This window comes from Eleutherodactylus coqui, chromosome 5 (assembly GCF_035609145.1).
Source record: "Eleutherodactylus coqui strain aEleCoq1 chromosome 5, aEleCoq1.hap1, whole genome shotgun sequence".
NCBI lineage: Eukaryota > Metazoa > Chordata > Amphibia > Anura > Eleutherodactylidae > Eleutherodactylus > Eleutherodactylus coqui.
In genome coordinates, this window is record NC_089841.1 from 67,919,409 (window position 1) to 68,063,587 (window position 144,179).

Here is a 144,179-nt window from a genome sequence, read left to right on the forward strand (position 1 = left end):
CTATCATGGAGTTTGAACTAGATCAGCTTTGTTCACTGGTCCAACCGCTGACAGAAGAAGCTCCCTTTAGATGCTGCGATTACACTCACAGAAGCATCTAAGGCCTCCCTCACACAGACGTTTTTTCAGCACCGCGCTAAGCGGTCAGTAATGGAGGGTTCTCTGCTCCGAGCAGTTTGTGTAGGATGTTGGCTGCCATCTGACACCCGTGATCGTGCTCTTCCTGGCACGGAATTCCCATGCGGGTCCTAGATTAGGCTGCTGTAAAAAATAGGCAGCCTAGCCTGGGGCCTATTAGTGAACGCTGTAAAATCCCGTACGGGTTAATGTTTTTACACAGGGCTGAGCACATTTCAATTTCATTTTTTTCTTACCAGACTACCCTAATTAATGTGCCCAGTAATCCACCACTCGATCCTCTCTGGCCTCCGTCTACATCTGGATTGCTCGATCACGTGCCATATAATCATGTGACTGCTGTGGCCAATCACTAGCCTCAGTAGTACCAACCAGAGCAGTCACATGCAAAGACACTTTATATACAAGATATAGCCACAGAGTCCGGTGGAATACCTGCGACATCACGCAAAAACAAAGTCGACAAACATGAACCAGGTTCTTTTTAATCCAGAAAATTTCTGTAATACTTGGCAATTTTTCCATCACCCCAGCGGATGGTGACATACAGGTCCACGAAGAACCACCCTCTTACCCACAAATGTATAGATGATTTCCTATAGCGTTCAGTTCACACAGGTTGGTACAGTGATTCCGTCACATAGGTTGTACCATATTACCCAGGATGGTGGGATCACCATAGGCAAGGCCCCCGTATGCCCACTGTGCAAAATGCCCCGATGGCAATACTGGGTTTTTATACTGACATCTCAATATAGTATGGATGGCTTTAGGTTCCAAATGCAGAAAAACGAAAACCCTGTCCAGACCCTGGGCGCAGAGGAGGCCGACATCCGGAGCTGTGCGGGGACAAGCGTCTTTGAGGCACTGAGTGAATTCTGAGTCTCTGGCAGTCGGAGGACACTTCAACGGTCCACGTTCTCCATCGCTACCTGTTCTGCTGGACAATAAGCCTCTTGAACCAGTTACTAACAGCACAGTCAACCCTTAAAACCAGGGCAATCCCAAGGAGGAGGAAGAGACTGCTGACCACAAAGCCCAAACCTTCAAACAGGAACCTGGAAGGAGAGCAACAGGAAAGACAAAAAATGACACAATATTACAGCTGTGACTAATCAATCAACTGCAATTACAGTTTACATCAATATAGACACTGAGAAAGTTTGTTTTAACTGATAGGACATACTCTAGTTACAACCAGAGCTGCATTCACAGTTCTGCTACTTTCCTGCTGGCTCTCCAAGTTGTTGCATTTCCTAGAACAGTGCTTGATGTATTCTATGCAGCAACCAGCAGAATTATGGATTCAGCTCTGAATGTAACTGGGGTAAACTGTTTATATAGAACAATCGTTTCCTTAAACGGATCTTGAAATTTTATGAAAGCTGTTTTTTTTTTTGCATCTGTTATCCCAGCAGTAAGAAGTCACAATACTACTGTCACAATTCAACCATATGACACAAATGGTGATTTTTATGCAAAATTGATCAATATTAATTGACTGTGTAACTGAAAGCAGGGCCTAATAGTAGAGGGGAAATTGTAATATCTGTCTCAGTAATCTTGCATACAAATCACAGAAGAGGGATACACCAGTCCACAAAAAAAAAATCACAGTAGGCGGCCATACTTACTAGTATGCTGATGCAAAATACAAGGGTAGGTATAATAGGCATCACAATCCTCAGCATGCAGATAGACCAAGTGCTAAATGGAGGAGCATCGCCCGATCACAGTTGTGCTCAAGAAAGCAGTGGCTTTCGAAACGTCTGTGCGTTGACATGGTATTACCCGAAACCCATCATTTATAATTTTATAGACTTCTTGTAATTAAAAAATAAGAAAATTAGTGTTTTTAAGGAGACGGCTTTTTTGCTTTTGTTGTTTCTATTCAAGCCGTTTGACTCAGGGTCAGCCAAGGCGGGGTAAATATTACCTACTAACCAGATGAAGAGAATGTTTTGTTATGTGTTTTAGAACATATGGACATATTCATTATAGTTTGTATGCCAGATTTCTGGCGTACAAAAGTCGCAATTTTGGTGCACTTGTCAAAATTTCAACTTGCTGGGCGGAGCCACCTTTTAAAAGAGTGGGAAGGGACTATAATGTGTGCCAAAAACTGGTATAAATTGTAGCAGAAGCCTATTCCAGCTTGTAGCGTACGTAGGTTTCCAGCTGGTGCATGGAGGTGCGGCCAAATGCAACAAGTTTATTAAGAGGCTTGGCGCCTTTTAATATATTTGTTGCAGGAATAGTGGCGCACACATTACTTAGATGTGTATGAAACACTAAGGCTGGATTCACACAGGGCGGATTTGCCGCAGCAGATCCGCCCGCGGCAAAACCGCCCGCGGCCGCTAATCTCGGGATTAGCCAGCCATGTGGATGAGATTTCTCAGAAATCTCGTCCACACGAGACAGCTAATCCGCTGCGGTAAATCCGGTTGAAACCGCGGCTGCGGCGGCCGCAGCCGCGGTTTCAAGAGAAGCAGCATGTCTATTTACTTTTTTTTTTTTTGTTTATTTACATCGCGGCCGTGCTCTTCTCTATGGGAGCACCGGCCGCAACGGAATAGCATGCGGCCGAGCCGCTTCAAAGCCGCCGTGGCTTAAACTGCGGCGGTTCTCCCGGAAGAAATCTCGCGGTTTTTGCTGCGGCCAAACCACGAGATTTCCGACGGGAATCCGCCCTGTGTGAACCCAGCCTAAGTCTAAGTAAATGTGCCCAATTGCCTTTAAAGGGCCACTCCAGTGAACGGAGGAGAGCCCCACAGCGTCCGGACAGGTGAGTATAATGTATTTTTTGGTCTCATGTCTGCGGCCCGGGTGGAATCCGCTGCAGGATCCTGCACAGGAAAACCTTAGAGGCCTGTGGACATGAGGCCTTCAAAAATTGCAAAAAATAAAAATAAAAATCTACAGCGTAAATTGTCCCACAGGGCAGATTTTAAATCCACAGTACATCAATTTCTGCTGCAGAATGTTATTGCGGATTTCGAAATCCACACCAAAATCTGTGGATTTTGGTGTAAACCAGCTGCTTTTTTCCTGCTGCAGAAAATACACTAGGTGTGAACAACAGCAAACATATATAAGCATTATGTTAGACTTACTTTGGCGCAAATACTTTCCAGACCATGAGATGGCGACGGAGTATCATGGCGGCACAGACACAGGACAGCAGCTGGAAAGTCACATAAGACACAGTAGAAATAAGTGGGAACCTCGATATAGAATATTGTGACATGTGCATTCTGAACAATTCAATAATATCCTCTCTGCTTTCCCGGGTAGGAGAACCCTGGCAATAGGGCAGAGAGGCTGGAAGGAGAGGGGAATATCCCCTGCTACGTCTTCCAACATATGACCTATATGTATAAATTGCACCACACGCAGAATACAGACTGCACTAAACAGTATTTTGAGAAGGAATTACAGCAGGAAGTTGGAAGTTACCTTCATCCAGGAAATGTACTGTAAAATGCTCCTTCTTAGGGTTGCAAATAGACAATCACAGACAAAACCATTTTAATAAACTATATAAAGAGTATAAAGTAGGCACCTGCACTCCCTGGATGAAGAGATACTTAGTCCCAAGCTGCAGCAGGGCTACAGAGAACCGGTCCGGGTCCTCCCGAAGCCTCATTTCCATCATAGGCATGTCATGGTCTTCCGTGTCCCCCTCTCGGCTTTCTTTCTTTCCTTTCTTCCTTCGGGCGGTAGGGGCTTCACACAGGAATGGCCAGAGCAGCAACAGACAGGATCCGGCTTCCTCAGGAGAGAAAGATGCTACTTAATTAAATCAGTTATGCCAATTACCCCGTTATCCTTGACCCACCCAGACCCATCGTTCCGAATCTTGGCTGATAGGGACCTCAAATCCAATGTGTGCCTGTGGTCAATGCACTACAGACGATTACCTGAGAACAGGATGCTGGCAGAGAAGGTGTTAGCTGCAACCATCAGGGCTGGGATGATATTATTTGTGTGTCCATCCTGAAATCCTACAAAAGCCGAGTTCCAGTGGATGGCGGGGAAGACTGGTTGGTGACCGGTAGAGTAGAAGTGCTGGGAGGCGGCTAGAGACCACGCCAACACTGCGTACCACGGGACACTAAATAATTCTGCAAAAATATTAAATAAAAACAAAAAGTTATGCAAATATTTACTAAATACATAAGGGTCTATATTAGAGATGAGCGAGTATACTCGCTAAGGCAAACTACTCGAGCGAGTAGTGCCTTATGCAAGTACCTGCCCGCTCGTCTCTAAAGATTCGGCTGCCGGCGGGGGGCGGGGAACGGCGAGGGAGAGCGGGGAGGAACGGGAGGGAGATCTCTCTCTCACTCTCTCCCCTCCGCTCCTCCCTGCTCACTCCCACAACTCACCGCTCTTCCCCGCCGGCACCCGAATCTTTAGAGACGAGCGGGCAGGTACTCGCATAAGGCACTACTCGCTCGAGTAGTTTGCCTTAGCGAGTACGCTCGCTCATCTCTAGTCCATATGTTTGCCATAGTTTATTGAGACATGGAACACAATAGAATCAGTTCAGACGGTGATCTTCAATCATTGTGAGGCTTCATGCCGAGTAGAAATGAACACATCTCAGTTGAAGAATGAATATTGTAGGTTACATTCACATCACGTTTGGTGTGTACAATCAGCAAATATGCTGGGAAACGCTCCCACATATATGCTAAACTTCTATACAACCAATAGTGCACTGGGAGTATACAAAAAAACAGGGTTATTCTGGCACACATCGCGCCTTGTTGACACCCCTTGTGGTGGAAGGGATGGTCCCCATACTGGTCATCTTCCCGATTATACCCAGTTTCCCCAAAAATAAGCCCTTCCCTGATTTTTCAGCATTTTCTGGGAGGCTCTAAATATAAGCCATACTTTGAAAATAAGCCCTAGCTGCATTACACTACAAAAAAAGGAATACATTACCTAGCAGGCTCCATCCAGGTCCCTCCCACTGCTTCCCCCGGAGCTCTGATATACTTCTTGCAGTTGTCGGCCACTCAGAAGATCACTTCCTGGTTATGGGATTCATAAATCCCGCCTCCAGGAAGCGATGACTATGAATGGGTCTTGAGCGCTGTTCAGCCAATCAATGCAGTGCTCAATGAATCAATGCGATGGCTGTGATTGAATCATCGAGCGCTGCATTGCTTGGCTGAGCAACGCTCAAGACCCAATCAGAGCCATCGCTTCAGTGGGCGGCCAAGGACTGCAAGAAGCGTGTCGGAGCTCTGGAAAGCAGCGCGTGGGTTCCTAGACCGAGCCTGCTAGGCAAATATAATAAGACATTCCCCCCAAAATAAGACATAGCACCTCTTTTGGGGCAAAAATTTATATAAGACAGGGTCTTATCTTGGGGGGGAAACACGGTACCAAGAAAATGTCGATATTCGCTGCTCAGAAAAAATTAGTGGAACACGTTAGCATCGCAGTATAAGTTTCATACTAAATACGTCTTTCGTTCATTGAGATGCGACATGTGATTTAAGTCTTCCCCAAATTATTTTGAGAAGTGCAAATATTACTTTTAACAACTGGACAATAAAAAAAGACAAAATCAGGAATTTCTATTCACTGGTGATTGGTTTTAGAAAAAAGGTGTCCTTCAAATTCTGCAGCCCCAGTATCTTGAAATAGGTTTACTTACCGACACCATCGCTATAGAGGTTGGCGACGTGTCCATGGATGTGCAAGATGATAAAGGCCTCTAGTAGGAGCAGCAGGAATGCCGGGGTCAACCTCTCACTGTGCAGCATTATTAGGACAAGAGTTAAAATAGAAATAGTGATCACCATAGCGGCCGAATACACGCTGCCCAGACCATAGGCCTCGACCGCCGTTCCCTTCTTGCCATCCTCTCCTACGCCTCCATGTTGAAGGCGACTCTTCAGCGTGCGCTGCATTTTCCTATAGATCTGAGGGATTACATGCTGCAGCTCCGCCGCAGAGCCGGGTGCTCCGTGGTAAGTTGTTACAGTGTCGTCCTCATCGGAGGCTCGGCTCTTCATAAAGATGGTTATAGGGTTCCATAGAATCAGCAGGAGGCCCAGTGCAGCTAAGGCATAGATCGCTCTTGGAGAAACCACTAGAGCAAGGTGTGTGAGCTCCCTCAGCTTTGCAAGGCTATCTTCTGTACCTGAGCTCAGCGCCCAGTAGCAAGCGATCCCTAAAACTATAAGAGGGAAGCCCCAGCGGACATAAAGCACCAGTGGGGAAGAGCTGTTGAGGTTTCCATAATGTTGCAGCCACTTCCTGATGAAGAACACAATGAATCCAAGACACACAATGCAGCAAAGATAGGAGAAGTTCTTTATGTCCGGGTCCCGGACGCTGGAGAGAGGGGACAGGAAGGAGGAGGGCTGACAATCTGGAGTCTCTTCCCGGCAATTATGAAAGAGTCCAGAAAGGCGAACACAAAGCCCCAGGGCTGCCAGTAGCCCCAAAAGTCGGGAGCCATCCTTCCTGTAAGTTGGGGTCAGGGAAGGTTTTAAAGACTCGTTTCCTAGAGGGGTAAATGTAGGAAGCATGAGTTTGCTGTCCCAATGTAGTTTCACCACCGTCACTGTGAGTAAAGACGTGAGAAGGAAAGGCGCTACGTTCGCTTCCGCTACGACGTAACTGTCTGAAAACAAAGAACAGCAGCGGACTAAAAGTACAACACAGGGTCCTGATAGTATAAGGTAAATGGGACGTTTCCGCCATCTCATCTCGGAACCCTTCCTAGTGCGAAAGTTAAAGTAGAAACTCATCTGGTAGACAATGGTGGCCGCAGCACAGACCGTTACTAGATCGAGCTCCACCACCGACATCCATATTGCCAGGCCCAGCATGGCAGTGGCTGATATAGAAAAGAGAAGCGGATATCCCATCAAATACTTGTAAGGCAAAGTCGAGGCTGATCCAGCTTCGGCAATTATGTAACAGAGGAAGCAGGAAGTGAGCAGGATGATACAGCCCATGATCATGTGCAAAGGATGGAAGCGCGCCCAGGACTCCATGCACACATCCCTGGCTTGGTCCAGGTAGCTCCGGAGCCCTTGTATGATCATCTGCAGATGAGCCTCCAGTTCTTCCTCAGATTGCTGCTCCTGATGTGCCATCAGCTGCTCGTATTCTGCTGTCAATGAGGAAAAGAGATCCGCCAAAACCCTCAGCTTGTCCGCGGGCAGATCCCCGGCAGCCCGAGAATAGGAGTCCAAGTAGCGAGCCACCTATAGAACAAGCAAACTGCAGCTGTAAGAAAATCCATATACATCTTATACTGAGAAAGACAGACATGTACCTGTCAGGAGGACATTGCAAGTCGCCAGAACTATACTCCAGGGGGTTTCTGGGATAGAATATTGACAAACTACTCTTAGAGTGGGCCAACAAACTGTGATCAGCAAGGGTCCAACCCCCACTGGTCAGCGAGTGAAGGGACCCTTCACTCCAACACTCAACTCACCAGGCGGGACGGGTGTCAGATCTCCATTATGGCAGAAGTGCGTCCCTAATCTATCAGACAGCGCTTTTAACCCTATTAACCGAACTACAGTAGCAGACTACTGGATTACAGCTCTGTCCAAAAACTTTAATCTTTCTGTTGGGAAGTGTACCTGCAGAAAACATCTTTAGAAGTTTCCTGCGCGGCATGCGAATGTCTCTTCTAGAAGTAGTTTTTAGCAGAAAACCGCCCAACTCTGCTGCTGTGTCCTACGACATTGCCGAAGCGCTATGAATTCTTACATAAACGTCGGAAGTCTGCAGACTGGCACATGTACAAGTCGCTTAGAATGTAAGCTTGTGAAGGTGAACTTCAGCACTTGGTAAAAGCCCATTAATTTTATTAGTAAGGAGTCATAAAATCATATGGGATGTGCAAAAATCCAATAAAAATATTCTGTGTGTTTTGGTTCGAAGGAGCCTAAATATAAGGTGATGTAAATGCCTTATATGAGGAAATGAGGAGGACATTCCCCGTACTAAAGTAATCCTGCCATCAGACGAAGTCATTGCCACATACACAAGTGTACAAACGAGGAATCAGATAACAAATAAAGAGCACAGGAAAAAAAATGAAAATGAATAAACAAACATAAGATCTGTCTGGGTTATTCGGGTTCATCATCTGTACTTTTTGGGATTATATAATATTTTGTTCACTTATTTCATTTTTACTAAAGGCAAGATTAACAAAATATCCAACGCTGGCACGGTTATTGTTTTAGCAGCATTCACCTTGCAGTATAAATAAGTTATACTAATTATGTGGGTCAGTGTGATTACTTCGATGCCAAATTTATAGAAGGTTTTGTTTTTTTTAAAGATGTATTTTTTTTCTTTCGTTACATACAAAGACCTGTAAGATCTTTTTCCTCATCAGCGGTGCTGTGCAAGTTTTTTTTTTTTGCTGGACAATTTGGATTTTTATTGGTACCGTTTGTTGATCCGTATGACTTTTTGACTGCTTTCTATTTTTTTTGTGACGTTCAGAGAAACATTAGGGCTCGATAATCGTCCCGACCTTTATAGTCCCATATCAGGTAGTTCCACTGCTCTGCATTACTACACGGATAAGAACATCAGAACAATTTACATGTACAGATTAATAGACGGTTAACCAGACAGACGTTTGGATAATAAATTACTCTGACATTATGAATACATCTACATACAAAGATATTTTACCAGAATGGGAAAGAAGCAACAATACATCCATATTAATATCTGTTCAAATCCCCCGCCACTTGCCCTGAATATGATGACATGAGCAGTTCTACACCATACAGTCACATTCATCCGCCATAGGCTCTTATCTTAAAAACAATGTATACTGGCCAACTGTACAGGGAAGTGCAAGTGGCTATACGTAAATGGTTTTTCCAGGGGAAAATACAATTGATGACCTACCCGCAGGATAGATAGGTCATCAATAGTTGATCGGCTGGGGTCAGTCGCTTGGGACCCCGACTGATCAACTGAGTGTGCACCCTCTAACAGCGCCGCAATTACACAGGGGTCGAACAGAAGTCTCTGCTCTGACCTCTGTGCAGTTGCTTGTAACTGCAAGCGCGGCTCTCATTAAAATCAACGCGAGCCGCTGGAGTTGCAGGCACAACTCACATTGATTGCAATGACAGCAGTGGTTGCAGTTACAGGTGCCGCCCACTACAGAGAGGTCAGAGCAGAGACTTTCACTGCTTCTGCTCCAACCCCTTGTGTAACTGCAGTGCTGTCAGTGGTTGCACAAGCAGCTGATCAGTAGGGGTCCTGAGCAACGGACCCCCGCAGATCAACTACTGATGACCTATCCTGAGTATGGGTCATCAATAGTATTTTCCACAGAAAACCCCTTTAACTATATGGTAAAAAAGAAAATGCATATTGATGAATACCTCACTGGTGATGCTATAGCAGTATTAGTTTGGTATCCACCTGGCCCACAGGGGTCTATGGACCGGATCAGGAACACAATGGTACCATTACAGTGAGCATGCAAACTGAACAGTGGAGTCTACAGCCCTATACACACAGTGCAGTTTGGATGCAGGTTTTGATACTTTTTACTTTGCTTTGCACTTTTTTTCTCTATTTAGGATCCAGTTCCAGTCATAGTATGTTTTGCAAACTTGATCAGAGTAATGTAGGTAAACGTAGACACCAAAAACATTAGCGCAAAATACACATATATAAGGTACCTGCTGGGCATTGAGATGGTAAGCACTTGTCTTTGAAAGCTGAGCTGTTAACTTATCTCTAGGAAACCCGAAGAGGTCATCAATAATAGCCCCCAAGTTACTGTATGGGATGGGGATACCTAGAAGCAATGACAGGCTGGGGACCAAGTTAACCTGGGGGACAGCCGGAGGGTCCTAAAAAGTAATAACACATCTCATCAGATACTGACCTCCATAAAGGTGTCTTAGACAAACACAACCAGATTACAATGTTCTTTCCATATGTGGTTTTATTCAGGGTGTTGTTGGTAAACTACAACTCCCAGCATGCCCAGACAATCAGGACATGCTGGGAGATGTAGTTTAGCAACAGTAGGAGAGGTTGAAGCCACTACTCTAAGGCAATACCGTCTGCAGTTGGTCAGCAAATAGAGGGGCCTTGCTGTACAAGAAGAGCGCCGCAGTCACTTCCTTCTCACTGTCTCCTCCATGGTCTCCGGTGTCCGTCATTCCGTGGTCTCCGGCCACCACCAGCAGGGTCTGGTCATCCAGATGATCAATAAGTGTGCTGTGGGGAAAAAGATGATATTTTCTTTTACTCGGGCTTGGATATATTTAGAAGCAAAACATCTGAAAAGTTTGTTATCCATGAGAACTTTCTAAGGAAAACCAACGAAAGTCCTCAGAATATCACCAGTAACAAGTCGAAAAGTAAGTGGCTGCACTCACCTGATGACTTGATTCATCTGCGTCAGTTTCTTGGCAGTCTCTGCGTGATCTGGGCCATGCTTGTGCCCGCAATGGTCAACACCAAGAAAATGAGCGATGACTACATCCCAGTCTCCTCCATCCACTGTCAAGAGAAATCAGAAGACATTCACAACACTCTATTACAATCTGAAACCTTCATATACCAGGCAGTCAAATAATTCAGGTCATATGTAATACTTCTTTTTTCCTGTGGGGGCACTGCAGGAAAATCTAACACTTATTGAGTTTGTCCACATATTACAAGTGTTCAAAGGGGCCTCAGCAGCTGGACACCCTATTATCAATTCATCATTGGGGGATCATTCTAACAGCCCAGATGATGGCTGCTTAGATCTGCCAGCCAAAGGAAGTGCAGCCAAAAATAATTTTTATATATTTCATAGATACCTATCAGAAGTTCACATGATGAGCTGAGATCGCCACCTTTTCAGTGAACAACGGCAGATAATCGCTCTCCATAGATATAGGTCAGTGCATTATATTGAAAACAAAATGGAAATTTCCCTCCATGGGATTAACAAAAAAAAAGAAAGAGTAAAATGAATAAACCCCCCCCCCCCACACACACACGAACATTTGTTTTTACAATAACTTTATTCTTATTTATATGCACGAAGTCTCAAAACATTGAATAATATACAATTATTCTGTGTAGTCTCTAATAGAAGAACCTGTATTACTTTATATCATCATTCATAATATCAGTGTATGCCTTTAAGAAAACTAATAAAACTGCAAAATTCCGTTTTCCTGCAGTTTTTGTTAACACAAAAATTAGAGAAGTGGGTAACATGAATTTTCTTTGCGTTATCAACCCCGCCCTGTACCAATCAGAGAGTATACAGTATTTTCTCTCTGATTGTCACATATGAGGGTCTTTTTTGTCCAAGAAAGGAATGAAAATATGAGCTGTGTGTGGAGTTGAACACCGACACCTCCCTCCCTCAGATTAATTTAGCCACACATCCACTGACGTATAATACTCTGTTCTTTTACGTATCCTGCTGATACATTATTCCTGCTGATACATTATCTGTATTTCCTGTTTGTATCTTTTGATTAGCTTTTTTGATATTTTTAATGTCTTCTGATATCTCGCATGTACATCTACTTTTATCACTTTAAGTAAACTTGATTAATATTTGGCCTATGCGAATGTGAGCCCATTTATTCTCGTTGTGAAACGCACCATAAGATTTGAGCACCTGACCATCTAATCATTCCTCTGTTTAACTCTGCTGATGCCATAGCCTTTGTTGACCACTGAAAAAGATGGGGAAAAAAGTGTGTCCCCCCCCCCCCCCATCCTCACACAATTCTTTAAATACCGATAAAAATAAAAAGCAGAAACAAATGACACATAACCGGATAGCCACATCTGTAACAACTACCCATACTATAAAATATTACATTTATGCGGCACGGTAATTTCTGTAAAAAAAGCCAAAATAGCCCTTTTCTGTTCATCTCACCTCCTCAAAAAGTAATCAAAAAGTCTTATATATTACAAAATATTACCAATGAAAAAAACTACAAGTCATCACAAAAAAAACAAGCCATCATGCAGAAAATAAGACTGCTCGACTCTTGGAATGTCAGGCAACTGAAAAAAAAATCTTAAAAGAAAGAAAAGTTTATATTGTGCGAAAGTAGAAAAACATAATAAAACCTCCATAACCTTAGTGATGTCATAATTACACTAACCTGTGGAATAAGGTTAACTTAATATTTACACCACATGGTGAATGCCAGAAAAATACATCTCAAACAATAATGGTGAAATTGACCTAACTAAAAGTTATTTAATACATCATATGTCACCTGCACCTCAAAAACCATCTCCCGAATCCACCCTTTACTCACTGTGAAACAGAAAAACTCTTAACGTTGCCCATATCAATCCTTGGCTGGACTACTGCAACTCACTAAATTCTCCTCTCTCCAATCCATCCAGCCTCATCTTTTTGTCAAGCCGCTACACTGATGCCTCCACCCTGTGCCAGTCACTACACTGATGCCTCCACCCTGTGCCAGTCACTACACTGATGCCTCCACCCTGTGCCAGTCACTACACTGATGCCTCCACCCTGTGCCAGTCACTACACTGATGCCACCAGCATGTGCCAGTCACTACACTGATGCCTCCACCCTGTGCCAGTCACTACACTGATGCCACCAGCATGTGCCAGTCACTACACTGATGCCTCCACCCTGTGTCAGTCACTACACTAATGCCTCCACCCTGTGTCAGTCACTACACTGATGCCTCCACCCTGTGCCAGTCACTACACTGATGCCTCCACCTTGTGCCAGTCACTACACTGATGCCACCACCCTGTGCCAGTCACTACACTGATGCCACCACCCTGTGCCAGTCACTACACTGATGCCACCAGCATGTGCCAGTCACTTCACTGATGCCTCCACCCTGTGCCAGTCACTACACTGATGCCTCCACCCTGTGCCAGTCACTACACTGATGCCACCAGCATGTGTCAGTCACTACACTGATGCCTCCACCCTGTGCCAGTCACTACACTGATGCCTCCACCCTGTGCCAGTCACTACACTGATGCCTCCACCCTGTGCCAGTCACTACACTGACGCCTCCACCCTGTGCCAGTCAAAACACTGATGCCACCACACTGAGCCAGTCACTATACTGGTTTGCTGTCAAATATTGAATGCAATTTAAATTTATCACTCTCTTACATAAAGCTCTCCATAGTGCTGCACCCCCTTATATCTCTTCCCTGATACCTGTCTACCTCCATACCCCTGCTCTCCACTCTGTTAATAACCTAAGACTAGGTTCCTCTTTAATCCAGACCTCCCACTCTCATCTCTAAGACTTTTGCTTGAGCTGCACCAGTTCTGTGGTATGCGCTACCCTGGACAATTGGGTTAGTTCCCAACACCCACAGCTTTAAGCGTGACTTGAAAACACATCACTTTAGGGAAGCCCTTTCTTCCAACTGCATCCCTCACACACACAACGTCGCAGCTCTTATCCATTCACAAACATGGCCGGTGATCCACTCACACAGCTTTATGTATTGTGTGTATGTATATATATCATTCTATGTGTATACCTCCTTATAGTCTATAAGCTCTTGCGACGAGCAGGGCCCTCACTCCACCTGTCCAAGGTGTGCATTGGTTTCTTACTTGTTGTTATGACCTATTATATGTATGTCTCCTCAAATTTGTAAAGCCCTGCTATATAAATAAAGGTTATTATGTAGCCGGAATCAGTTCTTAGAATTCCTCCCACAAAACACAAGATGTCATACAGCTACACTGACAACATAATAAAATTGTTATGACCAATGGTACTCGAAAGGGGAAATCACCTACTGGTTCTAAAGGCTAAAATTAGTTGTGTCACTAAGGGGTTAACAATGGACTTAAGGCAACTGAGTTGTGCGCCAAATATTTTTACATGAGACATAAATTCAAAATCTACAAAGAAAAGTGACAGTTCTGGGAGAATTCTTCCAATTTAATGGGACTGTTACAGGGTTAATATCAATTCAATGTTAGTTTATATGTATCACAAACGGCCCCTACATACAGGAGTTCAGAACAAGACAAACCTGACAGATATTTTGACTAAACCTCTAGAAGAAATGACCGGACCTTCCCCAGCAATCCCATCACACAACATAAAATACTTGTCCCTCACCGGTCGGGTAGAGATGCTGTAGGATGCCGTCGTCCACAGTATGGAGGTCCTTTACATTAAAGGATGGGAAGAAGTAAGACTTGTAGAACTTTTTGGGGAATAGCCCGTCCCAGGTGTCGTCCCCCATGAACACCACTCTCTTCCCTGCAATACAGATCAGTACAGGATTAGTTCACATTATGTCCACAGAAGCAGCGGCTCCGCAGGTCAGAGGAGGAGGAGGAGGAGCAGAAACCGGGAGCGGCAGCCTGCAATACCAACTCTGATGCTCCGGAGTGCATCTACTAAACTCTAGGAGCACCTTGACAATCAGCACAGAGTATACCATACAACTATACCAGACACAATTATTTAGTACAGCGTTATTAACCCCGTAATGACCACCAATACAGCTTTTTAACCCCTAAAGGCCCGGACACTTTTTAGGGATTTCACTTATTGCCCTATTTTTTTTTTCTTCAGCTGCTAAAATTATTTTTGCTGCGTTTTTTTCCATGACATATAGGGCTACTTTTTATATCTTTTCCACAACTTTTTTTCCGATTTTATTGGGAGTAAAAAGCTTAAAAAAAACACTTTTTTATTCATAGTTGTTTATTTTTAAAATCAGTATATTATGATAAAATAAAGCACAGGAATAGGTTCCTCATTTTGTTTCGGACATTTTGATATATAATTTGAATGGTCTCGGATAACAGGTCGCATATGGTGACAGTTTGTGTTGGCGTCTGTGATGAGCAGTTTTCTTTTTTATGAATTTGTTTTATCTTGTGATTTTTTAAAACTTATTTTTGTAACATTTTTTTTCTACTACCTATGATCCCCATGACATCATATAAGGCTTCTGATGGTCATTCACTTTGTCTTTTTTTTCTCACACTTTTCCAATGTAACTGGGGCATCCATAGGAGCCACAGTTACAGGGAAACACATACCCCTATAGTGACAGTAGTCACTAACAGAGCTGATCAGGGTCTGCTAGGACCATGCAGCTCTGCTGTGACAGGGGGCACCCTAAGTGATCGCCAGGTCGAATAGCGTGAGTAACACTTCCGCTTTCTCTCTGCAATATATTGCGCTCATTATTCAGCACTTCCTAGCCTGTATAGGAGAAGGCAGAAGCAGTTAATAACTGCTTCTCCCTTCTCCCCTGGGTCCTCGGCTGTGACTAAAAGCTGGGGACTCAACCTGCTCTTGCTTGATTGCAGGAGCTTTTAAACCCGCACCATACTTTTGCCATTGGGATTAAAGCTAAGGACCAAGCGTCATAAATTTATCGTGCTTGGTCCTTAAGTGGTTAAAGACATTGTTAAGAACTTAAGGGCCCTTTTACATGGAATGATTCAAGTTTAATTTCTTACTTGATTGTGCAAAACTGAACAATATTCATTCAGTGTGTGTAAATGCTGCCAGCGACTGAGTGACAAACAACAATTCCTTCACTTATCATTCGTCATTCAGTTTGCGCAGGCATAAAAATCAAACGATGATCGGCCCGTGTAAGCAGGCAATCGCTCATCTCTGAATGGCTGCCCATTTACTATGACTGTAGGTGGGCAGCTGGAGGAGATCATCGTCCCGCTCCGCTTCTATCCACTAAATAATTAGCGCTCCTGCATAAAAGCACAGCAGCGATAGTCACTGGGATGACTGTTAGGTGTTCAGCGCCCAACAAACTGTCCCATGTAACAACTATCTTCTGTGCCAATACTCACCATTTTGTATCATCTGATGGATCAAGTTGTCCTCCTGGATGGCATAACTGGCAAAATTGCTGCCCACATCCACAAACGTTGGCAGTGAACCTGTGGTGAATCCCTTGATCCTCTGCATGGTGGTGGTCGGAGGGTCTGCCCGGAAGGGGTAGAGCCTGGCATGCTGCGGCTGTGACGTGGTGAGCTGGTGGATGATGCCGAGTTTGTTCTCATAAGGTTTTGGATTGTTGTTTGCCGGGTTGTATTTGGCAAAGTCGTATTTGAGAGCATCAATGATGACTATGACGGCCTTGTGAAACCTCTGTGGGAACCAGCAGGGGGCGGCCTGACGGTGAGGAGCGGGAGATGGGGGCTCAGAACACCGACTCTGGTTATTAAGCTCTATTCTCATGAGAAGGAATCCGCTAGTGAAAAGCCAAATCCCGGAATAGAAGGAGACGGAGAGCCAGGTCAGGTAGAGAAGCAACGGCGCCCTCCTCATCCTGCAAGGAGAGATCACAGTCGTCAGTGCTGGCATTACAATATCCACAGGGGTCGTCATACAGCTTTATACTCGCTGAATATATATATTTATATTTCCACTGTAACATTCCTCAATACTCTCTCCCCAACAGTACCGCCTGTGTCAGTCCTAACTGAAGTAACTGCATTCTAGTCATGTATCGGAAGTTAACTATGGACAAACCTATGGCGCTTACAGCTTGTGGTTTGCTGATGAAGTGGATTTAAGTGGCGATATAACGAATACACGATATGAGAAGAAATCAGTAACAATGTTACATCTGTGGCTACAATTTGTTTTATACAGAGTGCAGCGTAATCAGTTATTGGTGAAGCAAATACGACTGTCACATACCGGACTTTACCATAAATCTCACCGCGACACAGTCCTGCACACCCCAACCTACATGCTGCCACCAATGACTATATTATAAGGAAGATGCCTAGATTCTGGTACACACAGGCACTCCCTGTGCTCCAGCAGTTAAAAGGTTAACACTATCAAAGGCTATAGGCTCTGTAGAAAATACAAGGACCAAACTTAATAAAGTTTTAAAGTGCACCAAACTGATCAGAAGAAGCGGCTGCGTGTGCACATGAGGAGAACAACACTATATCTGGCCATTATATGACTTCCCATTGTAGAGCGTACACCTGATTCTCAGTTCTCCTGGAACTGATGGGAGGAGCAGCTGCTGAGCTGTGTGCTATAGACTGTGCACAGAGAATGGCAGATTCTGCTCTCTAACTGTAACACACGGACATAACATCATTTGTTACAGTGTACAACAAGAGAGAGCATTGGAGAAGTAAATCCTGTAAAACAAAAAACAGTGTCTTACTATTAGCTTGCAAGAAGTGTTTCTGCGTCTCCCCCCTCCTCTTTATACATTTCACTGACAACTTCACCAACAGATCTCCTATTGAGACGTAGGCCTCATTTACACGGGACAACTGTTGTCTAAAGGATCTGCATGAGCGGGTGATGTCACCGCTAGTTGTTAGCGCTTGTGCAGAACAGGCAGATCATTGCTGAGTATCGCTCACTTGTCGCTAACTCCTTGTTTAGTGCTTCACATTTCACAAGCGGGGAGAGTTTACACGCAGCTATAAGTGAGCGAACCAGCGATGATTTTTATGCTGGTTGAAAGCCAGCAGCAAGCGAACAGTAAAGGAATAGCGAGCGATGGCGGTGCCTTTGGATGCGACGATCATCGCACATTCTCGTTCATTTTGAACAAATTGTGCATGATAGTCGCCCCGTGTAAATGGCGCTTTAGACTGCCGTGTCCACAGAGTGATATGTAGAAGCTGCAGAAAAAAAACGGTGCAAACTTTTTAACTTAACCAATCTGTAAAAAAAAAAAAAATGGCAGCCCCAAATACATGGATGTAAGTGAAAAACATTCTTGACACACAAAAGGTGTTCAGAGCCGTTAAGCTTTACAGAAAGACATACACTACAAGGCAAAACGGACAACACAAAAGCGACTTGAAAATGTTTTTTTTTCTTTTTGAGTTGCGCATGGCATAAAATAATAAAAGCAGTGAGGGCTCCTGCCCGAGGACAGATATTCACTGCGGATTCTGCGGGGGGGGGTCCGCACGCCATAGCGTGCTATGGGAAATCAGTTCTTCCTGCAACTTGCGGAAACCAATTGCGGTTTCCGCAAGCTGAGGAAAAAAAAAAAAATCGCAGCATGCTCCATCTTTTTGCTAAATCCACGTGGACGGCTTCCTTTGAAGTCAATGTAAGCCGTCCGATCTGCGGCCCTACTGAAAAGCAGAAGTTCAAAATAAAGAATTCTGTACTGCGCGTCTCCGTCGGCTCGCCGTGCGGACCATCCGCAGTACAGAAGAAAAGTGACAGGGACATGCGAACGGCTCTGCAGTATGCAGGGGGCCTAATACTTACCTGTCTTCAGCTCCCTGCGAAACAGCTGGGCGGCTCTGGGGTTCCGGCAGTAGTCAGGTGACCACTGCAGCCAATCAGAGACTGCAGCATCAGGTTCCCCTGGTCTTGGTGTCTTGGGGTTTGAGACATGTGATTGGGAGATTAAAGGTGAATGCACACGGGCGGATTTGAATTGCGGGATACGGAGCGGGCGCCCGCCTCCAGATTCCACAGCAAATACCGCCCATAGCATGCAATGCAGAAATGATTCATCATGCACACGAGCGGAAACCAACTACAGATGCAAAATCGCAGCATGCTCCATTTTCCTGCGGATTCCGCACTAAAGTCAAGGGAAGCCGTCCGACCCGCAGCCCGTCTGCAATTAGCAAAATCTGTATTGCGCATGTTTGACGGCTCGCCGTGCGGACCATCCGCAGTACAGAAAAAAAGAAAATACAGTTACGTGCGGATGCCGGCCGGCTGGCCCGTGTGCATGCGGCCTAAGCCTCAGTATAAGAGACACAATGGAGGTTACCCAGAAAAGAAGGATTTCAGGAATGGCTTTGAAATCTTATATTTGCTTCGCCCCTATTCAGACACGCTGCGTGGAGACGAGAGGACTGCCCTCAGACCTCTATCATGGTTACAGTCATCATCCATTCAATGGCCGCCATTGATGTAGACAATTCCATAGGCATTGTGCATGGATGCAGAGTAGGTCCGTTATTTCCCCTTCCTCCCGGGTGCATTTAGATGCAGATGGATATTGTCAGCCAGCTACAAACAAAAGTCCCCTCAGCAAACCTGTCCGACTGGAATCTGCGTTAAGCCCTATTTACACGGCCGACCCAGCAATGATCGCGCCATTCACAGTACCAGGCGAGGAGCGTAAAGGCAGATGCAGCGGCAGACAACAATGATTTTATGGTCTGCATGAAAGATCCAATCAGCAAATTATCGCGGATTGTTCTTTCACTGTATGCGCTTACACAGCGCAATTATCAAGCAAACCGCTCATGCAGTGCAAAAGGTGATTTCCGGGCATTTACTATTGACGGCCTACCTTCAGGATAGGTCAATAGTTGATCAGCAGAGGTCTGCAGCTCAGGATCCCCGCAGCTGATCCACTATCCGCTGTTACTGCAGCCAAGCCGGACATCCGCATAATAAATAGGCTTTGCTCCCACTGAAATCAATGAGGTGGATGCCTTTAATTACCCATCCGGCTCCTCACTGTATACCCTCAATAGGTCATTCTCTGATGGCACACTGCCTTCACTGTTTGCTAAGATCCGAGTACCTGCCTATAGACAAATAATTCACTAATGCCACACACAGCTGGTGGGAAAGGTTTAAAGGGGTCTTCCAGGAAAAACTATTAATGACCTATCCTCAGCATAAGTCATCAATAGTTGATCGGCTGGGGTCCATCGCTCGGGACTGCCACCGATTAGCTAATTGTGCGTCCGCTGACAGTGCTGTAAATACACTGTGTGATTGCGGCGCTGTCAGCAGGTGCATAATCAGCTGATCGGTCAGGTCCCTATTGATGACCTATCCTGAGGATAGGTCAGTTTAAGGAAGTATCCGGGGGATAAGTCATCAATAGTATTTTCCCTGGAAAACCCCTTTAAACTCCCCGTGATTTTGTTTAAATACATTAACAGAACGAAGTCCGCAGTCTGTTGGTGGATTAGGGATCATCACCAAAAATCCCACAGTCTGCTGCCAGGTCCGAAGGAATCCACAGGGACCGTGCGTTACCCCAATCATTCTGTATGTGTGTATATCACTCCTGTGGAATAATTAGCTGATCAGTGGGGTCCAACCGCTGGAGCCCTACTAATCATGAGAAGATGGGTGCCATGGCTCCCTGAATGAATAGAGCTGTGGTCACACATGGGCACTGCTGCTCCTGTTAACATCACAAATAGTCTAGAATTGGAACGCGCCAATCATCAGAAGACCCACTGAAATTAATGGAGGGGTGGTCCACATATGTGACCATGTTTCCATTCACTTCTACGGAAGTCAATGCGCTTAGCTATCCCCATAGAAGTGAATGGAGAATCAGTTGAGCATACACACAGACACAACATTCACATGGGGCTTTCCGGATGCACCATTCTTTGGATCCACTTTTGAAGTCCCAGCAATCAGACATCCATTCCCTCTGAACAGGAGAGAAATCTCTTTACTGCTCAAACCCCTTTATGTAACAGTTCTATATTGTTCCTACCCACAACTGCTGACATCTCGGTCCCCATACGGAATACAATGAGCTGTAAGACGGCTGCTGGTGCTGCTCTTGTGATAAGGTCACCTTCGCCCCCCCCCCTGCCCTCCTCCCCACATAAGTTATTGAGCGTCTGTAGAAGGTCGTACATCTTAAAGAGACCGGCAGTTACTTTGAGCCCTAGCAGCCAAGCCGATTTGCACAGGAATCGGGAGGAGTATCATCACTCCTTGAGCCTCCTGCACACAGGCGAGAGCCATATCGGCAGGGATTCACAGACCAATATCACTATCGCAATCCATGGGAAACCCCTGGATGCGAGGTGTGTTCATGTGAAAACAGCCTCGCATTCCTGCAGGGTTCCCTTCATCCCATTGCTTTCAATAGGGCGGCAGTAGCGCCGGCACCATTGAAAACATAGGGTGAAGATCACAGTCCTCTGCTGCAGCTGTGGCAGGGAAATCCTTCATCGCTGCGGGGAGTCCCCTCATCACTGAACACCCCACCACTGCTGTCACAGTGTTCATTGATGAGGGGATTCCTCGCAGGGATGAAGGAATCCCCTGTCGGTGCTGTCACAGTGTTCAGTGATGACGGGACTCCCCAGAGGGACAAAGGAATCCCCTGCAGCTGCTGTCACAGTGTTCACTGATAAGGGGACTCCCGGCAGGGATGAAGGAATCCCCTGCAGCTGCTGTCACAGTGTTCACTGATGAGAGGACTCCCCGCGGGGATGAAGGAATCCCCTGCTGCTGCTGTCACAGTGTTCACTGATGAGAGGACTCCCCGCGGGGATGAAGGAATCCCCTGCCGCTGCTGTCACAGTGTTCACTGATGAGAGGACTCCACGCAGGGATGAAGGAATCCTCTGCCACAGAAACAGCAGCGGTAGAGAAATACGATCATCTCCCTATGTTTTCAATGGAGCCCACGCTGCTGCCACTGGCCTCATTGAAACTAATGGGCGACATTGCAAAAAGAATGGGAATGCTGTGATTTTTTTTTCACGCAGCATCACTGGAGTGAAAACATCGCAAATGAGAATGAAGCCATTAAAATTCATTGGTTTCATAATCCAGCGGTTTCACTCACTCTTGCATCGCATGAAAAACACGTGATTTCCTCGCCAGTGCCGTCACACTTCACACTGGTGTTAAAAAAAGGCAGCGATATAGCAATAGGACTTTCTAATGTTAAATACTAGAGATGAGCGAACGTACTCGGATAGGCACTACTCGTCCGAATAATGTGCCTTATCCGAGTACCGCTGTGCTCGTCCTGAAAGATTCGGGACGCGCTGCGGAGCGGGGAGCTGCAGGGGAGAGCGGTGAGGAACGAAGGGGAGATCTTTCTCTCCTTCTCTCCCGGCCGCTCTGCCCCGCTCCCCGCTCCGACTCACCTGTCAGCAGCGGAGCGCCCCGAATCTTTGAGCACGAACACAGCGGTACTCGGATAAGGCACATTACTCGGACGAGTAGTGCCTATCCGAGTACGTTCGCTCATCTCTATTAAATACGCATCGCACAAAAAAAAACAAAAAAAAACCCACAAAGCATGGAGCTGCCATTTTTGTGTGATGCTTTTTTTAACATTAGAAAGTCCTATTAACATCCGTGTTACAAAAATGCAGCGATATCGCGATCGCAAGCGTGAAGTAGGGGAGCAGCTAGAAGGCGAGCGAGGAGACTGATAGGCCGGTTTCACATTGGCAACAAAATCACGCAATTCTCTCCCGATGCGACCGATCGCATGTATGTGGAGCCCATGCTTTCCTTCACATTAGTCATGTTTTGTAGCCTGCGACATTGTGAGAGAAAAAAAAAAAAATGGTGGGTTGCCAAATATTACCGCGATTTGCACTGTTTTGTAGCCCGTGTTTCCCTATGGAGCTTTCCTTTCTGCTGCATCGCATGAAAACGTGGTTTTCGTGCGATGCAACTTTTACAATAGGAAAACCAACTGTAAAAGCCATAAAATAAGCCCTAGCTGCATAAAAAATAAACACGCAAAAACAAATACATCACCTAAGGCCTCAAGTCCACAGGGAAAAATCAGGCCCGCTCCGGATTCTCCATTGAGAATCTGTAGCGGGTCCCTCCTGCCCTGCGGACATGAGCGCTGAAAAGAAGAATAAACTTACCCGCAGCGGACCGGGCAGGTCTTCTCTTCTTTTTTTCGGCCGGCAGATGTACTCGGCACGCCGGCAGCGCCGGGCACATCCGCCGGGCCGAAGAAAGGAAATCCAGCCGTGAAGAAGAGAAGACCTGCCCGGTCCGCTGCGTGTAAGTTATTCTTATTTTAGGTCTCCCGCGGATCCGGACGGCTTCCATAGGCTTCAATAGAAGCCTGCGGGAGCCGTCCGCGTGGGAGACCTGCACGAAAATGGAGCATGTCACGTTTTTTTTCAAATTCCCTTTTATTGACCATCCGCGGGTATTTATCTACCCGCGGGTGGTCAATGCATCCCTATGGGATGCGGATCCGCATGCGGGTGATCCGCTGCGGATTTAAAATCATATTTTGCCCATGGACATGAGGCCTAACTACGGCTGTTGACTCCGCAGCTCCCAACCACAAGCCTGTGATTTTCTCTCAGCGCTCCCTGGATTGGACGTTCAAATTCTCCGCCTCCAGGAAGCGCTGGCTGTGATTGGTTCATTGAGCGCTGGCTGTGATTGGTTCATTGAGCGCTGGCTGTGATTGGTTCATTGAGCGCTGGCTTGAGAACCAGCGGCTGTTAGGTGATGTATTTGTTTCTTAGGGGGGTTTTGTTATGCAGCTAGGGCTTATTTTAGGGCTTTTAAAATAAGATTTCTTACTGTAAAAGTTGCATCATGCGATAGAACAGAAATGAAGGCTCCATAGGGAAACATGGGCTACAAAACAGCGCAAATTGCGGTAATATTTAGCAACTCACAATGTCGCAGACTATAAAACATCACTAATATGAAGGAACCCATTGGAAAGCCTGGGCTTCACATACATGCGATTTGTAGTGCCGTCGCATTGCGAAAATAAAATGGCGCGATTTTGTCACCTCTGGGTGAAACCAGCCATAAGGCCACCCATGCTCCTCTGGGAAATATATGCAAATAAGGGAAGATGGAGCAACACCCCTGCCTGCTGACGGCGCAGTCACACGGATGATATGTGAGGTGTGCGCTGTGATGCGACGCACACAAAACTGGCACATATATAAAATAAACTCCTTTGAATGGATTCATTCACCGCAGCAATTTTTTTCCTTGCAACACGGCGGCGAGGAAGAAAATAAGTAAATACATGGAGAAAAAAATAAATAAATAAATGGCAGCCCGTTCTATCTTTGGGTATTCCATTGAACGCCTCGCCCGTTGTTTTGAAAGACGTTGCAGGTGCGTAAATGGGAACCAATTGCGCCCCCATCACCCACCGAGGGCAGTCATGTCACAGGAACACTTCAACGTCATACAGATTGCAGATTGGCCAGCGCAATATCTAGCAGTCTCTCAGGCCGTTATCACGCTGGCCAGTGTAAATATTGCCCAAGGGTGATTCCATACACAGCGGTGGGGGGGGGGTTTTGGTTTGTTTTTTTTTAGAAAAAATTTTACTTTTTAGTATCGTTTTTTGCCAAGTTTCTGACAAAAAAAAAAGTTCCCATGGCAACACTAAATGTTACTACAGACAGCAGGAGTCTGTGTGTAATGAAAGCCCTACTGCTAGAATGATCCCATTATCTGCCCACAGATGTGATACAGCCTGTACACACAATGGTCTGTAATACAAATAGGCATATGATCCCAAGTCCTGCCCGCCTGTGTATACGGCTGCAGCGAGCCACGTGCAGAGCATTACAGTGTGTACAGCCGCAGAAACCATGGAAACAGCGATCATTAATAGTAAGGGTTAATAAGAATACAGCGGAGTCACCTGGGAGCTGCAACTGCTCGTCGTCCTCACATTGATCCTGAGGTCAGGAGGACCCGGAAGAGCACAGCAACGTCACCACGGCAACGCTACCATAGAGAGGAAAATACAATTACAGCGGGGACAGGCGAACATAGAGAGGAGACCTATCCATAGGCCTGATAAAATGAAGCGCCGCCTCGCGACACCTACTGGAAGGCGGTAGTATTGCAGGCCGACGCCGCTGTCCTGTTGGCGCATGCTCAGTTAGAGCTGCCTTGCTGTTGGGCCGATGAGGTTGAAATAACTTCTCTACCCCATAATACGGGGAGGCAGAAGCAGCTTGCAGAATAACATGGGCACAAATGGTTTCTACTTTAGTTGGCTACTAATTAGAAGGATGTGCTGGAATTTGTAGTTCTACACTTCATATACTTGCTAGGGGCTGAGGGGGATGAGGCTCCTATCCAGAACCATCCAGACAAGTCCATGCACAGAATTCATAATAGAAATGTAAAGATCTACTGATCCTGCAGAGTACGAAAACTGGTAATTAGTCCGTAGAATGGGTATAAAACGTCTAACATACCTGTCAAAATGACAGTTTGTCATGATTAAAAATCCAAAGACGAATCATTTCAGGTTTATTTCCACCTTCTGGGTGGTTTCACACGGGCGACAAAAAAATTGGGCGATTTTTGCGTGCTGTGAGACAGTGACAAAGCAGATTATGTAACCAATGATTTTCAATGCCTTTATACTTCCCATTAGCGATGCTTTCACTGATGCAATGTCGCAAGAACAAAAAAATGGCGGCATGCTCTTTCTGCCATGTGCGCTTTTTTAAAAATCTCCCATGTTTCCCTTTGGAGCCTCCTTTTTATCGCAACTATCTTGCATTGCAATGTGATTATAACATTAGAAAGTCCTATTGACTGTCACAAAAAGAACTCCACGGTCCCCATGACAGTTACATCAGCTTCTCTCCCTCCTTAGCCACTTTCCTTAAGGCTCCTGCACACTTGCGTTTTTTTTCCACGTGATTGTTAATGGGACTTTCCAATGTTAAAAGCGCATCGCAAATTGGTGCTTTGCAATTTTTGTGCGTTTTTAACATCAGAAAGTCCCATTGACAATTACGTTAAAAAAAACGCACCAATTTCGTGTGAAAAAAAACGCACAAGAAAAACGCAAGTGTGCAGGAGCCCTTGGGGGGGGGGGGGGGGGGGGGGAAAATGGCACAACAAATTGCTGCTGGCCGCGATTTTCTCACATAAAAGTCAATAGGAGTTTCTAATGTTAAAAACGCATTGAGCGAACGTCGCAAGTTTGTGTGTTGCGATCAAGAGGAAGCTCCATAGGAAAACATATGCAAAAAAAAACGCAAAACGCAGAAAGAAAAAGGACATGCTGCGTTTTTCTTTTTTTTAACGCAACAGCGTATGAGTGAAAACATCGCAAATGGGAATGAAACCACTGACAATCATTGGGTTCATAGTTCTGCGTTTTCACCCACTCTCGTACCACACGATTTTATCACAAGCGTGAAGGCAGCCTTATGCTGCTATATATTTGGAAACCGCCACGTCAGTATATAAGTAATGTGAAAGGAGAGCAACTTTAGCGCCAATGAAAAGGAACGCTCTAAGGCAAAGCGGCTGTTGACTAAATGTACTTTTACGGGGGGCGATGATCACCCAATCATTGGAAACAGCAAATTCGGGCGATAGCCATCCTGCGTACACACGGCCACCAAAAGGGCACTGAGCGAGAAATCGCTCACTTGGCGGAGTCGCTTGGTCTTTAGCTCACCTACAAACCAAGTGACCATCAGCCCGTTCGCAGTGAATGGAGACAGGCAGCCGGACAAACGAGATCTCCAGTGTGCTCCGTCTCCACCCTCCAGCCAGCCATCACTCCTAGGTGGGCGATTCAAAGAGCAGCAAAGGGCGGGCCCCATGTCCGATCACCAGGCGCTGTACAGCGGATCAGCTACTTCTGCAGGTTGACAATTCTTGTATAGTCCATGCAGTGTGACAAGGAAACCCTCAGCCGTTAGGTGCCTGTATACATACATGACACAGACCGCCCATACAGGAGTGATGTACAGTATATAAGGCATCGGGTATACGGTGATTTCAGGTGCAACACATATCGCCCTGCCTGGATTGCTGTATTTAATGCAGTCATGTTGCAGCTCCATTTGCCACAACTTGGCCGATCCAAGAAATCCAGGGAGTTGGGTGCAATTGTCAGGTGTCTACAAATTCTGAAACCCAACAGAACTGCATTGATTTCCACTGGCATAGGATGTAGCAGAGCCACAGTGCAATCTATGGCCGCACAATGTCAATGGTGGTCAAAGCTGCCATGGCAGCCCTGGCCTTATAGGGGTTATCCCATATCAGCAAGTTGTGCCCTATCCTAAGGATAAGAGATAACTCATTGATTAGTTTGAGTCCGACCAATAGAACCCCCACCAATCCTCCATAGGCAGCACATGCACACCTCCACTCCATTCACCTCAATGGAACCACTGGAGAGAAGTGAGCAACTGAACTGAAATCTCAGGACTGGTGAGGGTCCCAGCGGTTGGACCACCACAGATCAGCAAAGTATCCCCCATCCTGTGGAGACAGGCGAAAAGCTAATCATTTGCACATTTCAAGAGCTGTAATATAATGTAACGAGCAGTGTGAGTGGGACAAGGTGGGCGGTATAGGTCTGCAAGTAAGCAAGAACGTTCCTACATACCCACAGCAAGCAGAGATATGGAAACCAAAAGGATTTGAAAAAAGTATATTAGAAAGTTACAACAGGTAAGCAACAACAAATGGAATCGGTGTTTGCTTGAAGTCATATTTTATGTGACAAATCATACTTAAAATACAAAATCTCCTAATATCGGGCAGCGACATCAGTGCACGGCACAGCTGGACCATCCATCAGGACCTCTTTTGCAGCTCCTCTGTCTCTGTGAATTCTGCCGGTTCTATTAAGGGACTGTTTTGCTGCATGTTTTTGGTTAGCGTGCCATAAATTCCCATGGCCTGTGTACGAAAGAACAGAAGAGTTATCAAAACGGAGATCTCATACATCAGCGGTCTCCAATCTGTGACCCTTCAACTAGATCCAGGAGCTTGTCTTGCATGCTGGGGGGCTGCAGGTTGGAGATCACTTGTATACATGTTGTAGCAGTATACAGACCTGGGTCACCATGCTGCTGATGTCTCCAGGGTTGGAAGGGAGTAGGATCGTGTTCGATTCTTTGGCCAATTTGGAGAAGGCGGTAACGTACTGTTCTGCTATGGCGAGGGATGCCGCAGCATTGCCATTCTGGAAAAACAGAACAAAAGATGGCAACAATAGGATTTGCTTTATGAAACATATTTGATGAGAAACTAAAATCTAAGAGAAAAATCAGCTGCTATTGGAATCCATCGGACGATTCAATATCATGCGATTCGGGTTCATCTTTGGTAAAATGTACACTTTTAAAATCCCCAGTGATTAGCTATAATCTGTAGAAAAACATGGTAGCAAGTTAGTGGCAGATAAAAAGAAATGAACAGTTCTCAGTTCTGAAACCCATGGGCTGTCCATGTAACACATGGAAGGAAAAGGTCCTTAAAGGGCTTGTCCATCTGTAAACCATTGATGACCTATCTTAAGCACATCCGTCTACCAGGACCCATACCCATCAGCTGTTCACTGGGCTGGAGCACTTGTGCACGGATTTCTGCAATAGTAGACATCTCCGTTCTTAATGCAGTGACCAGGTTTTGGTATTGCAGGCAAGGTTCCCACTGAAACAAATGGGAACTTGGTCTGCAATACCAAGCTGGACCACTGCACGAAGAACAGAGCTGTCCACCTCCTGCAGAAATCAGCCGAGTACAAAAGTGCTCCAGCCCAGTGAACAGCTGACCAGAGGGGATCCTGGTAAATAATACCGTAGGTCCCCACCAATCTAATATGGATGACCTATCCCGAGGACAGCCCATCAATAGTATATAACCGGACAACCCCTTTAATAGGGGGAGGGGGTTCTGGCCATGTATAGAGACGGGAAAGGGAACACATCACTGGTGTTGGCATCTGTAAGAATTCAAATTCACACTGACCTGCCCATCAAGCAAGGGAAGAAAAAAAACAGAACACTTAACCCAAACTATCTTGACACAATTTGCTACACTACTGAATACCATGTACTGCTGCTTCCTGTTATCAGCCATTTCTGAATGTTAAGAGAATGCCTGCTATTTAATGGGATTATTAAAATGCAGAAGACTCGCAGCCCCAACCCCAGAGCTTTAACTCTGCCACATATCTCCAGAAACATGCAGGACATACAAAGCATGTATCCTTAGGTGGCGCCGTTTAGTCAAATGCATGTTTACACCCACTAGGGCACACTAAGAAGGGGCAAACTAGCTGCTGTATGCTGCAGAAGGGACTGACGACCTGCAGGTTGTTCTCCCGTGGGTGCAGGCTTTAAGTTCGCACAGGGCTGCAGACGGATCTTAACTAGCAGAATAAAAAAAAATTATATATAATAAATAAATATATATATTACTGTAACGGTACGTTCACACGTAGCGGAAATGGTGCAGATTTTCCACAGATTGCCCATCTGTGACTGTTGCATGCTTTATAGTTGTAGTTTTGGGATCAATAGCAGACGCCCTAAGGTGCCCATACATAGCCTAAGGGCTTATTCACACGAGTGTATATCGGCCGCTGTTTTTACAGCCAGCTGCATTGTATTCAAATGCATCAAATCATACAGCGTATTGCCGCAGCGTAAAAAGTACCCAGCCGGCCAATATAGTGCCAGGCAGGAAAGATAGCCCTGGAACTATCTGCTTGGCCGGACTACAGCCGCTGCCATAGACCCCTATGGCAGCCAATGACAGTGGCCGGAGAAGGGAGGGAGTTTAGCAGCGTAACTAAACTTCCTCTCCATTCTCTCCTCCTCTCTGGCTGTTTGCAGTTTAGCTCCACCCCATCCCCTCCCATTGCAAACAGCATGAAGGGAGGAGAGAGGAGGTGGGCCAGCAAGCGGGAGGGAAGGGAGAGACAGCGTAGCAGAGGTATGCTGTCTACCTCTGCCCGACAGCATATACGCCGAGCCATAGCATCACATGGTAGTGTATATCAGCCGGCTGTGAAAACACTGGCCAATATACGTTCGTGTGAATAAGCCCTAAAGCTGATGAAAATGCCTGACTTCTACCAAAACCTTCATTCATCAGTGAAATATAACAATGAACAATCATTTTAGCCAACAGTCGGTCATCGTCTAGACTAGAGCATACATGTCAAACACAAGGCCCGCGGGCGGAATCCAGCCCGCCACCTCATTGTATGTGGCCACCGGCTGTGCAGCAAGTTCCCTCACACTCCGTGCTGCTGTCAGTATCAGATCGTCTATCGGCTTGTTCTGTCTAGCAGAGCAGCCAAAAACAGATGAGTGCTGATAGCACACTGACAACGGCCGCAGAGGAGGGAAGAAGTCTGCAGATAACATGATCCCTGGTGCAAGGAGAGCGACGCTGAGGAGGAGAGCGCTCACCGGCCCTCCCTCGGTTCATGGCAGCAGATCTGGGGAGACATCAGGGGCCCCAAAAAAGGACTGAGAGCAGCCTGTATACCTGCCATTGGGACCACATTGGATGCAGGTGAGTATACACATTGCTTTGTCTGGTAAACAAACATGTGTTTGCATGGTGTATAAGAATGCAAAAGGGTCTGCCTGTGTGTGTGGTATGTATGTATGAATGTATGAATGTATCTCACACACACACACACACACACACACACACACACACACACACACACACACACAATTTTTTACTACTATGGCCAATATAGGGGCCACCATGGGGGACCCTATTACTACTGGGACCACTATAGGACAACTATGACTTCTGGGGCCATTATGAGGGTTACTATTACTACTAGGGCCACTATACTAGCAGTGACTACACAGGCCATTATGGGGGTCACTATTACTACTGGGACCACTGTAGGAGCACTGACTACAGGGGCCATTATGGGTCACTATGGGGGTTACTTACTACTGGGGACACTATGGGTGACCCCATTACCACTGAGGCCACTATGGGGACCTTATAACTACTGGGGCCACTATGGGGGACCCTATTACCACTCGGGCCACTATGGGGTTTGCTATTACTATACAGTATTACAATTACAATTGGCCCTTTGAAGGCAACCATAAGGCTGACGTGGCCCTCGGTGAAAATGAGTTTGATACCCCTGGTCTAGAAAGTCTGTGTTCATAATTGAAAGAATGTCGCCCATCGCCACGGAACATCTCCAACCAGTTTGAGCAACTGTAATGAGCAATATGGACTAAAATGTGTGACTGCATCTGCAAAACGAATATTCACCAACTAATTGATCGTTCAACAATCGACCTACCGTATTTTTCACTCTATAAGACGCACCCAAGTTTTAGAGGAGGACAATAGGAAAACAATATTTTGAACTCCATCAGATGAGGCAGTGAGGGGGGTATTACAGGAGGAATAAAGAGCAGGATCCAGGGACAGCTGAGTGTAATTGTAGTGGTGATATTACTTGTCACCCAGCTTTCCAGGAGCCCTGAATGCCATGTTTGACTAGTTATAGTGATGCATGTGGTATAAATGCTTGCATAATGCTGCTGGCATTCAGGATCCTGGAAGATCTGAGTGACAATGTAATGAAGATTCTATTAGTTGTCACCCAACTTTCCAGAAGCACTGCATGGCTTTATAAGCGATAATCGTTGCGCTTGAATGGGCCTTAAAGGGGTTGTCTTGCGAAAGCAAGTGGCCATATTAATGCACTTTGTAATGTACATCGTGCATTAAATATGAGCCATACAGAAGTTATTCACTTACCTGCTCCGTTGCTGGCGTCCCCGTCTCCATGGCTCTGTCTAATTTCGCTGTCTTCTGGCGTTTTTAGACGCGCTTGCGCTGTGCGGTCTTCTGCCTGGTGAATGGGGCCGCTCGTGCCGGAGAGCTGGTCACTGCGTCGTCATCGTAGCTCCGCCCTGTCACGTGTGCCGATTCCAGCCAATCAGGAGGCTGGAATCGGCAATGGAACGCACAGAGCCCATGGTGCACCATGGGAGAAGACCCGCGGTGCACCATGGGAGAAAACCGCCGTGCATCCCTGGGAAAGGACCGGCGGCCATCTTAGGCAGAAGATTTTTAAAACTTCACATTTCAGCACATCGGTGAGTAGCAAGCGGCTTAAAAACCGCTTTAAATTGCTATTTTATGACGGGGGGGGGGGTGGGGGGGTGACAGGGGGAATGGGCTAATGTAAAATTTTATTGTTTCCCGCGAGACAACCCCTTTAAGCAGTGTACCAAAAAAAAAACAAAAAAAACCAGCTTATCCCTTGTATGATGAAATCTACTATCCATTTCTTATATACTTTGCATTTCGACGCCTCATTCTTTCCAGACCTCTGCTCGGTGTCACTGACTATACAGTATGTGAACGCAAAAACAATACAAGAGCCACGTATTTACAAGCTTGCTCATAGTTTTTCACATTTACATTTTGACAGATACAATTTTATTAATTTTACTTTAAGCTTCCTTTGCACATAAACCCTTTAGCTGACAGAAAATCCTATTAAGGCGGGGGTCTATGTGGCAAGTATGCCATCGTTCCATTTACAAACAGGGGCCACAGCCATTTCCGGGAGAAAAGTGAACAATCTTAAAAAATATATTTTGACCAGGAACCAAAAAGTACAAAAAGTAACTCCGGTGAGAAGAGAGGAGTGGTTACCTGCTGAACAAGGGCATCCGCGACCACACGTATCGCCTCACCCCGGGCTTTAGCCTTGGCTAGAATCGCATTTGCTTCACCTGAGGACAAAAAAAAATACAAACAAAATACAAACTACTCATATGGGTTATAATCTACAAATCTATGTTATAGAGATAACGAGGGTAATTAGCAGCAAGAAATGACATCACCTCTGACAAGTCATTGATTGAGGTCAGAAGAGGTTATTGGTGGGCGCCATGGGCGATGCCCCTTTATCGTTTCAATATCTCCCCAGTTACTTCGATCAGCCTTCCAGCAAAATTAATCAGACTAATATCCTTGGGTTGATGAATTATCATGCAGAGAGCTGTAGACCCCCAACTTCTAGCAACAGAGGTTGAACCCATCATATGACTTTGAATTATGTTACATCCATATCTACACCCTGCCTGGCGTGAATAGTGGCAGTTAGAGAGTCGAGTCACATTATTATGACCAGCAGCGAATATATCCTGAGTAACCACCATGTGCCGCATGGACAGCAGCCAGACAGGCTGGCAGTGACACAGTAAGGTGGTGGTAGGTGGTCTCGGGTATCTGGAGCCATGCTGACTGCAGTGCATCCCACAGTTGCTGGAGGGTGCGGGGGTGAGGATACATAGAGTGAACATAACTACTGAGGTGGTCTCACAGATGGTCAATTGAGTTCAGGTCTGGGGAATTAGGGGGTCAAGTGAGTATTTGGAAGTCTTGGTCACGCTCTTCCAACCATTGCTGGACATTTCTAGCCTTGTGACATGTCGTATTGTCTTGCTGGAAGATCCCATCTACCCCTGGGAAGACAAACAGCATGTATGGGTGGACGTCATCTGCAAGGATAGATTCATAACCAAATCGGTTAGGAGTGCCTTCGACATGGATGAGCGGCCCAAAGAATGCCACAAAAACGTCCAACACAGCAACGCCCATCCGTTCAATGAACCAAAAATTGGAACTCCTCAGAGAAGACCACCCTTTGCTAATCAGCGATGGTCCAATTTTGATACTGCCGTGCAAACTGAAGCCTTTTCTTATGATGCACCTTAGTTAGTATAGGTGCAGTGACCATCCGTCTGCTTCGGAGCCCCGTACGCAGTAGGGCTCACTGAACTGTATTAGACACACGTCTGGTGGCGCCCTGGTTCAATTTCATGGTGAGCTGCTCCATTGTAGCGTATCAGTCAGCCATCGCGCACAGCCATAGCCAATGTTCACCTCTCCCATCAGGCATGTGTTGCTCCGCAGTTTCCACGTCGGTTATTCCCAGTAGTGTCATTTATTCACTCATGATACAGTTTCACCAGAGCAGCACACGAACCGTTCATAAACTGCGCTGTCAGAGAAATGCTGCCGCCCTTGGCCCAAAAGTCAATAATCATCCTTTTTTTCCAACTTTGATAAATTGCTCTTTATTCATGACCACAAGTGATATATGAGCAGACAGCAGATCGTACACCTTATAAACCCACAACACATCACTTCCCACGTGGGCTACACACTGCGATCATCGCAAGTAGGAGGCGGTCATAATAATGTGACTTGACTGTGTATATGCGGGGCATCAATGTAATGCGGAGCTGGAACCTCACAAGGGCTCTATGACAGCACGAACACAGTATTTAAAGGGGTTGTCCCGCGCCGAAACTTTTTTTTTTTTTCCAATAGCCCTCCCGTTCGGCGCGAGACAAACCCGATGCAGGGGTTAAAAAAAACAAAAAAAAACGGATAGTGCTTACCCGAATCCCCGCGCTCCGGTGACTTCTTACTTACCTTGCGAAGATGGCCGCCGGGATCTTCACCCTCGGTGGACCGCAGGTCTTCTGTGCGGTCCATTGCCGATTCCAGCCTCCTGATTGGCTGGAATCGGCATGTGACGGGGCGGAGCTACGAGGAGCCGCTCTCCGGCACGAGTGGCCCCATTCAGAAAAGAAGAAGACCGGACTGCGCAAGCGCGTCTAATCGGGCGATTAGACGCTGAAAATTAGACGGCACCATGGAGACGAGGACGCTAGCAACGGAACAGGTAAGTGAATAACGTCTGTATGGCTCATATTTAATGCACGATGTACATTACAAAGTGCATTAATATGGCCATACAGAAGTGTATACCCCCACTTTGTTTCGCGGGACAACCACTTTAAGGCTGAAAAAAACAAACAAATAAAAAGAAGATACAAAATGCAAAATGAGAAGATGACAATTTACCTCTTTTAAGGGGGAAAAAAAAATTTTTCCCAACTCCAATCTGGCAATCAGAATAATCCTTGGTCACCGACCCTTCTGAAGTAATCAGTGACTGTAACATGTAATATTGTAACACTCAAGAAAACCATCTAGTACGCTTTTAAACTCTTATCAAATTTGTCATCACCACGTCCTCAGGCAAAGAGTTCAATAGTCTCACTGCTCTTACAGTAAAGAACCCCCTTCTATGTTGGTGATGAAACGTTCTTTCTTCTAGAGAGCGCCCCCTTGTTACAGTCACAGTCCTGGGTGTAAACAGATCATAGGAGATCTCTGTATTGTCCCCTGATATAATTAAACATAGTTATTAAGTCACCCCTCAGTCAGCTTTTTTCTAAACTAAACCCCAATCTTGATAACCTTGCTGGGTATTGTAGTCCACTCATTCCATTTATTACTTTAGTTACCCGATTTCAAACCGGCTCAAGTTCTGATATGTCCTTCTTGAGTACTGGTGCCCAAAACGGTCCACAATATCTCATGTGTGGTCTGACCAGTGACTTGTAAAGAGGAAGAACAAGGTTCTCATCATGTGCCCCTAGACCTCTTTGGAAGTACTCCATGATCTTAATGGGCTTGGCAGCATCTGCCTGACACTAGTTGCTCCAGTTAAGCATATTGTCAACTAGAATCCTGCTGCACGTAATGGAAATCAGAAACAGATGTGCCATCAGAATCCCTCAGTAGTAGAGCCTCAGAGTTCTCAACTCCAACTAATTAGATCTGAGCAGATTACCAATATCCTCATGTGTTGTAAAGGGCTCTTCTACCTCGGCCTTGTGATACCAATATGGTATGGCTGGTGACTACTTTCCTTCAAAAACTTACCTGCAGCTTGGTTGATCTGTTCTGCTCGCTCTGCCTCAGAGGCCAAGATCTGGGCCTGTTTTTGCCCCTCGGCCACATTGATAGCAGATTCTCTGGTCCCTTCAGATTCCAGCACCATAGCCCTCTTCCTCCGCTCAGCTTCGACCTGAGGAGACATCCAGACCGTGATCAGTCACCAGGCAGAAAGAGAACTGACACTTTCCATCCTTATACTGCTTTATGGTTGTAGCTCTACATTTCTAAAACACAGTCCCCAATACACTGCAGGGGACAAAGTGATAAAATTGTGGCTCCACTGCTTCCCAGTTGGTGGGGTCTGACTTTCCCACCCAACCAATCTGCAGAATGAAGTAGCTATAGTGTTGGTTAAGTGATGTGGCTCCCCATTTACTTGAAGGCACCAGATTGGGGGCATGGCACTGTGTTGGCAAGAAAATTACCAGTGCCCCTGTGTTCTTGGGATTTGTAGAGGTCCCACCCACAACCTGTCATCCACCAATCAGATACTGCCATTTCTAATCAATAGGCCATCAGAGCCATTTGCATGGAAAACTGTTTACCGAATGCACTTTTCTAGTGTTTTGTGAGATTTTGCCTTCCTTAGATTTAACTACTTTCCGATGGCTGGTGTGAAGACTAAAACCTAAAACACTACATCTCTCACATAGTGCCAGCAGGCTTATTACAGACACTGAACCAGCAGGAAGTTGGCCGTTATTACAGCCTGGGAGTTAACAGGAAGCCAGCAGAATTTTCTTTGCAGCTCTAGATGTGATGAGGGTAAAGCTTGGGCTACCCAACAAGTTTGGCCATGGCACACAGCCAAAACCACACTGTGGCCATTCTACATCAATGCTTAAGGTAAATGAACATGGTTACGTTGCGATTCACAAGTTACCACAACCTGACAAAAGAAGTCCAAAGCTGATGGATGTCTTGCAATTGTCAGGCCATGGTAACTTGAAAGTGGCAACACGACCATGTTCACTTACATTAGGATGCGTCATAGCCGTACCCTTTAACACACAATGCAAGTTGCTCTTCACTATATGTAGAGTTAAAGGGTTGTCCGGAACCTAAACTATTGATCGGTGGAGGTCCGCCATTCAGGATTCCCAGCGATCTGCTGTTTGCTAAGCCTGCTGTTAGTGCAGACATCACCATCAATGTTGCAATAGCCCAGGTTGGTACTGAGGGCTCAGCTGGCATTGAATTCAATCCGGGTTGTGCCTACTGTACCAATTCAGTCTGCTGTAATCTTGAAAGTGCTATATACTTCCAGACAAACAGCGACCTTGCAAATAACTGATGGTGCAAATTCTGAGTGACAGTCCCCACCGATCAACTATTAATGATCTACCTTGATGACAGGTCATAAATAGTAAAAAGGCCTGAAGAACACCTTTAAAGAAGAACTAGTTATGTCCTCTGACCAGCATAAAGTCACATCTCTGCCGATTCTGGGGGCCATTTTTATTTTAGACCGCAATGGCTCCTGTTACAATTCCATTATCAAGTGGGCACTGTCACAGATCAGAGTTGAAAGAGTACTAGTTAGGATCTAAAAGCCAGCACCCCACTGATTGCTAGAAGTAAAGGCCCATTACCACATACAAGATTATTGCTCAAAAGCCAATGTTTTAACGATAATCGGTGTGTAAATGCTCCCATCTTTCATTCTTCGGCTGTACGATGATTTTTAGGTGAGCATAAAATCCATCGTTCAGCCAAAGAGGAGATAACAGACCGCATGCTGTGTTTTCTGTCCATAGTGCTGTATTCTCCACGGGAGCTGCTGATTACATTGTATTCAGCTTGTAGCCCCATGGCAGAACCAAGGAGCTGAATGCAGAGAACAGACCACCTGCTGTTCTCTGCATACAGCTCCTGGAGGCTCATTAACATGCAAATGAAGGTGATAAGCTGCTCATGGACAGTGTCGATTAGCAGTTTATGCAAAACAATCTTTTGAACAATTATCTTTGCGTGTAAATAGGCGTTAAAGGGATTACTGCTCCCATTTAGTTTCTCTGAGGAGTTAAGTCATCATTACAGTCACAAGTTCAGTAATGAATAGGAACAGAAAGTTTGCTTTTGTGACTGGGGGTGATAAGCTAAGAATGACCTTACAGATGTCTTATTTTATTTGCTTTTTGAATAAATAAACCCATCACTGAGCCAATTTCTCTTTATCAGCATCAACTTAGAATATTGCATCTAGACAAAAAAAATTCTAGACACCTCTGACTTTGTTTACTGGAATTTTGTACATATATTTCTAAAAACACTTGGCATGCAGTAAAGCTCCCAATACTGGTGGAAAGCCTGATACGGACGCATCTCCAGCCTCATCCAGTATGACATTCCCATAGAAGGAATAGAGAATACATATGGAGCCATGTCATCTGGGACACGTTTTCGGTAATGAAGTTCATTACTTGTATAACGATAAGTTCTGCAACTTTCTAATGTGCTTATGCTTCCATTTTCATCATTAAGTCATAAATAGCTGATCAGCTAAAGTCTGCTGCTCGGGACTCCCGCCAATCAGCTGTTAGTCCGTCTGCTGTCAGTGTGTACTGAGCAGGAAGCAGATAGCTCCATACACATTGTAGTGGCCCGGGTTGGTAATGCAGGTACAGCTCCCACTGAATTCATTAAAATTAATGGAATCTGCGTTTGCAATTACCAGTGCCGGCCACTACACAGGAGTTAGTCTGCTTCTATGTCCGTATCAGCTGATCGGTTGGGATCGCAAGCAGCAGACCCCTAAAAAACATATGGTTTCCAATGCATGGGTAGGTCTGTTTTTAGAACCATACTGCATCTGTTTTCACTACATTTTTCACGTAAAAAAAAAAAAAAAAAAAAAAAAAAAAAAAAAAAAAAAACACACAAACAAGGCAACCCATAGAAAACAGGATGTGCCTAAAAACCCCACAGTGAATACGGATGCTAATGTGTATTCACTGCCGATTTTAGTTTTTCTTTAAATGGACTCATTTACTTTAGTGGAAGATTCTGATCCGTGAAAACAAACCAAAATAGGACACACTGCAGTTGTGTTTTTTATGCGCAACATTGATTCACGTAAATAACACATCTGAATATACAAATTTAATACAAATGGTCCGCATTCAGTCAATAAGAAATATGGGCAGGGCTGACTCACGCAGGCATTTTTTCCACGTGGGTATTTTTCAATTTTTAATCAGGACAGAACTACCGTAGTACGGAAATTGAAAATGTTCATTTCAATGCTTCTATCAGACTGATAATCCAAATAAAAAAAGCAAACAAAAAAAGAAAAAAATGCAGCATATCCTTTCTTGGTCAGGAATGGCCCATTAAAATCAATGGGCGAGTACAAAGAAGGAAAAAAAACTGGATTAAACGTTCCATTTATAACGCATGTAACTGGGGGGGGGACCTTACAAAGATGCAGGACAAGAACATGGTCCATTTTTTTTTTTTTTTTATTACAATCATACTTACTTATGTGAATAAGGCCTTAGGGAAGTTATTAATGAAGTGACCACTAGATATCTTGCCACTGTAATGCTGCCTTCACAATGGCGAGACACAAATATGAACCCCATTCTTGTGAATGGGTTCATACACTTTAGCTATGTTTTTCTGCATGGCATGCGGAAAACACATCACAGCATAGCTTATCTTTTTGCATGCTCTCGCATTGCCGTCCATTGTTTTCACATGAAAATGCCTCACATCCATGGGGTTTTCACATGGTGGCAAGTGCAATATTGGGCCGTGAGTCACAGCCCAATATTGCGCTCTCCAGTGCGAAGGAGCCCTTAGAATAACATCAGTGTTTATGTAGTGTCTGGGTGGCAGGATATCACGGGCAGCAGAGAGAAAAGAAAAAGCAGTATATGCGAAGTCTACATAACGTCTCATTAAACATCAATTAAAGAATAAAAAAACCTTCAGCTTTGTGTGGCCATAACATCAATCTGGGTGCAGTGAGCCATGCATTGGGGCATAGACATAACATGGACCTACCTGCATCTGCATGGCTTCTCTGACTTTGGGAGGCACGTGGATGTCTTTAATTTCATAGCGCAGACACTTGATCCCCCAGTCATCGGAAGCCTGGTTTATAGCGTCCACAATATTGGAGTTGAGCGATTCTCTCTCCTGATCGATTCAGAAAACAAATCCGATATTTAGGAGAGACGTCATTTGTGCCAGACAAGAAAACGACAGATGGATTTAAAGACAATTTTTGCTCAAAATGGAATCTCATTGAAACTCATTATGAACCATCTTGATGTTCATTTTCCAACATTCGTTAGTGGCAAAAGACGTTGGAAAGAAACACAGTGGGACAAGACCCTAAATCACCCAGTTTGCCGTCATATGTAACAACCAGGATTGAGGGTGCGAATGGGATCATCACTATATGGATGTTACTTAAAGACAGAAGTTTGTCCCATCGATCAGAACAGATACAGGACTTCTACTTATTATAGGGGCTTCTAAGCCACCAGGAACATCCTGATAATCGAGAACAGAAGCTGCGATTTAGCCCCTTAATGACCAGCTAAATATTTTCCCATTAATACAACTCTGCAATTCAGAATTTTAGCTGCCATAAATTCACTGGTCCTGGACAAAAAGAAGACGGCCGCTCCGCTTCTCTGACTACCTGGCGCACACTGTGTATTGGTATGCACCATTAGCATACTCCTTATGCCGATACGAAGCGGGCAATACCCAGTGCCCTAATAGCGGGTCTAGTGAGGAACCTGTCCTCAGTCTCTGATTGTGTCGGCAAGAAATCCAGTGAACCAATTAAAGGGGAAGGTACCCTTTAATCATGCAAGTGACCACAGCCATCAGAGTTAAATGGCCAGGATCGGCAGTTCCTCTGATCACGAACATTAGAACAGGAGCTGGGCTGTCATTAGGAAGGCACAAGACCCCCTACTATACCTTACTAGGAGCTACTGCCGTCCTGGCACACGACAATGTATTACAGTTATCAGAATGGTAACCTAGGAATACTACATTTTCTTTGCAGCAGCAGTTGTGAAAAAATCCTGTGGCCACCTACGGCTTCCGTCTAAGCTGATCCTAGGGTTTTAACCCCTTCCCGCCCCAGGACGTACCAGTACGTCCTGGGAGCCTGGTACTTCCCGCAACAGGACGTACCGGTACGTCCTGGGGATAGCGCGAGATCACATATGATCCCGCGCTATCCCGCAGCGGGAGCCGGCTGTCAGTCACAGCCGGCGTCCCGCTGCAACAGCAGGGGGCATCGGAGATGCGCCCCCTGCTGTTAACCCCTCCCTGCCGCGATCTAAGTAGATCGCTGCAGGGAAAGAGTTCACAGAGGGAGCGCACTCCCTCTGTGTCTCCGGCCGGCACTCGCGATGTCATCGCGAGAGCCCGGCCTGTCACCATGGCAACAGGACACCAGGCACTGGCGTCCTGTATTGCCTATGATCGCTGTATAAGCGATAAGGCATGGCAGAGCAGTAGCTCTGCCATGCCTTATGACAGCGATCATAGGCATAGTGCTGCAAGTCCCTCAGAGGGACTCAAATAGTGTAAAAAAAAAAAAAAGTAAAAAAAAACCCTTTTTTAATGCTTTTTCTAATATTAGCATTAAAAAAAAAAAGGTACAAAAAAATTAAATCCCCACATATTGGGTATTGACGCGTCCGTAACGACGTGTACAAAAAGTTGAACATGCTTTTTATTTTGTACGGCAAAAAGCGTAACAAAAAATGCTAAAAAACAGAGGCAAAAATGCTAATTTCTAGCATTTTGCCTCCAAAAAAAATGCAATAAAAGTGATCAAAAAAGCCGTACATTCCCCAAAATGGAACCAACAAAAACTACAGCTCGTCTTGCAAAAAATAAGCCCTTATAGAGCTCCATACATAGAAAAATAAAAAAGTTACAGGACTTTGAATGCAGCTATAGAGAAATTAAAAAAAAAAAAAGATTTCCAAAAAAAAAAGGGTTTTTATTGCAAAAAAAGTGTAAAAACCTAAAATATAAGAATTTTGGTATCGTTGTAACCGTACCGACCCGCAGAAAAAAATTTGTGTGTCATTTATGCTGCATGATTAACGCTGTAAAAAATAAATAAATAAATAAAAATCTATGGCAGAATTGATGCGTTTTCTCTCCCTGTTATCATTAAAAAAAATAATAAAAGTTTTACGATATAGCCTATGTACCCAAAAGTGGCACCGATAAAAACTACAGCTCACCACGCAAAAAACAAGCCCTTATACGGCCGCGTCGATGGAAAAATAAAAAACTTATGGCTTTTGAAAAATGGAGATGGAAAAATACCAAAAATCGCTTGGTCCTCAACGCCAAAATAGGCCATGTCATTAAGGGGTTAAATTGACCGTCCCATGGCAGGCAGCTCATTACTTGAACTTTGTAGTGGTGGTAGGGGGTAGTTTTTTAGCTATTCCACGCAGCCTCACAATCCTCAGACATGGGATGTTTTTATGACAGTCTGTGCTAAAGGCTTAACCCATGTTGGCATGAACAGAAACTAGTATGCTGCTGGAAGAGTGGAGGGCAACAGTGGTAAATGGGGGCAAACTAAGTTTTCCTTCATTATCCTGCTTTCCCCTTTACCCATCAACTTGAAAGCGGCTATACAGGGCTGTGCAGAATCTGGCTCAGGTATCTACTCTGCCCTACGGGGAAAAAGAATAAAAAAGGAAGTCCAGCCCATCAAATGGGGGGGGGAAGAAACTTATAAAAAACAGTAGACTTTAATTTGACATGCTTCTAAAGAAATAAGGTTTTGGGGGCTAAAAATGACCCTAATGCACAAGAAAAATGCTCTAAATCCATTGATGTGTTTTCGGCACCATCCAGCTCTCTTATTCGCCGTATGACATATTAAAGTTTAGCAGTTTTATTAATTTTTCCCATTGAGTGAGCTGGACTTTCTTTTTTGCATCCTTGCTGCACCTGGTGTCCGTGCTTCTGCCATTCTCTGGTGATATTGGTTGGTGAGCTGGTGTTTTTCCTCTTTAGTGTGTTTATTCTGCCCTCCAGTACCCCTTGGATACAACGGTGTAAGCTTACAGTATATAGTGACTGCCGTTCACATATAAAAGATATTACTGCTACTTTTATGATTTCTATCTCTCACATGTATAGCGTTAACATAAAACACAGCCTTGTAGGCCAGATGTAGACTCACCCTGAAGACCTTATCTAATGTCAGTTTGCCAAGTTCAGAACGCATGGTGGTCTGCGCCAATTGAGTGACTGCGTATTCTGGATCCTCCACACCGTAACTGGCCTGAAGACAAGTAGAAGGATGCAAAGATATGTCAGTGCTATGGTTGGTTTATTCAGTCTGATGTGAAGAAAGCTTAAACCATCTTATAAGACCTACCTTATAAGGGTCCATGACACGCAGGTACAGCACGCCATCTATCTGTAAGGTGACATTATCTGCAGAGAGGGGAGACACAATTCACCATCAGTCACCTGACTGGAACATCATCGTCATCCTGCTTTTCAATGAAAACTTGATTTTTTTTCTCCAGTTGGTCCTGAGTTATCTTGAGCTGCTATATGGAGAGTTCATGCTGAGTGCCAACCTCTAATGACTGCCATTACAGCGCCAAATGTGCCACTGGTGCAACTTCTGAAGCCCTCCGATAGCAGAAAATCCTGCCAGTGGAACCATTAGCAACTATATAATAACCAGTCATATGAAAAGAAAGTGTGAGGCACTTTTTATTAGCACCTCGATGGGGAAGTCAACATGATGTCCACATACCCCACCATGACATATGAAAGAGGGTTTGTTTTCACAAGACAACCCCTTTAAATAAGAAATGTTACCCCTTAGCGACTAGCTTACTTTGGTCCTAAAAGACCAGTGTCCACCACTGAGGAAATATAACATGATACCTTTCTTATCTGGATCAGCACGATTACTGCGATACCAAGTTTATAGAGATTAAAAAAAAAAAAAAAACCCCAAAAAGTAGTTTTGCACAATAAAAACAAGTTTTTAAAGAAAAAACAATTGAATCTGCATCCCAGTATTCTAAGACCAATAACATTTTTCTGATTAACCCATCTAACACTGAAACTTCAGCGGATCCCATCCCATAAAATAGATTGAAAAGACCTGCACATTATACACCAGGCAAGACTCACCCAGCGAAACGGCGGACTGCTCAGGAACGTTGATCACGATCTCCTTCAGGCTCTGTACATATCGGATGCGGTCCAGTAATGGAATCAGGAGATTGAGACCCTGTAACAGAGCATTGATGCGAATAAGGCCAAGCTACAATGCCACACAGAACTGATGGACTGGTGGAGCATCGTTTTTGGAAGAAAGACACCAAGTTATCCTAGTCCTGTGCAGCTACCATTAAAGGGATTACCTGGTAAAGACAGTTGTGAAGTATATGCTTTAACTTGTCACATGAAAGGAGACGGAGGAGGAGAGCTACAGGGGAGCTCTTATCTCCCCATATTTGGAGAGATAGGGGGCACGGCTACAGGGCTTTCCCCAAGGGGGGGGGAGGGGTGAGGCTAGAGGGATTCTAATAGTGATTCAATCTCTGACCGAAAGAGTGGATCCACCCGCTAGCCCCAACCGAGAGAGTGGATCCACTCGCTAGCCCCGCCCCCTCTCTTTGCTAGAGAAGAATAATAATATTGAGACAACCTAGCACTTACCGGCTCCAGAATGCGGTGGAATCTGCCCATACGTTCCACCACCCAGGCCTCCTGTTGGGGAACGAACAAGACAATGGTGTTCATGGGAAGCCCAGACGACGCACAACGTCGCAATTCAACACTCCAAGCTTTAGGACCATTTATTTGGGAGCCCTGCTGAGAATAAGAAATTAGAGATCATTCCAAGGATGAGGGCAAAAAATAAAGAACATAGAAAAACTGGAAGTGTGATTAACTCATACGTCATCAAGTCATAACGAATACAATCACAGATTCTAACTACACAGCTCTGTGCAAGAACATCCCGCTGTACTTGTCTTCACACACAGCAATCAGTCTACACAAGATGCATTGCAATGTAAAGCATGGGGGAAATATGAGAGCATGGCTAAGCAGGTGGAATACAGAATACCGTAGATTCCATTGGACCAGCGATTCCCACCACCATTTCTCGGTCGCGCTCCGCCTCCGCTCACTGAATGACTATCACTCCTATATGAGGGTGTGGGGCTCCTGACACTCCTGGCCCTCTATAAAGTCATGGTGTCACACCCCCGGAAACTGCTGTGTGTCATTAGTTTGTATCTAGATAAAGATTAACCCCTTCCTACATGCTCATCACAGGAGCAAAGTGGTTTGCACAAAATGTCATACACGTACAACGGCAGAATTGATGCTTTTTACTTAGTGCCCGCCAAAAATAAAAGGGTTAGAATTCATAGGTACCCGCTTATGATGCCAATAAACACTACATCTCGCCCGCATATGTCAACAGAAGAATAAAGTTATGTTTTTTGGAAAGCAGAGAATTTTAAAAAATAATCATATGGTTGCTCCCAAGTAGGGAACCTTCCTATTTTGGCGCATCACACAGCTCGCCATCATGGAGTCATGATTTTGGGTGCCATCAGCATCAATCACACATCGGAGGCACGTTGATGGCACCATGGGTTGAGGAGCAGTAAGCCGTTGCACTGCCATGTCTTCAGGGCAATACATATTTATATTACACATACACATATATATATGGCAGGGTGACTATATATGTATACATACACAGTCAACCCGCCATAGACATACCCTGTACACCCATATTCAGCAGGCAGGGTCACAGGTCAGTAGTTCTCATTACAGCCCCCCAGCCTGTCCTCACCCGCAGTAGGGCGCTCCCAGCCCGGCTCACTGCCCTCAGCATGTCTTCAGAGTCTCTCCTGCAACTCTACTGCAAGCAGTGTGCAATCCCTTCGGCAGCGGCGCGGGGAGATGACGTCACGCAGCCAGCCAAGAACTGTCCAATGAGAGGAAGCGACGAGCTGTCATGAGGACTTGGATGGCAAGCGTACGCCATACTGAGAAGGTCAACGGCCGAGAATGACGCATCGCGGCCGCCGCCATATTGGGGATGGCAACATGAGAGTGGCTCAGGTTTTACCTGATTTCCTCTTCTCCCAGCATACAGACGCCTCCTTCTACACTTGTAACCCACCCGCAGTGCTTGAGACTTCATGAAAGCTTGATTAACCCCTTAAGAACGGGCCCTTTTCTTCCAATATTTGTTTTTCATAACTTATATTCTTTAATCAACATCATTTTTTTTTGTGGGACCAATTGTACTATTTAATGTACTGAAAAACTTTTTTAAAGATTTCTAAGTGGAGTGAAGTGGAAAAAAACGCACTTCCACCGTCTCTGGGTGCGTCGTTTTTACGGTGTGTAGATAGTGCCGCAAAAACTGCGTGATAACTGTATTCCGTGGGTCAGTGTGATTGCAAGAATACCAACTTTATTTATTTTTACTCTTTGCTGCGATCTTCTGACCTCCAGAACTTTTTTATCTTTCTAGCTTGAAAATGTAGACCTGTTCTGGTATTGTTTTAAGTGCAGATTAATCTTTTGAGCGATCATCGTCGTGTCTAGCTGCACGGACATCCTGCAGTTTTCGTTAAGCCGTCGCTCATCCTTCGTGCTAAAAGAGCGTTATCAGGGGTTCACAGCGGGATACAGCTGATACTATTGTTTCAGCTGTATCCTGCTGCCTGATGGCAGGCTGGGTATAAAGAACAGAGCGGTCCAGCTGCGTTCTCCATACCCCGCACGGAGCGCTCGGCTGTATAACACAGTATGGTAGCCTTATGTACGCACTGTACAGGAGTATTATGTGTACTGTACAATCGGTGGCGGTATGCAGCAGCAGCGTAACTTGAAGCTCCTCGGCCCCAATGCAAGGTGGTCTTCAGTTTTTTTTGTGACTTGAAAAGGCAAGTCATGAATTTCATTTCTTTTTTTACAAGTGGTTTTTAGATGGCTTTTTTCTTTAAATACGCATTTCAAGGCATTTTTTATGTTTTAGAAAAGTCCATGGGAAAATGCCTGTAGAAAGATGCGCTGCTATCTCCCTCCATACATCGTGGGTTGTTTATTACAGCTGACACCTGCGGGCAACAGCCCCGTTTGTCCGCATGGCTGATCAGGACTGTTAACCCTTTAGGGTTCACGCAGGGCGGATTTGCCGCGCGGAATTCAGCCCGCGGCCGCTAATCTCGGGATTAGCCAGCTATGTGGACGAGATTTCTCAGAAATCTCGTCCACACGGGGCTGCCGATCCGCTGCGGTAAGTCCAGCTGGAACCATGGCTGTGGCGGTCGCAGCCGCGGTTTCAGAATATGCAGCATGTCCATTCTTTTTTTCATTCCGCTGCGGCCACGCTCTCCTCTATGGAAGCGCCGGCCGCAGCGAAAGAGCGAGCGGCCTTTTCCACGGCGGTTCTCCCGGCGGAAACCTTGCGGTTTTTGCTGCGGCCAAACCGCGAGATTTCCGACGGGAATATGTCCCGTGTGAACCCAGGCTAAATGCTGCTGTCAAATCTGATAGTGGCATTTAAATCCCCCAAATGCCCACCCCCCACGATGAGATCAGGGGGCATATATCTCTATTACTCCCAAAAAGCACACCATTCGGAACCTGATTGGTTATTTGGATTTACTCATTCCCGGTGATTGGTTATTTCGGTTACCTGATTCACAGTGATTGGTTATTTGAGTTATCTGATTCACGGTGATTGGTTGTTTAGGTTGCCTTGTGTAGAAGTGGGGAGTAAGAGGCTTATATGCGATCGGGGGGGAGCTGTGCAAGTGTCATAGCAGCCAGGGGTCTTCTGAAAGGCCCCAGGGCTGCCATGGCAGAATGCCTATCAAGCTATCCCTGTGGGGTGGCTTGATAGACTGCCTGGCAGAATGCAATGACATCATTGAATGGGTGTGATTGCTAACACACGTGCGCCTTCAGCCAATCACAGCCATTCAATGCTGTCATGGCTGCCGGCGTGTGTATTAGCTTTCTGGAAGCGGGGATTTCAAGCCCCGCATTCAGAAAGCTATGCTGCGGCGGGGACGAGGAGCGAGCGACATCCTGCCGGAGCGCGACAGAACGCCGTGGGAGGTGAGTAATAAATTTTTTTTTTTTTTACACTTTTTTTTTTTTTTTTATTACCGGCGCATAAGACGACCCCCGACTGCAGAGCAGATTTTTCGGGGTTCAAAAGTCGTCTTATACGCCGGTATATACGGTATATAAGTTTGGTATCATAGTAATCGTACTGACCCATAGAATAAAGTTATGTTATTGTTGTTGCAGTTTGTGCTCCGTAGAAACAAGACGCACTGTTTTTGTTTTCATTTTACTCCACTTACAATTTTTTTAAAGTTTTTCAGTACATTATATGGTACTTTAAATAGCACCATTGAAAAATACAACTCGTCCCGCAAAAAACAAGCCCTCATACAGCAACATTGATGGATAAACAAAGGAGTTACGATTTTTTAAAAGGGGGGAGGAAAAATTGGAAAAGAACAAAAAAAGTTTGGTCACTAAGGGGTTCAAGTCTACGGACCCAAAAACACAACATAGGCGAGGAAAGACTCCACAAAAAAGGATGTTTCATATTTACTATTTATCTACAGCGAACATCTGCTCCAGTATTTTTAGTTGAAAAAGATGATAAAAATGATACAAATAGAAACAAACAGTGGGGCATATTTAACATGGCACTCGTGTCTGAAATCAAGCAGTGCAAAGTCATAATCTGGGTGCAAAAAGTGGGCCTTAAAAGGGGGCTTCCAGGGAGAATACTAGTGAGGACCCATCTTCAGGATAGGCCATCAATAATTGATTGGCTGGGGTCCGGCGCTCGGGACCCCGACCGATCAGCTGGTTGTATTTGCCGTGCTATGAGCGGGCACACACACACGAGATCAGAACGGAAGCAGCGGAAGTCTCTGCTCTGACCTCTGTGTAGTGGCCGACGCTTGTAACTGCAGGCACAGCTCTCATTGAAATCAAATAAAGATGCCCCAGTATGTTGACACAAAATGCTGTTTTGCGCCCCTCAGAACAACTTTTTTGCGCACTGAACGAGGCTTTTTTGTGTACATGTTGGTGTATTTTACTGTACTTTTTCTACCCGCAGAAAACAAAGATTCACCCATTGAAGTGGCTAATTCCTGTATGGAGCTTTGGATGTGTTTTTTTCCCGTGGAATTACACAGTGCATTACGCATCTCCTTGCATATTGGTCATCCCCCCCCCCCCCACGTCACTGACTTCTATCGGAAACTTTAGTGCGCAAATGCAAAGAAAAGTAGAGTGAGCTGTAGTTTTTGTTTTTTTTTGGCACAACCGAAATGGACACACAAAATACAGAAATGTGAACCAACCCATTGATTTCAATTGGTTCTATTAGCTGAATATTGCGTGCGCAATACCTAAAAAAATCACTATCTTGTACAGATTTTGTCATGGATCTGCAGCAGACCTCATCCATTCAGTTGAAGTCTGCTGCTGATCCGCGTCAAAATCCGTACTAAATGGTGCGACTTTTTCCGCTGCGTGTGAATACACCCAAAATATCCTCAAACCTATTGTGCCATTTATATCACTGAATTTGCTTATGCACCAGAGGAATGTTTGCTTCTTCTGCATCCTCCATAGCTACACCAGTGGTGGTATTAACCCTCTGCAATCCAATTTTGGATTCAGGGTTTCCTAGGGGTTTTTCTCTTTCTGCCATTATACAATGGCACCATCTGCTGGTTTGAGCCAGTACTATGATATGGGACATGCTGGAGAGGCCCCCGACAACAGAGTGGCCAATAATATACAGTAAGAAGATCCTGCCAGACGTCTTCTGACATCGGAGCTGTACAGCCTTTAATCAGAATGTCTTCAGACGTCAGACAGTGGATTGGAAAGGGTTAAGTGTGCCCAGCATGGCGGTATTATGTGGTGGCATCTTATCTTTCTCAGTTTCTTACGCTCTATAAATAGACCCTCTAAACCAATTCATCTCGGTTACTTCCCACCGCTCTGTCAGGTACTCCTGGACAGGTATGGTGAATAGGGACCCTGCACAAAGTCATGTTAGTAAGCCACGAAATAGAACTTTGTCAGGTGTAACCCCGTTGGCAGTAGTAATTCTCAGCTCCAGACACCGTTGTTGGGTGCCTAGCTGCAGAGTAATTATTCATGTTTAGTGGCCCAAAGTTGGGGTGTCTTTAGAGTAGGTGTATGTCCGCTTTGTAAACGGTCTTGTGTATATTTGTGTGGATCTGTGTTCTATGTCAGTGCTAACAAGCTTTGTTGTGGCAAAATCTGTCTTACCTAACTTATTTGTTGTGTGTGGCATTTTGGGAGTTTATAAGAAGTGAGAGGAAGAAGTTGCAGAGATGTAGTCTGTGGAGGAGGACGTGTCAGCGGGAGGCTGAAGCTCGCTTTTGCTTCTGCCTGCACAGAGCTGTGGGCCTATCACATTTGCTGTGGGATATTTCCCCTCTGGGGACTGAAGCTTAGAGGTTCCTGTTATGACAAGTCGGGAGGAGTAACTTGCAAGCAAGAAAAAGCAAGAGTTGTGTGTTAACCCACCGTGTCAGGAGTGTACCCCCAGGGATCGTCCAGCAGATAACTTAGACTGAGGACACCCAGATTATGGGAAGAAAAAAAGAGTGTGTGTGTGTGTGTGTGTGTAAAAGTGTAAGTGTAACAGAGTTGAATCAGAAGGAAGCCTGCCAGAAGTGTTATGTCTGAGACTGTCTTCTTGCTTTATACCTGGAAAATCAAAGTTGGACTATGTGAGTAAAGAAAACAGTGTACTCCCGGTTTAAAAACTATCTCTTTGTCTGCAGACTCTTATTTAACAACAGGCAACAGTTTGCTTGAACAGAGGTGAACAGGGGTACTGGCGTCACGTGACAACACCGTTAAGACTAACCTCCATCGTTTACATCTGTCTGTACATTTTGCATTGCGCGTGGCCGAGCTGGGCCATAGTACACCATTGTTGGATACAGATCACAGAGCCACTCGTTAAAACCTTCTTGAGACCCTGTGGTCTCACCAGCAATGGCCGGCCTTCCGCCCAGACGCTGCACATATCTCATTTAACAAAACGTCCCAAAATAACAGAGAATACAAAGAAAAAAAAACACATCATACATGGATATTGTATATTGCCAGTTTATTTTCAAGGGAGCAAGACGGCAACATCTGGGTATAAGTTGGTGACATTTGGCACATATTTTTAACCTTTTGTGCTGCAGAGTTAAAAATGTAACCTCTACTAAGAAACTATCAGATGTCTACACATAAAATAGATTAAATATTAACGGCAACGCCTTTAAAAGTAACAAATATGAAAAAAAAACTGATGTACTTGAGTGGAAATGTAAAGCGAGTCATCCTTCTAGGCGGACTGTAGGGGAAGCCGTTTTGTTGCCTACATCAACTGCAGGAGCCAATCACCTCGCTGGAGGACACTGTCACTTAGGGTGTTGCCCATAGCAGCCAATCAGATTGCTCCTATGATATCCAGTCATTGAAAGGTGTAATCAGATTGATTGCTATGGGCAACCCCAAAGTTTAAAATAAGTGAGACGACCATTTTGTTTTTGGTAATTTGATAAAAACGTGGCATATAAATGCAGACAGACATAAGACCCAAGGTGGTTGCCACTATGTTGCCAATGTGACCTTAACTAAAGGCCAGTCTCGCACGAGCATATTACGGGCATATTTATAGGATCTATGATGCTCTGAGTTCGGGTCAGTTGACCCGCAGTCGGGACACTTATCTGTATTACAAGCACATAAATGCGCCCGTGTGGAACTGACCTAAAAAAAAAAAATTAGGGTGCATTCACACATGGCGGAAATTCTGCAGATTTTCCGCAGCATTTCCACATCAAAAAGTAAAATAAAGTCGGCACCACTGGTGCAAATTCTGACTCTGAGTCAGCTGCGGACACGGAGCCGACTTCAGCCTTCATGAAAGCCTCTTCTCACATGGGGATACTGTGCGCTGCCAGTTCCAAAAGCACAGTACGCACCATCACCCCGCACCGCTACTGAGCGCCGGTCAGGTGATGCCAACTATATCATTACAAGCTATAGACACCTTCGCTGGCTTCTTTTCCTCTTTAAATCCATGTATTTTTACATAACATGCAATTGCAAGTATATGTTTATTACAACATTTTTTAACCATTTGCTTTCTCATCTTGCCACGTGTCCTGGAATGTGAAGGAAGGGGAGCTGGCACCCGTCGGCGATAACTCATTCATTGTTACTGGTCACACTGCTGCCCGGATGTCAGCAGGCCGAGCAGGGGAGGAAATCTGACTGTCTGGGCAGCAGGGTGAGCAGTAAAAGCGAATGCGTTAGCACCGATAGTCGTCTACTTGCCTTCTTTTCACAGTACGGAGCTGTGACCACCAAGCACTTTGAGGTCCGCTAGAATCATAAAAGGGTCCCCCATCTTCCCCTTGTGTAGCAGTAAATTACACACTTCTTCCCTACTGCTGTCTACTGCACATACAGATCTCCACCCTCCCTTTGTTAGTTCCATAGTCGTCAGTCTGCCTAACCAATTGTACAAGAATCTAAGTCCCCCAGCGTTCGCTATGATGGGACACCAGGCATGCCTGGAAAGTTAATGGTTGAAAACTTTTAATAGCATCCAATTGCAAATATCATTTTTATGTAAAAATATATGGATTTAGAGGGGAAATAAAGCCCACAAGGTTGTCTATAGCCTTTAAAGTCAACGGAACACAGACTCATGCTTGGAATTTAGAGGCTAATTTAGGAAACTTAAAATCTGACTTCTAGTTTTTCGGGACAGATTGCTGGGAAGACGAATATACATACTAAATAAATCTATGGGCTGCAACTGTATATGCCTGCGGATGTGACCTTAACATAAGAGTAGGTTCACACATAGCGGAAATACTGCAGATTTTGACTCTAAATTTTAGAAGATGGCACGCTCCCTCTCATCTCTTTAGTCTTCGCACTCTCGGCGCTTCGTTCATCAAGCACCCAATAGCTTCTAATGAGTGCAGCGCCACTGGTCAAGTAATGTGGAAGTGGCCATCGGCGCTGCACTCACTGGAGGCCACCGGGTGCCTGGTGAAGGAAGCGCCAGGAGCGCAAAGACTTCGGAGATGAGAGGCAGCGCAGTACCTTCTAAAATCTCTTGCGGAAATGTGGATTTTGCAGCAATTCCACTACGTGTAAACATACCCTAAGGGATCAAAGTATGAACAGGCCCCCAATAGGCTTTTTTTTTGTGGGACCATTTGGTGTAGAGCCCTGATAGATTGTGATATGAATGTGCTTGTTGAAAGCAAACATGATCCAGCATCAAACATGTTCTATAGCACTGCCTGCTAATCCATAATCTAAAAGACTTGAGTCCAGATTAAAAGATTTTATTCCAACGCTTCAATACTTTTAGCTTTCAGATCCTATGACAACAACAATGAGCAACTCTGAACAAGGTCGGACATATTGTGCATCCGAGACAATGGTATCTTAGAAAAGAACAACAATTCGAAACTGTATTCAGATGGCAGCGGAGTACGAACCAATCATAGCTATGCTCATTGATCGACTATAGATCATATTAATGAGGTCAATCTTACATTAGGGTTTTAATGAGGCTGTTCCTGATTTTAATTTTTATCTACAGCCTTTCCTAAATTTGTACACGTCAGGTCATGTGAAATGGGACCTTCTGCTCCTCACAAAATCTACTCTACCCACCAGTTCTGCAGACATAGGAGTAACAGCCGAAACCACCACTGGCTTCATTAGCCGATAGTGTGTCAGCATGAAGCGCGAGCGTTGTGTGCACCGCACCTCGCTATAATAGAACATTTTTACCTTAAAACTATATTTATAAAAATTAAATTAAATTAAAAAAACAAAAAAAATAGTCCGGACACAAAATTCCAGCAGAAGGTTTTTTTCCTTTTTGTTGGGGACCCAAAGACTGTGGGGCTGGACTTTAATTTGTCATTCAACGGAGGGAAGAGGAGGGAGGGAGTGAGGGAAGAGGAGGGAGTGAGGGAAGAGGAGGGAGTGAGGGAGGGAAGAGGAGGGAGTGAGGAGTAAGAGGGGAGGGGAGGGGGGATAGCAGGAGGGGGCACCAGTGGTAAATGTGAGGATTCTGAAGACCAGATTATTGGGGAGATAATAAATAAAGGTGTGCGTAATCTTCAGGGAATGAGGTGAGGGTGTTTCACAGCCTCAAGCCTCTTTCCCAGGGCTCAGTCCTTATACCCTCGGGGAGTATTTGGGGTTCTTGGGGGCTTCGGTGAAGGATTTCAGTTCATATGGGATGCCAGTGTCCATCTCAATAGATTTACGTGAGAACAATAAGCGGATGTCTTCGTTGAGGTATATCTTTCCAGACTTTGACCGCTGAAACCTGAAAAGAATAGAGATTTGCTATTTAGAACTCGTGAAAACACTTTTTGATGCAGCGGTGGACGAGTCTTAACAGCAGTGTTTTTAAGAACTTTTCCCACTTTCTGGACACCACTGTCACTGAGTAGAACTGGTATCTGACTATTTGCTGACTGCATTGCGTAGACCTATACTAGAGCTGCATCTGAGCCGACCATGTTCTAGAACTACTGTGCAAAAGCCTAATGCAGGGCTGGAAAAGATGGTGCAAAGTAGGAATGCTTTAAAAATAGAAGTGTTAATAGTTTATTTTTACCAATTAATAAAATGCAAAGTGACTGAACGAGGAAACCAATCTCTGGTGCGGCTGTCCTTTACCTTCACAATAGCATCAGTTCTTCTGGGTACAGTGCACACAAAGTCCCTAACTTTATGCAAGTGTGACTAGTAGAATTTATGCAGTTTTGATAGTAATGGGCGGTCACACCAAATATTTGATTTTTTCACTCACTTTGCATTTTATTAATCGCCAAAAATAAACCATTAACACTTCTATTTTTGAAAGCATTCTTACTTCGCAGCATTTTTGCCTAAGGCCGCCTGCACACGAACAGGTCAGATTCCGGATCCCTCATGGGAATCCGACCCTGTGCATGGCTGGAGACCCCGCTTACCTGTCATTTTTTCTTTCTTCTGTACTGAGGATGGTCCGGACGGTTCGCTGTCAGACATGCGCAGTACAGATTTTCCCACGCCCTCGCTAGGCGATAGCGTAGTTCCGCAACCTGTCCACAACGTGAATTGCGGAAGGACAGCGGTTGTATGGCTTCCATTGACTTCAATGGAGAAAAATAGAGCATGCTGTAATTTTTCGTCCACGAGCAGAAAAATCACAAATGATTTTCGCTCGTGTAAAGGAAAAAGCGCTTTTCCATTGCATGCTATGACTGTATTTGCTGCGGAATCCGGGACTGTTTGCAGGCGGCCTAAGGCCTTATGTCCACGGGGACAGATCCGCAGCGGGTGTCCCGCACGCGTGATCCGCGCCCCATAGGGATGCATTGGACACCCGCAGGTAGTTAAATACCCGTGGATGTCATTTTCCCCTGAGGCGTGGATTGCGTGTGCAGGAAAACACCTGCAGCATGCTCCATTTTAGTGCGGGCCTCCCGCAGGCCTCTATGGAAAATCATGTCTGTCTGCATAGGACTGCATTAACTAATGCAATCCTATCGCAGCGAGCATGGGTGTAAATTCTGCGGGAAATCCTGCCGCGGAATTTCCATCCGTGTGCATTTACTCTATGCCAGAAAAAAAAAGTGCTGGATGCAAAACCGGGCAGTTGGGTGGAAATTTGGCGGACCCCATTACAGTCAATGGGATCCTCCTGGCGTTGTTCGGTTCCATCCAGAGAGGGAACCGTTCAGCCGTGGGGATTCCCCTTTCCTGCTCCCCAAAGGAGCAAGAAAGTGGAATCCCCAACCCAAGTGTGAAAGAACCCATAGCTGGGGGATGAAATATTCTGAAAGCTGAAAGGGGGCCATTGCTGTAGGCATATACCTCAGATGCATGAGGTAGCACAGGATCCTCTTGGCTTTCTCCTTAGCAGCTGCTCCTCCGGAGGCACTGTGCGGCCCTTCATTTTCCCCATCGTTCTCTTGCACGGGCACCAGGAAGATGCGGTGACGCAGAAAAGTCACATGGTTGACGGGCATGTCTTTAAAGTCATAGGTGACAAGGAACATCTTCACCACAGTCTTGTTGGGGTTAAATAAGGTCTGAAAAGGAGTCAGAATGAGAAACCGTTAGAAAATACATTGTGGAAATGCAGTAAAACTACAGCAGAAAATCCTCTACATATAAGCAGAATTTGCTTTAATCCCATTAATAGTAAACGTTTCTGCTGTGGTATTACCACTGCGGAAAAACTGTAGTGTTTCCACAAGGTGTGAGCGCACCCTTAACCCCTTGAGTGGCACGCCCGGAAAATTTCCGGGGACGAGCTCCACTGCTCATAGCAACATAGCCCGGAAGATTTCCGGGCTATGTATCACTATGGGAGCTGCAGAGCACAATGCCACAAGCTGTGACAGTGTGCTCTGCCTGCACAGACCCACAGAGAACAAAGCAAGGGCTTTGAAAAACCAGCAGAAGATATTGCAGATATGCCGGCAATCTCCTGCTTTGTTTATAGGTTGCCATAGAGACCATCGGCTTGTCAGAAGCAAGCCGATGGTCTCTGTGGCAGGGAGAGCTGGTTGTTAGCTGTCAGAGGACAGCTAGGTACTAGCTCTTACAGCAGACATCAGAGAAAACCTCCGATCTCTGCTGTGTTAACCCTTTACATGCTGCAGTCTATGTGACTGCAGCATGTAAAGGGCTGTCACTGCAGCATGTAAAGGGCTGTCACCATCAGACCCCCGGAATGTGATCAGGGGTCCTGATGGGTCCCTGTGAAAGTCCCCTAAAGGGACAAAAAAAATTAAAAAAAAAAAATTAAAAAAAAAAAAGGAAAAAAATTATTAAAAAAATAAAAAAAACACTTGTCTCCCTTTACTTTGTAAAAAAATCAAAAATACAATCACACATGTGGTATCCGTCTGCGTCGTAATGACCCAGAGAAGGAAGTTAATACATTATTTAACCCCTTAATGACATGGCCCCTTTTTTTCTTTTTTCACCATTTCTTTTTTTCCTCCCCCCTGTTTAAAAAATCACAACTTGTCCCGCAAAAACAAGCCCTCATATGGCCATGTCAATGGAAAAATGAATAAGTTATGGCTCTTGAGACGCAACTGCAAAACTAGTTGAAATTCAATGATTAGACCATTTTAAAAAACCTGCCCTGGTGGGCACGACAGGGTGGTAGGAAAGCTGCCACCCAAGGGGTTAAATGGAGAAGTAAGCAGATGAGGCCCGATTTATAGGGGATTTCTACAAATATGTGAATTACATTTTTGCATTATGGTGAGAAAAAAAAATGGTAAACCGTTTTCTACAATTGATGATAATCACATTACTATTATTATTGGGACGGGTTTAGGATGTAGAAGACTTTAAATGTGAAAATTCCAATATACTTATTGCATGGAGCCTGCTGATCCCCGACGGTGCCCATCCGTCCTGATGTACCCAAACGAAACCCACCATGGTAACATTATGTCTATGGTGATGTCAGCTCATGTGGTGGTAACTGCCGCGATCACATGATGATATTTATCATCGTGTAGTTTGTAAACAGGAAGATCAGGGATATTATAGTAGTATACTACACCGCTGAGCCTAGGAAACTTTTTTATACATCCTATAAACCAGTTTAATGAGACCGTCAGCTATTTTGTGCCCTTTAGGCCTCCTTCACATAGGCGACATGGCATCGCCGCAAGAAAAATCGCAGCAATATCGCATCACCGTTCCTTGCGATATCGCTGCGTCTTCTTGCGGCAATACCGAGATTTTGTAGTGCTACAAAGTTGCGCGACTTTGTAGCATCACATGCGAGGAATTTGGGGGGGGGGAAAGGGGGCTTGAAATATAAGCCCTACCCTGAAAATAAGCTGTAACTGAAGAAATAAATGTTAAAAATAAGTATACGTCACCTCTCCCGCGCTGTCCAGGGTGCCACTACAGCTTCTTCTCGGTACCCAGTATGGTTTCTCTTCATCATCTTCTGGCCAGGAAAGCACTGGCTGTGATTGGTTGACACTTAGCCGATCAGAGCCAGCACTCAATGAATGACTGTGATTGGTTCAATTACAGCCATTAATCAAGCACTGGCTGTGATTGGCTAAGCATCAGCCAATCACAGCCAGCGCTTTCAGGAGGTGGGATTTTTCAATCCCCAGCCAGAAGATGATGAAAAGAAACAGTGTCGGGACCCGGGGGGAGAAGCTGTGACGGCATCGGACAGCGCTTGTAAGGTGATGTTTTTTGTTTTTTTCCTGCAGCTAGGGCTTAGATTAGTCTTTGACAGTAGGATTTCCTACTGTCAAAGCTGCATCGCATCGCACGAAAATCGCGTTTTTGTACGATGCAATGCAACAGAGAGGAAGGCTCCATAGGGAAACAAGGGCTACAAAACCTCGCGAGCTGCATGCATATCGCCAGAACCACGAGGTTTTTGTGTCAGGTTGTTGCATGCTACAAAACATGTGTGTAGGAATCCATAGGAAAGCATGGGCTTTACATACATGCGATTTGTAGCAACACTATAAAACCGCGCGACTTTGTCGCCTGTGTGAAGGAAGCCTTAAGCTAAGCTTCAAAGTAACAGACATGCCAGGTCCGAGGATGTAGGTTTTAGTCAGACGGAGTCAGGCTAGAATTGTCCATGTGAATCTAGCAGAAATCATCCTCATTCAATGCAGAAGACCCCACACACATATCCCACAGGTCATGCAGCGTTCTTTATCTTCCATAGGAGCTCGTGAGCTAGGTAAGTTGACCCTGGAGGGCTGGCAACATGTGGCATGGCCCGATGAGTCACAGTACCAATTGTTTCAGGCTGATGATAGGAGTTCATGTGTGGAGCAGACCCCATAAAGCCATGGACCTAGTTGTCAATAAGGCATTGGGAGGCTGGTGGTGGTTCCATACTGGTATGGGATGTGTTCTCATGGAATGGTCGGGTCTACTGGTTCAACTAAATACATCAGAGATGCATGTTACTGCGTGGCGACCATTTGCAGCCCTTCATGGACTTCACATACTCCCACAGTGATAAGAATATTCCAGCAGGTTAATGCATTGTGCCATCGGGCCCAAGTTGTGCAGAATTGGTTCAAGGGGCATTCTGGAGAGTTTCTATGAATGGTGTGGCCTGCACATTCACCCAACATGAGCCTAATCGTGAGAGTGTGTGTGTATATATATATATAGATATATATATATTATATATATATATATATATATATATATATATATATATATATATATATATATATCTATATATCTAATCTTAATAGAAATATCTGGATTTTTTTTGTTGAACTTTTTGATTGCACATTTTCACCTGACGATTATTATCACAGTTACTTACGCCCATTATAAAGAAGAAGAGCTAAAATTTTGAAGCTTAAAACAATGTAGCAGAGGTCAGGGTAAAATATCACATATAACCAGTAACATCAACAGTTTTCCCTTGAGTGATAAAAGGATGTATATGAAAAAAATGCAGGATCCATTCATTAAAGGAGCCACGTAAAGAGGAGAGGCTGCGTAGATTTCTTCATAATGTGCTCTAACTACACGAAGGTTGAATTATATAGGTATACTGCTGACACCTTGTGGTGAATTTGCAAGCTGCAGGCTGGCCCAAAGCCTAGAAGCCACTTACATACAGCATTTGTCAATATGCTCTCCCTACATACAATATATAACACATCTACAAGAGGACGGTTTGTCACTTCTGTCTACTGAATAGGCTGCATTCTTACTGGTGCCATCAATCTCTAGTGAATGTATAGACTATATTCTCAAGCGATTTCATGAACGTATAGCTTACATTTTGAGTGATGTCACTAGTCTGTTGTGAATGGATAGTATTCATGCTCAGTGATGTCATTGGTCACTAGTGAATGGATATGTGCATCCTCAATAATGTCACCAATCTCTTTTGAATAAAGAGGCTGCAGTCTCGGTTACCAGTCACTAATGAATGGATTGACTACATTTCTCAGAGGATGTCATTGGTCACTAGTGAAAGGATAGACTACATTCTCAATTATGTCACCAGTCTCTATTGGGTGGACAGGCTGCAGTTTCAGTGCTGTAACAGTCTCTAATAAATGGACAGGCTGCATTCTCAGTGATGTCACCAGTCTCTAGTGACTGGTAGACTACAATCTCAGTGATGTCATCCACCTCTAGTGAATTGATAGACTACATTCTCAGTGATATGATGTCACCAGTCTCTATTGAGTAGATAGGCTACATTCTCAGTGCCACAACAGTCTCTAGTAAATGGATAGACTACATTCTCAGTGATGTTATCCACCTCAGGTAAATAGATAGGTGTACATTTTGACCTCCTGAATGGCAAATTTCATGCCAGTGCTTACCACTTGTATGGTTCCTGTGCTGGGGACATTGTACCCCTTCCTGCCAGCAGCATCAAGATCAATCACTCCCTGCAAAAAAGTGAAGAACAGACATTACATTTATAGGTTTATAGAGAGCAATAACAATCCTGGTGCAGTAGGATGAGAAGAGTCCACTGAGTCTAACAGATTGATGATTTGCATCCGTTATGTGATGAGAATTGAATCGAAATATCATTATCTACATGGACTCCATATGTTATCCATACGTTTGCTGAGGATTTAGTGGGCTACCAAGGCCTCCTCCACACTCCAAAGACCTGCCTAAGGATTCTTCTAAAATCCGACCACCGATGCTATACATATAATGGCTAGCAATGACATTTATCATCCTTACCAGGAAAGGCGATGGGGCGCTGTGCTCAGAAATGTGGAAGTAAGTGACCTCAACTGGAAGGGTGACATGCTGAGGACAGTATGAACCGCTGGCACCAATCTCTGCTGTGAAACCTTCAATCTGACCACACGGAGCAAATCTTCCCTTTAGGATGGACTCCTGCATGAAAAGTTAAACTGCATTACCAACACTGCTGCCTTTTCTTATGGTACACAGCAGACTGGCAATCTAAGATTAAGCTACAAATCCCAGCATGGCTCATCAGCAATGCAGAGAGTTTTAGGAGCATGTGCAGCTTCTAAGAGGTCAAAAACAGAGTGACATAGTGGAGGGAGCCGGGTAATAAGCAACACAGAGTACACTTTCCTACCAAAAGTAATTGGACACCTGTGCAAAAACCAAAAGTAGTATTTATTTCCATATGTTAAAATTTAATGGAGCTCCTTTTGTCCTTATAATATCAAATACTCTCCATGGCATACTTTCTACTAACATCTGATACACTTCTGCTGGTATTTCCCTCTATTCATCCTGCAAATATCTGTCAAGTTCTCTCAAAGATGATGGATGCTGTTCATATTACCTGACCCAACGTTTCTGTTCATCCCAAAGATGTTCAGTAGGGTTCAGGTCGGGACTCTGTGCAGCCAGTCCAACTGTGGGACATCCATATCCTCAAGCCAATGTAAAACAGCGTTGGATTTGTGACAAGGCGCGTTGCCTTGTTGGAAGTGTTGCTGAACATTCCCACAGTATGGCCACATTGTCAGCAGGACATTATTGTCTAGAATGTCAGGGTACATCTCCCTGTTCATGGTTCTTGCCACTGCAACCAACGGACTGAGACCATGTCACGTAAAACATCCCCAGACCATAACAGAACCAGTATTATTTTACCTTGTCACCACCGGAAGCTAGAGGTTTGACAGGACTTGCATGGAGGACACACCCCTGTCACACCCCTAGCTCCCGATTGGCTAAATAGCTGAAGGTCTGTATGGATTTTTGCCAATCTGCCTGGCTCCACGCAGACCTCATCTCACCTCCCCACTGCTGTCAGTGTCCCTGGCTCCCTGCTTTGCCACTCTCCGTCTCCTTTTCCCCAGGCCTGATCTCAGCTCCCCGCTGCTGGCCGTCTCCCCACCTCTCCGCTCTGCCGCTCTCCGTCTCCATGGCTGGTGCTTGGACTTCTCGGCTGCTGTGGCTTTTTTTCCTCTCTGCTCCGCTGCTGTCCCATTCCCCAGCGCTGACCATACAATCGGTGCTGACATATGATCTTGTGGGGTAGCAAACAAGATGACTCAGCACTGATGTGAGGGAGCCGCCGAGAGTGAAAGCGGTGAGCGGACACCAGCAGAGCACTGATCAGAACAGTCGGCAGCGGAGGCAGACAACGGCGAAGGTGAGATGAAAGAACAGGGTGGGCCCAGTGCTACATGCTACACTTACCGCTGTGTTGCGCTGCTCCTGCAGCGGCGCTTAACATGCCTGGATGGCTCTGCGTCCACCACTGTCCCCTCACACGCTGCGAGGAAGCGGGGAACCCGAGCTACAGTCCACAGCCAATCGGGAGCTAGGGGCGTGACAGGGGCGTTCCTCCATGCAAGCCCTGTCAAACCCCTAGTTTACGGTGGTGACAAGGTACAATAGTACCAACAGAACCTCTGCCGTACTTAACTGTTGGCAAAATACACTCAGGCAAAAGGTGTTACCCAGGCGTCCTGCACACTCAGGTATAGCCATCTGATCTGAAGATGTAGTAGGGCAATTCTTCACCCCATAGAACGTTATTCCATTGCTCAAATGTCCAATGGCAACGCTTTTTGCACCAGACCGATGAACCTTGAGAAAACTCACTAGATGTTTGCAGGATGAATGAAGGGAAATACCAGCTGAAGTGTATCAGAAGTTAGTAGAAGATATGCCTTGGAGACTATCCAATGTCATCAAAGGAGCCCTGATAAGTGTTAACATATGGAAATAAATACTACTTTTCATTCTTGCTCAGGTGTACAATTATTTTTGGTGGGATAGTGTATTTCAGAACTTTAGTGTACTGACTTGCTGGGAGGCAATGACCTGTATACTCGTATGATGATGTTCATGAGGACAAACACTGATAGTACCTCAAAGTTTCCAAGCAGCGATCGACTGATACAAGATTTTGCCCAGTTTCCAGTGCAGCTCCTTCCTCCTTGTCCTTTCCTTAGACTGCGTAAATTACGGCTAAAGAAGAATAAAAAATAAAAAACACTAAGTTTTAGTATAAACGGCCCAAGACCTGACAGTTTAAGAAGCCATCACAGAGGTGGTGACAGCAAATAGGCGAGGTGGCAAAGACTTACGATTTCAGACGCAGCCCTCGCTTTGTTCTTCGGCTCGTACAGTCCGCCGTTGGGCTCTGATGGAAGGGAATTAGGACCATTAAACAGTGATGTCATGAGGACAATGGAATGGCTGCGTACCACTCAGACTGGTTCTAGCAGCAGCCCTCCTATAAATGTCCCACACTGCCACACCAGTGATGTCACAGTCTCATTATAAATTACACTACATGATGTCACAACAGGAAGTGCATAAACCAAACCCAATCACAGTCATAGTGCCACTGAACATTATATAAGGGGGATTCCTCTAGGAGTTTTCATTTATTACCCTGTGAATGCTATGTTTAAAGCATAGCTCCATATCTAACGCTGAAAGACTTTGTATATGCTGCACTTCAGTGATCTCAAATAACATCAAGTCTTATACTCCGGTCACATCCAAAGCTGCATTTGCAATAAATGAAAGAAGAAAAATTTTGGAATTGAAAGATTATATTGAATGGGCCGTACACATTCAGTAGCTCATTCGTACAACAGCTATACCTCGTGCCCCATTTGGCCAAGCGTGCATGTATTTTCAACGTGGAGAGGTAAGACCTTCATCGGGAAAGTTGGGACACCCCTGTACACATAAGATAGTCACCCAGACCTGCCAAATCAATGGGTTTGGCCGACTATGCCAAAGTGGAAAAAGATGTCAATTGCCCATATTAAGAGGAAAATTCCTAACCAACTCAAAATATGCAAGTCCAAACTCCAGAGTTCTACTAACCAGTCCTTTGGTGCTGTACCTATCTATAGAGCTTGGTTCAGTATCTATGTGCCAAGATTAGTGCTAGTGCTCTATTTATATGATGAGCTTGGTTCTGGAGCTGTAATTATGCCCTAGGCTGCCTGCCCACGGGCGATGATCCGCCGGCGATAAATTGCCCGTGGATCACACTCTGTAAAGCTTTCCATAGGGTTGCTATAAAAAGCGCAGCACCAGCATCCACGAGCTGAGAATCATAGCGATTCTCTGCTCACAGGGTTTAAATCGCAGCATGCTGCAATTGCCGCGATTCTCCGTGGTGAGCCCATCTATTAGATAGGCTTATTTAGGAGACCTGTCAGCTCTCCCCATAGCGAAAAATTGCTAGTGATATTCCGCCTCGGCCACGGACAGGGGGCCCTAAGCTGTTCTGAAGTCGGTATGCTGCTTTCTGCACAAGCAGACTACCTATCAATGCAATGCATCATATTTATATATTTATTATATTACATATATTTATTTAGTTTGTATTATGATGAAGCACCAAAAAAAATATCCCGCACAGGGCACCATATAACCTATGGCTGGCAACGATTGATGATCACAGACTTCACCATCTTCATCTACGATTTACCAGATTTTTATTTTGACTGCATTTCCCCTTTAATTAGACTTCAAAAGAGAGAATATTCCAAGCGCTCTTTGATGTAATATTATAAATCGGACTGTTAATCTTCCCTGCTGCTCGGTCAGTATAGTATATATATAAACACACATACAGGGTCAGCCCAGGAGCCTACCGTGACCAGGTCCATAGCACTGAGGTCTTCTTCCTGTCTCGCCCCCAGGCAGTCTCTGCAGCCCCCACACCTTCCTTCCAGACAGGGCCACATCCCAGGGTCCCAGGAACCTCAGTGAATTTTGTGCCATGTCCCAAATCCAGCCCATCCTGTGCCACTCCTGTGACCCTCACTGTAGGGTGTTCTGTATTCTACTCCCTACCTGCTGTCACACACCTGTCACACATAAGGGAGGGGGGAATATTCCAGGTGTCAAGGCACAATGAGGGGAGGCTATGAAAGCCTGCAGGGCCCCCAGCCCACAAATGGCACCCCTGTAGAGAGGATTTCACAATTTGGCTCATTTTAAGATGCCGGCAGACGTGGCAATCATTAAGTGGCAATGGAAACTATTCATCAGACACTTTAAAACTGTCCATAGAAACTTTCGGAAATAAATGTATGTTCTTTTCAGATGGTCATTCTAAATCATAAAGTAATATAAAATCACTGATAGGGTTACAGTTGGCAGAATGCTTGGAGGTCAGTGGTGGCCCCTGCCTCATCATAGTAATTTCCACACGATTGGCTACAATATATAATGACAGTGACAGGATGCAGACACTTGGTGAGGGGTTACATATAAAACTAGGATGAAAATATTAAAACCATAAACTGAACGCTCCAACCATGAAATGAATGAGACGCCCGGCGCCCTGGATCTAACGCCAGGAACAGCAGTTCAGCCAAAAGCCAAGAGTAAACTACAACCAGATGTCACTGCGCAGAGACAGAGGGGATTCCTGGGCTGGCGAGGGGGAGCTCAGTCCGGAGAGCTGTCCCTACAAGGGAAATAATTCATTACTATAATGAGAGCGCGACATGGACAGAGGACGAGAATTAGATGGGATTATCTGACACCAGGAACACAGTGTAACAGAGATGTGCGATACCGAATCCAGCCCGTGTGGTGGTGGCGATGACGGGCACATGTGATACAGACAGTGTCATGCTGAGGAACTTCTGGAGAACAGACATAGAAAAGAGGGAAAAAATGTCCACGCAATAGGGGAAAGACAGACAAGTCACATGTAAGAGTGAGGATGCACAAGAGATAGACAAGTGCCATGGACACGAATATAACTACTATAATACTGCCCCCTATGTACAAGAATATAACTACTATAATACTGCCCCCTATGTACAAGAATATAACTACTATAATACTGCCCCCTATGTACAAGAATATAACTACTATAATACTGCCCCCTATGTACAAGAATATAACTACTATAATACTGCCCCCTATGTACAAGAATATAACTACTATAATACTGCCCCCTATGTACAAGAATATAACTACTATAATACTGCCCCCTATGTACAAGAATATAGCTACTATAATACTGCCCCCTATGTACAAGAATATAACTACTATAGTACTGCCCCCTATGTACAAGAATATAACTACTATAATACTGCCCCCTATGTACAAGAATATAACTACTATAATACTGCCCCCTATGTACAAGAATATAACTACTATAATACTGCCCCCTATGTACAAGAATATAACTACTATAGTACTGCCCCCTATGTACAAAAATATAACTACTATAATAGTGCCCCCTATGTACAAGAATATAACTACTATAGTACTGCCCCCTATGTACAAGAATATAACTACTATAATAGTGCCCCCTATGTGCAATATAACTGCTATAATACTGCCTCCTATGTACAAGAATATAACTACTATAATACTACCTCCTATGTACAAGAATATAACTACTATAATACTGCTCCCTATATATAAGAATATAACTACTATAATACCGCTCCTATGTACAAGAATATAACTACTATAATACTGCCCCCTATGTACAAGAATATAACTACTATAATACTGCTCCATGTCCAAGAATATAACTCCTATAATACTGCTCCATGTCCAAGAATATAACTCCTATAATACTGCCCCACCTATGTACAAGAATATAACTACTATAATACTGCTCCTATGTACAAGAATATAACTACTATAATACTGCCTCCTATGTACAAGAATATAACTACTATAATACTGCCCCCTATGTACAAGAATATAACTACTATAATACTGCCCCCTATGTACAAGAATATAACTACTATAATACTACCTCCTATGTACAAGAATATAACTACTATAATACCGCTCCTATGTACAAGAATATAACTACTATAATACTGCCCCCTATGTACAAGAATATAACTACTATAATACTGCTCCATGTCCAAGAATATAACTCCTATAATACTGCTCCATGTCCAAGAATATAACTCCTATAATACTGCCCCACCTATGTACAAGAATATAACTACTATAATACTGCCTCCTATGTACAAGAATATAACTACTATAATACTGCCCCCTATGTACAAGAATATAACTACTATAATACTGCCCCCTATGTACAAGAATATAACTACTATAATACTGCCCCCTATGTACAAGAATATAACTACTATAATACTGCCCCCTATGTACAAGAATATAACTACTATAATACTGCCCCCTATGTACAAGAATATAACTACTATAATACTGCCCCCTATGTACAAGAATATAACTACTATAATACTGCCTCCTATGTACAAGAATATAACTACTATAATACTGCCTCCTATGTACAAGAATATAACTACTATAATGCTGCCTCCTATGTACAAGAATATAACTACTATAATACTGCCCCCTATGTCCAAAAATCTAACTACTATAATACTGCCCCCTATGTACAAGAATATAACTACTATAATACTGCCCCCTATGTACAAGAATATAACTACTATAATACTGCCCCCTATGTACAAGAATATAACTACTATAATACTGCCCCCTATGTACAAGAATATAACTACTATAATACTGCCCCCTATGTACAAGAATATAACTACTATAATACTGCCCCCTATGTACAAGAATATAACTACTATAATACTGCCTCCTATGTACAAGAATATAACTGCTATAATGCTGCCTCCTATGTACAAGAATATAACTGCTATAATACTGCCCCCTATGTCCAAGAATATAACTACTATAATACTGCCCCCTATGTACAAGAATATAACTACTATAATACTGCCCCCTATGTACAAGAATATAACTACTATAATACTGCCCCCTATGTACAAGAATATAACTACTATAATACTGCCCCCTATGTACAAGAATATAACTACTATAATAGTGCCCCCTATGTACAAGAATATAACTACTATAATAGTGCCCCCTATGTGCAATATAACTGCTATAATACTGCCTCCTATGTACAAGAATATAACTACTATAATACTACCTCCTATGTACAAGAATATAACTACTATAATACTGCTCCTATGTACAAGAATATAACTACTATAATACTGCTCCCTATATATAAGAATATAACTACTATAATACCGCTCCTATGTACAAGAATATAACTACTATAATACCGCTCCTATGTACAAGAATATAACTACTATAATACTGCCCCCTATGTACAAGAATATAACTACTATAATACTGCCTCCTATGTACAAGAATATAACTACTATAATACCGCTCCTATGTACAAGAATATAACTACTATAATACCGCTCCTATGTACAAGAATATAACTCCTATAATACTGCCCCCTATGTCCAAGAATATAACTACTATAATACTGCCCCCTATGTACAAGAATATAACTCCTATAATACTGCCCCCTATGTACAAGAATATAACTCCTATAATACTGCCCCACCTATGTACGAGAATATAACTACTATAATACTGCCCCCTATGTACAAGAATATAACTACTATAATGCTGTCTCCTATGTACAAGAATATAACTACTATAATACTGCCCCCTATGTCCAAGAATATAACTACTATAATACTGCCCCCTATGTCCAAGAATATAACTACTATAATACTGCCCCCTATGTACAAGAATATAACTACTATAATACTGCCCCCTATGTACAAGAATATAACTACTATAATACTGCCCCCTATGTACAAGAATATAACTCCTATAATACTGCCTCCTATGTACAAGAATATAACTACTATAATACTGCCCCCTATGTACAAGTATATAACTACTATAATGCTGTCTCCTATGTACAAGAATATAACTACTATAATACTGCCCCCTATGTCCAAGAATATAACTACTATAATACTGCCCCCTATGTCCAAGAATATAATTACTATAATACTGCCCCCTATGTCCAAGAATATAACTACTATAATACTGCTCCCTATATATAAGAATATAACTACTATAATACCGCTCCTATGTACAAGAATATAACTACTATAATACTGCCCCCTATGTACAAGAATATAACTACTATAATACTGCTCCATGTCCAAGAATATAACTCCTATAATACTGCCCCACCTATGTACAAGAATATAACTCCTATAATACTGCCTCCTATGTACAAGAATATAACTACTATAATACTGCCCCCTATGTACAAGAATATAACTACTATAATACTGCCCCCTATGTACAAGAATATAACTACTATAATACTGCCTCCTATGTACAAGAATATAACTACTATAATACTGTCTCCTATGTACAATATAACTACTATAATACTGCCCCTATGTACAAGAATATAACTACTATAATACTACCTCAGTCAAAATTTGTATTTCCAGCACCATCGCTTAGCAATGGCACGGGTAATTGTGTATAGGCTGCGGGTCGGACTGCCCCCATTCACTTCAATAGAGGCTGTCTGCGCGGAGTCTGCAGCAAAATAAAAGCATGCTAAGATTTTTTTCCCCGCCTATGGAATACGCAATTCGTAACGGCAAGTATAAGCACAAAAGCAATAATACAGGTTTTTCAATACCCGCGTTTTTGCCGTGGATACTCCGTGCGGATGCCACAGTTGGAATTCACCCATGTGAGCCTAAAGGGCAGAGACATGGTGTGATTAAATGGCATTTAAAAAACATAAAAAGGATGAGCCATAGAGTAACTCCTGAGTGAGTGCACAGATAAAGTGTGAGCGTTTTATGGTCCCTTAATTGATGTAGGTTCAGAGACCTGGTGCCCCCACTATTCCTGCCGCGGGTCTCTCAGATGTTGTAACCCACCATAAATCCTTATGACAGATTTAGTCGGATGTTCAAAGTATGGAACATTTTTACAAATTTGTACTCCCACACTCTTTCTTGGAATTTGAAGTTGCCTCTTAATATAACATCCCTCATGTCTTCTTCATTGTGTCCTTGACTAGAATGATGGCCAGCCACAGGCTTATTGCGAGCCATAGCATTTTATAAGTGAGAGAAACCGAATAATCTTGTAGATATGATAACTTTTAATGGTTAACAAAAATACATGGTGTTACAGCGAGCTTTCGAGTCTTCATCAGGCTAAAATGAAACTGGTTTGGATTTGTCTCAAATTTCTGCGTGTGAACATTTGTATATACATGTGCCCCATACCTTGCTCTACTGGCTAACACGGTACCAAACATCCTTTTTTTTCGTTATGGCATTTTATTTTACTGGTAAGTGGGGTATCAAACCTTTTCTCTTTACCGAATGGAGGATACAAGACATGGCGATGCCAGCTGTGATAGATTTAACGAGAGCATAGAGTCTGCGCTTGTATATATAATCAGTATGGCAAAGGATTAGCAGATATTGTCCAACTATCCTCGTGTTCTAGAATGTTCCCGTCACAGAGTTCCTATAGATCTCAGGCACTAAGGGCTCATTCACACAGGTGTATGCAATTTCGGTCTGTGAAAAATGGACTAATTTGACTGCATTTGTACGTGCGTTTTTGTTGCAAATCTGCGGGGGGGGGGGGGTTACGTCCGTGTGCCATTTGTTTTTCATGCACACACACACACACGAAGAAAAAGAACATCAATAGTAGATCGGCAGGTTCAGTCATTCACCGAAGCCACCAAGCTCGTACAATGGGCTGATTTCTGCAGGATGCAGACAGCTCCGTTCTTACTGTAGCAGCCAGGCTTGGTTCTACAGGCATTGAAGTGAATGGGAACATGGCCTGCAATACCAAGCCTGGCCACTACTGCAAGAACAGAGCTGTCTGCTTCCTGGGGAAATCAGCTCAGTGCATGACTGCACTGAACGACGGATCTCCACTGATCTACTATTGAGAACCTGTTCTGAAGATAGGCCATGAAGTTTACAAATGGACAACCCATTTAAAAAATTTACAAGGGAAATAGGAATGTTTCTTTAGAATGAAGACTTTCCCTTTATCTCCAATAATGTATCTTACATACTGTTTTCTGTAGAATTCACCCTCTTCCTATTGCGCTTCCTGTTACACAAGTGCCTTTTGGGTTGTGTAGTCATTTCATATTGGTACTGTTTCCAGCTACTTTGCACAAGACGTACAGAGTGCTCCGCATTATATACACAGAGACTATATATTGCGCTTAGCTTATGGCTTTCATCATCATTGACGCTTTCATCAACGTTGCAACAAATGCAGTTTCTGCTTTAAGGTGGTCTGAGTGTTCACATGGCATTAAAGATGAAATTCACACAAAAAGAACTCATTAATCAAACCTGTCACACAGAAGAACTTTGGTGTCCATAACAACCAATCACAGCTCAGTTTTAAATTACTAGACTTTCTGGGAAAAATTAGAGCTGCACTGTAAACGATTGTTGTAGCAAAGTGAAAACCACTTCTATAGGCGCTACTCCTCGGACACCAATAATTATGATGCCAGACTTGTCTCCCCTTACCCCCCTCCCATTTAGTAAGGGTGGTCTTTACTTTTTGGGGGCATAAAAAGGTTTGGCTTGCTTGGACTCTCTGTATGCCTGAGGAAGACCCCATTCCAGGGTTGAAACGTGTAGTTTTGTATTTTATGTTCGTGTTTCTATAAGTAAAGAGTGAATTTTAATTGGAAACAAGTCTGGCATTATAACCGTTTGTGTCTGAGCAGTAGGGCCTATAGAAGTGGTTTTCCTACAATACATTGCCTGGTTTGAGCTCTGGGATGGGCTCTCCAGTGGACCTAGTAGGGCCAACAACTCCTCCCCATGTCCGGACTATAGGGTCATTTAGACACAACCATTATTGCTCAAAATTCGTTATAACAATCAAAAGTGAGCGATGGTTTTGCTTTTAAAGACGGATGTTTCAACCCAACGGGGGAAAAAAAAAAAAAAAAAAAACGCTGGAAAATGGACGTAGCGGCCGGGCGTTTGTCGTTAGATTATCGTTGTGTAGCGTTTGCATTAAACGATAATTGAGCGATAGTTTGTTTGAAAGTCATGTGCATTTAGAGAAGGGTGAAAAAGAGCTTCTTTGTATTGGCTCGTGAAAATCGTGGCTGCGCTTATCTTGTCTTTAAAAAAAGCCGAGCTGCTTAGCGGCGACAGAAAGAAACTAGATGTCTAATATAAAAGTTAAAAAAAGACACCTATGTAAATAAAAATAATCCGTGAATCCAAACTATTGGCACGTGTGGTTAAAGTGGCGAATCAATTTTTCAGTGGTCTTGGTTGTTGCTTGCAGGGTACGTCACAACAGCACAGCCAATGGTTGAGCACTAGGTGGGCATGTTAATCGAAACTTTGTCCTCCCGACAGCCAATTGCTCTGCCTTTAGCCGGCTGAATGTACGCCTCACCAAACGATTAAACAGTCCCCTCAAATCGCTGAACGAATGTCATTTTAACCAAACGAAAAGCGAACTGTCGAGCGATGGATTTTAAGCGGACTGAAAGAAAACGATGAATAAATATGTAAAGAAAAATGCACGATGGGCGCGGGTTTACACACAACAATTTTCGCTCAAAAGACGGCTTTTGGGCGAATCTTGAGCGATAATCGTTGTGTCTAAACGGGCCTTATCACACCTGTGACCTTGAAGCAGCTCCTCCCCATGTCCGGTCTATCACACCTGTGACCTTGAAGCAACTCCTCCCCATGTGCGGTCTATCACACCTGTGACCTTGAAGCAGCTCCTCCCCATGTCCGGTCTATCACACTTGTGACCTTGAAGCAACTCCTCCCCATGTCCGGTCTATCACACTTGTGACCTTGAAGCAACTCCTCCCCATGTCCGGTCTATCACACTTGTGACCTTGAAGCAACTCCTCCCCAAGTCCGGCCTATCACACAAGTGCCCTTGAAGCGATTCATGTAGTTGAGCAAGTTTCAGCACAAGCTTGTCAGATGAGAGCATTAACTATTGTGCTCTAATCATTCTATCAGTTATCTTTTGGATTTACTACACCAGATTAGCGCCCCTTATCCTCCCTTCTCTTTGTTTTTCCTTTCAGAGTCCTTCTATAGGCAATGAGGTCAGTTTTTCTGTAAAGTCCACAGCTAAACTATGCAGCTGTGATACTTCCCATTCCCCTAAAATATACCAAATATTTTGCAGGTACCACCCCTTCATCCCATTCTGCAAAATAAGAGAACCCCTAATTACTTATACTCATACCTCCCAATATTCAAATGTCATGGGATGGGTTAAGCCACGCCCATCACAGCCAGTTAAGCCTTGAAATTACCTTTTTTGTGCAAATCTACATAAGCTCCACCTCTTTGCAGGGCTTCCCTGTGATAACTGGATTGTTGGAGGATATCTGTTTATTCTCAAACTTCTGCTAGTGTTGTTCTAACTATACAGTAATGCTTCACCTTGCTCCATTGCATTGTGGGATATGTAGTTGTGCCTTTACATATCAGACTACATACAATTCACTTTTAGGCAAGTCCTCCTAAAGTTATTCTTTGGTAGTTAAAGCAAATGCTCGTGCGATTTCTGAGCTATGTGAGAAAACGCAGAATTATGAAACCCAGGCTTTTCAAGGATTCCATTCCCATTTGCAATGTTTTCTCTCCTTTGATGTTGCGTGATTTGAAGCTGCAAATCCGCAAATCCAAATGTGCAGGCAGCCTTGGGCTAGGTTCTCACAGGGCGGAATCCCGGTGGAAATCTCGCGTTTTTGCGAAAAAACGCAAGATTTCTGCTGGGAAAGCAGTGCTGCAAAACCCATGGCACTTAGCCGTGGGTTTTGGAGCGACTTGGCCGCAGGCTTTTCCATTGAGGCCAGCGCTCTCATGGAGAGCAGCGCAGCCGCAACGGAAAAAAAAAAAAGGTCATGCTGCGGCCGGGGAATCCGCGTCACAGCGCCGGCTTTGCTGTCCCATGTGCACAAGATTTTTGACTTTTTTTGGTACTTAAATTGTGAACCCTAATAGTAACAGGAACTGATGTGATGACCTCTATACTGCGCTGCGGAATTTGTATGCGCTATAGAAATATGTTAAATAAATAGATTACCCGTAGGGTTAACCTACAGCCTGGCGTTGCCATGTGCAAACCCCACATCCCCAGTACACAAAAAAGGAGTCTATGCCATTTCCAGACACTGAACCAGCAGCTGGTGTGACGTGGGGTCCTGCAGCAGGAGGACTAACAGGAAACCAAACAAATCCTGAATGTAGCTTTGGATGCGACTAGAGAATAAAAACACTTTAACATCAAAGTAAAGTATTTGCTAAGTATCATAAAACTGTATGTAGATTTACCCAGTACATCACCTCTGCACTGGAGGCTATGTAGGAGCCTCCGGCACAGGTGCATCACGAAATCCGATCTGAGGCATGTATTACTGTAAGATAATACTAAGCACCTGAGTAATTTGGTAGCAAAAGTTTGGCCAGTTAAATTTTGCAGTTGTCCTGTAAACATGAGACAAGCAATCTATCCCTATATTAAGGGCATGCATGAGATTTCATGACCCTTCATCTGTATGGCGTCTCAGAAACTTTAGCAATTAAAGAGCAGTGGTCAATCACTCTGGAGAGGTGGAGAACAAAGTTCACAACCTGCACTCGATACTGTTTTTTTTAAATTTGCATACCTTGTTCAAAAATGTTCAGCTACCAATCAATAATTTTTGAACAAAACTTAATTGTCTGAGTCTGCCTTGTTTTAGAGAAGAGGCACTTCCAGAAAAATCTAGAAATCAAAATCAATTCATAGAAAGGATTGTTGGCTAAGACCCTAAGGCCTCATGCCCACGGCCGTGGCAGACTCCGTTAGCAAAATACCGAAGGGGAGTCCGCCACGGCGCTCCCCTCAAAACCCCCATGCTCACCTCCCGGATCCTCCGCGATATTACCGTCCCTCGAGCTGTCGCGCATGCGTAGTACAGCGCATGATGTGCTGGCAGTGCGGGATGACGCAGACAGTGGTGGGCGGGGACGCGTATTCACGCTATACTTTTGCTGTGCTACAGCGGAAGTATAGCGGGACAGTCGGCTTCCATTGACTACAATGGAAGCCGGCTGCGCGTATTCCCACAGCAAATAGAGCATGCCGCGGTTTCTTTCATGCTGCGGAATTCCGCAGTGTGAACATTGAGCTATTAGGTTCAATAGAACCTAATAGCTGCAGCATAACGCCACGTATTTCCGCTGTGTAAAACGCGTCAGTAATCCGTCTGTGGGCATTAGCCCTTAGAGATACAGACAATGTCAACAACAATATGTAGCAACTGTTTTTGAAAAGACGTCTTACCTTCTGCGAGTTCCTGGCTGTTGGCAAAAGATGGTTCCAAAATGGTGCAGCCTTGGAATCCGTACTTCTGCAGGACCCATGGAGTGTCTGGCAGCTGTCTCCTCTCCATCTTTTGCCATGTCCTTCATCTTCGGAACCAGACTCCTCCATCTCAGTAGAAGGAAGAAGCTTCCTCTTGACTGCTGTGTTAACACTTCCTGCGGAGCAAAGTCGGGCAAGCCCAGGAGGAGTCCTTTCTAATGGGTTTGGGTCTTCTCCATCTGCGGTCTGTGGCTTTTGATCTTGCATACAATAAAGAGAGGTTTCCATTGATGTATCTTCAGATGACAGACCCCCGATGGAGTTGCCATTGGCACTGCTATGACTGCCACCCAGGCTACCTGCCTCCAAGTTTTCTGTCAACGTCTCTGGATGTGCAATGATGTGCAAAACATTATCAAGTATGTGCTGGTTGCTGGTGGACTCCTCCGAAGTCCTAGGGTCAATGGAGACAGATGATCCATTGGTCTCAGAGGCAGTGGACAATCCTTCGGAGTCCTCCAGCTGTGTTTCTTTTGGGCTCCTTTTGTGCAAAGTGGTGCAGGGTGGAGGAGAGGGGGAGTCAGTCTTTCTGCAAACAATTTTAGAAAGGGGCTGTATAGTAAGTAACCTGCCTTGAGGGTCCTTGGAAGAGAACCCCTCAGCTCTGTGTTCAATGACTCTCAATCCGCTATGGGAGAAATGCTGAGCAGAACTGCACATTGGGATTTCTTCTGTAAGCAATCCATCCTCAAAAGTGCCTAGATCCTCATCATCATCTGCAAGTGAACAGCTCAGATAGTTCCCATCAGACTGGTAATTTCCAGGTGGCCCCTCACTCTTAGTGTGACCCCAGAAAGCCCTCCTTGGGCTTCTTGGTGGCTCAGGAAGCTGCTCCGGTGGTCCCCTCTTCAAGGCTTGTCGGCAAATGGCTTTAGGCCCAGGATTATCAGCTGTTATGGAAACATGATAGACTTTTTGGAGTTTGTGCTCATTCTCGGGGTATCCCACCAACACCCTGCAATCCTGACCAGCATTAAGAACCCCAGTCTGGCCTGGAGAGGTTAACTCTACAGATGTAGACCGGCTGTTCTCCCCACTGTCCTCCACCTTGGGTGATGGGTCCATCTGGATATGCCTCATGGGTCTAGCACAATGGAGCCTCCGAAGAGTTAGATAGGCTGTAGATATTGGCAACCTCCTGTGCAGTCTTATGTGTATAGATGGGGCCAGTGAAGAGATCTTCTCCAGTGGCTTACACAAACCCCATTGACTCCAGACAGCTGTGCATCTGAGAAAAGATCAGATAAGACAGCAAGGACATGAGCAATATATGGAAAAACCATGTCATTTCTTACATTTAAAGGGAATGTTTCATTTAATTTTAGCTTCATGAATTAGAGATGCAAGTCTGTAGCAGAGAAAATGGTTTTCTTTTATTGCTGCAGCAATTTTAAAAATATTTTTGAAAGCGTCCCTGGGTATACACTTCCTTCCTGTATTGTGCTAAATTGGAATTTAGCACAGTCTCCAGTGATTGAGTACAAATCCTCCCCCAGAGTCTAGAGACCAGAAAGATCCATATAAAGTTTCACCTGTATGTATAGTCTCCGGCCTTATATAGGCCTCTACCACTGGAATAGAGGAGGCATCAGCTCACCCACCACGTAATGCTAACAAGATGACTCTGCTCATTCTGTACCAGCTTATACAGCAAAGCTTACAGTGTGACAGCTCAAGTGGTCAATGTGAAAACTGAATACTTGAAGTTTAAAAATGTTTTAATAAAAACCCAAATTAAATAATACTTAATATTCCAATGCAATGTAAGCATCAACTGTGGGAAAAATTATAATGCACTTTAAAAAATGGATAAATATGTTGTATACCCAGTTGTACATTCTGCATAGCCTATGGCAGACAAATGATTCACATTGATCTCATAAGGGCATGGTCCCACACCGGGGTCACTGTTCGGCCAAGTCATCTCTAGGTCATGGAGACTATGCAGCCAAGAACTCCATCGTGATACTAGCCTGTGTGACTTGCTAATGACTTAAGTGTTCACTGGCTGCAGGTCGTTAATGGATTCACAGTTTACCTAAAAGTGAGTTTCAAAACACCATTGTAAAAAGGACTTCTTGCCTATTGTGGTCTTAAAGGCGTTGTCCAGAATAAGCTATCAATAGTAAATTGGTAGGGGTCCATCAACAGAACTCTCTGCAGATTATTGGTTTCTGGGTTGGTGCTTTCATTCACTAAGCTGATTTCTATAGAAAGCAGAGAGCTCCATTCCCACTGCAGTGGCCTGGCTTGGCATTGCAGGTAAAGTTCTCCTTGAAATTAATAACCTGCAGTACCAAGCTTGGCCACTGCAGTGAGAACGGAGCTATCCTCTTTGTGCAGAAGTCAACCCGATGAATGAGCACACCAGCCTAGCAAACATCTGAATGACATAGGGTGGCAACCCCCTGCTGATCTACTAATGATGGCCTGTTCTAAGAAAAACACTTTTAAAAAGGTCTCCAGTTGTTTAGGAAGGGACAAGTGACTCAAATCCTTAAAATGTGTGTGTGAGCAGAAACAAATAAATAAATACCCTGCCACCAAACATATAGAGTGATTTTTTTTTTTACATTTTATTTGGCATACAAGCTCTTACCCCTGTGTGTCTGTGTGCTGCCTTTGGCAGGATGACCCCTCCTCTATGGCAGCCAATACTCCAATCTGGCACATCTAGCTGGTGAGTGCGATCATACTGACATTTATAGCTGCGAGAGAGGCGCAGGTTGTGAGCGATACCCCACAGCATCCCGGAGAGGAACCCCGCCTAGAACCAAACGCTCCTGCGATCCTTCTCCAATTGCTGCAAAAAGCAGAAAACGAGAAAATAATGAGCAATAAAAACACAACACATGAAATAATGTAACAATCTAGTAGACGACCTAAAATCAGAGCTTCCATCTGGAAGGGAAATTAGACATGACAGAATAAAATGAAGTGACATGTCAGGCGGGAGGAGGGGGGGGGGGGGTAGTTGGAGGGGATGCACGGTCAGGCAAGGACAAGGCCCGGGGTCAGCACATTTGCTCAGCATTCTATGGTAGTGAAAGGATTACTATTTAACCCTGACAATGCCAGCACAAGGGGAGCTTTCCAATCAGGCACTAGCAGAGTTGAGTTACTGTACATGTCAGTCTGCGGGCAATCTGCACCCAGATACTATTTCTAGGGGCACATAATTCAAGCAGAGTCTGTCATATTGAGCCCTTGGCCACCCCCGGCCTGTAATAAGGCCTCATATTACCCAAGGCCTGTGCAGCACATCTAAGAAATACACCCTTTCTTCCCCAAGACACATATAGTGGGGGATTACCGGGGATTTCTCCAAGCCTTCAGGTTTGAGATTAGGAATTTGCAGCCAGGAATGAAGAATATTCAGTAAGTATGTATGAGGCTAGCAGCCTCATTATTATCATCTGCAGGCTGCACAGGAGGAGACGCTCTGCAGCATGCCTGATAGAGAATTCCTAGCTCGTGAGATAACCACAGACAAGAAGCAGAAATAGCTTCAAATATAAAAAGAGACGTCGACACGCCCAGGGACTCTGCGGGTGTTACTCATTACATAGGAAGTGTCACCAGGGAGCCTCTCAATACAATGACACACACAGCAGCAACGCCAGACACTTCATCTTTAGCAGAGCAACTGAGGAAGTGCAAGCTCTTTGGCCAAGAGAACCAAAATATTAACATAGAGTGGTATGGCATGGGATGTTTTTAACTGCTTAAGGACGTGGCCATTTTTTATTTTCTTCCATTTTTGGGTTTTCCTCCCCACTTTCCATAAAAATCATAGCCCTTATTTTTCCATCCATGTAGCTGTCTAGTTATTTTGTGGTACGAATTGTATTTTTAGTGGCACTATTTAAGGTACCATGTAATGTGCTGCAAAACTTTTTACAAAAACCTAAGCGGATTGGGGGAAAAGAATGAAATGCAGCTACCCCTTTTGGGAGGGGAGGGGGGGGGGGGGGGGAGGGGGGGGGGGGGGCAAAGTTAATAATTTACTTATTTATTTTAAATAAGAAATATATCTTTAAAAATATATATATATATTCTCTGCCATTATGCTTCGATCGCCGCAACTTTTTTTATCTTTTCGTTAACGGGGTTGTGTGAGGGTTCATTTTCAGCAGGACATCCTGTGGTTTCTATTGGTACCGTTTAGGAGTTCGTACGATTTTCAATCGCATTTTACAAATTTTTTTCTTGGAAACTGGGTGACCAAAAAAAGCTGAATTTCGGGGTTATTTATTTATTAGTTTTCTGACAATGTTCCGCCCGTACACGCCTGTATAGGATTGCATTACAAGACGTAATCCTATGCAGACAGCCGTGATTTGTCTGCGCGAAATCACGCGCAGAAAACAAATCGCGGCATGCTCTATTTCTATTCAGAAATGTCACTTCCCGGCCGCCGGCACCGGTCTGCGCATGCGCCGGCTGCTCGCACATGAAAGATCCAGGGCCGCGGGAGCAGGTGGGTGATGCGCTGCTCTCTGCAGGGGTTCAGGTCGGGTCCCCCTGCGAGAATTCTCGCAGGGGGATCCGACCCGGCTGTCTGCAGGCGGCCTAAGGGAACATGAACTTGCGATCATTTGATCACTTATACTTCAGTAATGCAATACGTGGCATTTTGCCAACATTGCATTAAGACTTGCCACAGGCACCTCACAATCTCAAAACAAGGTGGCCGTTAGGGCATTTAAATGGTTAACAGCCGTGAACAGTGTGAACCCTGATCGTGGGTATGGCAGTCGGATGTCAGCTGTCAAAGACTCCCACTTCATATAAACCCTGCGCACCTTTTACATCCTGGGTCGCTAAGTGGTTAAAAAAAAATCTTATTTTGGTATATCTGTCACAGACTTTAAAAAAGTCTATTCTAGCTGTTACCGTTTTTCCTTAATCTCAGTACATCGCTGTGGAAAATGTTTGTGCTATATTGTTTAAGAAACCTAAAATAAATCACTTACCCGCGGGTACAACCATCAGGATCCCCACAATCAGTAGTGGGGAGTTTTATGGAGTAGATGCAGAGCATGCTCTTATGTGGGATACAGTATATGGAAACAGCCAATTGAGGGCAACTTCGATAGAAAAGTCCTGGAAATACGAGATAAGGGCCTGGGGTCCCCAGATCAAGCAATCAGTGGATGGCTCATTACTCGGGCCCCTATTGGTCTTACATTTTGTCACAGCAGTGGAAAGGGATCCACTGTGCCTCTAAAACAACTTGGCTTAGGGTTAGAACCAGGGGCAGCACCTGGGGTTCCCTGGTTTTCACCCTTTTAACCCCACCAATAGGGATCTGGTCTTCATTGTGGGGAACCCCAGAAATAATCTGTTAAGGAGGCAGCTACCACAAATTGCTCAGGTTTTCTGTGATGCAATTCCAGAGGGTGTAAACAGAGACGTAGCGGAGAAACAGAGCCGAGGTCAGAACGGGCTGAATATTTTTGGAACAAAGACTCAGGCCAAAGGTCAAGACAAGCAGCAACCAAAATAATCATAGTCAAATAATTAGCCGAGGTCAAGAGAGGGGAAATTGGGAAAGCAGACAGAAAACACTTTGCACACTAGTAAACTAATTGCTCAGACAGCAGCAATAGTGAGGAACATTGCCTTCGATTGACTGGGTGCGAGTGCTGGTCCTTTCAGAGGAGGGCCGAGCATGCAGGTGCACCCTTCAGGCAGACATGACACCAGCTCTGGACTGAGACTGGATGTGGTGGACTGACAGCAGCATTGAGAGGGGAGCCATAGCCACCAGTTAGGCCCAATGTCCACAGGCGGGTTTTATTTGCGGACCTTTTGGTCTGAAAAAAATAATTAAAATCGCAGCATGTTCTATTTCAGTGCGGATCCCACACGGGCGTCTTTTATTAAAGTCAATAAGAGCCGTCCTCTACATGGTGCATCCGCAATTGAATTGCAGACGGGCTGCATGTGCCGTGGTACGCTGGCTGGTGCATCCGCAGTGAAGAAAATGAAGACCCGGACGGGTAAGTAGAAGACCCACAGTGTCCCTGGCTATGGGCAGGGTTGGATTGCGCTGCGGGCTCTCGCGTGCGGAATCTGATCTGTCCGTGGACATGAGGCCTTAAGGAGAGTTGCTGGCCACAGCATGACACATTTATTAGCTGCCACATCAGCAGGTAAAAAGTCAACAGCTTGAAAAACTCTTTAAAAAGGAACCTGTCACCAGTTTTTTGGCCATTAGATCCCTGTCATAAGTCTATCCCACTTGTTAATTATTTTAGTGACATGTTTGTGTCAAAATAGCTGGGGTTTTAGTGCAACAACCCACTTCGGTGGGGGCACGCAGTATGTAAATTGTCCGTCTGGGGTCATCTGGGAATTCTGAACGGCTTTCTGAGTCACGGCTGTATCTGCGCCCAATCCAGGATGATGGTCACCTACCTCACAAGGTGGACAGGGCACACACCGAATTTCAACATGGCTATCACGGACGGTACTGCAGAACTCTAGCAAATCCAAAGGGTTTGCAGTGTATGATTATTCCTTTCTGTAACTAGCCACCCTCCAGCACAACATGCCACATCATCTCCTCCGATTATATACATATTAATGCAGAGCAATGAGAGGCTCAGAAACTCCTATATATAGAGGTCAGGAATTCTGCCGTCGTGGGCATCACGCTAAATTCACACAACAGCTGTCACTCCCAGACGCAAATATTTTCATACAACAGCTATATACACACCATGGAGTCTGAGGAAGAGAATGGGCCACTGCTCACCATTTTTCCAAACTTAGGACAACTCAGAACTTCTTTAAACCAGCTTTCAAAAACTTTTTGCACTTTTGTTTCTGACCAGATTGAATGTCTTGGATAAAAATATAATAATGTTCTGTCAGGAAAATACTGAATGTGTGATTATTTAGATTCAATGTCATATGTGTATATCAAAGGAGACGTCCCCTCTCTGGATGTGCAGATTTGATTTATTTGGACCAAAGGTGAAGTCAACAGCATGGACTTTTTGAGAGGATATCTTGGTCTGGGAAGAGGTGTAATTAAGTTTGCATACAAAGAGGAGTCAACCTTTATGGCAGAGCAATTGTGTGGCTATGCTAAGTGAGTTCACAATGCACACAACATATGTTTGATCTCCACTGCAAACAGGAATGTGCTGGCACCTTTCAGTTTAGAAGACTGGAATGGGGACATTTGTATTAGAATAAAAGGTCCTATTTTTTTTAAGACCGGCTGTCCACGGGCGTTGCGAAGTCCCGCGGCAGATCTCTCATTGCGATTCTCCACTCGTGGCGGGCAATTCGCAGCATGCCGAATTGCCCCGATTCTCCGCAGCCAGCCTATCTTTCTGCCGGTCAGCCCTATCTGATAGATAGGCTGGCTGTGGAGAATCAGGGAAATTCGCAGCATGCTGCGAATTGCCCGCCACGAGTGGAGAATCGCAACGATTCTCCGCTCGTGGACAGGGGCCGGCGCTTTCTATAGCAATGCTATGGAAAGCGTCGGCCGGCGTGATTCACCGCCGGCGAATACACATCCGTGGACAGGGGGCCTTAGTGAGATTGAAAGCTCTGATGGTATGGAAGCTTGAAAGACAGAATGAGGATGTCATATCTGTGGAACCCCTAGAAGTGAGGGGAACCTTTGGTGCCAGGATGAGATGTCATGCCTGCCGGTCTACTGGAGAAGATACTCTATCTTAGCACTGTCTGGCTTCCCCGGTTGCCGGTTCAGATGAGTTGAGTTCCCAGTGGTTTCCTGGTAACCTGTAAGAACCTCTTAGTTAATAATGTGTAGCTAATGATGTGATGGAACTCGCCATCTTTATACTTTGTGACATGATGTCTGTAACCTTTAGGCCTCATGTAGATGACACCCGCAGATTCCATGCAGGAAATCCAGCACGGTCCATGGCCAATGAGCACTGCATACCTGCATTTCCCCAGCAACAGCGCCCGCACAGATCCCTCCACTTCCAGGTTCACTGTACTGCGCATGGTCCTCATGGCTTGCCGCCGGACATTCACAGTACAGTTTTTTTTTTTTCAATCTGCTTTCTCACGGATTGGTGTGCCGCAGATCGGACAGCTTCCATTGACTTCAATGAAAGCCGCCCGTGCGGGAACCGCACAAAAATGGAGCACAAAAGGTCCACAAATCAAATCTGTATGTTTTAATCTATTTGCGGACGCCCATGCAGCTCTACGGGCGGCTTGATTTGCAGATTCACCGCGCGGATTTCGCAAATCAAATTTGCCCATGGCCATTGGGCCTAATGCCTTTGCATATACATCTAATAGTTTACAAACATAGGACAACTATTCACCACTATGATTGATTTTCACTTAATATGAATAAATTCTTATTGCTAAACCTTCCATATTGTCTTACACTCTTTAAAAGTGTAATGTGAACTTAAGTCTTGCTTCTTGCAGCAATACATGTTCTCAGCAAGAAGCCCATCTAAAGACTGAAAGGTATGACGAACCGTACAACAGAACAGGATGAGCCAAAGCCCGCCCTTGCCGCTCCGACCCAGAGCTGCCCGATCGAGAGCCCGCCCGAGCCGCTCCGACCCAGAGCCGCCCGAGCCGCTCCGACCCAGAGCCGCCCGAGCGGGAACCCGGCCGAGCCGCTCCGACCCAGAGCCGCCCGAGCGGGAACCCGGCCGAGCCGCTCCGACCCAGAGCCGCCCGAGCGGGAACCCGGCCGAGCCGCTCCGACCCAGAGCCGCCCGAGCGGGAACCCGGCCGAGCCGCTCCGACCCAGAGCCGCCCGAGCGGGAACCCGGCCGAGCCGCTCCGACCCAGAGCCGCCCGAGCGGGAACCCGGCCGAGCCGCTCCGACCCAGAGCCGCCCGAGCGGGAACCCGGCCGAGCCGCTCCGACCCAGAGCCGGCCGAGCGGGAACCCGGCCGAGCCGCTCCGACCCAGAGCCGGCCGAGCGGGAACCCGGCCGAGCCGCTCCGACCCAGAGCCGGCCGAGCGGGAACCCGGCCGAGCCGCTCCGACCCAGAGCCGCCCGAGCCGCTCCGACCCAGAGCCGCCCGAGCGGGAACCCGGCCGAGCCGCTCCGACCCAGAGCCGCCCGAGCGGGAACCCGGCCGAGCCGCTCCGACCCAGAGCCGGCCGAGCCGCTCCGACCCAGAGCCGCCCGAGCGGGAACCCGGCCGAGCCGCTCCGACCCAGAGCCGCCCGAGCGGGAACCCGGCCGAGCCGCTCCGACCCAGAGCCGCCCGAGCGGGAACCCGGCCGAGCCGCTCCGACCCAGAGCCGCCCGAACGGGAACCCGGCCGAGCCGCTCCGACCCAGAGCCGCCCGAGCGGGAACCCGGCCGAGCCGCTCCGACGCAGAGCCGCCCGAGCGGGAACCCGCCCTTACTGCTCGGACCTAGAGCCATCCTGAATGCTCAGACCCAGAGCAGGACACGTGGGAGCTGTCCTGAACACTCAGATCCAGGGATGGACTTTTTAAGCAAACTGCATGTCCATTAACAGTTAACTCTCAGTTCATTTGCAAACTACACCAATTTGGGGCTTTTGGCGATAACGCCCCCATTACTCCAGAACCTACGCACAGGAAGAAGACGAACAAGAGCAGTCTTTATTGACAACTTATTGACAAATCCTTTGAAATCACGAGTAACTTGACGCTCCTGGGCTCCATTGGAAAAATCTGTTGATGGCCCCTACCATATGCCTTTTTTAACACTGGCACCTTCTTATGTGACAGCAGGGACTTTGGCCTCCCCTAGGCATCAGGGCCCATGTTTAATGCTACCTCTATAAAGCCTATAGCTACGCCCCTGTCTGAACGCATCTGAAAAGATGGATGTTCTGCATGAGACATTCACGAAGAGGGGGAAAAGTGAGCGCTCTGGAGTAAAGACCCATGTACAAAGAGAACAATGGATGCTCTGCAGGAGAGGTCCACATTCAGGGCCATATTGCCTGCAGAACGACACTAGTAATGCAGTCATATAGGCCATAATTAGAGGAAGGACAAATCCGCAGGAAGATGCGAGCTCTGTCGTAGAATTAGATACCTAGATGGCGTGTAAAGCCTGTGTAGGAGTCAGGCACAATTCAGGAACATTTAATCCCTTGATCAAGAACGTACTAGTTTTCTCAATAAAGACCCACATGTACTCATATCCTAGGCGTAATCCTGTAGACGCTGGCATGATGCCTGGGCATGCCTGAGCTCAGGAGACTGGTAGGCAGAGATGCCATTCTGTGCCAGTGGCTATGGCTTACAGATAAGACAAAGGCTATGATCTTCCCCATGATGAAATAATAACCCCTTCCTAGCGGCGGCTCCCCAGAACTCTGCAGGACTGGATGCTGCTATACATGAAAGCGATAATAACCCAAAATGTCATTTTAAAGACCCTCAATAATCTGACAATACATGGAGAGATCACCTGTAAGCGGCTGCCGTCCCACGGGTTTTCTGAGAATTACAAAAATTGTTTATCGATAAAATTCCAAAATGTTTTTTTTTACTTGGTGGTTATTGGAATTGATATTTACATTTGATAAATGATCACAAATGAATCACCATTACATGTACAACGGCCAGTTATTGTTATAAAGTCAGGTTAGGATTTTAATCTTCAAAGGGGTTGTCCTCTAAAATTAAAGGGGTTTTCCAAGTTGTTGATTTTACGTAATTTTGGGTTTCCCCGTTACCAAAAATAAATTTAAAAAAATCAAAAAAAAAAAAAAATCAATGCACTCACCATGGTGCAAAACTACCGCATCGGCAGTCCACTGCCACAGAATCTGGCAAGTGGCGTCCATCCCAACCTGTCACGTGGGCTTCTAATGTAGATGATGCCCCTGTTCAGCCTCTTACTGGCTGCAGCGGCCACACGAGTTAACAACCCACGTGACTGCTGCAGCACTTGTACACAGAGGACCAGAGCAGCGGTGAGAGGCGGTGGGGAACAGTGTGCATCACCTCCCCCCCAATCTCGCTGTCACCATTTTAGGGGTACTCAGAAAATCCGTCTAAAAGGGTTGTCTCACATCTAGCTGTTTTGCTGCAGGGGGCAGAAAATTCCGTACATTGTGCAGTGACCCCAGCTAGCACTGCACGCTGAGTCTCATTCACTTGAATAGGAGTCAGCCTGCAGTACCAATCTGGGCCACTGTACAATGTACGGAGCTGTCTGCTCCAAGCAACAAAACAGATATAAGTGGGACAACCCCTCTAAGTTATTCATTATTTCCAAAATAGGGGATAACAAGGCGATCAATGTGGATTCAACTGCTGGGACCCTCACAAATCAGAAGAATGTAGATCCCAAGCATTCGACCATGAATGCAGCAGTGGTCATACCTGCGCACCAATACAGAAGGCAAAAAAACTGTGTAAAACAAAGAAGAAGAAAAGACAAGCAAACAAAAAAAAACCCCAAAAAACATATAATCACCAGTGATAAGTCACAGCTAGTCACTAGCCTCAGTAGTCACATGCCATTCATGTACAGGAGGCCAGTGACTGGCTGCAGCAGCCACCTGAACAAGGAACAGCATGTGACTACTGCAGGAGCTTCAGGAATCAGACCAGACTGGACTGGCCGAACATTTAAAAGACAAGTATTGTTTTTATTCTTTGTTTTACACCATTTTCTGTTATGAGCTCTGTCATTGGCTGCAGCAGCCTATGACATCCAGTACACAGGCTGCTGCAGCCTGTAAGCAACATGTCACAGAGAAGACCCATGGCTGCAGCACTGGACACAGCAGGGAGCCGGGAGAGGTTGACTGTCAGCTCCTTTCTTTTATTTTTAATCATTTGAAAAAAATTACAAGGGCGCTTTAGGGCTGCTGGATTTAGATTGCGGAATCCACGATTGTCACCTAAGTGGATGATTTGTGGCATTCTGCATCCATTAGCAAGAATAGAACATTCGCATGTCTGCGCACACAAGCGGACAGTAATTGCGATCTCTGCTTGCGTTAGAGGTGGGGGGGGGGGTGTGGCATGTTCTATTTTTGCACGGATTCTGCGTGAACGGCAATAGAAGCAGTCCGACCTGCGCCCCTTCCACAATTGACATCCCATAAATATGGCGCATCATTGCGCCATATTTGCGACAAGCCTGAGCACAACACTTATGTTTCTATGACTCCAATTAAACTAGATTAAAAAAGCTGAAAATTTCTAAATATAGCAAAGCAAACTTCAGTTTCAAGGATTCTGTGAGTCACCTCGTTACTCTGCTAGAAGCTCGCGGATAACGAAAACCATCCGGGAAATGGTTACGACTGTGTCCTCAATAAACAAGAGTTAGGCCTTTGTGACATGTTTGCGCACAGAAGTTTTGTACATGCAGTATGCAAAAAAATAGAACCCATTGATTTCAGTGGGTTCTTTCACAAGCGCGTACACAAATGCATTGCGCTTGAAAAAAACTGCATGCTCCATTTTCCTGGACATCTTGGGGTCATTAACCCTTCCCAATCCAATTTGTATCCTGGTTTTCCTAGGGGGCTTACTCTTTATCTGCCGTTATACAATGGCGCTATATGTTGGCTAAAGCCAGTACTGCATAAGGTGACATGTTGGATAGGCCAACAGCAGAGAGGCTGGCAATATACAGTAAGAGAACCCTGACGGTCGTCTTCCAACTTAATCATAATGTCTTCAGAGGTCAGACAGTGGATTGGAGAGGGTTAAACCAGATAGCCATTAAAATGGCTGAGAGCGCCGATGCGTGAACCTCAAGTCTGGGCTTACACGATGACCGGATCAGATGACACACGTGAGAGGCTCACAGCGTATTCCGACTGTAAGCTTAGCCGGTGACCGCGCGCACCTACATTAACTGTACTGCGGATGACCGCGGAGGCCCGCAGGCGGTCTTTTATTTTTGTTTTGTTTGCCTTTTACGTACTGTCGCTTAGTGATGACGCTGGTAGCCGCAGCCATATGCAAGGTTGATTGCTTATGGGCTGCGGGTCAGATGCCTGCATTGACATCTATGGAGGCTGTCCGCGTAGATTCCGCAGCAAAATAGAGTATGCCGCGACTTTTTTTCCGCTCGCAGAAGCTGCTCAACATTTTGCCAGATGATAAAATGCGGCGTGCAGCACTTTTTCTTCCGGATTTTCAAGTGAACCTCCCAAGAGCAGTTCCAGCGCAAATGTGAAAGCAGCCTAAGGCCCTTTTACACGGGACAGCCTGTTTGGCGCAGATGCCCGATAGGTCGTCCCAGTGTTAATCGTTCTTGCACTTTTACGCGGGGTCAATCATCGGTAGTGAATGGAGGTGGAGCAGCCGGCGATCATTCTGGTCCATCTGCCTCCACTCACAGTAAACAGGCAGTCATTCATAGATCAACAACTGCCTGTTTACATGGCCGATCCATCGTTCAGCTTTATGCATGCAGAAACTGAATGGCGAACGAGAAGCGAACAAATTTTAGTTCGCCATTCAGTCGGAGCATGCGTTTACACTGAATGATTTATCGGCCCATGTAAAAGGGCCCTGATGAGTTGTATGTTATTAGGTGTCCCATGAAAAATGCCATGAACTATCTACGGTATTTAAATAAATGGGGCCGATCTGCAATACCAGACATAGCCAGTGGACAGGAATGGCGCTGTTTGTGGACAAATAAAGGAAGAGCCTACCTACCAATCTCATACAAGTTATAAAAATCAGTGAGTTACAAGGCTGTATTAAAGGGATATTCCAGTTATGGGACATTTGTTTAAAGTTTTCATTCATCCAACAGTCAGACCCCACCGATCCCGAGAATGGGGGTCCCGTTTACACATGCTGCTTCATTCATTTTCAGTGAAACAGCCGGAGATATCTGAGCGCTTGTACACGACTATTTCTGTCAGCCCCACTGAGATTATTGGAACGGCGGTTGTGCAAGCGCTGACCTGCGCTCCATCCAATGATACCACTGCGGGTCGGAGAAGCCACCTGAAAGCGAGGAGGAATGCAGAAAGGAGATCCCCATTCTCAAGATTAGTGGGGCACCAATGGTCTATGCGTTTTCACCCATCCAGTGGATGAACCCATATCCGGTAAAACCGGAATACCCCTTTAACTCATCCAATGCCGACCTCAGTAACCTGCGCGCACCTCAGATAATGCAATCCCAGACAAGGGGAATGCAGGCAGAGCATACGATGACATATAGGTTAATGATCCCCATAATTAAGTATATTGCAAATCGCACAGAGGACGATTACCATGAAAGGATCACTGAAATTCCAGACGTACCGGCGTGCGCACGTCCTTCTAATTAACAGGTGTTTCACAGTTTTAATTCAACATATCATGAAAAGTTCTGTAACTTTCGCACTTACTTTGTGTTACAGCTCCTCATCAAAATCCCTGCTTGCTGTCAGTGAATGGAAACATTCTTGGGGGCTAAAAACACACACAGACTTCTTACTTCCTAAAAAGGGGTGTACTCACCATAGATATTTCTGGTATCAACATAACACGCCCAGCTGTTTCCGTGACTCCCGCAGAAGTGGATGGAGAGCGAGCGGCGCACACGCAGGGCCAACTGCCTATTCATGCTCCACCTGCATGCGGCAGGCAGAGGCTGCCTCCATCTATCTAAAGAAAGGAGGTCCTCTCTACACCTGAGGGTGTATGTACACAGGCGATTTTCCTATCCAAGATTTGGGCGTTGCAAGATGTACGAAAATAGAACCCATTGGGCGATGGAGAGGCGGCCGCACATCTTCCTGCATTGACTTCTATGGGAGTTGTGGAAACTGCAGAGCAAGTTGTGAATATGCCATAAATGTCAAAGCGGGAATGCCCGTTTAAGGGCTTCTTCAAAGAAGCATATGTGAAAATACACTCGCTCAGCGCAACGTATTTGCGCAGTGAATGAGGTTGATTTGTGCGCATATCGATGCATTGTACCGTACTTTTTGCGCACGCAGGGTTAGGGTTAGTTTTTTTTTGTATGGGACACCCCCGCCCGCCGTGATTTAGATTGATAGATAGCCTAATCAGGTCCCAGTGTGTGCTTTTCCTGGCGGGTTTGCGTATTGTGTGCGCATTCGCACATGCAGAAAATGCGCGTGCAAAAAGGGAAATGAGAACAAACCATTGAAGTAAATGGGTGCTAATTTTCGTGTTTTGTGCAAACAAAAATTACGCGCATTAACCACAGAGAGTAGAACCCATTGATAATCCGACCGTCTGAAGGAGCGGTAAGGGTGAAGGTTTGTTACATATATATCTAGTCTAGACAAACTTCTTGGAGCGAGACAAGCTGGACTCCAGACTGCAACAAGACAAGACAGAGATTTGCGCCGCTATGTTTAGCTCACAGCGACTTCGTGTAGCTGCGCATCCAATTTCTGCCTCATATACTGGAATCACCAGCAAACTACCATCTCTGGGGCATATTGATGTCAGAGAAGCAGATCGGGTGATTTAAACACCCACTCAGGACCCCCCTCTAACAGGCAGCGACCGTCACTCAGGTGGTCTCAGACTGTCCATTTATTACATGGTGACCATACATCTGAGTGGCTGCCATGTAATACTGCACCCAGAACCTCCCGTATCACCACCACCCCTTTGGTTTCCAACTAATTGGAAAGCGCTGCGGAATAAGTTGGCGCTAGAGAAGTAAAGATTATTATTACTACATTTCCTAAAAATGAGCAGCCCCTATGCAGGCTCCATCTCTAAGGGCTCATTCGCATGGCAGTATTTTCACCGCGTAATACACGGTGAATAGAGTCATTCTCACTTGTATAGTTTTTGCGTAAGAAAAATCATGCTCTATTTCATAGTGTATTACATGCATATGAGCCCTTTTGTTCCCTGTGGGTGCGTAATACGCAATGCGTACGCAGGTACTAGCGTGGTGGTTGCGTTTTCAAGCATATTGCTAGGAAACATGCTATTGAATTAAAAAATAAAAAAAATCAGTAAGAAAATCCTTCTAGGCCATTTTCCCTGCTTGCGTTTTTTTCTTTTGCGCGTGAAACATACGCACTACATACGCAAGTATATGTGTGCAAAAAAGAAAACCCGCATGCGCGATCATACGCAGGAAAAACGGAACAATATGCATTTCAAACACTATGACGTCGTCCACACACAGAAGAGGAGCTCCTGCTCCACTATCTCTCAGCAGACAATATACAGCAGTACTGAGCAGTGTAGTTGTGAATCCAGCACAGAGGTGCAATAAAACACTTACTACAAGCTGCAGCCATGTCTCTTTGTGAGACATTTCCTGTAATCTGTCTCTGTTACTAAAGACAGATTTTACATGACAAAAGGCAGTGGATAGCAAATGATAAGTAAGCCAGTGAATGTGGGGGGCGGGGGAGAAGAGTGCCCTGGAGAATTCTTCTGGGCGCCCTCCTCCATTCTCAGTAAACAGTCGTTCATAGATGAATGACTGCCTGTTTACACAGGCCAATCGGTATTTGATCTTTATAACTGAGTAAACTGAATGGCAAATGATAAGGGAAAATATTCTCATTTGCGGTTCTGTCATTGGCAGCATATACACGGAATGATCATCATTCAGTTTTGCACGATGCAGCGATAGAATGAACGGGGGCCATATCTAATCAGCCCCCTCAAAAAACTGCAGCTAATTTAAAGCAGCAATTATAAGAAGGGGGAAGAGGGGGATGCAGCTGCATTATCTCCACCCCCAAGTTCTTCCTGTGGGTTCTACTTTGGGGGTCCGGACAGTTCCCACATGCTCCTTTCATTTTAATGTCAGCACCGGAAATTGTCGAGTCATTGAAATTAATGTTCCCTGCCGATTCATGCAGGGGCAGTCAGGACCCCTGCTCTCAGGATTATTGGGGGTTCCAGCAGTCAGACCCCCACCAATCATAAAGTTACCCCTTATACTGTGGATAGGGAATAGCTTTACATTTTGGTACAACCCCTTTAAAGAGACTGTATGAAAAACATCAGAAATTTCCTATTGTGCTTTGAGCTTTAGGCCCCCTGTCGACGGGCGTTGCGGTATCCCACGGCGGATTGCCGCCGTCCGGGAGCAGGAGCCGCAGACGGATCTTCGCGGTGAGCCTATCTGACAGATAGGCTGACCGCGGCAAATCTGCCGTGAGTGGAGAATCGCAATGATTCTCCGCTCGTGGACAGGGGTCCGGCGCTTTCCATAGCAACGCTATGGAAAGCTTCAGATGGCGTGATTCACCGTTGATTTACCGCCGGCGGAATCACGCCCGTGGACGGGGAGCCTTACTTCCTCACCATCCCTGCTTGCGGTCAGTGAATAAAGCCTGGAACCTGTTCTGACACTGATCTGGTCACAACACTGCCAGAATTGTTACAGTGTGAGCCACACATCATCATCCCCATAAACACTATTGTTTCCATTTACTGACAGCAAGCATGTAAATAACAATGAAGATCTGAAACCCCATGTATAGCCTGGGGCTCACTCACAGGGGTGTATGTGTCCTGCGTATTACACGCATATTTTTCACGTGCGTAAAATATGCAGTACACAGCAAATACGTCCGCACATGCGCATTTGCTGCGTACGTTAAATCCCCATAGCCTGTATTGGCGAGTAGTACGCACATAATAAGCACCAGAATAGCACCTCTAGGGGACATCTACTACGTAGGGTTGGGACGATCCAGTCTCAGCATTCTCGGGGTGTCGTCAAGACGGTCGCCGACCGTCCACAGCAGGTTTTTTTTCGTATTTCAGATTGCAAGCTCTTCTGACCTGCATTCTCTCTATTGGAGGACGTATCTACAAGGGCGAGTCTCACATGTGCTTTAATGGCGTTACGAGCCGCACATAAATCGCACGTGAAAAGAACCTTCTCTGTTCAATGGGTTAATTTACATGAGCAATTTTTTCCTGCGAGAACGAAAAATCGCAGCATGTCCTATTTTTTAAAGATTCTGTTCAAGAATCGCAAATTATTTTTTAAGGAAGCCAAAAAAAATGCATCCCACTCACGTGTAAATGCGAATATTCATGCAAATGCAATGTTTTTTCTTTTTTTTTTACTATTGACATTATGGGGGGGGGAAAAAAAAAAATAAAAAATCACCCAAAAATCGCGACCACCCGAAGCATTGGATTCCAGTGTATTCATTCAGATGATCGATTTTTGAACGCGTAAAAAAAAAATTGCGCCGGGACAAATAGCACATGACTTTTTTTGGTCTCCGCATCAAAAGATAGGGCTTGTCCTATCTTTTGCAGAGATGTGAAGGAAGCTCCCATAGACTTCAATGGAAACTGGAAAAAAAGGGAGGGGGAGGAGTTACCAGGCGTACAGCGCTGGAAAAGAACGCAGCTGGTCCGATTTAAGCATTATCAGGTATTCGCAGTATTTTACAGTGATCGAAGATTTTCATCACTTCTGTGCGTTTTATTGTCCAATACGCAGCAGCGGCCCGCGTGAACGGCTGGAAATCCGTTTGAAGGGTGCCATGTCATATTAAATCGCCAAACTGGCGAAAGTGCCAAGTATGCAGAGTAAGCGTACCGCACAGCACAGGATTGGACCTGACCAGCGGGCACAGCTATGTATATGGATTTCCTTTGTTTTCACCAAATATGTACTATAGCTTCATTGGCAATGGGCATTATATGGGCACAGGTGGCGAGTGAGGGGCCCGTGTGGCAGAATAAGGGCAACTGTTGTGTTTAGTACAGACAAGGCACACACATAGGCCTCTTCTGTATAAGCAGCGGGTATGAAGGTGCTCTATATATATATATATGTGTGTGTGTGTGTGTTTAGTACCCAGTGGCGCCACTTACCTACCACAAGGCATAAATGTGTGCCCCACTGTTACCACCTACCTATTACACACTTTATGGGTATACCATATGGTAGTCCCAGGCTTTATTGCATTGCACATCCTTTGTACGTAAGGCTATACAGCCTGATTAATGCCCTGTGCACTGGGCATATGATTGGCACCACTTAGCCTATAGGGGTATATAGGGGCAGCAGGGGTCTGTATACAGTCTAGGTCAGCACTCTTCTCCACAGGGGGATGGGAGGTCCCCTGTATACCACAATAGCCTCTGTGCCACACTGTATACATCACTCTTTATGGCAGGTTGGCATCAGCAGCTGGCATCACAGACCTGTCACTGGCAGGAAAAAGGAGATTAAAACAAGTACAAAACAGTTCACCATCCAGAAGCTAAAGGAAGGTGGGGAGGGGTAATAAGAACATTTGATTGCAAGCCTTTAGGTCAAGGCCCAACAAGGAGATACAAGTCAGTTACATAGCAGCACACAACACTGACTCATCCACTTCCCCTCTTTACCCCCTCCCCAATCCCAGAAGCAGGGGGGTTGTGCCCCCAGGAGAACCCCCTCCCCTGCCAGAGACAAGCAAAACAACCAGACTTACCCCAAACTTTTCCAAGGAAGGGAGGTTGGAGGGGGCAGGGTGCAGGATGAGGAGGGGGCAGGGAGGGTCTGTGCTGTCAGTGGCACTGCTGTGGGCAGCTGCTCCTGGGGCAGGCAGGGAGGAGGTGCGGGGTGCCAGGCTGCAGGGGGGCAGCAGATCTAATGCCCTGTACACTGCCCTCTGCACACTCACTGCTCCTGCCTGCTGCTGCCAGCTGATTGTGCTTCCCCTGCCCACCCCTCCACAGACCACGCCTCTCAGGCCGGGGCCAGCCCTCTGATTGGTGCTCATCGCTTCATTGCCATTGGTAGGCAGGGATGTCACTGCAAAACTGCCCCCATCCGGCCCTGACTGCCACTCTCACCTTGCAGCATTAACCCTTCCACTGCCGCCTGCCAGCTGGGACGACAGCATTAACCCTTTCATCCCCGGCTGGGACTGCAACACTACCTGCCGTACCTTGCAACATTAACCTCTGCACTGCCAGCTGGGACTTCATCATTAACCCCTGCAGTGCCAAAATTTGTGTGCGCAAATGAATAAAACCCATTGATTTCAATGGGTTCATTCACATTTCCGTATTTTTGCGCGCGCATTGCGGTTGTGCAAAAAAAAATAATTAAACATGGTTTATTTTTCTGCGTATTTGCGCCCCAGTGGTCCCCATAAAAGTGATGGGGGTATAGAAACGCAGAAGCAATACGAAGGAGATGCGTGATGCACTGCGAACACATCTGGAACTAATTAGCCATTTAAATCGGTGCGTCTATGTTTGCTGCGTGCAAATAAACGTGCCTGGCAGAAGACATAATAAAATATGCCAATACGTACAAAAAAGCATTGTTCATTCCGCAAATACGCTTGCGCCCGTGTGAAGCAGTTCTTGGACCGCCAGCTATGATTGCATTATTCAGGCCGGGCTCAGACGGACAGAATTTGCTTCGTGCCGCCCGCACACATAATAGTGCGTACTTGCCGCGTGCCGCCCATCGCCATGTATGATCTTGGCATATATGTAATAAGCGCCAAGATAGAGTATGCTGCGATCTTCCTTGCCCGAGTATTTCGCACAATTCTTCTGAGCAGCAAGATGGCCGCCTGTGGGAGATTGGCACAGCGTATCCCAAGCGCAAAATCCACAAGCGGAATATGTAACACCAACACGGTCGTGTGAGCCCAGCGGAACCCCCACGCTACGTATTGCAACATTAATGTCAGAGCCAGCAGTGCAGGGGTTAATGATGCAATCACAATTGGCAGTCCAGAGGTTACCCCGCATTGCCAACTATGACTCCAGCATTAACCCTGGCACTGGCAGCTATGACTGAAGCATTAACCCCTGCATTGACAGCTAAGATTGTAGCTTTAACCCCTGCACTGCTAGCTCTAACTACATCATTAACCCCTGCACTGCCAGCTCTAACTGCAGTATTAATTAAATGAGGAGCGTGCTGTAACACATCTGTAATACGGATCCATTATACGGACGTGTTACAGATGGCATTACAAATATATGTCATCAGTATTTTCCTCCATATATTTTATTTTCCACTGGGAAAATACTGATCCATATTTACCCAATAGCAGGTAATAGAAATACAGGGACAAATGCGCCAAAAAATAAGTCAAGTTGCATTAAAAAACGTGAAAAATATGGCCATGTGAACAGATACATAGATTTATATTAGTTCTGTATTACTCGTCGGAAAGCGCCCTGAGGCCGGCGTTGGGCGATTGATTGTGCATTTACGCATGCCTCAATGCAACTGTTTTGTGCACTGAACAAGGCGTTTTTATGCACGTATCGATGCATGTTCACTTGCGCCCGGCAAACAAAGACGCACCAATTGAAATGGCTAATTCGTCTAATGAGTTCCAGCAGAATTACGCTGCGTATTACGCATCTCCATGGGTAATGCGTGTGCATTTGCGCACCCCCTATTTACTTCTGTGGGACCTTTCATACGCAAAGGTGCAAAAAAATAGAGCATGCTGCGTTTTTTTTTTCTTGTGTGACCGAAATATGCATGCAAAATACAGAAATATGAACAAGCCCAAAGAAATCAATGGCTTCTATTCTCTGCGTAAGGAGTGCGTAAATATTGCATGAGCAAATACGCTGTGTGACGCCGGCCTGAGGTTTCCGGAAATTTTACCCAATATGCTAATATTATAATGTTTTCAGTCCCTGTAGAATTCATCATTGTTGTCGCTGTTTGAGTCCCCAGTGACATCTCTGTTCATTTGTCCTCCGACGTCCCAGGAGAGCGGACCGGACAGTCGGGGCCGGAGGTACTAATGTTGTAATGGTGGGAGACATATCTAGTAGCTGCTGGGCCTCAATGCAAAATGTGTAACAGGGGCCCCAACTCTAATGCTATTAGTCTCCTCATATGGGGGAGAGACACCTTATGGGCCCCTGAGGCCTCAGGGCCCGGGGTACAACCGCCCTCTGGTTATGGTGGACCCATTACTGCAGCGGCCCACTCGCCTGGCAGTCATCATGTCATCACCGCGGGGACATCAGGAGGATGAGCGATTCTGAAGGTACGTATATTGAAGTGTTTCGTATTTCAGCATTTTGCCTCTCCGCCTCGCGGTTTGTTAATTATGTGAGAGAACATTTGTGTATTCCTTTGTGGCGGCCATTTTTGTAAAAGTGACAACAGAAGCTGCGACCGCACTGCGTACTGATGGCCGACCAGCACTGTATTACCAGGACCTGCTGGGAAAGTGACAGTTTTTCAGCCAGCTGCTGGGAATCTCATTCAAAAGTGACAAGTAATATGGCGGCAGGCCTTGGCATATATAGTTATACGCATGCCGCTCCTGGGGAAGCAATGGCTGAACCAGCTGCGGCGCAGCGTTATATAATACTCATATTGTGTGTTTTAGCTTTCTTTTGGTATTGTGATGTTTATGGGGGTGAATCGGCAATTTAGATGGGGGAACTCCAGCACCGTTTATGGGGATACGCTTGGCCACTATTTCAGGTCGGCATAGGTGGCCATTCTCCGCTCCAATCATTCATCACAATAAGGCCCAATGTCCATGGGCAAATCTGAAACAAATCACAGCATGCTCCATTTTGCTGCGGTTCCCGCGCAGACTTCAATGGCAGCCGTCCGATCCAATTGCGGATACCGCGGGAAAGCAGGAGTTAAAAAAAAAATACTACGCATGCGTGCGGCAAGAAGATCCAGACAGGGTGGGAGAACACAGGTAACAAAATGTCCTCGGAATCCGACCCACCTGTGGACATACACGGCCTTTCACACGGCCGAGAAAATCACGCCAGATTTGTGCGTTGTGAGACGGACAAATGGAGTCATATTCCTGCATGTCGCATATTTTTGCCTTCCTCGGAACACGTCGCCCATTGTTCTCAATCTGACAGTAAAACGCTGATGGGGTCATACGCATGAGCCATGTTTTCCTGCATGGCACCGCGATACAATGCAGGAAACGAATTGCGGCATGCTCTATCTCTCCGCATGCCCTCGCATCACACTGACCATTGTGTTTCAGTCGGGCCATCAGTGGCATCGCACCACATACTGGGTGCACACATTGAAAAGGCCATGGCAGAGGATAGCTACATCCACAAGGTGATGTCAGGCAGTTTTGACATAAAAACGCCTGGCATGCGCTTTAAATTCACATGGTGGTGATTCAGGGCCCAATATTGCACTCGCCCCATGTGACGTTAGCATTAGGCTACAATGGGGCTGTGTGCTGTCCACGGAATACATGATCAAGACAATGCCCAAAAATTCGGTCGGATTCGCAGGAATATATTTGCACGGTGTATTATGCACCTTTTCAAATGAATGGGAGCATGTTTGCGTGACTTGTTGCACATGCAAAACGTACAGTAAAGCATGCACATGCCCTAGCAGATACGCAAGGCTCAGGTCGCAAATGCGAGCATAAATGCACTTATGTCCGCGTGAAGCCGCAGCCCGGATTCACACGAACATATCTGCAAGGCATATTACACGCGAAAAATTTGCACACGCGATACACAGTGAATAAAACCTATAGATTTTAATAGGTTAGTTCACATAAGCGATAGCACAATAGAGCACTACAGGTATATTCTTGTATCCCAAATTACTGCTTAAAATTCGAGCAGTTTGGAGGAGAATCACTGACACTTCACACAGCACTTGTGTAAATCACAAATGATTCCGTTTATTTGGTTAACCAGCCAAAGAATTTACAGTCCTTCAAAACAAATACATTAAAAGGTCACCTGACTTGGCATATGTATAACTTGTTACGCCTCTTTAATACTGATTAGTACCGTGTTTCCCCGAAAATAAGACAGTGTCTTATATTAATTTTTGTTCAAAAAGGTTTAACTTTTTTACATGTATAGCTGCCTGGACACTATTTAAATTGACTTTTTAAATTAACTGTTAGCAGGGCTTAATTTTGGAGTAGGGCTTATATTTCAAGCATCCTCAAAAAGCCTGAAAAATCATTTTGCATCCTCAAAAATTCTGGAAAATCATGCCATGTCTTATTTTCAGGGCATGTCTTATTTTCGGGGAAACAGGGTAAACGTAGCTGGTCTCTGGGCAGACCTCTGCTCTCTAGTCATGTGCTGTCTGAGATTGCTAAGTGATCTCTATAAGTGTTCCTGAGCTTAGTTAAGGCTTATATATGTATAGAAATCCAAATAAGGTAAAAAATAATAAAGAGTTCTATTTACTAATACATTTCTAAGGCAAAGTCCATATTTAGGCCGGCTGCACACAACCAAGTTGAATTCAACATGCAGGAGCCCGCAGAGGAATCCAACCCTGTTCCCGTCCGGCGTGCGCACGTACCTGTCATTATGTCATCTTTTCTGTACTGCATATGGCCCGCACGGCTTACCATTGGACATGCTCAATAGAGATTTTTTTCTCTTAAACCCCTGCTTTTAACGCGTCATCCGTGACCTTTCTGCTCACAAATAGAGCACGCTGCGATTTTTCCTCCGCAATTGATTTCAGCTCCTGTGCAGAAAAAAAACGCTTTTCCATAGCATGCTATGGAGGGAACTTGCTGCGGAACCTGCAGGCAGACGCAATGCAAATCCGGTCATGTGCAGCCGGTCTTAGACAGCTGTCTGGCTACACATTTGTGTGAACGAAGGTCAATTGCAGTAAGTTAAAAAATGGAAGGGTAACAATATGGTGTTTAACAGACACTATGGTTTACATAGTCACATAAGCGTATTTTGCGCTTGTGCAAACAATACGCAGCATGCTCTATTTTCCTGCACATTTGCGCATGAAAATAGCACATATTGAACTAATTAACTTAGGGCTCATGCCCACGGCCGTATGTGTAAGATGTGCCTCTCCCCTGCAGCATTTTACACATTACAGCTCATCTGCTCTACCAGCAGAGACCGCGTATGGGCTGCGTACAGCACTGCGCATGTCCGCGAATCAAACACACACGGACATGCGCAGTGTGATTGAGGTTTTTTAGTTTAATTCTCCTCTCTGTTCAATGTATTGCGTATGGATAGCATATCATACGCCGCCCATAACAAAACCGCCTTGCAAACACTTAAGAGAAGTAGTGATCTTGACAGCCGCTGCGGAGGATTGCAGAGTTTTTCCCATTGTTTTCAATGGGAAAACTTCGAATCACACCACGTGCACCTAGCAGAGATAGGATGCGAGAGCGCGCCGAAAGATAGGACATGTCACGATTTGCTTCCCGCATCACAATGCAATGTGGGAAAAACATCGCTCATGTGTATGACCCCATTCAATAGAATTGGGTTCATGTTCGTGCAAGATTTGTGCGCCTTGCAATGCACAAATCTCCCGCGATTTTCTCGCCCGTGTGCATGTGGCCTAAGGCTCATGTGTTAGAGCAGCAGTACGGAGTAGCTTAAGATAATGTGGATTGACTAATATAACGCAGGATTAAGCCGCTAGTATGATGCCGATCATAATCTGATGACCTTATTTTAGGTGATGTCTGTGAGAAGGAACAATGCTCATGCAGGGCATATTGATGGTGATGTAACAGATAAAAAAACACAAGCCGCTGATAGTCCAGTTAGAGTCATGTGCCTTGCTGCTGCCAGGAGGAGTTACAGAGGATGTATCAAAAACACTATCTTTTCTCCTTAGGGAAAGCACCTGGATGGTGATGGAGGTGACTTCAAAGGCCATTCATGCAATTGTGGGTAATATGCAAATAAGGGAGATGGAACAATACCTCCACAGTGCCACCTATTGGAAGGCAGCATTTCTTCAAGTCAATTAGACTCTTTATACAAGCCTTGAAACAATGACCGAGAATTGAAAGCAAAGCCAGACTCCATATACAGACAACTGTTTCGGGGTGTTTGCCGCTCATCAGTGTGCAGCAGGATTCTGGCTTTGTTTGGCCTGTGATGAGGGTGAGAAACGCTATCTTTTCTCCTTAGGGACGGCACCTAGACAGTGAGGGAGTGAGGATGTATCTGGATGGCCAGAGATACCCAGTGAAATTAGAAGTACTGTTGCTTTAAGAGTTTATACTACCAGTTTATTACGCAACATTAAAAATACACAAATCCTCCTATGGAGCGAGACGTGATCATTTTCTTAACCCCTTAATGTTCCATGACGTTCAGTTACATGATGGAGGTTGTGGCTTAAATCGATGGTATTGGGGGCCGATCCCGCTCCATACGATGTGGGTGCCGGCTGTGTTCTTACAGTTGACACTTGCTGGCAACAACTGTGATTAGCATTCACGCTGATCGCGGCTGTTAAAGGGGTTGTCCCGCGCCGAAACGGGTTTTTTTTTTTTCAATAGCCCCCCCGTTCGGCGCGAGACAAACCCGATGCAGGGGTTAAAAATAAAAACCGGAGAGCGCTTACCTGAATCCCCGCGCTCTGGTGACTTCTTACTTACCTGGTGAAGATGGCCGCCAGGATCTTCTCCCTCGGTGGACCGCAGCTCTTCTGTGCGGTCCATTGCCGATTCCAACCTCCTGATTGGCTGGAATCGGCACGTGACGGGGCGGAGCTACGAGGAGCCGCTCTCCGGCACGAGCGGCCCCATTGAGAAAAGCAGAAGACCGGACTGCGCAAGCGCGTCTAATCCGGCGATTAGACGCTGAAAATTAGACGGCACCATGGAGACGAGGACGCTAGCAACGGAGCAGGTAAGTGAATAACTTCTGTATGGCTCATAATTAATGCACAATGTACATTACAAAGTGCATTAATATGGCCATACAGAAGTGTATAGACCCACTTGCTTTCGCGGGACAACCCCTTTAACTCTTTAAATGCCGTAGTCCTCACAGCGGCATCTAAATGCCCTGAAAACAGTTTGATTGTCATTGAAGTCAGGGGCCTTCTAAACGCCCCCAGGGCTGCCATTGCAAAATTACCTATCAAGTCATGCCCGTGGTGTGGCTTGATAGATTGCTTGTCAGGTCGCAGTATAATCTGATACTATGGTATTGGTACGTCATACTGCAGGAGCGATCACAAGTGCTTGTCACCTACGGTGACAAGGTAGTAAAAAATTATCAAAAAGTCATATTACTCTAAATGGGACCAATAGAAGCTACAGGACGTCCTGAAAAAAAATGAGCCCTCGCACAATTATGTAAAAGAAAAAATAATGGCTGTCAGAAGATGGCGACAGAAAATAATTGTATTTTTTTGCTAATATATTTTCTTTTTTTAATTACTACGGATAAAAAAAACTATATGAATTTGGTATGGTAGTTATCATGTCATTTTTGCTGCAGTGTATACACCGTAGAAGCAAGACCCCCAAGAGATGGCAGAATTGCGCTTTTTTTCCATTTCACGTCACTTAGCATTTTTTTTTCATTTTTTAGAACATTATATGGTACATTAAATAGTACCATTGAAAAATGCAACTCATCCGGCAAAAACATGCCACCAGACAGCTACGTAGATGGATAAATAAAAGAGTTATGATTTTTTATAACTGCGAAGGAAAAAGGAAAAATAAAAAAAGATTGTGTCCTTAAGGGGTTAATGTTAAGTAAATTAATTTTTTTTCATAAAAATGTGCCGCCTATGTCTTCATCTGTCATCACCGTGCCATCCTGAACCTGTGTTGCACCACCACCCTACCCGCAACCGGTTACATAACGATAGATCATCTCCACCTAATCCTGATCATTATCATACGAAGCAGACAGAGGAACATCCCCGCACTGCACAGCATGAGAACGTCTGCACATCCAGGAACATCATTATTATCCTGCAATCACAACCACCAAGGCCGAGCATAATGGCCGTAACCTACAATTCATCAAGGATCAAGGCAGCAAGAATGGGACTCGCTGTAATAAAACTAAACTTTCAGCGAGACCTCCACTTATTCACTGTGCAGCACAGATCTGTATTGTGCTGCTTAGAAATGCTTGCAATTTCCCCAAAACACATATAAACACACATCTTCCGGCTCCTTTCTCCTTCCCCTCTCCTCTAGGCTCGGTTCACATCTGTGCAATTTATTTCCCATGTTTGTCATGTGAATAGAGTCTAAACTGTTCACTCTGAATTGAACTGCTAAATACATCTTGCGAGATGGGCTGGGCTTTCTCCCAGCTGGATCAGGTTATATGCTGCCCATAGAAGACTATGGAGAAAGGTGGAAGAGCCGAGAGAGAGAGAGAGCGGAGAAATTCATAAATGCAGAGATGCTGCTGCAGCGAATAGTAAGTGGTTTACTGTCTCACGCAGTTGTGTAGCTAAAGGGATCACAGAGGTTGTAATTGGCCCCCCTCGCTACACTAGCAAACGTGGTAGCTGGGTTTTACTTTTAATATGCTGCTCACATCCTCCAACGATGGCGTCACACCACCTGCGGCAGCTTTATGATAGAGCGTTAAGTGACATCTAAGGGGCTCAGTAAACCCTCTTCACAGCTCTGTCTTGACCAGTCTGAAGCCTCAAAACATCAGAGAGGTGGAAACTGGGCTGTGGAGGATTGATTGCGACATCAGACGCTCTATCACTGCGTGGGCACTGTGAGGTGATTGTCATAGATTGTGAGCAGAATATTAAAAGTACTACAAACTCAATAGATGCAAAGAGGGGCTTGTGGGGCACAAAGGTGGCAGCATGGGCATGGGGGCACCATTACTTTGTGATGAGCACTACTGAGACACCGTTAGTTTGTGAGAGGCACTATAGGGGTACCATTTCTTTGGGAGGAGTACTATTGGAGCACCATTACTTTGTGAGGGGCACTGTTAGGCCACCTTTAGGGCTTATTCACATGTCCAGATATCGGCCAGGTTTTCATGCCCGGCCAATATACGGTGACCCTTTCTGCAGGGGGAGGAGGCGGGCCGGGAGCAGTGCACTGAGATCCCGCCCCCTCTCCGCCCCTCACCACTATTTGCAATGGGGGGGCAGGGCGGGATTTAGCTCCAGCCGTGCCCCACCCCTCCCATTGTAAACTGTGACGAGGGGCGGGAGCTCAGTGCACTGCTCCCGGCCTGACCCACCTCCTCCCCCTGCAGAAAGGGACACCGTATATTGGCCGGCCATGAAAACCTGGCCGATATACAGACTTGTGAACGAGCCCTCACTTTATAAGAGGCACTTTTGGGGAACCATTACTTTGTGAGAGGAACTATTGGTGCTCCATTATTTTGTGAGAGGCACTTTTCAGACACCATAACTTTGGGAGGGGCACTGTTGGGGACACCGTTACTTTGTGAGCCGCACTACTGGAGACACCATTACTTTGTGAGAAGCACTATAAGGGGGCATTATTACTTTGTAAAGTACACAATTGGGGGCACCATTACTTTACAAGGGGCACTACTGAGGTCACAATTACTTTGTGAGGGGCACTGTTATTTTATGGGGGGCACTAAGGAACACCATTACATAAATGGAGGGCACTATTATTTTGTGGGGACACTGTTACTTTGTGAGAGGCACCATTACTTTGTTAGGGGCACTATTACTTTGGGAGGGGCACTATAGGGCCACCATTACTTTAAAAGAGGCACTTTTGGGGCACCATTACTTTGTAAGAGGCACCATTAGGGCACCATAATTTTGTGAGAGGCACTTTTCGGACACCATTACTTTGTAAGAGGCACCATTAGGGCACCATTATTTTGTGAGAGGCACTTTTCGGACACCATTACTTTGGGAGGTGCACTATTAGGGACACCATTACTTTCTGAGGTACACTTTTGGAGGCACCATTACTTCATGTGGAGCATCATTACTTTGTGAAGGACACTATTGGGAGAACCATTTCTTTATGATGGGCTCTGTTGGGGGCACCATTACTTTGTGAGGGGTACTGTTATTTTATGGGGGCACTAAGGGACATCGTTCCTTTATTGAGAGCACTATTATTTTGTGGGGGCGCTGTTACTTTGTGAGAGGCATTATTACTAGAGATGAGCGAACGTACTCGGATAGGCACTACTCGTCCGAGTAATGTGCCTTATCCGAGTACCGCTGTACTCGTGCTGAAAGATTCGGCACGCGCTGCGGAGCGGGGAGCTGCAGGGGAGAGCGGGGAGGAACGGAGGGGAGATCTTTCTCTCCTTCTCTCCCGGCCGCTCTGCCCCGCTCCCCGCTGCGACTCACCTGTCAGCAGCGGAGCGCCCCGAATCTTTCAGCACGAACACAGCGGTACTCGGATAAGGCACATTACTCGGACGAGTAGTGCCTATCCGAGTACGTTCGCTCATCTCTAATTATTACATTACGAGAGGAGCAAAGAAGGGCACTATAACTGTAGGGAGACACATGTCTTGAGATTTGTGCCCCCGATCTTTTAAGATACTATGGAGATACCATGACTGGTGGCCATGCAGAGAAGTTGTTGCATGTATTTGAGAGGAAAGACCCAGGCTGAACTTTTTCATTAGGGTCCATAAGCCTTTAGCTACGGCTTTGGTCTCACAGCTACTGGAATCACATTTATACTGCTCAGTACTTCTACAGATTGACCTCCACACTGCTGCCACTGTATATGACAGATAATGATAGGGGAGCAGTAGCTGCTCTCCTCTATGTGTGCAATATATGGGAGACATCATAGCAACTAGTCTACACCCACCAGTTCAGACATGGAATCTGTAGAGAGAAACCTGGTGGTAAATGCCTATGCAAGTCATATATTAGTCAGGAATACTGTTATTTCTCATGTACAGCTAAAACAGCTTAATCTGAAAAGTAATCTGAAACCACATGTACGCCTTTAAATATGAGGAACCTTTATACTCACCAGTCATTAGGCTGTCCTGGCTGTAGAGGACACGTCACTTTTTATATACAGATATATGTATTCAGGTCACACAACCCATAAGCAGGATACGTGGGAGCAGGTTCCTAATTGATTGACCACTACCTATATAGTAAATCTTCTACTCCACATGAACTTCACTTTTTATATCACTGTGTGTTCCCTTTTACAAGTTTACCCACAAGAAACAAAATTGTAACAGCAGCACCACAAACTATACATCCTGGGAGAGCAAAGGAAAACAATGTGGCACGCTCTAAGGCAGGATCCAGACTTCGAGATCCATATGATCCGGTCCTAAATATATATGTGGTGTAGAGCAGCAACAGAGGCGCAAACAAAAGGGGATGACAGAAACTTTATTGTAGACATCAGTCCACTGCATCAACTGCAATGTTTCGACGGGACAAAAACTGGAGTGTCCAGTCGAAACGTTGCAGGTAATGCAGTGGACTGATGTCTACAATAAAGTTTGTATCATGAAGGATTGGATGTGGGTATCGTCATCCCCTTTTGTTTGCTCTACACCACGTATGTATTAGGGACTTCTACAAGTTTGGCAGTCAGTTTTCTCAGGTCTTTATGCTCTGATGGATGTCCCTATTAAAGGTCTGGGTGAACGCCAGGTTCCTTAGACCCTTGCAAGCCTGGCTTTTCTTTCTCCCTATGGCTCTAATGTTGGTTTGACATAGAGATGAGCGAGCACCCAAATGCTTGGGTCCGTGTTATTTGACTACAATGCGAGACTCGAGCATTTTTGTATGTGGGGCGCCGGGTGCTGAGCTGCTTTTTTTTTCTTCTTTTCTTCTCCTCTCTCTCTTTCACCCCCCCCCACGTCACAGCGGGGAGGAGCAAAAAACTGGGGCGGAGTCGAACATGGCTTGATGGTCGTTCGAGTGACGAGCACCATCAAGCACGCTAATACTCGAACGAGCATCAAGCTCGGCAGAGTATGTTCGCTCAACTCTAGTTTGAGAGACTAGGCAGCAGCCAGGAGGAAGAAGGGCTCTCCATAAACTTTGCTGAGGGGAAGACATCAATATCTAACCTTCTGGTCTTTCTAGTCCAGAAGCTTGGAGAAAAGGTTTGCTGAGGTCCTTCTTTTGGCAATGGTTAGTGATCAGTCGCATCATTTTGGAGCCGTTTTTTGTTGCACTTGGTGCTGAAAACTTTTTTACTTTCAATAAAAAATAAAAAACTGCAACATAAACCACATGAAAATATGCACAGTTAGCAACGCACTAATGGTTTCTGCACTACCATTAGCACTGCTCGTGCATGCTGTAGTATGGTGGTGTATCTTAGGGCTTTGTCATGCGATTATGTTTGCACAGGTATTTGCACACGCAAAATCTGTGCATGCAAAACACAAAGAATAAAACCCATTCATTTCTATGGGTTTGTCTTCACCAGTGTGTTTTGCGCATGTGGGAAAAAGTAGGACCTGCTCTATTTTCCTGCGCTTCGCACAGCAAAAGCCCCATGGCAGTCTGTGGGAGGTGCGCAAATACACAAGGGGAAGAGTAATGCACAGCTCCAAATGCGAGTACATGAGCACATCTAGACTCATTAGGCTAATTAGCCTTTTTGAATTTAAAGAGCAAAAACAACTGTATAAATTGTATGGCAACAAATGCAAGAAGTCTGATCGGCAAAATGGGTGAGCTTGAAGCAAGAATAACTGATGAAAATTACGTATTTAGACCCACCGATGATCGCTAAAACGATCGCCGAGTTGCGGGAGTGAGCGGGGGGAGAAAGGGAAAGAGAGATCTCCCATCTGTTCCCCCTTGCTCTCCCCCACTGCTCCCTGCCCCCCGCCAGCACCCAAATCGTTGCTTCCGAGCAGGCAGGTACTCGCTAAGGACAATGCTCGATCAAGTAATTGCCCTTAGCGAGTATGCTCGCTCATCTCAAATTGTAACTAATGCTCTGCAGAGTACTGCTCCATAACATTGTAACTAATTCTCTGCAGAGTGCAGCTCCATAACATTGTAACTAATACTCTGCAGAGTACAGCTCCATAACATTGTAACTAATACTCTGCAGAGTACAGCTCCATAACATTGTAACTAATACTCTGCAGAGTACAGCTCCATAACATTGTAACTAATACTCTGCAGAGTACAGCTCCATAACATTGTAACTAATACTCTGCAGAGTACAGCTCCATAACATTGTAACTAATACTCTGCAGAACACTGCTCCATAACATTGTAACTAATACTCTGCAGAGTACAGCTCTATAACATTGTAACTAATTCTCTGCAGAGCACTGCTCCATAACATTGTAACTAATACTCTGCAGAGTACAGCTCCATGACATTGTAATTAGAGGTGAGCGAACCTACTTGGCCACGCCCCTTTTTCGCCCGAGTGCCGCGATTTTCGAGTACTTCCGTACTCGGGCGAAAAGATTCGGGGGGCGCCGTGGGTGAGTGGAGGGTTGCAACGGGGAGTGGGGGGGAGTGGGAGGGAGAGAGAGGGCTCCCCCCTGTTCCCCGCTGCTACCCCCGCCACGCCTCCCCCCGGCGCCCCCCGAATCATTTCACCCGAGTACGGAAGTACTCGAAAATCGCGGTGCTCGATCGAGTAATTACTCGAAACGAGTATATTCGCTCATCTCTAATTGTAACTAATACTTTGCAGAGTACAGCTCCATAACATTGTAACTAATACTCTGTATAAAACTGCTTCATAAGGGTGCATTCCCACGAACGTATATCGGCTCGGTTTTAACGCCGAGCCGATATACGTTGTCCTCGTGTGCAGGGGGGGAGGATGGAAGAGCCAGGAGCAGGAACTGAGCTCCCGCCCCCTCTCTGCCTCCTCTCCGCCCCTCCGCACTATTTGAAATGGGGAAAGGTGGGCCGGGAGCGGGGGCTAATTCTCAAAACTTAGTCTGGCCCCCGGCCCGCCTCTCCCCATTGCAAATAGTGCAGAGGGGCGGAGAGGAGGAAGAGAGGGGGCGGGAGCTCAGTTCCTGCTCCTGGCTCTTCCATCCTCCCCCCCTGCAGATGAAGACAGCGTATATCGGCTCGGCGTGAAAACCGAGCCGTTATACATTAGTGGGAATGCAGCCTAACATTGTAACTAGAGATGAGCGAGCGTACTCGGAAAAGCACTACTCGCTCGAGTAATGTGCTTTATCCGAGTATCGCTGTGCTCGGGTCTGAAGATTCGGGTGCTGCTGCGGCTGACAGGTGAGTCGCAGCGGGGAGCAGGGGAGAGCGGGCGGGAGAGAGGGAGAGAAAGACCTTACCTCCGTTCCTCCCCGCTCTCCCCTGCAGCTCCCCGCTCCGTGCCGGCACCCGAGCACAGCGATACTCGGATAAAGCAAATTACTCGAGCGAGTAATGCTTTTCCGAGTATGCTCGCTCATCTCTAATTGTAACTAATACTCTGCAGAGTACAGCTCTATAACATTGTAAATAATGCTCTGCAGAACACTGCTCCATAACATTGTAACTAATACTCTGCGGAACACTGCTCCATAACATTGTAACTAATGCTCTGCAGAGTACAGCTCCATAACATTGTAACTAACAATCTGCAGAACACAGCTCCATAACATTGTAACTAATACTCTGCAGAGTACAGCTCTATAACATTGTAACTAATACTCTGCAGAGTACAGCTCCATAACATTGTAACTAATACTCTGCAGAGCACTGCCATATAACATTGTAACTAATACTCTGCAGAGTACAGCTCCATAACATTGTAACTAATACTCTGCAGAACACTGCTATATAACATTGTAACTAATAGTCTGCAGAGTACAGCTCCATAACATTGTAACTAAAACTCAGCAGAGTACAGCTCCATAACATTGTAACTAATACTCTGCAGATCACTGCTCCATAACATTGTAACTAATACTCTGCAGAGTACAGCTCCATAACATTGTAGCTAATACTCTGCAGAGTACAGCCCCATAACATTGTAGCTAATACTCTGCAGAGTACAGCCCCATAACATTGTAGCTAATACTCTGCAGAGTACAGCCCCATAACATTGTAACTAATACTCTGCAGAGTACAGCTCTATAACATTGTAACTAATACTCTGCAGAGTACAGCTCCATAACATTGCAACTAATACTCTGCAGAGTACAGCTCTATAACATTGCAACTAATACTCTGCAGAGTACAGCTCCATAATATTGTAACTAAATCTCTGCAGAGTACAGCTCCATAGCATTGTAAATAATACTCTGCAGAGTATAGCTCCAAAACATTGCAACTAATACTCTGCAGAGTACTGCTCCATAACATTGTAACTAATACTCTGCAAAGTACAGCTCCATAACATTGTAACTAATAGTCTGCAAAGTACAGCTCTATAACATTGTAACTAATACTCTGCAGAGTACAGCTCCATAACATTGTAACTAATACTCTGCAGAGTACAGCTCTATAACATTGTAACTAATTCTCTGCAGAGTACAGCTCCATAGCATTGTAAATAATACTCTGCAAAGTATAGCTCCATAACATTGTAACTAATACTCTGCCGAGTACTGCTCTATAGCATTGTAACTAATACTCTGCAGAACACTGCTATATAACCTTATAACTAATACTCTGCAGAGTACAGCTCTATAGCATTGTAACTAATACTCTGCAGAGTACAGCTCCATAACATTGTAACTAATACTCTGCAGAGTACAGCTCCATAACATTGTAACTAATACTCTGTAGAACACTCCTCCATAACATTGTAACTAATACTCTACAGTGCACAGCTCCAAAACATTGTAACTAATACTCTGCAAAGTACAGCTCTATAACATTGTAACTACTACTCTGCAGAACACTGCTCCATAACATTGTAACTAATACTCTGCAGAACACTCCTCCATAACATTGTAACTAATACTCTGCAGGGTACAGCTCCATAACATTGTAACTAATACTCTGCAAAGTACAGCTCCATAACATTGTAACTAACAATCTGCAGAACACAGCTCCATAACATTGTAACTAATACTCTGCAGAGTACAGCTCTATAACATTGTAACTAATACTCTGCAGAGTACAGCTCTATAACATTGTAACTAGAGATGAGCGAACACGTTCGGCCCCGCCCCTTTTTCGCCCGAACACCGAACTTTGCGAACACTTCAGTGTTCGGGCGAAAAAGTTCGGGGGCCGCCGTGGCAGCGCGGGGGGGTGCGGCGGGGAGTGGGGGGAGAGGGAGAGAGAGAGGGCTCCCCCCTGTTCCCCGCTACTGCCGCCCGCGCCGCCGCGCATCTCCCCGCCCCCCGGCGGCACCCGGACCTTTACGCGCGAACACTGCAGTGTTCGGCAAAGCCGGTGTCCGGGTGCGGATGTGTCCGTAACGGACATGTTCGCTCATCTTTAATTGTAACTAATACTCTGCAGAACACTCCTCCATAACATTGTAACTAATACTCTGCAGAGTACAGCTCCATAAAATTGCAACTAATACTCTGCAGAGTACAGCTCCAAACCATTGTAACTAATTCACTGCAGAGTACAGCTCCATAACATTGTAACTAATTCTCTGCAGAGTACAGCTCCATAACATTGTAACTAATACTCCGCAGAGTACAGCTCTATAGCATTGTAAATAATACTCTGCAGAGTATAGCTCCAAAACATTGTAACTAATACTCTGCAAAGTACAGCCCCATAACATTGTAACTAATACTCTGCAGAATACAGCTCCATACCAATTGCAACTAATACTCTGCAGAGTACAGCCCCATAACATTGTAACTAATACTCTGCAGAGTACAGCTCCATAACATTGCAACTAATACTCTGCAGAGTACAGCCCCATAACATTGTAACTAATACTCTGCAGAGTACAGCTCCATAACATTGCAACTAATACTGTGCAGAGTACAGCTCCATAACATTGTAACTAAAACTCAGCAGAGTACAGCTCCATAACATTGTAACGAATACTCTGCAGAACACTGCTCCATAACATTGTAACTAATACTCTGCAGAGTACAGCTCCATAACATTGTAACTAATACTCTGCAGAGTACAGCTCTATAACATTGTAACTAATTCTCTGCAGAGTACAGCTCCATAACATTGTAACTAATACTCTGCAGAGTACAGCTCCATAACATTGTAACTACTACTCTGCAGAGTACAGCTCTATAACATTGTAACTAATACTCAGCAGAGTACAGCTCCATAACATTGTAACTAATACTCTGCAGAGTACAGCTCCATAAGATTGTAACTAATTCTCTGCAGAGTACAGCTCCATAGCATTGTAAATAATACTCTGCAGAGTATAGCTCCAAAACATTGCAACTAATACTCTGCAGAGTACTGCTCCATAACATTGTAACTAATAATCTGTAAAGTACAGCTCCATAAGATTGTAACTAATAATCTGCAGAACAGAGCTCCATAACATTGTAACTAATACTCTGCAGAACACAGCTCCATAACATTGAAACTAATACTCTGCAGAACACTGTTCTATAACATTGTAACTAATACTCTGCAGAACACTGCTCCATAACATTGTAACTAATACTCTGCAGAACACTGCTATATAATATTGTAATAAATACTCTGCAGAGTACTGTTCCATAACATTGTAACTAATACTTTGCAGAACACTGCTCCATAACATTGTAACTAATACTCTGCAGAGTACAGCTCCATAACATTGTAACTAATACTCTGCAGAGTACAGCTCTATAACATTCTAACTAATACTCTGCAGGGTACAGCTCCATGACATTGTAAATAAAACTCTGCAGAACACAGCTCCATAACATTGTAACTAATACTCTGCGGAACACAGCTCCATAACATTGTAACTAATGCTCTGCAGAGTACAAGACTATAACATTGTAACTAATACTCTGCAGAGTACTGCTCCAAAATATTGTAACTAATACTCTGGGAATACAGCTCTATAACATTGTAACTAATACTCTGCAGAGTACAGCGCTATAACATTGTAACTAATACTCTGCAGAACACTGCTCCATAACATTGTAACTAATACTCCGCAGAGTACAGCTCCATAACATTGTAACTAAACGTCTGCAGAACACTGCTCCATAACATTGTAACTAATACTCCGCAGAGTACAGCCCCATAACATTGTAACTAATACTCTGCAGAGTACAGCTCCATAAAATTGCAACTAATACTCTGCAGAGTACAGCTCCAAACCATTGTAACTAATTCTCTGCAGAGTACAGCTGCATAACATTGTAACTAATTCTCTGCAGAGTACAGCTCCATAACAATGTAACTAATACTCAGCAGAGTACTGCTCCATAACATTGTAAATAATACTCTGCAGAATACAGCCCCATAACATTGCACCTAATACTCTGCAGAGTACAGCCCCATAACATTGTAACTGTTACTCTGCAGAGTACAGCTCCATAACATTGCAACTAATACTCTGCAGAGTACAGCCCCATAACATTGTAACTAATACTCTGCAGAGTACAGCACCATAACATTGCAACTAATACTCTGCAGAGTACAGCTCCATAACATTGTAACTAAAACTCAGCAGAGTACAGCTCCATAACATTGTAACTAATACTCTGCAGAACACTGCTCCATAACATTGTAAATAATACTCTGCAGAGTATAGCTCCAAAACATTGCATCTAATACTCTGCAAAGTACGACTCCATAAGATTGTAACTAATAATCTGCAGAACAGAGCTCCATAACATTGTAACTAATACTCTGCAGAACACAGCTCCATAACATTGTAACTAATACTCTGCAGAACACTGTTCTATAACATTGTAACTAATACTCTGCAGAACACTGCTCCATAACATTGTAACTAATACTCTGCAGAACACTGCTCCATAACAATGTAACTAATACTCTGCAGAACACTGCTCCATAACATTGTAACTAATACTCTGCAGAGTACAGCTCTATAACATTGTAACTAATACTCTTCAGAGTACAGCTCTATAACATTGCAACTAATACTCTGCAAAGTACGACTCCATAAGATTGTAACTAATAATCTGCAGAACAGAGCTCCATAACATTGTAACTAATACACTGCAGAACACAGCTCCATAACATTGTAACTAATACTCTGCAGAACACTGCTCCATAACATTGTAACTAATACTCTGCAGAACACTGCTATATAATATTGTAATAAATACTCTGCAGAGTACAGCTCCCTAACATTGTGACTAATACTCTGCAGAGTACAGCTCCCTAACATTGTGACTAATACTCTGCAGAGTACTGCTCCATAACATTGTAACTAATACTCTGCAGAGTACAGCTCCATAACATTGTAACTAATACTCTGCAGGGTACAGCTCTATAACACTCTAACTAATACTCTGCAGGGTACAGCTCCATAACATTGTAAATAAAACTCTGCAGAACACAGCTCCATAACATTGTAACTAATGCTCTGCAGAGTACAACACTATAACATTGTAACTAATACTCTGCAGAGTACTGCTCCAAAATATTGTAACTAATACTCTGGGGAATACAGCTCTATAACATTGTAACTAATACTCTGCAGAGTACAGCGCTATAACATTGTAACTAATACTCTTCAGAACACTGCTCCATAACATTGTAACTAATACTCCGCAGAGTACAGCTCCATAACATTGTAACTAAACGTCTGTAGAACACTGCTCCATAACATTGTAACTAATACTCCGCAGAGTACAGCCCCATAACATTGTAACTAATACTCTGCAGAGTACAGCTCCATAAAATTGCAACTAATACTCTGCAGAGTACAGCTCCATAACATTGTAACTAATTCTCTGCAGAGTACAGCTCCATAACATTGTAACTAATTCTCTGCAGAGTACAGCTCCTTAACAATGTAACTAATACTCTGCAAAGTACAGCCCCATAACATTGTAACTAATACTCTGCAGAATACAGCTCTATAACATTGTAACTAATACTCTGCAGAGTACAGCTCTATAACATTGTTTCTAATACTCTGCAGAGTACAGCTCCATAACATTGCAACTAATACTCTGCAGAGTACAGCCCGATAACATTGTAACTAATACTCTGCAGGGTACAGCTCCATAACATTGTAAATAAAACTCTGCAGAACACAGCTCCATAACATTGTAACTAATACTCTGCAGAGTACAGCTCTATAACATTGTAACTAATACTCTGCAGAGTACAGCTCTATAACATTGTAACTAATACTCTGCAGAGTACAGCTCTATAACATTGTAACTAATACTCTGCAGAGTACTGCTCCAAAATATTGTAACTAATACTCTGGGGAATACAGCTCTATAACATTGTAACTAATACTCTGCAGAACACTGCTCCATAACATTGTAACTAATACTCTGCAGAGTACAGCCCCATAACATTGTAACTAATACTCTGCAGAGTACAGCTCCATAAAATTGCAACTAATACTCTGCAGAGTACAGCTCCATAGCATTGTAAATAATACTCTGCAGAGTATAGCTCCAAAACATTGCAACTAATACTCTGCAGAGTACTGCTCCATAACATTGTAACTAATACTCTGCAAAGTACAGCCCCATAACATTGTAACTAATACTCTGCAGAGTACAGCCCCATAACATTGTAACTAATACTCTGCAGAGTACAGCTCTATAACATTGTAACTAATAGTCTGCAGAATGGAGGGGAGATATCTCTTTTCCTCCCCCCCCCCTGTTCCCCCCGCTCCCTGCCGCAACTCACCTGTCACCCGCACCGGTAGCCGAATCTTTCGAGACGAGTGGTCAGGTACTCGACTAAAGCACTACTCGCTCGATTAGTTAGCCTTAGCGAGTATGCTCGCTCATCTCTAGTTACAATGTTATGGACCAGTGTTCTGCAGAGTATTAGTTACAATGTTATGGAGCTGCACTCTGCAGAGTATTAGTTACAATGTCATAGAGCTGTACTCTGCAGAGTATTAGTTATAATGTTATGGACCAGAGTACAGCTCCATAACATTGTAACTAATAGAGTTAAGCGAACATACTCTGCCGAGCTTGATGCTCGTTGGAGTATTAACGTACTCGATGGTGATCGTTACTCGAACGAGCATCAGGCCGTGTTCGACCCCGCCCCAGTTTTTGGCTGCTTCCCGCTGTGACGTGCTTGTTTTGGCCCCTCCTCACCGAGACGCAGCGCGCGTCATAGGAGAGATAAACGAACCTAGGAAAAAAAAAAGCTCAGCACCCGGCGTTCCACATACAAAAATGCTCGAGTCTCCCGCTACATTCTAACTAGAGATGAGCGAATATACTCGTTTCGAGTAAATACTCGATCGAGCACCGCGATTTTCGAGTACTTCCGTACTCGGGTGAAAAGAGTCGGGGGGCGCTGGGGGGCGCGGGGAGGCGGGGCGGAGCAGAGGTTAGCAGCGGAGAACAGGGGGAGCCCTCTTTCTCCCTCTCCCCCCCACTCCCCGCTGCAACCCCCCACTCACCCACGGCGCCCCCCGAATCTTTTCGCCCGAGTACGGAAGTACTCGAAAATCGCGGCGCTCGGGCGAAAAAGGGGCGTGGCCGAGTAGGTTCGCTCATCTCTAATTGTAATACTCGGCAGAACACTACTCCATTCCATTGCAACTAATACTCTGCAGAGTACAGCTCCATAACATTGTAACTAATAGTCTGTAGAACACTGTTCCATAACATTGTAACTAATACTCTGCGGAGTACAGCTTCATAACATTGTAACTAATACTCTGCAGAGTACAGCTCTATAACATTGTAACTAATAGTCTGTAGAACACTGCTCCATAACATTGTAACCAATACTCTGCAGAGTACAGCTCCATAACATTGTAACTAATACTCTGCAGAGGACAGCTCCATAACATTGTAACTAATACTCTGCAGAACACTGCTCTATAACATTGTAACTAATACTCTGCAGAGTACTGCTCTATAACATTGTAACTAATACTCTGCAGAGCACTGCTCCAAAACATTGTAACTAATACTCTGCAGAGTACAGCGCTATAACATTGTAACTAATACTCTGCGGAATACAGCTCTATAACATTGTAACTAATACTCTGCAGAGTACAGCTTCATAACATTGTAACTAATACTCTGCAGAGTACAGCGCTATAACATTGTAACTAATACTCTGCAGAGTACAGCGCTATAACATTGTAACTAATACTCTGCAGAGTACAGCTCTATAACATTGTAACTAATACTCTGCAGGGTACAGCTCTATAACATTGTAACTAATACTCTGCAGAGTACAGCTCTAAACATTGTAACTAATACTTTGCAGAACACTACTCTATAACATTGTAACTAATACTCTGCAGAGTACAGCTCCTTAACATTGTAACTAATACTCTGCAGAGTACAGCTCCATAACATTGTAACTAATACTCTGCAGAGTACAGCGCTATAACATTGTAACTAATACTCTGCAGAGTACAGCTCTATAACATTGTAACTAATACTCTGCAGGGTACAGCTCTATAACATTGTAACTAATACTCTGCAGAGTACAGCTCCATAACATTGTAACTAATACTCTGCAGAGTACAGCTCCATAACATTGTAACTAATACTCTGCAGAGTACAGCGCTATAACATTGTAACTAGTACTCTGCAGAGTACAGCTCTATAACATTGTAACTAATACTCTGCAGAGTACAGCTCTATAACATTGTAACTAATACTCTGCAGGGTACAGCTCTATAACATTGTAACTAATACTCTGCAGAGTACAGCTATATACATTGTAACTAATACTTTGCAGAACACTACTCTATAACATTGTAACTAATACTCTCCAGAGTACAGCTCCATAATATTGTAACTAATACTCTGCAGAGTACAGCTCCATAACATTGTAACTAATACTTTGCAGAGTACAGCTCCATAACATTGTAACTAATACTTTGCAGAGTACAGCTTCATAACATTGTAACTAATACTCTGCAGAGTACAGCTCCATAACATTGTAACTAATACTCTGCAGAGTACAGCTCCATAACATTGTAACTAATACTCTGCAGAGTACAGCTCCATAACATTGTAACTAATACTCTGCAGAGTACAGCTCCATAACATTGTAACTAATACTCTGCAGAGTACAGCTCCATAACATTGTAACTAATACTCTGCAGAGTACAGCTCCATAACATTGTAACTATTACTCGGCAGAGTACAGCTCCATAACATTGTAACTAATTCTCTGCAGAGTACAGCTTCATAACATTGTAACTAATACTCTGCAGAGTACAGCTCCATAACATTGTAACTAATACTCTGCAGAGTGCAGCTCCATAACATTGTAACTAATACTCTGCAGAGTACAGCGCTATAACATTGTAACTAATACTCTGCAGAGTACAGCTCTATAACATTGTAACTAATACTCTGCAGGGTACAGCTCTATAACATTGTAACTAATACTCTGCAGAGCACAGCTCTAAACATTGTAACTAATACTTTGCAGAACACTACTCTATAACATTGTAACTAATACTCTGCAGAGTACAGCTCCATAACATTGTAACTAATACTCTGCAGAGTACAGCTCCATAACATTGTAACTAATACTCTGCAGAGTACAGCTCCATAACATTGTAACTAATACTCTGCAGAGTACAGCGTTATAACATTGTAACTAATACTCTGCAGAGTACAGCTCTATAACATTGTAACTAATACTCTGCAGGGTACAGCTCTATAACATTGTAACTAATACTCTGCAGAGTACAGCTCCATAACATTGTAACTAATACTCTGCAGAGTACAGCTCCATAACATTGTAACTAATACTCTGCAGAGTACAGCGCTATAACATTGTAACTAATACTCTGCAGAGTACAGCTCTATAACATTGTAACTAATACTCTGCAGAGTACAGCTCTATAACATTGTAACTAATACTCTGCAGGGTACAGCTCTATAACATTGTAACTAATACTCTGCAGAGTACAGCTCCATAACATTGTAACTAATACTCTGCAGAGTACAGCTCCATAACATTGTAACTAATACTCTGCAGAGTACAGCGCTATAACATTGTAACTAATACTCTGCAGAGTACAGCTCTATAACATTGTAACTAATACTCTGCAGAGTACAGCTCTATAACATTGTAACTAATACTCTGCAGGGTACAGCTCTATAACATTGTAACTAATACTCTGCAGAGTACAGCTGTATACATTGTAACTAATACTTTGCAGAACACTACTCTATAACATTGTAACTAATACTCTCCAGAGTACAGCTCCATAATATTGTAACTAATACTCTGCAGAGTACAGCTCCATAACATTGTAACTAATACTTTGCAGAGTACAGCTCCATAACATTGTAACTAATACTTTGCAGAGTACAGCTTCATAACATTGTAACTAATACTCTGCAGAGTACAGCTCCATAACATTGTAACTAATACTCTGCAGAGTACAGCTCCATAACATTGTAACTAATACTCTGCAGAGTACAGCTGCATAACATTGTAACTAATACTCTGCAGGGTACAGCTCCATAACATTGTAACCAATACTCTGCTGAACACTGCTCCATAACATTGTAACTAATACTCTGCAGAGTACAGCTCCATAACATTGTAACTAATACTCTGCAGAGTACAGCTCCATAACATTGTAACTAATACTCTGCAGAGTACAGCTCCATAACATTGTAACTATTACTCGGCAGAGTACAGCTCCATAACATTGTAACTAATTCTCTGCAGAGTACAGCTTCATAACATTGTAACTAATACTCTGCAGAGTACAGCTCCATAACATTGTAACTAATACTCTGCAGAGTGCAGCTCCATAACATTGTAACTAATACTCTGCAGAGTACAGCGCTATAACATTGTAACTAATACTCTGCAGAGTACAGCTCTATAACATTGTAACTAATACTCTGCAGGGTACAGCTCTATAACATTGTAACTAATACTCTGCAGAGCACAGCTCTAAACATTGTAACTAATACTTTGCAGAACACTACTCTATAACATTGTAACTAATACTCTGCAGAGTACAGCTCCATAACATTGTAACTAATACTCTGCAGAGTACAGCTCCATAACATTGTAACTAATACTCTGCAGAGTACAGCTCCATAACATTGTAACTAATACTCTGCAGAGTACAGCGCTCTAACATTGTAACTAATACTCTGCAGAGTACAGCTCTATAACATTGTAACTAATACTCTGCAGGGTACAGCTCTATAACATTGTAACTAATACTCTGCAGAGTACAGCTCCATAACATTGTAACTAATACTCTGCAGAGTACAGCTCCATAACATTGTAACTAATACTCTGCAGAGTACAGCGCTATAACATTGTAACTAATACTCTGCAGAGTACAGCTCTATAACATTGTAACTAATACTCTGCAGAGTACAGCTCTATAACATTGTAACTAATACTCTGCAGGGTACAGCTCTATAACATTGTAACTAATACTCTGCAGAGTACAGCTATATACATTGTAACTAATACTTTGCAGAACACTACTCTATAACATTGTAACTAATACTCTGCAGGGTACAGCTCCATAACATTGTAACCAATACTCTGCTGAACACTGCTCCATAACATTGTAACTAATACTCTGCAGAGTACAGCTCCATAACATTGTAACTAATACTCTGCAGAGTACAGCTCCATAACATTGTAACTAATACTCTGCAGAGTACAGCTCCATAACATTGTAACTAATACTCTGCAGAGTACAGCTCCATAACATTGTAACTAATACTCTGCAGAGTACAGCTCTATAACATTGTAACTAATACTCTGCAGGGTACAGCTCTATAACATTGTAACTAATACTCTGCAGAGTACAGCTCCATAACATTGTAACTAATACTCTGCAGAGTACAGCTCCATAACATTGTAACTAATACTCTGCAGAGTACAGCGCTATAACATTGTAACTAATACTCTGCAGAGTACAGCTCTATAACATTGTAACTAATACTCTGCAGAGTACAGCTCTATAACATTGTAACTAATACTCTGCAGGGTACAGCTCTATAACATTGTAACTAATACTCTGCAGAGTACAGCTATATACATTGTAACTAATACTTTGCAGAACACTACTCTATAACATTGTAACTAATACTCTCCAGAGTACAGCTCCATAATATTGTAACTAATACTCTGCAGAGTACAGCTCCATAACATTGTAACTAATACTTTGCAGAGTACAGCTCCATAACATTGTAACTAATACTTTGCAGAGTACAGCTCCATAACATTGTAACTATTACTCGGCAGAGTACAGCTCCATAACATTGTAACTAATACTTTGCAGAGTACAGCTCCATAACATTGTAACTAATACTCTGCAGGGTACAGCTCCATAACATTGTAACCAATACTCTGCTGAACACTGCTCCATAACATTGTAACTAATACTCTGCAGAGTACAGCTCCATAACATTGTAACTAATACTCTGCAGAGTACAGCTCCATAACATTGTAACTAATACTCTGCAGAGTACAGCTCCATAACATTGTAACTATTACTCGGCAGAGTACAGCTCCATAACATTGTAACTAATTCTCTGCAGAGTACAGCTTCATAACATTGTAACTAATACTCTGCAGAGTACAGCTCCATAACATTGTAACTAATACTCTGCAGAGTGCAGCTCCATAACATTGTAACTAATACTCTGCAGAGTACAGCGCTATAACATTGTAACTAATACTCTGCAGAGTACAGCTCTATAACATTGTAACTAATACTCTGCAGGGTACAGCTCTATAACATTGTAACTAATACTCTGCAGAGCACAGCTCTAAACATTGTAACTAATACTTTGCAGAACACTACTCTATAACATTGTAACTAATACTCTGCAGAGTACAGCTCCATAACATTGTAACTAATACTCTGCAGAGTACAGCTCCATAACATTGTAACTAATACTCTGCAGAGTACAGCTCCATAACATTGTAACTAATACTCTGCAGAGTACAGCGTTATAACATTGTAACTAATACTCTGCAGAGTACAGCTCTATAACATTGTAACTAATACTCTGCAGGGTACAGCTCTATAACATTGTAACTAATACTCTGCAGAGTACAGCTCCATAACATTGTAACTAATACTCTGCAGAGTACAGCTCCATAACATTGTAACTAATACTCTGCAGAGTACAGCGCTATAACATTGTAACTAATACTCTGCAGAGTACAGCTCTATAACATTGTAACTAATACTCTGCAGAGTACAGCTCTATAACATTGTAACTAATACTCTGCAGGGTACAGCTCTATAACATTGTAACTAATACTCTGCAGAGTACAGCTCCATAACATTGTAACTAATACTCTGCAGAGTACAGCTCCATAACATTGTAACTAATACTCTGCAGAGTACAGCGCTATAACATTGTAACTAATACTCTGCAGAGTACAGCTCTATAACATTGTAACTAATACTCTGCAGAGTACAGCTCTATAACATTGTAACTAATACTCTGCAGGGTACAGCTCTATAACATTGTAACTAATACTCTGCAGAGTACAGCTATATACATTGTAACTAATACTTTGCAGAACACTACTCTATAACATTGTAACTAATACTCTCCAGAGTACAGCTCCATAATATTGTAACTAATACTCTGCAGAGTACAGCTCCATAACATTGTAACTAATACTTTGCAGAGTACAGCTCCATAACATTGTAACTAATACTTTGCAGAGTACAGCTTCATAACATTGTAACTAATACTCTGCAGAGTACAGCTCCATAACATTGTAACTAATACTCTGCAGAGTACAGCTCCATAACATTGTAACTAATACTCTGCAGAGTACAGCTGCATAACATTGTAACTAATACTCTGCAGGGTACAGCTCCATAACATTGTAACCAATACTCTGCTGAACACTGCTCCATAACATTGTAACTAATACTCTGCAGAGTACAGCTCCATAACATTGTAACTAATACTCTGCAGAGTACAGCTCCATAACATTGTAACTAATACTCTGCAGAGTACAGCTCCATAACATTGTAACTATTACTCGGCAGAGTACAGCTCCATAACATTGTAACTAATTCTCTGCAGAGTACAGCTTCATAACATTGTAACTAATACTCTGCAGAGTACAGCTCCATAACATTGTAACTAATACTCTGCAGAGTGCAGCTCCATAACATTGTAACTAATACTCTGCAGAGTACAGCGCTATAACATTGTAACTAATACTCTGCAGAGTACAGCTCTATAACATTGTAACTAATACTCTGCAAGGTACAGCTCTATAACATTGTAACTAATACTCTGCAGAGCACAGCTCTAAACATTGTAACTAATACTTTGCAGAACACTACTCTATAACATTGTAACTAATACTCTGCAGAGTACAGCTCCATAACATTGTAACTAATACTCTGCAGAGTACAGCTCCATAACATTGTAACTAATACTCTGCAGAGTACAGCTCCATAACATTGTAACTAATACTCTGCAGAGTACAGCGCTCTAACATTGTAACTAATACTCTGCAGGGTACAGCTCTATAACATTGTAACTAATACTCTGCAGAGTACAGCTCTATAACATTGTAACTAATACTCTGCAGGGTACAGCTCTATAACATTGTAACTAATACTCTGCAGAGTACAGCTCCATAACATTGTAACTAATACTCTGCAGAGTACAGCTCCATAACATTGTAACTAATACTCTGCAGAGTACAGCGCTATAACATTGTAACTAATACTCTGCAGAGTACAGCTCTATAACATTGTAACTAATACTCTGCAGAGTACAGCTCTATAACATTGTAACTAATACTCTGCAGGGTACAGCTCTATAACATTGTAACTAATACTCTGCAGAGTACAGCTATATACATTGTAACTAATACTTTGCAGAACACTACTCTATAACATTGTAACTAATACTCTGCAGGGTACAGCTCCATAACATTGTAACCAATACTCTGCTGAACACTGCTCCATAACATTGTAACTAATACTCTGCAGAGTACAGCTCCATAACATTGTAACTAATACTCTGCAGAGTACAGCTCCATAACATTGTAACTAATACTCTGCAGAGTACAGCTCCATAACATTGTAACTAATACTCTGCAGAGTACAGCTCCATAACATTGTAACTATTACTCGGCAGAGTACAGCTCCATAACATTGTAACTAATACTTTGCAGAGTACAGCTCCATAACATTGTAACTAATTCTCTGCAGAGTACAGCTTCATAACATTGTAACTAATACTCTGCAGAGTACAGCTCCATAACATTGTAACTAATACTCTGCAGAGTGCAGCTCCATAACATTGTAACTAATACTCTGCAGAGTACAGCTTCATAACATTGTAACTAATACTCTGCAGAGTACAGCTCCATAACATTGTAACTAATACTCTGCAGAGTACAGCCCCATAACATTGTAACTAATACTCTGCAGAGTACAGCTCCATAACATTGTAACTAATACTCCGCAGAGTACAGCTTCATAACATTGTAACTAATACTCTGCAGAGCACTGCTCTAAAACGTTGTAGCTAATACTCTGCAGAGTACAGCTCCATAACATTGTAGCTAATACTCTGCAGAGTACAGCTCCATAACATTGTAGCTAATACTCTGCAGAGTACAGCTCCATAACATTGTAACTAATACTCTGCAGAGTACAGCTCCATAATATTGTAACTAATACTCCGCAGAGTACAGCTCCATAACATTGTAACTAATACTTTGCAGAGTACAGCTCCATAACATTGTAACTAATTCTCTGCAGAGTACAGCTTCATAACATTGTAACTAATACTCTGCAGAGTACAGCTCCAAAACATTGTAACTAATACTCTGCAGAGTGCAGCTCCATAACATTGTAACTAATACTCTGCAGAGTACAGCTTCATAACATTGTAACTAATACTCTGCAGAGTACAGCTCCATAACATTGTAACTAATACTCTGCAGAGTACAGCTCCATAACATTGTAACTAATACTCAGCAGAGTACAGCCCCATAACATTGTAACTAATACTCTGCAGAGTACAGCTCCATAACATTGTAACTAATACTCCGCAGAGTACAGCTTCATAACATTGTAACTAATACTCTGCAGAGCACTGCTCTATAACGTTGTAGCTAATACTCTGCAGAGTACAGCTCCATAACATTGTAGCTAATACTCTGCAGAGTACAGCTCCATAACATTGTAACTAATACTCTGCAGGGTACAGCTCTATAACATTGTAACTAATACTCTGCAGAGTACAGCTCCATAACATTGTAACTAATACTTTGCAGAGAACAGCTTCATAACATTGTAACTAATACTCTGCAGAGTACAGCTCCATAACATTGTAACTAATACTCTGCAGAGTACAGCTCCATAACATTGTAACTAATACTCTGCAGAGTACAGCTCCATAACATTGTAACTAATACTCTGCAGGGTACAGCTCCATAACATTGTAACCAATACTCTGCTGAACACTGCTCCATAACATTGTAACTAATACTCTGCAGAGTACAGCTCCATAACATTGTAACTAATACTCTGCAGAGTACAGCTCCATAACATTGTAACTAATACTCTGCAGAGTACAGCTCCATAACATTGTAACTAATACTCTGCAGAGTACAGCTCCATAACATTGTAACTATTACTCGGCAGAGTACAGCTCCATAACATTGTAACTAATACTTTGCAGAGTACAGCTCCATAACATTGTAACTAATTCTCTGCAGAGTACAGCTTCATAACATTGTAACTAATACTCTGCAGAGTACAGCTCCATAACATTGTAACTAATACTCTGCAGAGTTCAGCTCCATAACATTGTAACTAATACTCTGCAGAGTACAGCTTCATAACATTGTAACTAATACTCTGCAGAGTACAGCTCCATAACATTGTAACTAATACTCTGCAGAGTACAGCTCCATAACATTGTAACTAATACTCTGCAGAGTACAGCCCCATAACATTGTAACTAATACTCTGCAGAGTACAGCTCCATAACATTGTAACTAATACTCCGCAGAGTACAGCTTCATAACATTGTAACTAATACTCTGCAGAGCACTGCTCTATAACGTTGTAGCTAATACTCTGCAGAGTACAGCTCCATAACATTGTAGCTAATACTCTGCAGAGTACAGCTCCATAACATTGTAGCTAATACTCTGCAGAGTACAGCTCCATAACATTGTAACTAATACTCTGCAGAGTACAGCTCCATAATATTGTAACTAATACTCCGCAGAGTACAGCTCCATAACATTGTAACTAATACTTTGCAGAGTACAGCTCCATAACATTGTAACTAATTCTCTGCAGAGTACAGCTCCATAACATTGTAACTAATTCTCTGCAGAGTACAGCTCCATAACATTGTAACTAATACTCTGAAGAGTGCAGCTCCATAACATTGTAACTAATACTCTGCAGAGTACAGCTTCATAACATTGTAACTAATACTCTGCAGAGTACAGCTCCATAACATTGTAACTAATACTCTGCAGAGTACAGCTCCATAACATTGTAACTAATACTCTGCAGAGTACAGCCCCATAACATTGTAACTAATACTCTGCAGAGTACAGCTCCATAACATTGTAACTAATACTCCGCAGAGTACAGCTTCATAACATTGTAACTAATACTCTGCAGAGCACTGCTCTATAACGTTGTAGCTAATACTCTGCAGAGTACAGCTCCATAACATTGTAGCTAATACTCTGCAGAGTACAGCTCCATAACATTGTAACTAATACTCTGCAGGGTACAGCTCTATAACATTGTAACTAATACTCTGCAGAGTACAGCTCTATACATTGTAACTAATACTTTGCAGAACACTACTCTATAACATTGTAACTAATACTCTGCAGAGTACAGCTCCATAACATTGTAACTAATACTCTGCAGAGTACAGCTCCATAACATTGTAACTAATACTCTGCAGAGTACAGCTCCATAACATTGTAACTAATACTCTGCAGAGTACAGCGCTATAACATTGTAACTAATACTCTGCAGAGTACAGCTCTATAACATTATAACTAATACTCTGCAGGGTACAGCTCTATAACATTGTAACTAATACTCTGCAGAGTACAGCTCTATACATTGTAACTAATACTTTGCAGAACACTACTCTATAACATTGTAACTAATACTGTGCAGAGTACAGCTCCATAACATTGTAACTAATACTCTGCAGAGTACAGCTCCATAACATTGTAACTAATACTCTGCAGAGTACAGCGCTATAACATTGTAACTAATACTCTGCAGAGTACAGCTCTATAACATTGTAACTAATACTCTGCAGAGTACAGCTCTATAACATTGTAACTAATACTCTGCAGGGTACAGCTCTATAACATTGTAACTAATACTCTGCAGAGTACAGGTCTATACATTGTAACTAATACTTTGCAGAACACTACTCTATAACATTATAACTAATACTCTCCAGAGTACAGCTCCATAACATTGTAACTAATACTCTGCAGAGTACAGCTCCATAACATTGTAACTAATACTCTGCAGAGTACAGCTCCATAACATTGTAACTAATACTTTGCAGAGTACAGCTTCATAACATTGTAACTAATACTCTGCAGAGTACAGCTCCATAACATTGTAACTAATACTCTGCAGAGTACAGCTCCATAACATTGTAACTAATACTCTGCAGAGTACAGCTCCATAACATTGTAACTAATACTCTGCAGAGTACAGCGCTATAACATTGTAACTAATATTCTGCAGAGTACAGCTCTATAACATTGTAACTAATACTCTGCAGGGTACAGCTCTATAACATTGTAACTAATACTCTGCAGAGTACAGCTCTATACATTGTAACTAATACTTTGCAGAACACTACTCTATAACATTGTAACTAATACTCTGCAGAGTACAGCTCCATAACATTGTAACTAATACTCTGCAGAGTACAGCTCCATAACATTGTAACTAATACTCTGCAGAGTACAGCTCCATAACATTGTAACTAATACTCTGCAGAGTACAGCTCCATAACATTGTAACTAATACTCTGCAGAGTACAGCGCTATAACATTGTAACTAATACTCTGCAGAGTACAGCTCCATAACATTGTAACTAATACTCTGCAGAGTACAGCTCTATAACATTGTAAGTAATACTCTGCAGAGTACAGCTCTATAACATTGTAACTAATACTCTGCAGAGTACAGCTCTATAACATTGTAAGTAATACTCTGCAGGGTACAGCTCTATAACATTGTAACTAATACTCTGCAGAGTACAGCTCTATACATTGTAACTAGAGATGAGCGAACGTGTCCGTTACGGACACATCCGCACCCGGACACCGGCTTTAGCGAACACTGCAGTGTTCGCGCGTAAGTGTCCGGGTGCCGCCGGGGGGCGGGGAGATGCGCGGCGGCGCGGGCGGCAGTAGCGGGGAACAGGGGGGAGCCCTCTCTCTCTCCCTCTCCCCCCCACTCCCCGCCGCACCCCCCCGCGCTGCCACGGCGGCCCCCGAACTTTTTCGCCCGAACACCGAGGTGTTCGCAAAGTTCGGTGTTCGGGCGAAAAAGGGGCGGGGCCGAACGTGTTCGCTCATCTCTAATTGTAACTAATACTTTGCAGAACACTACTCTATAACATTGTAACTAATACTCTCCAGAGTACAGCTCCATAACATTGTAACTAATACTCTGCAGAGTACAGCTCGATAACATTGTAACTAATACTCTGCAGAGTACAGCTCGATAACATTGTAACTAATACTTTGCAGAGTACAGCTTCATAACATTGTAACTAATACTCTGCAGAGTACAGCTGCATAACATTGTAACTAATACTCTGCAGAGTACAGCTCCATAACATTGTAACTAATAATCTGCAGAGTACAGCTCCATAACATTGTAACTAATACTCTGCAGGGTACAGCTCCATAACATTGTAACCAATACTCTGCTGAACACTGCTCCATAACATTGTAACTAATACTCTGCAGAGTACAGCTCCATAACATTGTAACTAATACTCTGCAGAGTACAGCTCCATAACATTGTAACTAATACTCTGCAGAGTACAGCTCCATAACATTGTAACTAATACTCTGCAGAGTACAGCTCCATAACATTGTAACTATTACTCGGCAGAGTACAGCTCCATAACATTGTAACTAATACTTTGCAGAGTACAGCTCCATAACATTGTAACTAATTCTCTGCAGAGTACAGCTTCATAACATTGTAACTAATACTCTGCAGAGTACAGCTCCATAACATTGTAACTAATACTCTGCAGAGTGCAGCTCCATAACATTGTAACTAATACTCTGCAGAGTACAGCTTCATAACATTGTAACTAATACTCTGCAGAGTACAGCTCCATAACATTGTAACTAATACTCTGCAGAGTACAGCTCCATAACATTGTAACTAATACTCTGCAGAGTACAGCCCCATAACATTGTAACTAATACTCTGCAGAGTACAGCTCCATAACATTGTAACTAATACTCCGCAGAGTACAGCTTCATAACATTGTAACTAATAGTCTGCAGAACACTGCTCCATAACATTGTAACTAATACTCTGCAGAGCACTGCTCTATAACGTTGTAGCTAATACTCTGCAGAGTACAGCTCCATAACATTGTAGCTAATACTCTGCAGAGTACAGCTCCATAACATTGTAACTAATACTCTGCAGAGTACAGCTCCATAACATTGTAACTAATACTCGGCAGAGTACAGCTCCATAACATTGTAACTAATACTCTGCAGGGTACAGCTCCATAACATTGTAACCAATACTCTGCTGAACACTGCTCTATAACATTGTAACTAATACTCTGCAGAGTACAGCTCCATAACATTGTAACTAATACTCTGCAGAGTACAGCTCCATAACATTGTAACTAATACTCTGCAGAGTACAGCTCCATAACATTGTAACTAATACTCGGCAGAGTACAGCTCCATAACACTTTAACTAATACTCGGCAGAGTACAGCTCCATAACATTGTAACTAATACTTTGCAGAGTACAGCTCCATAACATTGTAACTAATTCTCTGCAGAGTACAGCTTCATAACATTGTAACTAATACTCTGCAGAGTACAGCTCCATAACATTGTAACTAATACTCTGCAGAGTGCAGCTCCATAACATTGTAACTAATACTCTGCAGAGTACAGCTTCATAACATTGTAACTAATACTCTGCAGAGTACAGCTCCATAACATTGTAACTAATACTCTGCAGAGTACAGCCCCATAACATTGTAACTAATACTCTGCAGAGTACAGCTCCATAACATTGTAACTAATACTCCTCAGAGTACAGCTTCATAACATTGTAACTAATACTCTGCAGAGCACAGCTCTATAACGTTGTAGCTAATACTCTGCAGAGTACAGCTCCATAACATTGTAGCTAATACTCTGCAGAGTACAGCTCCATAACATTGTAACTAATACTCTGCAGAGTACAGCTCCATAACATTGTAACTAATACTCAGCAGAGTACAGCTCCATAACATTGTAACTAATACTCTGCAGAGTACAGCTCCATAACATTGTAACTAATACTCTGCAGAGTGCAGCTCCATAACATTGTAACTAATACTCTGCAGAGTACAGCTTCATAACATTGTAACTAATACTCTGCAGAGTACAGCTCCATAACATTGTAACTAATACTCTGCAGAGTACAGCTCCATAACATTGTAACTAATACTCTGCAGAGTACAGCCCCATAACATTGTAACTAATACTCTGCAGAGTACAGCTCCATAACATTGTAACTAATACTCTGCAGAGTACAGCTCCATAACATTGTAACTAATACTCCGCAGAGTACAGCTCTATAACTTTGTAGCTAAAACTCTGCAGAGTACAGCTCTATAACATTGTAACTAATACTCCGCAGAGTACAGCTCTATAACGTTGTAGCTAATACTCTGCAGAGTACAGCTCTATAACATTGTAACTAATTCTCTCCAGAGTACAGCGCTATAACATTGTAACTAATACTCTGCAGAGTACAGCTCCATAACATTGTAGCTAATACTCTGCAGAGTACAGCTCCGTAATAGAGTTGAGTGAACGTACTCTGCCGACCTTGATGCTCGTTTGAGTATTAGCATACTCTATGGTGCTCACTACTCGAGCGTGCATCACGTCATGTTCGACCCCGCCCTAGTTTTGGCCCCTCCCCGCTGTGCACATCAATGGCAGTTTGTGGCAGAGAGAGGAAAAAAAACCAAAAAGCTCGGCAACTGGCGGGTCCCATATAAAAATGCTCGAGTCTCCCATTGAAGTCAATGCGGTTCGTTACTCGAATAGAGCCCTCGAATTTTACGAAAAGCTTGACTTGAATAACGAGGACCCGAGTATTTGGGTACTCGCTCATCTCTACTCCATAACATTGTAACTAATACTCTGCAGATCACTGCTCCATAACATAATGAAAGTCCAACATTGGTTCCTTCATAGGACGAGTAGGTTTTGGCCAGGGATTCCGTTTTCCTCTTCCTATGATAGAACAAGACAACGGAATCCCTAAAGCAGTTGTGACTGAGCTTGTAAGCTGGTTTTATACAACTTTTTAATGATATTTTTTTACGCTGTTTTCACAAAAAAATACCTCCCATCCACGGGGCTTTCACATGGATGGCGAAGGCGATAACAGGGTGTGAATTACGCTCGCCCGTGTGAAGTTAGCCTCAGTGAGTAAAAACAGAAAACACCTCTGTGTGAATAGGCCCTAATAGTTACATATGGGAAGCAGCGCCAAGTATTGCAGGAGAGGAGTGTGCTGCATATCACATGGGTAGGTCTGATATTTTGGGCAGCGACTGAGTTGTCTCCGCAGGTCAGAAAGATAACTGTACAATGCCAACATTTGCAGTATCCATACCATGTGCACACACTGACATACAAATGCTGCCAGACTCCCAAATGAGTCACTATGTGTGACCATACTATACAGGTAGATGCAGCCCACATGGTGCAGTCAGCAACGTTACACCTGCATGGCCATGTTTGCTTAAAATCAACAACTAAGGGCTTAAACAGACAAACGTGTTTGCGCACGTTAAACTCACGCCCGCAAAACATGACGAGGTGAACCCATTGATTTCAATGGGTTCTTTCTCATGAGCATGTTTCTCTTGCGCACTTCATGTATGTGAGAGTAGTTAGGATCTGCCTTATCTTTCTACATGTTGCATAGAAATTTGCCATATCTGTCTATGGCCACCTGCAGACGGCCGGGTCGGATCACGCTGCGAGAATTCTCGCAGCAGGATGCAGACCTCTGCCCCTGCACAGCCCTGCGGCTCACCTGCTTCTCGCCGTCTTCTCTCTGCACTATGTGCTGGCTGCCACCCAGCTGGCGCATGCGCAGAGCGGAGTTGGCCCGTCGCCAGTGACATTTCTGTGCGGACCTCTGCGAGACCCACACAGAAATAGAACATGCAGCGATTTGTTTTCCGCGCGTGTTTTCATGCGGACAAATCGAGGCCGTCTGCATAGGATTGTATTATCTAATGCAATCCTATGGCAGCGGACACAGGTGGACATTCTGCGGGAAATTCCCGCCCGTGTGCAGGGGGCCTATGACAGGTAAAAAAAATCAAGGTGAAGAATGTGACCTGCGCATTTATGGATACGTTCATCTATGGAAGCCCTTCAAGTTATTCATGAATTAGGGGCGGCTACGGCTCTTGGCGGCTTATAGACCGATATTCGGAAATGCTTTGGAAATGTTTGCAGCATCAGAATTTTCACAGATGTCGAATTTGAATTCTGAAGCAAATGGTCTCTTTATGGGATTGAATATCGACTAAAATCAAATATTTTCCCCGCCTTCTAAGGGATTTTTCACACAAGAAGGAATTACGCCGCAGGATGCAGCCAAATCCGCAGTTGCCGATTTCCACACCAAGATTCGCAGGTCTGACTGCATATTTTGACACATAATTGCAGGCAAGTTTTAAGCCATTTTCAATTCCACATCAAAATCTGCAGGTAGCCTATGGATTTTGGAGTGCAATTTACCACAGCTTGCGGTGCGTCGTGTGGCCTATTCCGTACCGTGTAAAAAGTCCCTGCGAGCTAGAACTTTTTCATTTTCCATCAATATAACCGTATGAGAAGTTATTTTAGTGCCATGTGAATATGCCCATTTAAATATACATAGATGTACACTAGCTGTGTGTTATGGTATTATGGTCCACAAAACATGCATCAAAGCAGTGTGACCAGGAAAAACAATTCTAGCATTGTATCATTTTTTTTAACGTTCCCTCTCTGGATTAAATGATGCAATATTGTGTTAGTTCAGACTTTTACAGACGTGGTGATGTCAGTTATATTTATTTTATTTTTAGATTTTTTTTAAGGGAAATTTTTTTAATATAAAAAAAATGTTATTAAACTAAATCTTACAATTTATAGTAGTGCCCAAAGGGAATTGAAAATGTGATTGTTTGATCGCTTCTATAATATACTGCAATACTTTGAAGGGATTAAAGGAGTTTTGGGAGGCTTACTTATTGTTACAAATTGTGTCTGTGGCCGCCAGCTTACCTTTCCTGGCAGCTGCAGCACGCATCTGGTACTCCTCCTGAGCAGGCGCCCGACTCTGACATCTGCTTGCTCCCTGACTGTGGCCTGTGCCCTTAAAGAGCATGGGTATATCTAACAAAGTGCTCCCCTGCCAATCATCCCTGGCCATATCAGGTATTGTCCGTCTATGAAGGGTGCCTGAGTATTATTGTCCTCTGGTGCTGCTCAAGGTGCTACTTCTTGTTTGCCCTGACTTTTTAGTTTGTGACTTTAGCTTTTCCTGACCATGTTCTTGTCTACACTCCTGACCCTTGCTCGTCATACTGACTACGTTTCTGTTTGCTCTCTGCCCTGAACTCTGGCCTGGTGTATTGTTCTGAACCTGCTCTTCATGACCCGAACTCCGGCTTTTTTCTCGTGCTAAACCTGCCATCCATGACTCGACCTCTAGCCTGCTGTCCTATGCTAAATTTTCTCTCCATGACCCGACCTCTGGCCTACTATACCATGCTGAACCTGCTCTCCGTGATCCTACTTCTGGCCTGCTGTACTATCCTAAACTTGCTCTCCATGACCCGACCTCTAGCCTGCTGTACCATGCTAAATCGGTTCTCAGGGACCCGACCTCTGGCCTACTGTACCATGCTGAACCTGCTCTCCATTATCCTATCTCTGGCTGCTGTACTATGCTAAACCTGCTCTCTATGACCCAAACTCTGGCCTGCTGTACTATGCTAAACCTGCTCTCCAGGACCCAACCTCTGGCCTGCTGTACCATGCTGAACCTGCTCTTCGTGACCCTACTTCTGGCCTGCTGTACCATCCTAAACCTGCTCTCCAAGGCCCCACCTCTGGCCTGCTGTACGCATTCTGGTCTATAGTAGTGTGAGCTACCACAACACTTGGATCACTTCAACAAACACAGCCTTGGGACTCTACAGAGAAGCCCACATCCTGATTGGTGGGGTTATAGGCTAAAGACCAGGATTCCTCAGGTGTCCCCTCTGGATTTGACGCCAAACCAAACCAGTATGTGGTAGTGCAGGTCAATATCCTAACAGATATTGATGACCTATTTGTTAGGGGAATGAAAAAGCTAGCGCAGTGCAGACCAGTACATACCATGCTGTTAGGTTATAGTAACAATCTCTGTGGTTGGCCCCAAGGACATTGTTTTGGTGGTCTCGTTCCCAGTCATGGTAGCCATTTTAAAGTTTTGTATAACTGAGCACCTTGCTGGGCAGGGCATATGCATCGGATGGGCAAGTGGTAGGGTGCAATTTATTTACTTTTTAAAAATAGAAAAACATTAAAAAACTATATAAATGTGGTATATCACCATTATCATACTGACCCATAGAATAAAGTTCATAGGTCATTTTTACTGCACGATAAATGCCGTAAAAACCGCTACATATAGCGTTCACGTTGGTTAGTTACTTTCAATAGCTGACATAGACCTGCTGTATTGCTGAGAGTGTGAAAGTCCACAATTAAGAGACAGCGAGTGCATATCACCGAGAACTGTTGAGAGTGTCCATGGGTTTATGACAAACCTGTTGAGTATTAAAAGAGACTGTGAATATTTAAAAACTTGACTCCTCAAGAGATGATGTGCTGCGGAGTAGTAAAGCCAGTATTGCCAAAGTATTGAAATTGTGTTGCAACCTTCTGAAACTGTGTAACAAGTTAAAGTGGGAAGAGTTTAGTACCGTGTTAGCCAGTAGAGCTAAGTGTGATTGTTCTCAGTAAGCGAAACCAAATAATCTTGTAGATATGATACCTATTAATAGCTAACAAAAATACATGATGTTATTGCGAACTTTCAAACCTACTCAGAGTCCTTCCTCAGGCATAATGGAATGTATGTATATTAAAACATATATGCATAACCCCATGGGAGGGTACAGACATGGGGAACTTAATTTGCACTAGATAAATACCAGAGACAGGATAAGAAGGCACAGACATTTCGATTAATAGCACTTATCAGGGAGGGGTGAGCAAAACAGTAAATAATTAGTCCAGTGACAAGGAATGTAAAAATTTATAGTCTGTACATTGCTGTTAGGGGGTCGACATCAAGCCAACCTGTCACCTCCACTGTTTTTTCATATGTCACAATCTCCACTGGTGTAAACCCCCACCTGCGAGATTCATATAGTTTCTGATAGTATTAAAGATTGTTATAAACTTATATTCCCAAATTCTTCGATGACGTTGGGACTTAAAATTTCCTTTAAGTATTATAACTTTCATATCTTTTATTTGTGTCCTTGACTAGAAAAATGCTCGGCTACAAACAATTCCGTCTGTCGCTCTTTAATTGTGTGGCGATGAGACGTCATCCTCGCTTTCAGTTTTTGTCCTGTTTCTCCAACATAAAGCCCCCCAACAGTTCATTTACTACACAGGATCGGGTACACATCCGATCTGGAGCACGTGAATGGCCCCGGGATCTTATATTCCTGCTGTGTGTTGGGGATTTGTATCCTGTCCGCGGCCGTACATGTGATCAGGTCTTGCAGCTACTTACATTACAGGGATAAGTTCCTTTTTGTGTGTCAGAAGGCAATGCACTCCTGATTAAAGTGACTGTTCCGCCGAGAATATCACGCGAGATTTGTGCATTGTGAGACTCACAAATCTCGCACACATATGAACCCCATTCTTTTGAATGGACTCATATACATGAGCAATATTTTTTTCCCACACCTCATCGTGACAAATTCTAACTTTTTGCGTTCCATGGAACGCATCGCCCATTGTTTTCAATGGGACTGTAAAACACCGATCGACATGCGATGTGCACGTGAGTGTGATGCGGGGTTTCCCTTTTAAAACAATGAGGAACATTTGCCTATCCTCCGCCGCAGCTGAAAGCCATGCCAGAGGATTGCAAATTCCCAGAAGTGATGGGAGGTGTTTTTGCATGAACAACACCTCACATCCGTGGGTATCTCGCATGCTCCCGAGCACAATATCAGGCCGGCCAGGTATCGCACTCGCCCATGTGTTGAAAGCCTAAGGGTTGCTTCACATCTGCATTGGCTGTTCCCCTTTTCTGCTTTATTCAGGAAGCAGGAAAAAGAAATTCCGAGCGGTTCCATCTGTGCTGTGCTGGGGTCTGCCTGCTTTCGTCCCATCTGCCTAGCTTTGGGATGGAAGAAGAAGCACTACATGCAGCTCTTTTTCTTCCAGGATTTGCACCCGGATCTGGAACAGAACCTCCGCTTGAAGGCTCTAATGTGAAACCGTACTAATGCTGCTTGAGCTGTCAAGTAAAAACTATTATTGTATTTACTGAAATGATGCACCATCTCTAAATCCACATTTGCTGTGGGATATCATACCCCCAACATATCCATAGAATAGATTATCAATCTCAAATTGGTGGGAGTTCTTTTCCTGGCACCCCCAGTGGTCAACTCTTTGAAGGGCCTGTAGAACTCAGGTGAGTGCTGCGAACTTTAGGCTTTATTCACACAACTGTATTTACACGGGTATTTAGACACGTAAAAAAATAGGTGATCAGATCAAACGTGACCATCCGAACCTCTGCCTTCAATGTATTCATTCAGATGAACGACTTTTGGCACTGGGAAAATTAGCAGATCGGCGACCATCTTCACCGATATTATATGCTGCATGAAAAGATAGGTTTTACCCTGAGATACACATGAATTTCCCATAGCCTTCTATTGGAGCTGGAAAAAAAGAAGAAGGGGAGTTTACCTGCGTTGAACGCTGGGAAAAGAAGTCAGCTGGCCCTATTTAAGTCATATTGAAAAGTTCTCCTGATCGATGGTTTTCAACGCCTACGTGCAAGGATCAATAGGCAACATCAAAATCACTATATACCGCAATACTAACGTATTTTATAAAGTTTTTTCTTACTTAAAAAAAAAAACTTTATTAAATCTTTTTATACAATTTTATTTAATCCCCACAGGGGGCCTTGAACTTGATCGCTTTTATAATGTACTGCAATACTCCAGTACAACTCATCCTGCATAAAACATGCTCTCATACAGCTGTCAATGGAAAAATGTTAACGTTATGGTTCTTGAATAGGGAATAGAAAAACAAACATAAAAAATGACAAGTCTCTGGTCCTGAAGGGGTTATTAAACTGCGAACACAGTTAGGTGAGTTTTAACAAAATTACTTGACTACTGAACAAATTATCTCTCATCACCCTGTTGGTGGCTGTGTTTATATAGAACAGCCAAGCCAGGATCCTACTGCACACGGATGAGGGGCAAAAACCCCGAAACAGCTATCTGTGTATGGATTTTGGCTTGGTTTTCAATTCACAATCATTGCTCTACAGACTCGTATAAAGGGTCAAGCATTGATTTGTAGGAATGCTGCCATCCACTAGGTGGCGCTGCGGAGATATTGTTCTATCTCCATTGTTTGTATGGAACAACTGTATCTTACATTTCTTCAATTGAATGATTATTTGGACAATATTGTCTGGGGTATTGCAGCTCAATCCTAATGGGAGTGAGCTATGGAAACATCATGTGACAGATGATTGTGACATCACAGGCTGAAGAAGAGGCGCAGTGCTTATCCAAACTTTTTGACTGCTTCAAACAGCTGATCAGCAAGGGTGCCAGACGTCAGACACCTCTGATCTGAAATTGATGACTTATGCTAAGGACAGGTCATCAATATTTAAAGGGGTATTCTCTCAAAAATTATACTTCACATAAAAGAAATTAAAAAAATATTAATTTTATTGAAAGCAATTAACCAAAGTGTACACTCTATGAAGCACAGTGAAATTCCTCTTAAGCGGTCCTTCACACAGGCGTATTTGCGGGCATATTTGTGCACGTAATACGCAATGAATAAACCCATTGATTTTAATGGGTCCGTTCACATGTGCGTATTTCACTCGAGCGGTTTCAGCCATGCAAATAAAGATGGAGTGTGTTCTATTTTTCTGCGCAGTTGTGTAGTAATGTTCTGCATAGAAGTCGAAGAGGTGTTGCACTTATGTACTTAATACGTAAGGAGATGCGAGAAACACTGCGCATATTCCACTGGAAAAAGAACACATCTATGTAGCAATTTTATTCTGTGCCTCTTTGAGTCCCGCGCATAGACGAACATGCCCTGTGGGCAGAAAAAGTGCAGTAAAATATGCCGGCATGCGCCATTTTTAGGTAGAGAGAAACTACAACACTGAAAAAATTATTTTTGTCCCCATTGATTTCAATGGGGTTTCAAAAATGGAAAACAAATGGAAACGCTTCCGTTTTCTTCCATTCCTTCAGGTTTCCCTTTTTTTTTTTATACGTAGCGCAGACCGCAGCGCTATTTTTTCATAGAAAAAAATGTAAACCTGACAGGAAGTAAATGTAATCCTTTCCGTTTGCTTTCGTTTTTTGTTTTTTTTTTTAAACCCAGGAAAAAAGGATGCGTTTTATATCAGTTTCTTTCCTCCAAAAACGGAGCAGAGAAACAGAAACCCTGAACTGAGCGCCAATGCAAGTGGAAAAAGCAGCCTTAGGCTGAATGCACGCGGCCGGGATGGATTCCGACAGCGAGATTCTCACACCGAGATGCGACCCGTGCCCCTGCATTTACCTCTTGCTTACCCTTCCAGCGTCTTCTCTCTCTTCTCTGGGATTTGCCAGCAGACTTTCCGCCCCTGTGCCGAAGGCCTTAGGGCTTCTTCACGCGACCATATTTGCATATGTTTTTGCGTGTGTAAAATATACGCGCACAATGCGCAGAGAACAGAACCCATTGATGTCGATGGGTTCGTTCTCATGAACATATAATGCGCATTTCGTAAGCATGCAAAAAATAGGTCTGTTCTATTTTCATAAGTATTTGTGCACCAAGGGCCCAAGAGAGGTCTATGGGAAGTGTGCAAATATACACTCAATATGCATGCATATGCGCAATACACTGCACAATTCCGTGAAAAAAAGAAGACGTCTGGACGTCATTAGGCCAAATAGCCTTTTAATCTATGGAAGGAGTGACAACTGGCTCTGTGTGTGCGAAAAGTACTGTACGCAGACACATGCGCAGATCAAACTCGTTCATAGTGCAAATACGGTGTGCTGAGGCGAGCGTATTTGCGCATACACACATGTGAAGCCGCCCTAAGGCCTAGTGCCCACGGCCGTGACAGGCTCTGCAAGCAGAATACCGCAGCGGAGACCGTCACGGCGCCCCCCCCAGAGACCCCATACTTACCTCCAGATGCATGTAAAGTATACGGAGCTGGAGACTGTCTGGAGCATTGTCTCTACTGGATACAACCACAAGCCCTGTGTGAACAGTCTATCAGTCGCTGGGCTCGTTCACAGGAGGAACCTAATTGCACAAAATTTCTGCGAGCAAAAAAAGCACAGCAAAATGTGCAAAAAAATTGTGTGAATGGATGATTTTTTTTCAATCGAATCCCAATCCTAAATAGCATGAAAATCTCCCATGTGGAGCTGCGTGTTGAAGAAAAAATGCGCTGCTGTTCGGAATTCCCTCAGTCGGCAGAAATCTTCCTAATGGCTTCTAATGCCTTGAATACAGCCAGCTGTCTTCTTTTCTGAGTGTTGGATGCAGCTAAACTGCCTCCCCCTTTTTTTCAGCTCCCATTGGAGTCTATGGAAACTCCTGCGCTTTGCGCACCAAAGGTAGGTCAAGACCTATATTTTCGCACACCAGGGAATTTCAGGCGCTGATGTCCTATTTTTTCTGGGCCGATGTTTTTTTCGTGCGCCTAAAATTATTTTGTCTGAATGTTTCCATAGGAACCCATTGGTCCTAATAGTTACAATTTTTTTGCGCAGCTAACTTAGATGTGCAAATATGAATGTGTAAATATCATGTGAACAAGCCATCTGACTGCATGGACAAAAACACACGTGCGCATGCACTAATAGGCTCGCCGCTATGAAGCGTATTAGCGCATGAGCTGGGTCGTTTTTTTTTTACTATTCTAGCACCGCACTAGTGCATGCGAGTTTGAATAAAAAAAGCTTGAAAATAGGTCCTATCTTTCTCGCATGTAGAATAACTAATAGTTAATAAAAAAAAATTAAAGTTATTATTACGCGCAATATTCCTTCTAGTGAGAGCAAAACCAATTAAATCAATGGTTTGGTTTTGTCCCGTTATGTGGTGGTGGAAATTACCACCGCATAATGGGACTAAAACACGCCCATCTGTTTAAGCCCTGAGGGCTTATTCAAAAGGGGCGTATCTGTGCTGCGTTTTACACGTCATATGCAGTGAATAGAACCCTTACATGGGTTAGTTCACATGAGCGTATTTTGCACATGCATTTCGTTCAAGCAAAAAAATACGCATTGTGTTCAATTTGCGTGCATAAAAAATGCAGTAGAATACGCACACACATGCGCGCAAAAACTCAAATACGCAGCACAAATCCCTGTGTAAATACGCTTACCCCCATGTGGAGCCGGCCTAAATAAGAATCATGCCATTCACTGACAGCAAGGGAAAATCTTCACTTATATGAGGTACTGATACACAAACAGGGAGATTAGTCACGTAAAATCTGATACGTTTGGTGCAATTTGCCGGAGATGATTTTCTGGACGGCGAGTCCTGTGCTACATCCTATGCAGATGGCCATCAGAGCAATACATATATCATTATCGTTATTACGATGTGATTAATAAACATCATAAACCTGCACATAATGTAACAGGATATGAATCAGCGACACCAATTAACACATCAAAGCCACAGAATGAAAGAAGCAGACGGAGACATCAGCCTGACGCCAGAGAGAAATGACAGGAACTACCCCGACAGCGGCAGCAACTCCATGACCTCCATGATGTAAAGTCCTTTCCATGCTGCCGAAACACACAGTGTAAGGGCTCATTCACACAAGGGAATTTGCGCAGCTAACTTAGATGTGCAAAAAAACCCGCCACTATTAGAACCAATGGTTTCCTATGGAAACATTCAGACTAAAGAATTTTAGCCCCCCCCCCCAAGAAAAAAACTTTAAAAAATTACACCTAAAAAGATAGGACATCAGCAACTGAAATTCAGTAACTGAAATTCCCTGCTGTGCAGAAATATAGGTCCTGACCTATCTTTGGTGTGCAGAAGCCTCTATAGACTTCTATGGGAGACTATGCAAGCCGCCAGCAAAGGGAGATGAAGGGATTTCCCAGCAGGGCGGTTGGAGGGGTTCCCCTGTAGGGTAGATAAAAGGATTCCCTAGCAGCGCTGCTGGAGGGATTCCCCTGTTGCAAGATATAATCAATACTTGATCACTGAGGTACCACCACTAGGGATCCCTGACGATCATTTGATTTGAAGTGACAGTGATGCTAAGGTGAGCTGTCATTTCAGTCCATAGCAGGCACTATGCATTGTATAGGGACTGTGCCTGGTATTGCAGGTCAGTCCCATTCAAGAGCTGCTATCACGCCATGTAACTAACATACGGCCTGAGAAGAGGCCAAGGAGCACCATGGCCTCTTCAATCAGCTGATTCCGAGCGGCAGACGCCTAAAGATCAACTATGACCTATCCTAGCTGTAGCCCCTGAAACCTCCTTTAAATGCCTTTTACATAGTCCGATCAGGCAAGAATGTTCATAGGGAGGTTCATTCAGCCAATCATTGGGCTGTGTGCAGGTGCCACCGATCACCAGATGAGAGAGCAAAGGCGTGTTCATCCGACATCAAAGTTGTTGGCAGCACATTTCCTCATGTAAACGGGATGTGCTGCTGACATTAATCAAACAGTAAGGACTCTTTCACACGGGGGTGGGGGACGAGGAATTCGCGCAGCTTACTTACATGCGCAAAAAAAAAATATCGCCACAATTAGAACCAATGGTTTCCTAGGGGAACGTTCAGATGGAGGAATTTTAGCCGCACAAAAAATTCACACCTAAGAAGAAAGGATGACAATTACTGAAATTCACTCAATTCGAATTCCCTGCTGGAAAGATAGGACCTGACCTACCTGAATCGGCCTGTGTGACCTCCTTGATCAGCACTCATTAGGGACCTTTCACATGGAATGGAATATTCCACAACAGCATTGTAGGGTATGCCGTCCCAGAATTCCACAGTGAACTGCGGATTTTAATGCGGAACCTCTTACAGGATTTTGCTATTTCCACTCTGCATCCAAATCTACATGTTAGCAGTGCAGATTTTGGTGCGGAATATTTTGCAAGAGGGCGTATTTCGCACCGCTGTTGCAGAATATTCCGTCCTGTGTGAAAGGTCCCTTACATGGCTCAAATGACTGTGTAAGGGCTTATTTAGACGACCGTATAAGGGCTCGGTTTTCACGCCGAGCCAATATACGGTGTCCTTCTCTGCAGCGGGGGGAGGATGGAAGAGCCAGGAACAGGAACTGAGCTCCCGCCCCTTGCCACTATTTGCAATTGGAGGGGGCGAGACAGGGGTGGAGCTAAGTCCTGGCGCTTAGCTCCGCCCCTGCCCCACCACTCCCATTGCAAATAGTGGCGAGGGGCGGGAGCTCAGTTCCTGCTCCTGGCTCTTCCATTCTCCCCCCCCCCCTGCAGACAAGGACATCGTATATCGGCTGTCCTCGGCGTGATGTACGGTCATCTAAATAAGCCCTAAGGGCTCCTTCACATGAGTGTATACGTTTTTGCGCACTCCTCAGTGCAATGTGTTTCTGCCATGGACAAGCCGTATTCCACTGCATTTTTTGCGCCCATAGAGCATGTTCATTTTGAGTGCGAGAGACGAATATGCCGCTATTTAAAGGGCTATTTGGCCTAAAGAGTTCCAAACTCTTTCTTTTTCCAACAGGATTGCAGTGTTTCACGCATCCCCTTGTGCATTGTGAGAGCATGCATGTGAACCAATTGAAATGAGTAGGTTTTATTCGCTGTTTATTGCGTGCGCAAATATGTCCTGTGAGGGAGCTCTGATAAGGAGTATTGAATCCCCACTGATTTGCAATTGGAGCATTTAGAACCGTTTATTTTCACGCGCATATTTAGGGTGGCTTCAGACGAGAATACAGCAAATACACTCGCCTCAGGGCAAAGTATTTGCACAGTGGACTAGGTTGATTTGCGCTCGTGCCTGCGCACAATCCTGTACAAGGCGTGTTCATATGCACATGAGACACACTAACGTCCTGATTTAAAAGGCTATTTAGCCTAGTAAGGTCCAGATGTGTCCTCTTTTTCACGTAATTGCACAGTATATTGCACATGTTCTTGTGTTTTGCGTGTGCATTTGTGCACCTTCCATAGACTTCTATTGGGAACTTGGTGCGCAAATAGAGCATGTCCTATTTTTTGCATGCACATGAATTGGGCGAGCAAAAAAGGGAACTGAGAACAAACCCATTGATACATACATATATATTAGATATACTGTGGATGCCACATAGGGTTGGTTTCATATGGGCAAGAAAATCGCGTGATTTTCACCATATGCATGAGGGCGCCTTCAGACGACCGTATATTGGCCGCGTGCGGATATACGGTGCCCCTCTCTGCAGGGGGAGGAGGCCCCTCGCCACTATTTGCAATGGGAGGGGGCAGGGCTAAATTCAGGAGCTTAGCTCCGCCCTGTCACCCCCCTCCCATTGCAAATAGTGCACTGCACCCCGGCTCTTCCAGCCTCCTCCCCCTGCAGAGAGGGACGCAGTATATCGGCACCCGGCTGATATACGGTCATCTGAAGGCGCCCTTAGACAGTAAAAAAGCAGTTTAAGAAACCAATGATTTACAATGGTTTCTTTCCCATCAGCGATGTTTTCCAAACATGCGTTGCAATTAGAGATGAGCGAACGTACTCGTCCGAGCTTGATACTCGTTCGAGTATTAGCGTGTTCGAGATGCTCGTTACTAGAGGCGAGCACCACGCGATGTTCGAGTTACTTTCACTTTCATCTCTGAGACGTTAGCGCACTTTTCTGGCCAATAGAAAGACAGGGAAGGCATTACAACTTCCTCCTGCGACGTTCAAGCCCTATACCACCCCCCTGCAGTGAGTGGCTGGCGAGATCAGGTGTCACCCGAGTATATAAATCGGCCCCTCCCGCGGCTCGCCACAGATGCATTCTGACATAGCTCAGGGAAAGTGCTGCTGATGGTGGAGCTGCTATAGGGAGAGCGTTAGGAGTGATT

At 44.3% G+C, this 144,179-nt stretch overlaps 3 protein-coding genes across 5 annotated transcripts; all 3 read right to left on the reverse strand.

Annotated features, from left to right (window-relative positions):
• Nucleotides 1-605: 605 nt before the first annotated feature.
• PIGO (phosphatidylinositol glycan anchor biosynthesis class O) lies at nt 606-24,624 on the reverse strand. 2 transcript variants are annotated; one of them, XM_066602677.1, is made up of 11 exons: nt 24,545-24,624; nt 15,999-16,480; nt 14,284-14,427; nt 10,557-10,680; nt 10,236-10,395; nt 9,849-10,022; nt 5,816-7,379; nt 4,062-4,265; nt 3,704-3,909; nt 3,255-3,325; nt 606-1,196 (listed from the first exon to the last, which is right to left on the reverse strand). In XM_066602677.1, the coding sequence occupies exons 2-11, from the start codon at nt 16,477-16,479 to the stop codon at nt 1,067-1,069; spliced, it is 3,258 nt and encodes a 1,085-aa protein (XP_066458774.1). In that variant the 5' UTR covers nt 16,480; nt 24,545-24,624; the 3' UTR covers nt 606-1,066. The 2 variants fall into 2 exon arrangements, with proteins under 2 accessions (XP_066458774.1, XP_066458775.1); XM_066602678.1 differs by lacking the exons at nt 606-1,196; nt 3,255-3,325 and having other exon boundaries at nt 3,724-3,913.
• A 2,680-nt stretch (nt 24,625-27,304) lies between these two features.
• Nucleotides 27,305-45,402, reverse strand: STOML2 (stomatin like 2). 2 transcript variants are annotated; one of them, XM_066602680.1, is made up of 10 exons: nt 45,293-45,402; nt 44,140-44,292; nt 43,609-43,708; nt 42,833-42,891; nt 42,635-42,736; nt 39,454-39,588; nt 35,431-35,575; nt 32,338-32,417; nt 27,728-27,856; nt 27,305-27,570 (listed from the first exon to the last, which is right to left on the reverse strand). In XM_066602680.1, the coding sequence occupies exons 1-10, from the start codon at nt 45,332-45,334 to the stop codon at nt 27,466-27,468; spliced, it is 1,050 nt and encodes a 349-aa protein (XP_066458777.1). In that variant the 5' UTR covers nt 45,335-45,402; the 3' UTR covers nt 27,305-27,465. The 2 variants fall into 2 exon arrangements, with proteins under 2 accessions (XP_066458777.1, XP_066458776.1); XM_066602679.1 differs by having other exon boundaries at nt 44,140-44,295; nt 45,293-45,401.
• A 5,228-nt stretch (nt 45,403-50,630) lies between these two features.
• ATOSB (atos homolog B) lies at nt 50,631-94,444 on the reverse strand. Its single transcript, XM_066602681.1, has 9 exons — nt 94,206-94,444; nt 77,423-77,626; nt 74,743-76,051; nt 62,658-62,713; nt 62,439-62,538; nt 60,313-60,471; nt 59,937-60,005; nt 55,438-55,655; nt 50,631-53,899 (listed from the first exon to the last, which is right to left on the reverse strand). Exons 2-9 carry the CDS (start codon nt 77,494-77,496, stop codon nt 53,746-53,748), a joined length of 2,139 nt encoding a protein of 712 aa, XP_066458778.1. The 5' UTR covers nt 77,497-77,626; nt 94,206-94,444; the 3' UTR covers nt 50,631-53,745.
• Between the last annotated feature and the right edge of the window lie 49,735 nt (nt 94,445-144,179).

What these genes read in the sequence shown, in the direction of transcription:
- PIGO (XM_066602677.1), bottom strand. Translation starts at nt 16,479, where the DNA reads ATGAGGAGGGCGCCGTTGCTTCTCTACCTGACCTGGCTCTCCGTCTCC. An exon ending in TTGCTGACCAACTGCAGACG is followed by an intron (nt 10,023 to 10,235) that starts GTATTGCCTTAG and finishes ATTACTTTTTAG; the next exon opens with GACCCTCCGGCTGTCCCCCA. An exon ending in TGGAAAGTATTTGCGCCAAA is followed by an intron (nt 1,197 to 3,254) that starts GTAAGTCTAACA and finishes CTCTCCTTCCAG; the next exon opens with GTTCCTGTTTGAAGGTTTGG.
- ATOSB (XM_066602681.1), bottom strand. Translation starts at nt 77,496, where the DNA reads ATGTGCCAGATTGGAGTATTGGCTGCCATAGAGGAGGGGTCATCCTGC. An exon ending in GCGCCCCATCGCCTTTCCTG is followed by an intron (nt 60,006 to 60,312) that starts GTAAGGATGATA and finishes ACTTTTTTGCAG; the next exon opens with GGAGTGATTGATCTTGATGC. An exon ending in TGCTACCTCATGCATCTGAG is followed by an intron (nt 53,900 to 55,437) that starts GTATATGCCTAC and finishes TATTCTTTTCAG; the next exon opens with GTTTCAGCGGTCAAAGTCTG.
- STOML2 (XM_066602679.1), bottom strand. Translation starts at nt 45,334, where the DNA reads ATGCTGAGGGCAGTGAGCCGGGCTGGGAGCGCCCTACTGCGG. An exon ending in GTGTCATGGACCCTTATAAG is followed by an intron (nt 42,737 to 42,832) that starts GTAGGTCTTATA and finishes ACTTGTCTTCAG; the next exon opens with GCCAGTTACGGTGTGGAGGA. An exon ending in GAGAAGCCATGCAGATGCAG is followed by an intron (nt 35,576 to 39,453) that starts GTAGGTCCATGT and finishes ATGTCTCCTCAG; the next exon opens with GTCGAAGCTGAGCGGAGGAA.